The 144,179-nt window shown below is 47.1% G+C and overlaps 1 protein-coding gene across 1 annotated transcript; it reads right to left on the reverse strand.

The window, feature by feature from the left end:
* Nucleotides 1-42,314: 42,314 nt before the first annotated feature.
* On the reverse strand, nucleotides 42,315-103,083 carry MID2 (midline 2). Its single transcript, XM_088527474.1, has 9 exons — nucleotides 102,368-103,083; nucleotides 68,021-68,116; nucleotides 63,271-63,378; nucleotides 56,740-56,888; nucleotides 56,166-56,293; nucleotides 55,449-55,592; nucleotides 49,792-49,953; nucleotides 43,580-43,787; nucleotides 42,315-42,943 (listed from the first exon to the last, which is right to left on the reverse strand). The coding sequence occupies exons 1-9, from the start codon at nucleotides 103,025-103,027 to the stop codon at nucleotides 42,541-42,543; spliced, it is 2,058 nt and encodes a 685-aa protein (XP_088383600.1). The 5' UTR covers nucleotides 103,028-103,083; the 3' UTR covers nucleotides 42,315-42,540.
* Nucleotides 103,084-144,179: the final 41,096 nt, after the last annotated feature.

The following is a 144,179-nucleotide window of genomic DNA, read 5'->3' on the forward strand; positions in this document are numbered from 1 at the left end:
GACTGGAAGAAGATGACATTTATTCAAGTTTCTGATGCATCTCCTTGCTGGTATGGGTTAGAGCTTGGCACTAGCTACTTTGGGAAACTCAGCTGCCCATTTGAAAGAGGCAGTTCAGCTTTGAACTTACGTCTTCTAACCTGATTTCTCTGCCACAGACAGACAAACCTCAGACTCCTAAGCTTTGAGGGAATTTTTCCAGCACAACAAACATGCTCACAGAACTGAACTGAACATAGTTCCCCAAAAGCAACCCGGAGGCCTTCCTCTATTCCTGAGCTTCTAACCAGCCTTGTCTTTGTCACAGATGATGTCCATGGCTTCGTAGCTGGCGCATCTAGCTCTCTGGAGAAAGAGAGACTAGCATCTACCCGTCTTCCCTGGCTAGTTCATATCTGCTGCAGTGTACATCCTCCCCTCCTGTGGGGTACACTGGAGTCAGTCAATAGTGCCATGCAGTGGCATGGCCAGCTCAGGCTTACTTTGTGCACATTCTTGTGCTTGGGATGGCATATCTCCATCACAGAGTCCTTTGTATTCCTTCGTGTTTGGGAACAATGTCCATACGCTGTCTAGGAGAAGGCCTACTCTTCCAGGGTGCAAATACGTCATGGAGAATGGTTCCCACCTAGAGTTAGGGTGGGGTAACTCCTTAGGGATGCAGGAGATCATACGGAAAGACTAATAGAATAGAATCACAGAACCTGGTGAACATCTTTTGGCCACCATAGAGTCTTCTCTGTAAACAGAAAGGTGAATAAGGCCAGCACAGAGACCTTGGGCCACCCTTGCCCATCTTGCCCATATGCTGAGCTGTTGGCAGGAAAGTGGGAGTTGATGGCTTGCTGGTCAAGAAGTCTTCATGCCTCTGCATCCCTGCATGGTAAAGACCAAAGCCAGTCATAAAAAAAGAACTCTTGGTCCAGCCCTTCTGCAAAGTCACAGCCTCTGACAGTGTGGCTCTTGCGATGAGCTCAAAAGGAGCCGGGAGATGACTACGAAGAGCGGAGAAAACAGCATCTCAGTGGACCTTGAAAAATTTGCTTCACCTCCTGAAAGTCAAAAAAACTGGGTCTGCAAGCAAACTTAGAAGAAAGGACCTGCAGGGAGGATACAGGGCAGGGACAGATTTATTTATGATCACCTTTTATTTTAGTTCTGACTCCCTCGACTGATTTGGAGGTTCCTATACTTTCAAAAGGAACCTGTTCCAGTTTTACTTCCAATAAAAACATCACTTTTGAATTTAAAAACTCTTCTGCCCTTTTGCGAAGCTTGTGGTATAGAAAATGTCCAGGCAAATCCACCCTAAGGCTCCTGCTGATTTCCTTTACAGGTACAAAATCACCGACCTCAGAGCACTGGCACTGGGCAGCCTCTGATCACCCTCCTGAGCATGGGCAGTGTACTCCATCCTGGCACCTTCCCGCTTCCATCTCTCCATACTCATGCCCATTTCTTGGGTGAATTTGGCAGCCTCCTGGTTCCGTGTGGGCTCCTACCTGTTCTGTGGTTCTTGGTCTCCCTGGATAGTCTGAGAGAAAAGTTTCTTCTCTGTGAGAGGGTACTAGCTTGCTTATCTGGCCTTCTCAGTCTCAAACTGGGGAAGGTTCTTCGCAAGGGTCAGCATGGGGTTATGTAGTCATAAGAAATGGAGGAGCTACAAATGAGGCAATCACCTCTGTTTTTTGTCTTCATACTGCCTGCCTGGCTTCCCCGTGGGGGAGATTTGGGGGTGGGGAGCCATCCTCCTTTCCCTAAACAAATGGACCGCTCTTGGACTATCTTGGGAAGGGATAGTTCTGTAAAGAATGACCACAGTGGTTCTGGACTCTTCAAAGAAGTATAAAAGGCAGAAGAAGAAGGAAATGTGGGAGAATTTCGCAGACTATTTCTGCTTGTCATTGCTGAACTACTGTGCTTACCTCCAGCTCGGCTTTCCAGCTAGCCATCCAGATCAACCAGATGTGCCTATAGGCGATTTCTTGACCTTGATGCCATTGGGGTACAATTTTGCTATCTTGACAGCAGTTAGGCAGCATGTGCAACACATCCCATTTCAACTGTGGACCAACACTCCCATGAGAGCTGAGACCCTGCAGTGAGGTCTAGCGGGTAGCCTAGACTGGAGGAAGGGAGCATGACCCGTGTCAGTCCTCAACAAGTCACGTAGCTCGGACATTTCAGTGCTGCAGCTCAGGTGGGATGGTAGAGCCTCCCAGGTTCTCCCTCTGCAGTGGTGTGAGAGCAGGCAGGAAGACATGCTGTATCCAGCAGCAGAGGGAATGGAGTAACAGATGCTAGCGGGTGAGGAAAACAAGGCAAAGCATGGAGCTGTGATTCCCTGTGTTGGAAAAATCAGTAAGTCTGCAGGTCCCCCACTTCTTTCAGCATCTTCTCTTACGTAGAAATCCAGTCAGGAGGTGGTTACAAAGGTAGCAGGTGTGTCTGAGGAGAGACAGAAGTGCAGCGCACCTTGCTAAGCCTCGAAAAGCTCAAGAACACTTAAAAATAGCAATTGACACCATTAGTCATCCTTCTCCTGAGGAACGCAGCTGAGACCAACTTCCAAGACTCCACTTGTAGGTCTGCACCAATCCCTGGTCCTTGGGAGATGCTACTCTGGAGTCTGGCTTGAGAAATGTTATTTTGTGTGTATAAGTATGATTTCTTCTTGATCTCACCACTGTTGTAAGTCTTCTATGGCTTGGCATTTTTGGCCATCTCAAGCTCAGATATCCTGGTGAAAATGACTGAAAAATGCATTTGATGTTTTAACTAGAAATTCTTGATCCCTAGTTAGCATTAGCTGGTTTCAGTTTTGAAATTAACCATCATAACTCATATCTGAACATTGTAAAAGTACTTCTGGATTGAACTTCTGTCAGTCTTCATGACAGTTCACTCAGTCACAAGATGTTTTATTATGCAAGCTCAAGGCTTAACAAGTGTGATTTTCCATTTTCCTCCCTGTGAAATTATTTTATTTTATTCTGCTTGCCTCTTCTTCCAACTCACAAATTGGTGTTCATTTGCTGTCATTTATTTGTATTAGTTTAGGATTGACTGAGCGCAACATTCATTAAGGAAATGAAGACATGCGCGGTACAGGAACACACATACCTCTAGAGCAGTGGCAGAAGTCAGTGAAAGTCCACACCCCGTGGTTCATGTGCATGTGAGAAGACTAATAATAATTTAATTAATCTCCTTGGAGCATGGCTGCTCCAAACCAGCCAAAGAGTGAGTGAGATATTGCAAAAAGAAAAAAAAGAACAGAGCAGAAAATGCTAGCAGGCCACATCACCAGCCCATGGGTTGCACTGGAATCCTGGAAGCATGGTCAGCCCGTGTAGCAACAGGAGAGGACCTGCTTGTAGGAGAGTCAGCAGAACGACCAGTGCTCCAGAGAAACACAAGGAACAAGTGAGGTGCGAGAGGCATGGCCTGGGTATTATGCAATAGTTGTGCCCTTCTCTGGAAGAGGACATTGTCTGGCACTGACCCCCCCCCCCAAAAAAAAAGGCAAGAAACCCCGTGGTTTTTGTGGAGCACATAGCTAATTCCCTACCACGGTGTGTTTTGCCTTCTTGGGCACATTTCTGGAAAAATAATCTAAATAATCTGTTGGGGACTGCTGTACACAAAGTCATCTCTGTGAGCTGAAGACCCTGTGAGCCTCAGATTGCTGGGAGCTTTGTGAATGTCCTGAAAAACCCCACAGGGAGCATGTTTTGACTCTGCAGACAGCAAGAGAGGCAGAGAGCAAGTGCTCACCATGGCTATCATAAAGCCACGAGCAAATAAAACACCCTTTTGCCTTTTTCCTGGTTAATCACAGGGAAAGTGATTACATGTTTCTCCATGTCAGGCAGGGAGAGCCTTTCCCTCAGTCCTGATGGGTCCGCAAGGACTTAACAACACTTACGTCAAAGCTGCATCTCCGTTTACAGTCTTAAACGATACAGCTGACAAAATAATCCAGGTGTTTTAATGAAGGAGGATGGAAGGGACCATGGCTGTGTCTACTGTTGCGGCCCAGGGACGTTGCCCAGGTGCATTCAGGGGCTCAGCTCGTGGTGTCTTCTAGCACAACGCTAAACTCATGGAGTGCCTGGGTGAGTCCCATGCAGCTTCTCTCTCTGTCTCTCTGCAAAAGATTGGAGGGGTGGACACAGCTGCTCAGAGCATGTTTCTCTCTTCCTCATAAGAAATATAGTGGCAAAGCAGCAGTGACTCCACAAGTCAAGGCCTTGCAAACCCCTGCATCTCTGTCTTGACAGCCCTAATGCTCTCAGTCTTTTGAGCACTCAAAATCTACCTCCCAACTAATGGTAATAACTAATTTGAAAGATGTTATTGAATTAGTACTATTGATGTCCCCTCCTGAAGGTCGGGCTAGTAATAAAGTCACATGACAGTATTTATGTTAATATTAAAATTAATTACCTGCCATTTGAATGTGTAATAATGATTTGTTTGTGATACTCTTTATAGCCATAGTGGAAGGGCCAGTAACTGATACAATTCTCTTCTTTATGAATGTAATTAAAAAGAAGTCACTTGAAGGCATTTATTCACAAATAATATCCACTAAATTCTGAACCTCAGGTGGTACGTACAGTAATTTACACTGTTTATTAAATATCATACTTGCAATTATGGGCTCCTGCCTGATTTAAATCAGATTGTGAGGGTGGGGTGCAATCTGTAGGAACGTTACTCGGTGAACATCAAGTGGGGATTGCAATTAGAGATATGCCCACATTCTCAGAGCATAGTGCACTGTGAGGGTTTCCTTTTGCCTCTTGAGCCATAAGAGACACAAGAATCCTCCTAAATGTGTGTCCTTTGACAGAGTGTGATACACAGTTGTGCCAGATGCCCATTACAGTGCAGCAATGTGTCATGTGGGACAACATAGGACAGAAAAGCAGCTGGATATGTGCAAGGTTTGGCGGTAGCATGGACTGCAATGGGCAAATATGCCTCTTCTGAGTCCATGTATTGAGCCCCAATTTATTACACTTGTAAATCTCCTTTTAGAAGTCACAGTGTAACCCTCTCACAGCACTACATTTGAGTCTTGCTTGTCTCTTAGAAGTCCTTAGAGATATTAGCATGAGAGTGGCCCTTTTAAAGGTGACAGGAACTCCTCCCCCAGATATCTCCTAAATGCAATGATACACAGAGTCTTTTAAATGTGACTTTTGCAAAAAGTCTTCATCAGATTCAGAGACTGCATCCTCAGATCAAGAAAATGCCAAGCCAGATTTCTGTTGACACATTTCCTCTCCTAGCAACCTCTCATGTCTCTGATGTCCATTGGCCCAAGCTAGTGTATAAGACATTTCACAGTCTTCGTATCTAAGGGGGCATTTCAGTTTGGTGCATCTATATGGAGCCTTTTCATTTAAAATAGGTCCAGGATATCAAGATTGAGGAATATGCAGGACTGCATTCCAATTTTGCCTCCAGGCTTAGGATCTCTGGAGTAAAGGCTTTGGACCTAATCTATCAGGGACAGTAAATCCATCTGCCCTTGACTTGGCTTTCTAAATTGTCCCATGTCTGCTGTAGATACAAATCACTGAGCTGAGGAAGGGGCTAAACCAGCTTCCAGATGAGGCAAGAAGGACTGATGTCCATGTGTTGTTTGGGTCCTGTTCCAAGTGAGATTTTTTTTTTCCCTTTCTGCTCTGCCTGGTTGTGTCTGAGGCTGGGGTGGAAGGATGTTGTGGAGCTGCTCTTTGTTGAAAAATGTCACCCACCGCTACCTCCCCTAGGAAATTGTTCCCAACTCCTCCCCATTCTCCCCTTGGTGGTGTGAAAAATGGGAAGCGGCAACAACTCTCAGGTGCACCCACTGTTCTCATGACGCATATTCCTTTTGCTTACGTCATTCCACCTGCATTATTCTTCGTTGCTGATGTTGTTTCTAATTGTAGTAAACAGCAATCAGTTATCTCAACCAAGATCAGGGCTTCTCTGTGTCAGGTGCTGCACTGAGCCAGGGTGCCCTGCCAGGACGGATCTTCCATCTAAACAGACAGACCAATGGACAGACACACAAGCAAGAGACAAACTGTAGAGAACTACTTATGACCTTAAATTTTAATGCAATGGTATATAGCTGTTATCTAAAGAGGGAACAATATTCTTTATGTCTGATTAGAATTAAAGGTTTCATAACTTGCAAAATCCTGGCATGCGCTAGCATATGGCGGAGCTGCCTTGTTCTTGGCGATGGCGAGAGGATGATTAATTAGTAAGACAATTTTATGTATGAAAGGAAAAACATTGCAATCTTTGTGGCTGGCAGCATGCTGATGTTTTACATTTCTGTAAGGAATAGGAGGATATGCTAATTGGCATGCTGCCCTGAAATGTTTACCAGCAAACATTTATCCTTGTTTTCTTAAATAAAAAAATCACATATTTCATGATAGAGTAATGGCACATTGGAAATAGGCCCTTTTTTTTTGTAAAAAAATGGGACGGTACAATCTTCCGTTGCAGTAATACGCTTTTATAATTTTAAAGGAAAATATTCAAATTATTAGGAGGGAAAGTTAAACTTGGGTAGGGAAGGGAAGTACTGAAGTGACTTGTAACAGAACTATTAAGAGCATTTGGAAGTGTAAATAGAAATGCAGGTACACAGAGAAAGGATTAGGTGAGTGGGTCATTGTTAATTAAAGACAAGATTGGCAGCTGAAGCAGCAGGCTCTGAGAAGTGTATTCCTTGCACCAAGACCAGAGTGAGGTACCAGCAAGCTGGCTTTAAATGTGAGTTTCAAAAATGAGTGTCTGACTAGTTTCACATTGCACAAAGATTTATATCAAAATATCTGTGTGCCATTTAATCAAATATTTATGTATGTCTAATAGCATGATTGCTTCTACCTGTCAAACCTGTTCTGTCTTCAGCTGGATGAACATACACAGGTGTTCGAGATGAGAAGTTACGGAGTGCAGGTGTTACCTGAGTCCAACTGAGTCCTGAGTCCAACTTCAGAGAGCTTTTTACCAGGGAATTCATTCTGCTTGCCTGAGGGACCACAGACTGGTCTCCAGCTCATCAGCAGGAGCAACCTAACCCCCTGCAGAAATATCAAGGCAGAAATATCCCTTTGCTTCATGCCTCCAGGAATTCAGTAGGTTTCAAGGTCTATGTGCCAGCATTTCTCATAGCTTGCTTCTCCTGTTGAGTAAGTGGTGGCAAATTAGGTCGTGTGGAGCTAAATTGAGCATTAACTGTTCTCCCTTTAGAACTACTGCTGCAACCTCTCTGGGGAAATGAAACCTGTTTTGAAATGTGACTCAGCTCATATTGCTTTCCCTGCAGTGCTGGAATCTGCTGGGCTTTCCAGAGATTTGAAACTAGGAGAGAGCTGCTTGTGAAGAGCAGGTCTTCTAGGGGGTTTAAGGGTGAAGGAGGTCAGGCAAGAGTGTTGGGCATCATTACTCTGACTGGCAGTTTCCCTGTGGGATGACTGCACTCCCCCACCATGCAGCCAGTGGCCCCTGCAGACCAACCCAATGATGCATCTCCATACAGCCCAAGCCACACATTGCTGTCTTGGTGGTGTCCACTGTGATGTCCCTATTCCAGGAAAAAAGCATAGAGGTCTTGGCACAGCTGTTCTGGACATCTGAGTTATTTTCTTCGCTGCATCTGCAAGATGGGTAGGGGCATAGGGTGCGAATAGCATGAGCTGGGCTGGCTGAGATTTCACCTCCACATGATTTGCTATGCAGGCAGTGTGGGCGTCTAAGCTGTCTCTCTGGGCTTTATTAGAGTCTTTGGAGAGAGAAGCTAGGGCATCACCTATGCTTTCCCAAATTGCTCTCCAAAGCATGTAACTAACTCCTTTCCTGCGAGCATCCCAAAAGGAGTGCAAGAAACCAGGTCAGAAAGGTGGGATCTGCAGCTTCAGTGGTCTCTTACAGCCCTACTCTAGCAGTGGGCAAGAGCTTCTCTCTGTCATTCTGCCTTTGGATCAGTTATCTCTTCTAGATGAAGAATCTGTCTTCTGGCAGAAAACCAGTGTTGGCAGACAGCGGAAGAAGCATCTGCGAAGCCAGACAAGTGCAAAGCTTTCCATGTGTTGATGATTCAGTCCAAAGATGAGTGTAAACACACTGAGCTCAAAGGCAGCAGGATGGCACATTTGGGAACATGCAAATGGAACAGGGAAGCCTGACTGGTCTCCAGAGGGAAATGTCTCCTCCTCCTTGCTGTAAGGCACCTGTGCTGGAGCTACAACAGCCTCCTGTCTCTCCTGGAGAAGCAGCCTATTTGGTCAGGCTCAGGTACTTTGGGATCAGTATTTCCTTCACAGAACTCAACCCTTGCTGGATAAAAGGTGTTGGGGAAGTTTCTCCAGGACCTCAAGGATTTCTGTAAGTCCAGGCAGGAGTCTTGATGCTGTATGAAATGGGAATAGGGTAAACCTTGACAAAGGTGGGTATAAACTGAGTATCAGGGAACAGCTCCAGACATTGAGGCCAGACTGGGTATGACTGAACCTTTGGATATATATGCTAGATGGGCTCTTCTTTCCTGTCCCTCTCTTTTCCTAAACTGTTCTCTCCAAAGGGATTGCCTGAGCATGCCCTTTGCATACATGATGATGGATGCTCCATCATCAATGAATTAACTCTTCTATATGTGTGGTAGGCTTTACAGTAAATTATAGGCTGCTCCCCCAAACTCACACCACTGTGTTAGCTTGCTTTGAGGGAAAATGAGCCAACTTTGGTGTGGGGGAACAAAAAGGGTGAATATCAAGGCACTTAGAGAGCCAAGCCACTTCTCCAAGGAGGTGACTCGGGGACTACACATTTTGCTTTCAGTTATTGCTTGTTCCCTTCCTGCAGCAGAGGTGGCATTTTTTGCTGCAGGAAGGAAGGGTGGAAGTAACTTTACCCATGGCCCTCTGATTCTTCCCAGTTTCATACTGGTCTGCATGTGGGACAGGGGGAGCCTCAGAGCTCTGCTTCATTGAGTTCCTAGAAATCCTACACTGGTAGCTGCAGAATGGGTGGTTGTCAGGATGTTTTACATTGCTGAATATCTTCCCTCCAAAAAAGACAGCACCCATCACTACCATGCTGCTGCTCCGGCTGTGTGGGGCACACAAGCCTACAAAATGCACTGATGCTCTAGCTCACGCTCTGCCTGGAGGCAAAAGACTCTCCCCTGGAGCAGCACTGGTGTGTAATGGCTAGTTAATGACACGTAATTTACTACCCTAGTGTTTATTGCCGGAGGGAATTATCCAGATTAATCACAACTGCTGCTACAAAGCTCTATAATAAAAAAACTAAATGAAATAAAAGACGGTCAAGTGATTCACTGATGGAAATTTCTCCCCTGTTCCCAAGGAAAGCGCTTGCTGTAATCTCCGTGGCATTGTTTCCTTTAGCTCCCTGACTGTAATCTGTAAAACATTGTTACAGCTCAGGGATATCTTGCAGGTTTTGGAGTGTAGCAGGAGAGAGCTGGGAAAGGAATAATTCCTGCCAGGGGAAAGACAGTGAATCCTTCAGCAGGAGCTCAGATACCATCAGTGAAGCTCAGCATTGGAAGGAATTATTTTGTCTGTGCAGCAAGTGATGGTCCTGGTGTTGGTCCTGGCATGTGAGAGACGTGATCTTGGGCTATCCTGCATTTTTGGAGCAAGAAACAATTCCAGCATGGAGTGGCTTTTCCAGGACTGCTAGCCCCAAGACTTGCTGGCAATGGCTCTGACCCCGCTGCCATGGACTCCCTTCACAGACCAGATATCCACAGTGTTAGGTGCTGTGTGACTGCAGGAGAGAAGAGGCTGGAGCCCAGGGGACCATCCTCACTGCTGACCCGCAGAAATAGGCAAGAGAGTAACAAAAGATCCAGTTCACTCCCAGTGGCATTTGAGGCAAGTCAGCACCAAGCCCTGCACTACCCTACTGCCCGCAGGACCTTTTGCAGTAGCACTAAAATGGGATAGAGTCTGTTGCTTCTAGTTCTTTTCACTCTCTCGCCCCCTCCCCCTTTTTTTTAAAGATTGGGCACTTCAAAGTGTTTTTCTTTTCTCAGCTCCCAGGTGTAAGGCAGGTAAGAAAACTCTGCTGCTGTATGTACAGAGGAGATGAAAACTCTGAGAAAGCAGGATAAATATCTCAAAAAGGAGTTGATGCATTCTAAACAAGACTGCATTTCTTGCTGATTTCCTTCAGAGGCCCCTTGGTCCCCCGTCTTTTAGTTGTCATACTTAGTAAAGAGCTTATCGCAGCATTGCAAGCCACAACTCCCACTTTGCTGGCCCACATTTACTTGCCTTTCAACTCTGCCACTCCTACACAAGCATAAGAAACATTGGATTCAGCTGTTTATCCCTGGGAGAAAGGCATTTCCCACCGGCATTGCATTGTTACACATTTTTCCAGTTCATTTCATATGAGTTTGGAAGTGATTGCAAGCCTGACGGCAATGTTGGTTGCTCAAGGTGATGTCTCGTTTGGTCGGTTTGTCCCCTGGCTCAGCACCAGGGCGGTTGAACGCAGGTGCCAGGCCATGACATGCCCTGACTCCCCAAATTAGACTGAGCTGTGGTAGAGCTGCAGGTAAAAGCAGATCCTCCAGGGACTCCAGGGGCTCAAGACAGTTCCCCCTTTGACTTTTGAGATCTGCAAGCTGCAGAAGTCTGTTTCTCCAGTCCAGGGACCATCTTTTTCCTTGGGAAGTATCTTTTTGACCTCAGAATGTCTTCCAAGTCCAGCTATTTATCAGGTTTGTCCAGAAACCCGGTCCTAGCAATTTCAGTGATGCTGGAAGTTTGTGGCTGAGCAGCAAGATGTGGAGCTGGTAGAGTCCAGCTTCTCATTCTTCAGCCTGAAAGTAGTAAGTATGCCAGGATGCACAGCAGATCATGTCTGGCCTCTTGGAAAAACGTCAGTGTTCCCTGGAATGAGTCTCCTGACCAAGGCCGAGATGCGCTTTAATGAGACATGAGTTCCGATAACGGTAATTAAAGCAGGTCATTGGTTCTGCAAAGTTATGTAAGTGCTGAGAATGAAGTGATTCCAAGTTTCTGCCAAAATTAAGCGAATGTTTGCACAGATTGAAAAGGTAACGTGGTTTCACTCCATGTGAGATAGGTTACTTACCATAAACGTGTTTGCACTGGAGTTGTAAAATTGAAAGCAAGCTGACTGAAAACCTTAGTGCAGACATTGTCTGAACCTCCCCCAGAAAACTGTCACAGGCATCTTTTCTTAGTGTGGAAGTGGCGCTTCCTTCAGGAACAGTCTGGGAAACAAATGCTTCGTTGCAGAGAGGTTTATATGTTGTGTTGTGTTGCTGGCAAAATATTGCATTCCTGCTCGAGGCATTAGGCAATGTGTAAAAATTTAATCAAAAGCACATTTATTATACATGATAGTGAAGAAACTAGACTTCTGCTGCTCATTAACTTCCTCAAAACTGGCTGGAGAGAAAAGGGAAAGTGCCTGTGCTTAACAAAAAGGCTTGGAAGCAAGTGATGTGGTTAATACCACTGACCTAACAGAGGATCTGGCATGGAAACACATATGAATCCTCAGTTACAGAGCTTATCTTGAGATGAGCTTGTGCGTCCTAAGATGAACTTGTGCTCATCATGGATCTTCCTAATGCACTTGGGATCTTAGTCTCTCAGGGTTCCCTTTCCACATAAGAAGCAAAGGAAGACTGTGATGCATTGCAGATATTTTCTACCCTGATATGTCAGTTTCTCAGCAAATTGAATTCTATGTGGGCAATTCTCCTTCCTGGCACCTGGGGACAGCAGGATCCCATGACATATTCCTTCATGGGTGTCACAGAGATCAGCTAGTGTGTCTGTCTTTTAGCGACACTCCAGCCTCAGTCACTTGGGTCCTTTGGGTCCTGTAATGGTTTTGTTTGCTCCCATGGGGACAGCAGCATGTGTTGGTGAGTTTGGCATCAAGCCTGCACCACAATGTGGTCTTACACTTGCTCCACTTCAGCTATCAAGTTAACAGTGTCAATGTGCTAACACCGCAAGAGTAACCTCCTGCAGAACATAGACATCTCATCTGGGAGACAGCCAGTTGACTATCACCATACCATATCTTCCACATCATCCCCTTATACTTGCCCACTGCTGGGCAAGTTTTCATAAATCTGTACAGCCCTAAAATGACCACCTTTTATTTCCATTTCCTACCCTAATCAGCGATGTAGCTCCCTGTCCTGGATGGTCTTTGTGGGGAGATGTTTGACTGTAAGGTGATGTAAGATGGGTGAAGATGTGCGACTGACGCAGTGTCACCTGAGAATCCATTAGGACAAAATGGGCTGTGTAGGGTCTTTCCCAGGGGAGGAAATAAAGTGTTGGGGTTTATGGAAGGGGAATAAGTCTCAAGTACAGGTGGGAACTATTTGTGGAGCAAATAAAGGAGCTAGACCCACCTTTTATGACATGTGTAAATATTCTCAAGGCTGCAAATTAAAAGCTGTTCCCAACTCAGTGTAGCCTATATGTCTGGAAGGACCCTTGGCTGCCTTGTGATCTCAGGAAATAAGTCTGGAGAAGGGAATGGGGCAAGGATCTTGATGGCACTGGTAATGTTCTGACCTTGTGCCCCATCATAAAGCCTGCATGTGAATCAGATCCAGGCTACAGGGACATCAGCATGCCTTTAATGTGGTGATGATCTGCCCCTTCATCTTAAATCAGATCTGTCTCCTGACTCAAGTCTACCTGGACACAATATTTGGCTGTCAGCCTTAGTTCAGCAACCAGAACAGAGAGTGAAAAGGAAAAGGTTGATATCAACAATGCTTATAAATCAGAAAATATTTTTAAAAAGGCGGGATGGTTAAAAGGAATTTTTCCAGCAGTATATATGACAAGATGGCAAAAGAACGGAAGAAGAAAGAAATGAAAGGAAAAAAGCTGGTGGAAGGAAAACAGAGCTAGAAATCAGGCTTCTTGGTGCCAGGGAGAAATCTCTTTTTGAGAGAAAACACTTACAAAATACAGCCTGGATGGGATTTTGCCCTGTCAAAAAATCCAACTATGGAAATAGCTGAACTGGTTGCAGTTGTAATTGATTTTGACTGCAGTACCAGAAGGGCAGTAGCTGCTCTGCACTTGGCCTTGCACAGCCTGAATGTTTGTGCTCATAAGGAGAGCTGGCTGCCCTGCTTCCCGAAAATGACTTTTTCCCTGAGAAATTGAGTTTTGAATTGAGTAAAAGTTTTGAAATATCCAAGGCAAATTGAAACCTGAAGGTATTTAGGGGAAAAATAAAATATTTAATTCTGATATTTTAAAAGAAGATAGTTTTTAGAACCCAGTCCTAAAACTAGGTTTGTTTTTTCAGAATAAAGTGAAAAAAATAGCAGCCCTCAAGAGGAAGTAAAATGGACTTTTAGATCAATAAGAAAATTGTAACATTTTGTTTTTGGATATATCTAAAATATATTTTCTTAATTTTCTTGATTTCATCCCAGACTGAAAAATAAACAGCTTGTAGAGCTCCAATCTCTGTGCGCTGTCACAGCAAAGGAGAGAGTGGGTCAACTGGGCCTTTTTGCAGAGTATATGAGACATTTTGGTGCTAAAAGGGAATAATGTTGAGTACAGACATGTCAAGAAATGTATGGTGGATTATTTATCACTGAATATTGGATGCTCTGGTCATGTTGTCTGGCTTTTTATTGGAAAATCAATAAGAAATGTATCCCCTAAGCATTTTCTGACGCCATTTGGTCTTTTGCAGACTAGTGAAAAGGAACCCTTCCGCCTAAATCATCTTGGTTTAAACACTTTGGTGTTTTTGTCTTGAAGAAATGCACTGTACCCACCATGCTCAGTTTGCACAACAGTAAGCGATACATGAATTAGTTCCTTCTGGATCTTTTTAGCCTGGTTCTTCCAGAGCTTGTCTCCCTCTTCAGATACATAGAGTAGGAGCTGGCCTCCACTGCCTTTCCGTGAGTCTCCTCCTCATAAAATCCCCTGGGAAAAATACACCAGCAAGGCCAATATCTGGGCACTGGCAGTTTCCCTTTGCTCTGTCCTTGGCTCCTGTGCACTTGGTGTAGAGACCTCATGTTCCCTCAGATCAGATAAGGGGAAAGGCACTTTCTCCTTTCATTTCCCCATCTGATCTGAGACAGATTCAGACTTGCTTTGGCAGAGCCTGAAATGTGGGAATAACTGGCTCTTCAAAACCCTCCCTAGATCCCAGTTCAAGGGTTGTCCACCGGACCATCCTTCCGCATGGGAGTCTGTGACAGCTTCTTCTCCCAGGTTGTTTCATGGCAATCCTCTTTCTGTTTTCCTTTCCTTTTTCCACTCAACATAACTTTAACATAAAAATCCAAGCCACTGTAGTTGCTGCGGTCCAGGACCCAGAAGGAAGCACTTCCCATGCTGACTGTGAAAAGCCCACCTTGGCTCTAGCCCCTCCTGGGCGCTGCTGCTGATGACACTGAGATGACACATCTCCTCTGCAGGTCAAACTCATTTGAGGATCTCAGAAGGACTTCTGTGAACTGAGAACAAATCCTGCTCCAGGTGACCTGAGCTCTCTCTTTTCTGGCCTCCTTTTCTCTGTACTTGCTGCTTCCCCTTTAGCCAAATGGACTTGGACAACATGGTCATCAGCCATAAACGTGCTAAATCTCCCACTTGAGCAACTCAAATCCAGGGCTTGTGATGAAATCCCATTTTTTTTGCCATGTGCCGCCGTCTCTGGAGCTCAGCAATCCCAGTAAGAGGTAATGCATATGCTGAGAAGCCTTGATGAAGGCAAGAGAAGAAAAAGAAGTAGTAGTAACAAAAAGAACATTTTCTAAAATACATGCAGCACTCCATGGAGTTAGTCTAGCAGTCTGATTACAGGATAAATATCACTTGTGAAATAGGTTATGAAATTCAGCAAAGCTCTTCAACAAACTTTTTGTACCATGGCTGCCTGCATGCCCCAAGGACAGTAATTCCCTGATGTACAGTAGATGACATTGGATTCCTTATGCTGTTTTTATTTTTTTTTCCTACAGAAATGTAAAGGACAGTAACATATGCTGTTACCCAGCTGTGCTCAGTCAGTCACACCATATGTCCCTTGCTCTGGTAATTTTTTAACCAATTCCAAACAGATTCATTGGAGTTAGTGTGAGTTTTGTGAGTGCTGGGAGTGGGGAAGAAGGTCCATCTTTGCCCAGCTGGAGGGAACCCTGTGCAGTGAGCTCCATAGCTGGTGATAAATAGATATCAATCCCATTTCACTGAGGGACATGGAGATAGCTCCTGGTTTGTTAAGGACAGTTCCAGTCCTCGCAGGTATTTATGAAAGAAATATCCAGGACAGAAAATTCTTCACAATCCCTGTTCCATAACCAGAGCATCAAGTAAAAGAGGACCCAGCAACTTTTGATGAGCTTTGGTGGTTGAGTGGAGACCAGATGTCAGATCTGTGATATGCTACAGAAAGAGCAATAGAAATGAGAGCTCTGCCGGGGTCTCAGGTGATGACAAGCCTGCCAAGCTGATCCAAGAAATTTCTTCTTGCCACCACTTGGAAAGATTGGATTAAAGGACACCAAAGGGTCATAAGACAAGAACCAAAACCCAGAAAGCAGGCTAACAGAGGTCCTGAAATATGGCCTTCTGCATTGATTCTACTCTCTGTCCACAGAGAGGTAAAAGGGTGAAGGCAAGTCAGTTGGATCCAGCACGAGTTGGCTAATTATGGCCAATTACTCTAATCTAGGTACTGCCTCCATATGTCATGTTCTGCATTTGACTTATGAAAGCTGTGTAAAATATTGCCATGAAATACAGTTCTGCAGCAAAACAGCGGCCAGCTCCATATACCAAATATGCCCCAAACCCTTTCTGTCCTCAGGGACATGCTGTTATCTGAACGCCTCTAAGCCTGATCTCTTTTTTCAGACTATTCCTCTTTCTCACTGGTTTTGGTATCAAATCCATTCAGTTTGCAGGTAAGAGGCAGTTCAGTAGCTGCCATAGTAGCTTTTATTTTTTTTTTCTTTGAGGAATGTGTCAAATTCTTCTCTCCATCTGCATTGAGACACCTCTCCAAATTGGCCATGTACACATTTAGATGTGGAGAGTGATGAGGTTGGGATGATGCATATGCCAAAAACTTTTAATCTCTATATAGCTTAGCTGATTCTACTAAGGACTGAAGAGTCTCTGAATCAAAAACAAAAACAGGTTCTGCGCACAGAGCCTTCAATCCTGCTGATGGCATGTGAGGCAGAATTGGCTTCATTCTGTCTTGCGTGCTGGCTTCACTATGTCTGGCAATAATGAAAAGAAGATATAGTTTCACATAGTTCTTTTTTTTTTTTTTAATGCAGCTGCAGATCTACTTGGTAGGTAGTTTTTGTTAGCGATGTTCTGCTTTTTGCATAGTCATTGTTCGGTGCAGACCCTTCCTTTAAAGGACAGTGTGAGCCCTGTTTTTTTTTTTTTTTTCTTTTGCTAACAGAGCTAAGCACGGCAGAAGCATATCTAAACTTTTTAATTATGCACTGCAGCAGACGGATGCATTTCCCAGGGCTGGGATGGCTTTTGATGTCTTTACTCGATCTGAACTGGCTGCTGGGAATGAGGCCATTTTTGTAACAGGGTGTTACATAACGCTGATATTTTTAGCAAGGCCAATTCTGCCCATCACCACTGGATGTGAAGGAGATAACAGAACTGAATTAACAATGCTGAATGACAAGTAATCCCTGGATCTCACTGGAACAGGGATGAAGAGCAGGAGGAACAAGTACAGCGCTGGATATACCCATGCTCAAGACCCCTGATGCTGTCAATTCTGAGGACAGGGTGCTGTGCACCAGCACCAGCTCTGTCTCTCAGATTTCCCATGCAGTTTTTCCACTTGACGCTCCTGACAGAAGCACTAGTTTAGCAATGCCATTTTCATGTCTTGCCCTATTAAGTTAACTCTGGGAGACAGTCCGTCATGACATAATCTGCTGAACATATTATCCTGGGTGATTTTATAAGGTGCTGCCTTGTTACATCTCATGGATATGGCACGTCGTCAGTCACTGTGTAATTCTTCAAGATTTGGAAGTTTAGAAAAAGATACTGTATTTTTGCTAGAAAAATGTGCGATAAGACATTGCTGTTGACATAGAAGATAGCAGTAATGCTTTACCCTGATGGCAAATCCAGCGTGCAACATGCTCTGAGGCATAAGGCTTCACAGTGCAAGTGATAGAGCTGGCTATGCATTCACAAGGATTTCATAGATTACATCAAAATGACGATCCTGTCCTCACACCATAATGAATGAGACCACGAAACGTCATTGCAAAGGTGTGCATGTAGCACTAACTGCATCACGTAACTGAGCAGACGTGTTTCAAGGAGCAGTCCTCCCAGGAGAGCAGTGCTGAGTGCCATCTCATCTCATTCCAGGCTATGGAAAGGCATCACTAAGCATTAGCAAATCTGCAGAACAGAGGTGTCTGCATGTGTCAGCAAAACATTCAACAGAGCTATCCAGGAACTAAAGCTTTCCCAACTGGTAATCACTGTGTTCTCAGTGGCTGACAAGCCGTCAACATGTGCGTAATTATCTAATTAACCTCGGCTGAGCAGAAGCAGTGAAGGGGAAGTGACGTGTTCCACCTGCTTTAATTGGATTCTCTCTGCTTCCTAGTGGGTTTTGCCAAATGAGAAGAGGGGAGACACCCTTGCAATAATGTGTTATTGATGCCAGAGATGAGTGACATCTCCCAGCCACAATGCCAAGCTTGCTACCACCTCCAGGGGTGGATATTGCTACTAGGATGCTGCACCCAGGTCCTAAGAGAAGAAGTGGTTACAAATACTCCCCGGACTCTATAATTTGAGGTTATATCTTTGAGGTGACAATAATGTCAAGGTAAGGAGAATGTGACTGCTGAGAGCAAAGTGGTATTCAGTGCTAACTCTGGCGGTGACCTTGGAGTCTCAATAGATATCCCACAGCAAAAGAGCATTTGCAGGAGTACAGTGACTAATTTTGTATGCCTTTGTAGGTGATACCTACCCTGTGAAAGGCAGGATGGCAGGAAGCACATAGGAACTTCTTTAGAAGACAAGAAAGGGTTCGGCCATGCACAGGTTTGATAAAAAAGGATTATCTGCCATGGTGTTTTTGAGAGAAATGGGTAGGAAAATGACCTGACATAGACAGTAGCAGAAAACCAGGGGTTTGCCAAAGGCTGTGGACAAGTCTTAGTCATGTGGAAGAATGGTACCACTGTCCCTATCCCAGACATAGGAGGAAAAGAGAATCCATCAGGCTCAAAAATATACTGGGTGTGGGGAGTCACAGGAAAGTGCAAATAGAAGATGACACAATATGAGGCACAATGATGGTATGGAAGGACAGTGAAGTTTGCTGAGATTGGGGGATTGGTTGTTTAGGAAATTGAAGGTAGAGTTGAGGCATATTGAAATTTCGTTGGGCGAAGAGAATCTGGAGTAGATCTAGGGGAGTTCTCTGAGCCATTCGGAGAGATATATTTCCAGAAATGCTGCACATGAAAAGCAAAAACGAAACAAACCTAGAAATTTCTGAGGCATAAAGATTAAACCAAACAATGTCATGTTAGCAGAATCATGGAAAAAGTAGGTTGGAGCAAGCCATGTTTGTAGAAGCAGAGGAAGCTTTGTGTGGGAAGGGATCTCTGGATGTGTCTAGGCCAATTTCCTGCTCAAAGACAGGCCAACTTCAAAATCAGAGCAGGTCATTCAGGACTTTGCCCAGATAAGCTCTGAAAACATCCCTGTGCTTTATACTTAAAGCTCTATGGAGAGCTGTGGCAGAAGATAATCTTTTTTTTTTTTTTCCTCTCCCCACTGCCCATCAAATTCTCTGTCAGTTTGGCATTCCCCTGTGACTTGGTTTTGGGCCTACAGGGGTAGTGTAACCCCAGAGTGTATGATATGAAAGTTTTGCACCCCCTTCCTGGTGGAGAAAGCCCTGCTCTGTGCTAGAGCAGTGGGGTCTCAGTGGAACTAAGGACACTTCTGCCTAGCATTGTTTTATCAGAGAGGCAAATGATTTGTCAATAACCCTCTCTTAATTTTGGGTTGGGCAGTGGAAATCAGTTCTGGAATCTATCAATGGACCTCTAAAAGGTGTGGATACAGTCTGAGGTTTTGTCTATTCATGTCCTTGCAATAACACTGATGCAGAGTGATAGAAGGCTGCAAGGATATCAGTTCCCTAAGCAGAAGGGGCATGGCACATCAACTTGAAGCATGTTTGCACCACTGCAGCAGTAGTAAAAGAGCTTCTATCAGAGCAATTATTCCCAGTGGGGGGAAGAAAAAAACAACTTTCTTGGCCCAGCCTATCTAAGCATAGGAATTGTGTGGGGAAAAAACTCATCCTCAGAAGATGACGTTCCCTAGCAGGAGCAGAGAGATCTCTAGAGAACCTCTCTGGGACTGCGCATGGAGCAAAGCTTTGCTTCCAGAGGGATGGGGGCCCACATTATCACTAAGGAAACAACTCATGCAGACCAGCAACTGTTTTAGGCAGACCTATTAGGCCAAGTGTGCGTGAATACACTTGAAGGAGTGTGGTGGGAGACCGGACTTAATGAGATAGAAAACACAAATCAGCACTTAACAGCTCTGGTGACGCTCATTACTACACAGTGCAGTGTATTGAGATAATTGAAGTGTGTCTTCCATGTTGTGATTAATTTCGTTTCTAATTAAGTGTGTTATATGGTTGCAGCTTGTTATTTGTGGGTAATTAGCAACTTTCCTGCCTCTGTGTATTTAATGTGTCATAGTTATATTGCATTATGTTTCAATGGCAATATGGTCCTGCAAATACTCTTTTCTCCATGACCCACATGGAGGAACTCCTTGGGGACCCATCCTGCTGCCAAACTCTGGAGCCCTGGCAGAGCTGGGGTGCAGTGGGTTCACAGGATGCTTCACCTTCCTACATGGTCGGCCTAAGCAGGACACAAACCACCTGGCAGATGTGGGGCTTCCTGTTACTGTGTGGGAACTTCTTGTCTCATGAAGTCTGTGCTTCCCAGACATCCTCTCCATCCCTGGCTCATGCTGCTATTGCAGAAATACTGACCATTGGTCCCTGGGTAGCACAACAAAGCCCAAAACAAAAAGCAAATTTGAAAATTCAGGGTCCCCTTTGGGTAAAGGATATGATGCATTTGCCTTCCTCAAGACTTTTGAGTTCTCTCCCTGAAAGGAAACTCACTGGCGATTCCTGGTGACACAGCATTTCCCTCAGCTCCTGATTGCCAGTCGTTTTGGATAAGGAGACCATGAGACCATGCCATGAGCATTTTGAACACATCAGCTGCACTGACAGCTGCAAAATGTTCCTGTTCTCTGACAGTCTTCTTTTTCTTGTAAAGTGAAACCCAGCTTTTCTCCCTTATTCTGGGCCCCTGAGAAGAGATGCAGATGGATGTATCCAGGCTACCTGTCTAATAAGCTACTTCAGAGTCCCTGCCCTGCTTCCAGCTCCCTTGCTGCTACCAGCTGTTTCTCTTTGGAAATAAACCGTCTTTGGAATACATTTGCCTTGGTTGAGTGCACACAGGACAAAGAGAGGTTTGTGTCTAAAGAACGAGCAGTCACAGCAAAGTTGGTGGTGGCATTTTGAAAGTGTAATTTGCAAAAACCAGTGCCTGAAGCCTGGGTTTGAGTGACTGTAAAGCCACTGTTAGGCCTAGTTCTAAGTCTCTGTGGCTATCTCTGTGCTCTCATGTTGTTCCATGTGGGGCTCAAGCACAAGCCAGGCAGGAGAACGTGTGTGCAGATGTGGGCTAGGTCCTACTCAGTGCCTCAACCAAGAGGCAATGTGGCTGCAACCAGCTGCTAAAACCTCTATGCTGTGCAAATCCTAACATACAACTGAGGAGAGTTAGTGCTGTCCTGCCAGCAAAAGACCCTTCACCAAATTACCTCCATCGCACTGCCATTAAAACTCATTTGGTCCAAAAGGGAATGTTGAAGTCGTCTCTCTCCTTTCCAAGTTCTGCATACTTTCACTGTTTTCTCTCCTTTAAATACCTCAGAGCAGATAATGCATCTCTTTTTCTTCATTATCTGGCTCCAAATCTGTTATGTGACAGCATTCCGGCCAATCTTTTGCCGATTTAGCTCTGAATGAACACGTGCATGTCATTAGGGAGAGCAGCGATGGGCAGAGTGTTTGAAGGATGAGCACTAAGGGGTTGGGGGAAGCCTAGGCCTGCCAAACCACGAGATGTGACAAGCCGGGCATGGGAGCTGCTCCATACAGCCACATTCTGCTCTTTTATGAGCATTTCTACATGTTGTCATGAGTTTTCCTCCTGCTCCCCAGTGGTTTTGACCTCCTGGGAGGCCACACTGTCCATCAGGCTTGGGAATGGAAGGAGTGTATGAGAGCAGCATAGTCCCTCATGCATGCTGTAGGTGATGTGGCTCTGAGGGCTTGACTCGGGCATGGGCTGAAAATTCTTTCTCCTCTAGTTAGAACAAAGCTGAACCACAGATAAATCTAGCTGGCCTGAGCCCCCTCCATCTTCTCCAGGTGTACCTTTAAAACAGATGGCTGGATGGATCTTGCTGTCAGTGGACGTAGATCCCATTAGGCCTCTCTATCCAGAGACTCAGATCATGCACACCTATCAGCATCAAAAATTTATGAAAAAAACATCTCATTTCTGGCCACATGTGGCACAGTCTAGCCTCAAGCACAGTGTCTAAATACTTCTAACAATAGAATCACTGTTCATGATAGCAAGCTAGGCACTTGTATTCCAGACATGAGTAGCCAGCCCTGCTTTATACTGCTGACAGTGACTTTCTAGGCAGGAATTTCCACGGTGAATTTTTGTACTGGATGGGGAGGGATGTGGGGGATGTTTCTTGGTATTCTGTGATTTCTCACAGCTTTTTGTTCTTGTGTTAGGGAAGGAAAGGTCCTAATCTTTCTTTTGCAGGCCACGCACAACTTCGTAGGCTCTTCTCCAGACCCCTCTCATTCGTCTGCCCTCCAAAGGGAATAATCGGTCTTTTCAGTCTCTCTTCACAGCAAAATGTCTCTGGACATTTATCTTCCTCTTTGTTTTCTCTCAGAGCCATTTTTCATTCAGAGGCATCCCCTCTGGGAAGGGACCACCCATGCCATACACCACATTTTACCGAAGCTGCCTCCTTGGCTTGGGTAATGACTTTTGCTTGCTCTACAATTCTACCGTCTACTTTGAAACACAGCCGAAAAGCTCTTGCCTGGTTATATCCTCTCTGACTTTACTGGTTAGGCCCTCTGAAGTATTTATATCAGATAATTTGGGGTTACTTTGCACCTTTGGATGTCATGGTAGATGCTTTTACAGTAGTGTATTATTATTTCATTATTTTCAATAACAGATCAGTAATGGAACCGTTAGTCCCCACAGCTGCCATCTAATTGCTATGCTGATCTCACACCGGCTCAACTGCCCCTCTTTTTGACAGGTTATTCTCATACTCCTCTGTGGCTCCTTCCAAACACCCTTCTGGGAATTCAGAGGAATTTGTGAAGCTCAGTTGATTGTGGTGTAGAGATGCTATAGAGATGTATAGAGAAATTATCTGCAAATGTCACAAGTCTGGGAATACAAGAAAGAAAATTAGCCTTAAACACAATGGCCTTGACACCTTTTATGGCCTTACCATAAAAGATGAAAATATTAACCAGGTGCTTGGAGCACTTCATGAATATCTGTGTAATTCTAAGAAGGCTAGTTCCAGCTATGGCTTGTGTTTTGGTGGTTAAATATAGTGTCCCATTGCAATGTCATTGCAGGAAGCCAGAGTGATTCAAATGCATCCAGGTGATACTTGCCTCTATAATGAAATTGCCCTACAACAGTTCTCTGATTTTTGTTCTCTGTCTTTGTCATTTTTATTCATTGTGTTTATGGGAAGTTTACAGTAGAGGGGACAGCTACTCCTGAGAAGAGCTGGCACAGAACATTAGCTCCCACGCTGCCTCTCTTGCAAGTAAATAAAAAACACAATTTTTCATTTTTATTCCTTTTTTTTTGTGTGAGGATGAAATAAACAATCCAGCAGTAATGGCCTTCTATTAAAACAAATGTTTGTTTAGCTGAAAAGCTCAGCTTGGCAGCAACAGTGAGAGGCACTTGGGATGGGATGGCTTAAACATGCTGCTTGCTTTGCTGCAGGCTGGAGGTGCTGGAGAAGATGCTGCTCTCAGCTCTCCAAAGAGGTCAAGATCCTCCATGCCCTTGCTGTGACTCCAGCTCCAGTCTTTGTCAGCTTCTTCTTTCTCTGTGGGTTTAAGTGTTCACATCTCTGCTAATGCAAGGTAGGAGGGTTGACCTCTCCTGTTGGAAAAAGGAAGGAATTCTTCTGGATTGCTTTAGGAAGAACATTGCCATGTGGAGGGAAGTGGTCCTTCCCCTTCACCAAGGCCTTCTACTCAGCCTTGGTGAAACCACATCTGTAGTGATGTGGCAAGTTCTGGTGTCCCCAACACAGGGAGCTATTGGAGGGTGTCAGCAAAAGGCTACCAAGGTGATTTCTCCTTGAAGATATTCAAAAGCTGTCTGAACATGATCTTGGGCAACATGCTCTCTACAAGTCTGCTTGAGCAGAAGGAGTTGGACTAGGTGATCTCCAAAGGTCCCTTCCAGCCTCAACTGCTCTGTGGTTCTGTACTCCTGTGAAGTTCTCAGACAGTGCAATTGGCATGTCAGAACTGCCAGATCCTTACTGCTGCTCAGTGTCTTCTGGACAAGCAGGCTCAGGAAAGTGTCCTTACAGGAGCAACTAACTCAAACTATGGGCAATCAGCAGAGAACCAATAGAAAGTGGAATGTTCTACTGACATTCAAAAGGAATCTTGACAAGGCCGATCTGCAAGGGAATATGAAATCGGTACTGCTAAAGCAAGTGACTGACACAAGTCACCTTGGCAAAATCTGAAGAATAGTTAAGGACAGACATGAGGGAATGTTTTGGATCTGGTAATAAGATGGACTTAGTCAAAAGATAGCTCAAACTAGGCTCCTGGGGAATCAGTGGCTCCAGAAAGGTTTTAGAGCCTCACTGAATAAGCAATTTACCATGGGTCCCTGATGCAGTGTTGTAAAAAGCAAGGCCACAAGTGCATAAACCCAGGAGCTGTAAAACTGGGACTGATGAGGCAATTTCCTCTTCCTAGTGGAAGGGATTAAATCAGGATGACAGGACATGTATGTCAAAGCCGGGAGCCAGGCCCACTGGGAAGTTCAAGTATAGATTCTCCAGGAAATTAGGGAAGTGATGCAGGAGAAAGAACAGGGTATGGACTTTGGCACAGCAGATATGATGGAGGGTCTGTTAGCCAAGCATTCTACTTGCTACAAAGCTAGGGAATAAGTCCTAAAGGTACCTGCTAGGAGGTGAAATTATGTGCTGGAGATACCACACAGTTTATAGATGACCTTCATCCCTGAAATGACTGGAAGGGACCTAAAGAGTGAGGCCAGATTACATATTTTAGTGCACTGTGAGGGAATATTTGTTTAAACCTTCTCTATTTGGAACTGCAGGTTATCATGCTAGGAACGATGCTGAATATGATGCTTTCAATCTGAAAACACAGCTCTGTGATCTTCTGTGTTTATGGGACCTTGCTGGAAATGCTGCAATCCTGCTGGAAGGTCAGAGCTGGTGTTTGGAGCCCATCACCCAAGTCCTTCCTACATATAAGGCTACATTCCTGTCTGCTGGAAAGTCCCTGATTTAATTCTCCCCTTCTTTTGACTTAAAAACACAGATGCCTGGAGAGGTGTATGTGGCTTCAAAAGATTCTTCAAGTGAAAAGCTACTGGGTAGATAACTGGTTTGAAATGGCTGGTGCATAACTTGGGTCTTGACATTTTTGAGAAGAGAGTTTCCCGTATCTTTGTATTTAACAAGCGGTTGAAAAGTAGTTAAAAGATTTAAAAGCTGGAACCAAAGCAAAGTATACATATAAGTATGCACACACACATATCTATAGATAGATATAATTTATTTTCCCTTAGGTACTTTATTTTAATTTTACCTTTTCCTCTTGTTTTGGAAGAAGATTTCTACTTTTTTTTTTTTTTTCCAAATATCTTGGGAATGAGGAAACAATTTTCTCAACTTTTCAACTGCTGGGGGTATGGGGAAGGGAAATGGCACAAGGTATTGAAGTGCCTTAAAAACAGTAATGCTAAAAAGTACCTGTGCTAATATTTATGTGCTATGGACTGTTCTACTGCAAAGTAGTAGTCCCTTTGTGACATAAATGTGTCTAAAATAAAAGATTGCACAACAGTAGTATAAATAAGTGGCTCATTTGCAATTGCTAACGTAAGGGATGTGTTTTGCAGCACAGCGCTGAGAAATCTTAGCTACAGTGTTGTTTCCTTCCTGGCTAATTCTTAAAGACATTAATCTTAACAGACTTTTATGATCAACTAATCTGACCTCCTGGGTAAGGCAGGGTGATAAATCATTCATGAACAAACTCTGCTTTTCCTTGAATGCTTTAGTTATGTTGTTATTTACTGAAGAGCTGTAATTCCCAGGCCCAGCTGTTATTTATTTATTTTATTTTGTTTTTTTCCCCACAATGTTTATCTGAGATTCACTAGTCCTGATTTGTGCTGGTGGAGCCACACAAGGCAGAAACTTTCAGAAGAGCACTGTAACTGTTAGCCAAAATTTTGGTCATTGTGGGAAATTAATCTCTGGTTCATTTGCAAAGCAGTGGATTCTCACAAATATTTTTCTAAAGCACTAGGCAGTTTCCTTGTAGGTAACATAGACCTTGAAACAGAGCCACCAAGCTCTGCATCTTCAGGCATGCCAATAGCAACTTCTCGCTCTTATCCTTTTTCCTTCCTTGTTCTTGGTGCTCTACTCTCTTGCTTTCCCTGCTCCTGGGGCTCTGCACATTTTCTTGAGGGTTTCCTGCCCTCTTGCTTTGTGCTGCTTGTCCCCACCCTTCATCTCTGCCTCATTATTTTAGGAGGACTCTTGTGTGCTTGGGCCTGAACTAGATCATGACCTGAAGCTTAAATGCCTTTGCTTCCCCATTGAAAAGGGATGCCCTTGTAAGCTGAATGGAGATGCTCAAGTGGGGTTCTTGTCCTTGTTTCTAGTCTGGGAAAATGAGTCGTTTGATCAGTTGTTACCCTGTTTCATGGCAGATGAGCCAGTAGAGCTGCTGTTTGGAAGTGCCTGGGTTCGGCTATGGGCATAGCTTACTGACACTGAAGACAGAGTTAGGATGAGAAAAGCCAAGGTCACAAGAGACCAGCAAGAGTTGACCAGCAGGAGGAGACTTCTTAACAAGGTCATTGCTTTGGAAGGAATTGTCTTTCGAGGTGCACAGACCATTGGAGTGTTCTCAGCTTGACTGAATGGAGATCTCATGCTCTCCTCCTCAAACTTCCTACTTTCTTTCTTATCCTCTGACTCCTTTTGATGCTCTAAGCTAAATCCACTTTTCTGCAGGAACTGTCCATTTAAACCACAGCTGACATTATGAGACAAGGACTGGCCCAACACTCCTTCTCCCCTGTGCAATGGAAATGACAGCTGATCGCATATTCCAAATGCTTCATTCTCCTTCAGTATTCATTTTCTTGCACAGGAACATTCATTCTTCTGCATCTATGCTGCATACCAAACATGCTGTTTCTGTCTCCAATGTATTCAGTTCAAGGTCTTTTCTTTAATAGCCATGGTTTTACCTTTTCAAAATAATTCCAAAGAGATCTTGCTGATGACTCAGGAGGTATGAGGAAAGGGGGCATGGCAGTGTCATCATGGATATGAATCTTAATGGCAACCTGAACACCTTCTGATGAATCTAAGAAAGGAGATGGTGGCAGTGTCCCAGAATGTACCTCTCCATGCTAAGCTGTTAATCCTGGGCACACTTGGAGATTTAAATGAGACCAGTCTAATTAAAGCCAATATAAATAGGAGATCCATCTCCTAATATATGACTGATTAATAATATATTGCACTCTAGCAACAAAGAGCTGTAAATTACCCAGGCAGTGGCACAGCAGCAGACTTGCTGTGTGCCATGTTAAGGGCTGCCATTAACGACTGGCCTCTAAATCATGTCTGCTTGGGTTCATCTCCAACAGACTAGAAAGACTTAATTCTCTCAGTTCAATAAATAATGTGTCTGTATTAAACACAGCAAGTAATTCATTGCCTTCTGTGTAACCAGTAGCTCAAAAACTGTCATTTAAAGCTATTTATGGGGGAGTGATTCTCTTAAGTGTTAGGGATGATTATGAAGTCTTTCATTTTCGAATCACTGAATAAAGACTAGCCTGCTTAAAATTTAGATGTTAATTACAGGAGCTAATCACCACTTCATGTCTCTTCAGTCTTTCTAATGTGAAAGAAAATAATAATTTTGGTTTGGTTCCTGGTGGACAGATGTCCACAGCACTTGGCTCTAATTGGCCCCAACCCTAGGGAAGATGGGGACTAAATAGAAACTGAATTTCAAGGCTGCTTTTCACATTCACCTGATTAGGAGGAGTTCATTGCCTAACTCTAGTGAGCCTTAGCTCACCCCATTTTCTGGGAGGTGGTGGAACCCTCATTAATAAATAATAAATTTCAGATGATGAAACAAGAGGAGTGGGTTAGGTCGAGACACCTGCCTCTGACATCAGAGAAATCAAGCCTGAAGGGCTCCCTATCCCTATGGTAAACTGAGGAATGTGCATGTGACAAGTCTATGAAAATCTGCAATTGTTTAATAAACAATAAATGTGCCATCATAGTATAGGCCTGGGGAAATGGCATTTGATGTCAGCCTTGCTCAGCAGGAAACAAGTTCTGACTGGTGAGACTGCGTGCAAAAAGGACACTGTAATACAAAAACAACTTTTTTCCTCCTGCATGTCCAGCTTGTGACAGCAGTCATCCTAACAGAGATGGTATGAATAGCTATTCTAAAGCCAGTTTATTGCAGGAAGACTCTTTGCTCTCGGTTCTGCTGTGAAATTTCCAAGGGATGCTCTGGAAGCACTATGGACCAAATACACCTCTTCTTACTGGAAGCCAGGTAGATTCAGAGCAGCCCAAATCTCCCCTCAGGAGGCAGTGAAGGATTTTGGGTGCTGCAGAAGGATTCCCGGTGAGTACAGTGGTGATTAATCATCTCTTAATCACTTGGTCTCTTCTCCCCCTTCCTACAGACCTGGCATTCTCCTTGAAGAACACTCTTCCTGCAACTTAGGCTAATGCCCTGCCTCAAGAGAATAGTGAAAAGCAGGCTACGGAAGAACAGTGCGTCCCCCAAAAGAAACACAGTAAACATGAAATATCTATGATTTCTATGATTTCCACCTGGCTGGAGCTATTGCTAGTGGGGTCCTCCTTGCCCTAGATATAGTAACTTCTCCTTTGCCTGCCTTCAAAGACATTTTGTGCCATTGCTAACACGCTGGTTTGGAGAGCTCCACTCTTGTTTGACACCAAAGCACAGAGGAAACAGCAGCAATCTGGGTAGCCATGGTCTGTTTGGAGTCAGTTCACATTTTCTATGATGGGTTGTCCTGCACATTCTCTTCTTAATTCCCTCAAAGTCACTTGAATGCTATCAAAGCACCTTTCTGATAAGGAAGAATCAAAAGATCCTTCTCATCCATAGAATTTACAACCTTAACTGTGCCAAGAGAGACACAGGGTGAATGCTTTTTCCCATAGCATGTGCACAGCAAAGGAGGCTGGCTGTGAAACTGATGCTGCTTTTAAGGATGATTATGCTCCAGCTGTAGGCTAGCAGCTCTTGGCTTGGTGATAACCAGACACCAAGTATTGTAAATAATAGCAGATTAGCAAGTCTGTTAATGCTTCAGACTCCTCTGATATGTTTGGTAATGTTTGCAAATGAGCTGTACTCAAGTGTTTAGCAACATCAAGTTGCAAACGTCACTAACAAAAGAAGTCTAAATCTTTAACTGATTATAAAAGCATTTAAAATTGCAGTGTTCCTGTTCACAGCAATTCAGAGTAGCATAAATATGACACAATTAATCTCCATGCTTTGTCCTTCATTTGGAGCGTGATAAAGTCTGCATGGTTTAGTGCAGAAAGTGCAAGGGGAGGGAATATTTAAAGAGAGATTCAGAGGAAAAAGGCATGTTGCATCTCAGAGAGAAGGTGGCTCCTGGGAAAAGGATGTCTGAGCTGTTTAGAGGAGGGAGAAGCACCAGGAGCAGTGGAGTGAAAATAAGGAGCTGATATGGAGGAGTTGATATCATAGAAGAATAAAAACAAGGATGGTCTGAACGCTTAAAAAGTAGTTTGCCCATTCTGGCCCTATATCCTGGCCATGAATTGTCAGACCAAATGTTCTCTGTCAAGCATAGCAATAAGAGTGCGGAGCAAAAGGATAGTGTCCAAAGTGAGATTAAGTTTTCCCAGAGAAGACTTCCAAGCTGGGCAGGCAGATCCCACACCAGAAGTTGCCATCTCCTTCCACAATCTGGGAAAAGAGGCTTAGAGAGATAACACCATGATGTTGACTTTATAGGATGGAGATGGTTCAGCAGGTTCTGGATGGGCCAGAAAGACCCTGCAACAAATTAGTACCGAGGCAATCACAGGGCTTCATGACTTGACTATTCACACAGTTGTGATGTCTCCTTGCTCAGTCAAAGATCAGGACTCTTCTCAATTGCTTGTTATATAGTTGAATGAAATAATTTTCCTTGGGCTGCTGAGCATTGATCTCCCAGCACGTGGAAGAGTCACAGAGACACTGTTACAGCATTAAAACCCCAGAGACTGCAGCAAAGAGAAGATAGGGTTCACTTCTGACTCAGTGGCAGTGCTTCTGCATTCAGATTTACAATGTCAGAGACTAATGGCAGGAGTTCCTAGGAAACATCAATATGTAATGAAGACACGTACGTAAAGCTCCACATCCTCCTGTACCCACTCTGTGGCAGTGAAAGAGGTTTTTGCATTCGCTGGGCCTTTTGGTTGGGTCATATAACTTCTGCAGGCAACTGCTGCTGGATCCTCTAAAAGATTAAAGATGTTGACAGTGCTCAAGTGTACTCCAGTGCCTGGAAGGGAAACCTATGACATATTAGATGTGGCATTGGACTTCATAGCCCTTCTGGGTTCTGCTACTAATTTGTTTCTTGTCTCTGGGTATCTCATGAGGATGGGCCACCAATGGTGGCATGTGAGTCAGCACTGTGCCCTTGCAGTGCTGAAGACTAATTGCATACTGGGTTGCATTAGCAAGACTATAGCTAGCAGGCTGAAGGAAGTGATTATTCCTTTTTATGGGGTGCTTGTGAGACCACATCTGGCTGATGTGCCCAATTTTGGGCTGTCAGAGTAATATCAATGTATTGAAGTGACTGCAGAAAAGGGACACTGAGACACTCTGAAGACCAGAGCATTGTACCTGGAAAGGCTGAGGGAAATGTTTTTTTTCAGCCTGGAGAAGAGTAGGTTCAGGAGGATTTAACAGCATCTCCCGCCCTCTAAGGGAGTTTAGAGAGAGGAGAGAGCCAGACTCTTCTCTAACTTCCACAGTGACAGGCTAAGAGGCAATGGGCACAAGCTGCACAACTTTGACTAAATATAAGAAAAAGAAATCTTGCTAAGAGTGTTCAAATATTAGAACAGGAGCCCAGAGAGTTGAAGGAATCTGTCCTTGGGGACAATAAAACTCAGCTGGACAAGACTTAGCTTTGAAGTCTGCACTGCTCTGGCCGTAGCGATGGATGAGAGACCTCCAGAAAGTCTTTTTTTTTTTTTTTTTTTGTGAATCCATGTCACCTCTAAAGGCCCACGCTGGAAAGATATGGGGTGCCAAATGCCAAGGGAGAGAGACTGTGCTGCAAACTCTGGGAAGGCTACTGGCTACCAGCCGAAGCCAGTATGTACAAATGTACAAATAATGTACAAACCCCTCCAGTAGCAGAGCCGTGGACTTGAGCACCCACCTCCTCCATGCACAGGGGTAAGGGTGCTGAGTGTGCAAAGCTCTCCCACATCTATCCCTCCAGGAAGTCAGAGCAGTCAAACTTACCAGGCATGCTGATGTTCCATTAATGGGAGAACAGATTCAATGCCCAGGTGTCTTTGAACAGATTCAAAAGACCTGGAAAGCAAAGAGGTAGGTCTGCCCTCTGCAAGACAACTCTGGGTCAGCAGTTGTCTGGAGAAGTGGCAAGGCCTTGGGAAACTGGAGTGTCTCTGACTACCTGAGTCATGTCTCAATGGGGCACTTGGTTGGACTTGCAGCTGTAGTTGTTGAAGGGAATGGGTTGTGCACAGAATGGAAGTCATAACTAGCACTTTCAGGCCAGAAAGTGGCTAGTGAGGGACAGGATTTGGCCAAATGGTGAAGAAGCACCAGACATCATTTTCACCATGGGAAGGTAGAAACAGGAGGGGGAAGGTGGAACTTCTCTTTCGTGATGTGCAGGGTCTGGCAAACTCGACGTCAGGCAGGCTCCAGACAGCAGCAACCTCAAAAATAGACACCCCCATCCTGGGATAACTTGGAAGCATCCCACATCAAAAAAGGCCCAGGACCAAAGGTGTGGATGCTTTTTACATTTGAGTGCTGGTGCGATGTACCAAAAAAAAAAAAAAAAAAAAAGGCTGTATCACTTTACTGTCCCTTTTACACTTCTGTACAAGCAGCCTTCCCTTGCTTGCATTTCTTTCCTGATGACTGTACTCAGCATCACTGGAAATGAAACTGCAAAACAAATGGAGCCACCTTAGTTCTAGAAGCAGAGAGAGAGGGGACATTTTCCACTTACCCAAACAAGGAGAACTAGCTACAGCTTGAATCACCTCCTTGCAAATCAGCAGCTAGTGGCACAGGAGCGATTTCACAGACTGAGCATGTCATGTCCATAAATGACTCCCGACAGCCCCATGTCCTTCACACCCAGCCTTGCTGCTGTGGCTTAAAGTGTCCCCGGGCTGAGACACAGACTGGTGTCAGCCCAGATCAACAGCTGGCAAAGCAGGGCCCAGAGGAGAGCCACGACTCCTCTCCATCCATCATGCACTGGAGGGACTCTGCAACACCAATAAATCTCAGTGGAGGACATGCAAACTCTGACACTAAGCGGAGGCTGGAGTTAATGAATGGGAAGCAACATTCAATATATTTCAGTGGCCATTTGAGGAGTCAGGAAACACTGGAGCTATCAAATGAAAATAACTGCAGAAAAAAAACAGAGTTAATTCTTATTAAACATTCACAGTGACATTTTCTTAAGCAGAAATTAAATGGCATTAAGGTAAGACTTCTCATAATCTCTCTGCTGTGATCAAGAATATTTTAAGTCAAAGGTCCTGTGCTATCTTAAATTCAAAGAAATGAGCTGATCTGGATGCACTTTTGTGTCTTTCCTTGTCTCCATCCTGCTGTTCTGGCAGTCAGAGTGAGCTGGAGATACTGAGGTGCTCAGAAAAAAGATATGATCTTGCCTCCTCTGAGCCCTGCCGTCTTGTCTGAATTTGTAAACACAGCCTGAAATGGGAGGAACAGGGAAATTTTTCATAATGGAAATCCTAAATAAAGGACAGAATGAGAGCACTTGCCCAGAGCTCCTACCCAGGGGAGGCCAGGCTCTCTGACCACCCTCTGGAATAGCTTCCAGAAGTGTTCATCACACATCCAGAGAGGATATCCATGCAGTGAGGTGTAATTCCAGCTGTGCACAGCATCTACAGCTGAATCCATGTGACAGCATGCACACTTTCTCATCCTCTGCTGCTTTGTTCCCCAGGCAATTCCCACTAGCAGCAGTGATGAGGCAAAACGATCCCAGCCCAGGTATTTATATCATAAGCATTTCAGCCACTGGCAAAATTACAGCCCAAAGCCCTCCTACTCCCTGCTTGAAAAAGTTCTGTGAGAGGGACTTGGCCCACATGGGCTAGAACAATTGGAAGAGCTTCCAAACCCTTTGCTTTCCAAACCCTTCTTGCTCCAAGGGTTGCTCTGTAATGGAGAGGTGTGCTCCCTCCTTTTACCTCCTTCCTGGCAAGGCCATGTGATTTCCTGGAAAACTCTTCTGGCTCCTTTCAGTCCTTTTCATATCAAGCAAGCAAAGCAACAAGAATTTGCTGCCAGCTCTAGCAAGACTCCCTGTTTTTTCTTTTTTTTTTTTTTTTTTTTTAAGAGCCCTGATTTCTAGAGCACTGCATCCCATCTATGTAACAAAACTTAATTTGCAGGGCCATTGTAAAAAACAGTAGGTCCTTATTGCTCCAAACCTTGTGCCTTTTCTCATCCCCATGTGAGAAATTGGGTTGTTGTGCCTGACTGCTTGAGTTTTAATACGTCTTGCTGTCTCTAATGGCCTATGCCCCAACAGTGCTTGTAGCTCAGCACCAAAGCCACAGGCTGGAATTGTCTCCCCCATGGCTCTTCTTGAAGTTGGGCTTGAGACTGCAGTCCCAAGCCTCAAGTGATGTTGATGATGTGGAAGTACAGCACAGCAGGCTCCTGAAAGGCTGACAATCCTTCTGCCCATCCCAGAGGAAGACCAACTCCACCTGAGGAGTCTGCATGTTCAAGGAAGAGAAAGAGAGTGCAGAAAAGTTGCAGAGAAGGGAGGCAGGAATTGTGGTGAGCAGACAGAGCAGCCAGACACCTGTTGAGGGATTGATTCCTCCATTCCTCAACAAGTGTGAGCTGAGAGAGCTCTGATTGCTCTGTGTTGGTGCAATAGATGAAGAGTTGGCAGGGAGCATAGGTTGTTGTTGCAATGGAAGATAGGAGGAGAGCACTGCCTTATCAACAAAGGGAACGCTGGAAGATAAAAATTTGGCTGGAAACTAGAAATTAGTTCCTGGCCATTAAGGCAGGAGAGTTCTTGTGGGAATAATATAGACAGAAACCTGACTTTTTTATGATTGTGCTTGTTAGGCTTCTGAAAGAAGTTGTATGACATATTGTCCAACGCTTGAAGAACGTGCCACCCACTGACCCCTTTTGATGCAAGGCTCCTCTGCTCCTCACTCATCTTCCAGGTCTGTCCATCTTCTGCTTTCATCCAGTGTGCCATTCAATTAATTAAATATTCTCTCCTACAAAATGCTGGCTGGGGTGACACACGTTTAATGAACAGCTGCAGGTCCCTAATCACATTGGCAATTAGGAATGTAATTAGAGCACTTGCAAATGGTTTTAATGCTGATAAAACATGACAGAATAGAGTATTTTCACTCAATGTCAGCTGCTAGACAATCTGTTATTCATCTAATAGCAATTTAATTACAAATTCCTTCACTGCCTTTGTGCCCAATTGCTCTGGTCCATGGCTTGACTTGGCAGCTCTTGGATTTAAGAGTAATGCTACCTGCTGTCATCAGTCTACAGCTGTGGCTGATTGAAAGCTCCTTCCACAGACTTGGGGCCAGCCCCGCAGGAGGTGTAACTGCATGGGGAATCAAAGAGGTGGATGCAACTGCATTGACCAGGCATGGTCAAATAAATATGAGATTCATCTCCATCAGTTCGTTCCCTTCAATCCCTTTTGAAAGGCAGTAAGGTGAAACCCACGTCAAGCACAGCACTGTTACGCGTATGGGAAGAGCTGAGGGTTCTTGGGAGATGGCAGAAAAGCTGTGTGTGGGCTGGGGAAATTGGCCTCCAAGAGATCATGTCCTGGGAAGGCAGACAGAAGGAAGCTGACTCTGAGCTTTGTTTGTGAGTCTGGAACAGAAATTTGCCACAGATCTCCAAGGAAAAATGCACAGAGCAACATACTGAAGGGAATGGAGAGGCTGTTGATTAGAGATACAAAATACAGTGATGTCTGGAGAGGAGCAGCCTTCTGGCGACAAACTTTCCTCAAAGGATTTGATGCAGCAGAGACAGCCTTACAGTGATTTCAGTTGGTGTGTGAATGCAGAGTGGAAGGGAGGTTGAGCCTTTGTGGAGGCCTCAACACCGATGGACAAGTGCTTCTTGGTCTTCTGGGAAGATGTTTCCTCGCATTTGTGCAGTCACCATGTGCTGCCAACCTGAAGTAACATCGTAATTTCCTCGTCAACAGCACTTCCCTCTGGTTCTCAAGGTACTCTGTAAATGTTAAGAGTGTGTTTAATTCATTATCAGCTAGAGCAGTATTAAGAAGCTCGTTTTTCAAATGAAGACGCTGTCGAAGATAAGTTATTCCTCTCCAGGTTGCAAATTGAGACAGCTGGGAACAGAGCTGAGGGGTTTTAACGAAAAGCAAAGGGCAAAGGTCTGACAAGTGATTGTCACATTTCAGGTACTTAAAAATATCACAGCCTAAGTGTCATCTAAATTGGGGAATCAGCTCAAAACAGTGATGTCTCCTTGTAACCCTGATAAACTCAGTGGCTGAATTCACAACTCTGACAGGCTGTGCAGGAAATCTTGCAGGTAGCTTCTCTGTTGCTTTCAAAATTCATGCCTGGTGCTTAATTTGACTAACAAATATGCTAAAGATGCACCACAGCTCCCTGGCACAGTGGGCTGGCTTCATCTGTGAAACGCCAACAGTGCGGCCAGCTCAGATGGCACCAGGGCAACCTGCTGTTATACTCTGCCGATCCCAGCCATCCCAGGGCATTTTATTCCTTGTAAATCCCCTCCCTTCTCGCTTCCCTGCCCCTGGCAGATCAGCAGTGGCTCTGGCAGTTCCAGGTAACTAATGAACCATTGCTACCGCAAAAGCACCTGCATGTTAAAAGCAAGATAATGATGGAGCTGTCAGGTACACAGGCAAAAGCAGGAGATAGATCCAAGCCCAGTCCTGCTGCATTGAGGTGATCAAAGCCAGCGCTGCAAGCTGAGGCAGCATGTTCACTGTCAAGGAGTGAGCTGTAATGAGGATTTTTTGCAAGGACAGAGCCTGAAAAGAGAATCCCTAGAAACATATTTCAGCCTGATTATCCCACTAAATTAGAAGGGGTCCATTCAAACAGTGGGTGCTTCATCCAGCAGAGCAGGGGCAGCTCAGAGGTGGGAGAACAGCGGCTATGTGATGAGAAGGGACTTGGCTCAGCATGACCAGGCAGTAGGAGGAAAGAAGTATTTTTGAGGCTCTGAGAGATCCGGGGGGGAGACCACAGACATCTGTGCTATCTGGAGCAGTATCCATGCTAACTGGTGTGGAAGTGCCTTCTGCTTTTCAAATGACCCTTTTCCTTGTGCCTGGGGAACAGCACTTGGGCAGCATTGGGCCCCACTATGCTGCATGACACTCAGGCATGTCTGGGAAGCCCACCGGCTTGCTCTTGGTGGGAGCTGTGAAGAAGATAGGCTGAGATTTGGCTGTTAGGGTCCCGACTAGCTGTCAGGGTCCCCTTTTTCCCAATGCTGACCGCTTGGCTGTAAAGTCTAGCTGGGTGCCTGCTATTAAAACTCCTTGAAGCACTTGCCTCCTCCAATCCTTCCATTGACCCAGTTCTTTCTGGTTGCTATGGAGAATTGGACTCATTTCCATTTAGCAGCTTTTGAGCTGCTCCTGTCTTGGCTGCATAGACCTGCTCTTGAGTGCTGATGTTGCAACCAGACCTCACCGGTGATTTCCAGAAGACTAGTGCTCATGGGGCAGCTTGGCTTTGCAAATACTACTGAGCACACGAAGGAAAGCTCCTCTCTGCCCTTCCTCCAGGTATATCAGCATGTGTGCGTCTTCAGGTTGGATCCCTAACAGAGGCCAGGCCCTGGAGTGTTGCCTGCATTGGGGTATCACCACCAGCCTCATGCCCTTCCCTGCTAGTCTAAGGTTCTTTTCTCCAGATGTTGGTACACACTGGTGATAACTTAGGTTTGCTGTGCTTGTCACCTAGATGGGTGAGTGGCTTCACTCAGAGCTCACAAGCCATCAACTTTCTCCATTAACAGGCAATTTTCCCCACTTAGTCGAGTTTAAAAAATAAAGCTTTTCTTTTTACTTTTATAGATGCAGAGAGTGGATTCTTGTGCACAAGATAACTACAAACACGCTCACAGGTGTTGCAAAAGGCATCTATGATCCTGGCCTTACCAATTCACACAGCTCCCATCGCTGCTGGGTCCACTGCACTGCACCTTGCCATCAAGCAAACCCTATTTTCCAGGAATGATTTCTGAGGGCTCTATTCTGCCCTGGAATAAAGCAGCCCAGCTCCCCCTCTCTAATGGGAAGACCTCTGGATGTCCCTTTTGCCCACAAGCTGTTGGAGGCACAAGGATGTTCCTCTAAACGCTTGACAGCTCTTACTTGCTGTAATTCTTTATTAACAAATTACACAAAATTGATAATCGATAGCAATTGCAAAACAAAATTACTTTTAACACAAAATGAACCTGTCAATTCTGGGTTGCAATGACCCAAACACCTACCCCAATGACAACAGACTTAAGGTCATTCCACAGCCCATCAAGAGAATATTTCTTCAGCATGTTAAGGGACGCATTGACACGACTAATGATCAAGACCTGACAGTTCTGGGCGCTGATTCTCAAAATGTGTATTAAAAATCTATATTATAATTCTAATATGATGGATTAATTTGTGGCCAGCTCAGATGTGTAGCACAGGCACGAAAAACCATTTGCCCTGTGCGGGTGATCCCTGGCACTGTCATACCCTTCCCCCTGCTACATCACTAGCTCCCCCAAGCCCATGGAATAGCTTGAAAAAGTCCTTCTCCTCCTGCCAAGCATCCTCTGCCTTCTTCTGCCCGGGAGCTGAACTGAAAATGTGATGATCTGTGCTAGAACGCAGTGAGGGGGGTGTTGCTGCTTCAGACATCCCTGTAGCTACCTTCATTACGCCAGAAGTCTGCAGCGCAATCTTTTCCCTGTTGGCAGACTCAAGGAAGCAATTTCTCGTTTGATTTGCTGCTTGTGTGACAGCAAAGTCTCTCATGTTTAAAAGCAGATTCCTGGAAAGCAGTAGTAAAGCTGATTTCATCATTTCGTTTTTCTCCTCCTATGAAGTAACCTGCCATGTCTATAATGGTTTTAAATAGCCTTTCACAGGTGCCCACCAAAAACAGATAGTTTCCTAGAACGCAGATGTTAATGGAGAAAGGCTCCAAATAAATAAAGAGGAAAAGCTCCTAACTGCTCTCTGCATAGCACCAGCTGTTAATAAAAATAAAGATGACCAGATATTACAATGGCTTTGCAGGGTGAAGTCGCCTTTGGCTTTGCAGAAATGTGGATAGAGAGCCCTAGGCCATACCCATCTTGCTGTGGGGACTGGAAAGAACATCCTTGTGCTGGGTTTGAATGCGCTCATCGACCTGGTTACCCTGGGGAGCTGGCTGAGGGCAGGATGAAGCGGGAAAGAGGAACATCCCATGATGGACATGCTCCACAGGCTCCGGGTATGGCCAGAAGACGTGGGAGGAGACCTTGTCATTCCTTTTCCAGGACATATGTCCTGTTTCTCCATACTGAGGCCTAGTCCCAGTGATCCAGTGAGGTTCTGATCCTTCTGAGTGCTTAATCTGCCCTGCACTGCAGACTTTGCTGGCCAGAGGGACAACATCCATGCCCAAGAAGAGCCAATCCTCTCTCTGTTTTTTCTCCATACATTGCAGTTCTCTTATGGAAGCTCTCAGCCTCTGTGTTGCCTCACCCAGTGACCGCCACAAACTTGAAAAAAAATCTTTCTTTCCAAGATTCTTTTACTACGTTTGAGGGCAAAAGAAAAAGCAGGAGGTTTTTGCCCCAAACTTGAAATTATTCGGTGGTAGGTTTGAAACAAGCATAAGGAAGTAAGTGGTGCTTAGTATTTCATGGGCATCGCTGCTGTAAGATGAAAGCAGGCTTGTTAGGCTTGCTGGAGCCAGATTATAAACCTCAGGAAATGCCACTTCCACATGCTCAGTCATCCCAGCAGCCTCTGTGGGATAAGCATTAAACACCGCTCTCTGAAAGTGTTAATAGCTCAGAGAAACACAGCCCCGCACATTGCCCGACACTTTTGACAAGGATCCCATTAATCTCTCTGTGCTCATGTGCCAGCGCTCTGCAGAGTGGAGATAATACTGCTGCCTCTCACGGGGGCTCTGGAAATACAGTAGAGTTTGTGAATTCAAGTGCTGTTGCGGTGCACAACTCTGCCCTTGTGCAGAGTTCGGGAAAAATTAAATCTTGCTCTTGTGTCCCCACTGTCCCTTGGATGCTCGGCCTTGGCTCCATGCCCTGGTGTCTCCTTTGCTGCAGTTACCTGGGCTTGTGTTGCCTCTGGGTTTTCGTGAGTGTTTTAAGATCTGTGTTGGGGCCAACTGGAAAAATCTGTGAGTGAAATCCTTTGAAAGTCATTTGGAAGAATATTTGTGGCATTTTGATACTAATGAAAAATCCCCTGACATTATTTACTGGTGTGTCAGATATGGTTTAAAAAATGTTTTTTGGGGGGGGATTACTGAAAGGAGATTTTGAATATGGCATGTGACAAATTCTTGGGAGCAAAACTGAGGGCTCCAAAAATCAATATCAGTTCCATCATGCCTCAAGAACCGAGGTCTGAGATAGTGTGTATGCCATGGATTTGTCCCATAATGAAAGCAGATATTTCATGTCGAGGCTGGTTTCCATGTGCTGATGTTTAATGTTTGATGGGAAAGAACCTCAAGCAAAGAAATAGAATATGAAATATTTAATTTTATAGTTTGAGTTTGCACCATATGTTTTCTCCTTTATAAATATTTTAAAACACTTCTGCTCACCAAACATAGGCTGTGTGTTCTGCGGGCTTGTGGGTCTTTGCCTAGCCTTCCACACTCTCTCTTATTTTGCCTGGGTCATGGTCAAGTTTTGAGCCCCTTCTCTCCAACTACCTGTCTTTGACATGGAACATGAGAAAGGTGCAAAGGAAAGCCCTGGGTGAGCTCAGGCCAGCACCAAGTTGACCGATGGGAGACGGACCTGAACTCAGGGGTTTCTCCAGCAGGGGCTCAGCTGGGATGTCTTCCATGCCCATCCAGTGTTACCTCTATATTTGCAAAGACCTTTTCTTTGGTGCTGCTTATTTATTGATATGATCATATCTGACTCTATAAACCCGAGTCAGCTTACCTAATTTCTTGCATGGAAGAGGGCTGTGGAGAGTGGTTGAGGTGCCTGGGTCCATTCTCAGCTGAGAAAGGTTTTGCTGAGGTATCAAGCCAAAATTCAGGGTAAAGGCTTTGTGTAAAACAGAGGTGAAGGGGAGTAAGTGGGGCTGTTCCCGCAGGACACACAAACATCTTCGGAGAAAGAAATGGCCCAGTTCTTCCAGTTACAGTGGAAGATTTGGGGAATGCCAACCACGATGGCCCAAGAGGGCATTTGAAGAACCAGGGATGTCCCTAACTGCCCAATCTCCAACACACACAGACATATCCAGTAACGTATATATATTATATTATATTTATATATATATACACATTAACAAAGAAGTTGCAAACAAAAAAACAAACAAAAGAAAAACAAAAAAAAACATAAAAGGAGAAGCAGCCCCCCTCCCCAAACCAAACCAAATATGTTACATATGGAAGAGAAGAATATGACAGGTTGCACGGTAACCAGAATTTCACCACATCCCAAGCTTATACAATGGAGTCACTATGAGAAGAACAACCGGCAGCAGCCCCAAGCCCTGCAGGGAGCAGAGCCGTGATGGCCCTGTGGCCTCCGTCGAGGGCCAGGGCCACCACGGCTGCTCCCTGCGGTCCAGACCCGCTGCCCGGACTGTGCAAAAGGTTCATTCATGAGCCCTGGGGGGCTCTGATTGGCTGAAACAGTTGCTGTGTCATCAAACGCCGGGCAGTTTTAACCAATGGGATCGCTTGCTCAGGGAATGAGTGGGACCTGAAACAGATCCATTCACATTGACATGAGCAAGGGTGGGGGCCGCTCATCCCACCTGGATAGAGCTGGGGCGGGTTTGGCCTTGGAAAAGCATGAGAAATTGCTCCTAACCCCCTTCCTGCCTGACGTGAGTATGAGACAGATGTGGCGGGCTACGGGGATCCCACTGCAATTAGTGCAATTTCATCAGGTGCAAATGTCACATTAATGGCTCGTGTGCTCTGAGTTAATGGATGCGCTGAGTCCTCTAGCAAGAAGCCAGGCAAAGCGGTGCCAGGGCAGGCAGAAGCTTGGCACCCGCATTGCAAATGCTAAAATCCATCTCCAGCGCTTGGGTATTTCTTTGAGGTCGAGACATTGCAAGCAGCCCCTGATGGGCCCAGCACAAGGGGAAAACAATTTAGTGATAGCCCACACGTCTTCGAAAAGAAACAGGCAAACAGAAATGGCAATTTGTCATCTTAAAAATAATTGTATCCTAGAGCAAAGGGTCCCATCCACCAGCTGTGGCAGCTGCAGGATGAGGGTCAGGCCACTGTCCTCCTGCCATGCCATGGAGACACCTTCATCCAGTAGCACATGGAAAATGCCAGCTCTGCCCATCTAAGTCCTGGTTGTGACAACAGCTTGTGGCTTTTCTAGGGGGGAGAGGGTTGAGGATCAGCAACGTTCTTTCCCTAGAACAATATCCATGGGACAACAGCAGATGTCATAGCTCATGGACCAATGCTAACGTAGGCCCAGAGCGCAGAGCAGTGACACATCCCAAGGTCTCTCCATGGCCACTGCACTCACCTTAGACCCCAGCTCCTGGACCAAGTCACACCAAAGCTCCTGCCTGCAGACACCTGCGTTGGATTTTTGTTCCCAGGAGCTTCCCATAATGAGCAAACTGATGCCCTTTGAACAGCCCTGGCATTAGCACATGCCCTCTCCAACCTCATGAACCCCTTCATTCATGCCCTGTGCCAGCTCCAGCTGAGGATCAGTAAGTGCAGAGGCAGAAGCTTGGCTTTGGGTCATAAATCATGGAAACCATCTTTGGGCATGACTTTCCCGGCCACTCAGCGCAGGGATATGTGCTTTTCTTCTACAAGATACCGGACACTAGTGAAGTTTTAAAGAAGCTGCCAAACAGAAAATTATCACCCGAAAATGGTGCTCAGGTCCCACTTGACGCTCAAGATGGCCAGGAAAGGGCTCCAGGAAGCTGGTCCCTCCTGCTCCACTTGCGTCTCTTGGAGAGACGAGCCCTCTGACCATGCCAGAGCCTGCAAAGGTCACCCCAGAACCCTCTCTGGCCCTTCCACCCCCAAAATGAAAGCAAAACAATCCACATGGCAATCTGCTTTGGGGGGAGATTTGCTCACACCACACTGGGAGTTTCACAAGCCTCACCCTCACAGAAATGGAGCTCGTCAACATGAGTTTATTTTCACCCGTGATTAGAGATTCTTCCTCCCCCTAAAATAGAAAGAGAAGAGCTTTGTTTGGGAGGGCGCTTGCTTGTGTGAGCATTACTGAGTCGGCTGCAGGGGCTGCTCTCCAGCCTCGCTGTCTGGAAGATCCCAGGTGCCGACCACGAGCATCCGTCAGCATCCCCATGTCGGGCTGTGGGGCACAGGCAGGGCTGGCCCCAGCCTAGTGACAGGCTTTCATCCCTGAGACATACGGGGACTCCTGCGGCCTGCAGTTACACTCCTGTTGTTCTGGGTAATCTATGAAGTCTGGAGCAGGTAGACCCGAGAGGATCATCAAAGATTTGTTCCAGATGGTGAACGTTGGACACACTGGTAGGATGAAGGAAACTTCAAATGTGTGGAGGTGGAGGGAGTTGGCTGGGTCATAGAAGGACAGCGCATTGTTGTCATAATCCAAGAGGACGCCGAGACGCTTCATCTGTGGGTGGACCTCCACCAGCATCTCCTTGTTGTTGTGTCTCACCACAAAGTTGTTGTTGCAGCGGGAGAAGACCCAGGACGAGGAGTTCTTCCCGATCCATTCGTTCTTGGGGGCTGACTTGTAGGCGACACCGATGGCGTACCTAGAAGACAAGACAAGCTTTGCTTAATAACCTACCACCTTGGAGTGAGACGACCACACGCTTCAAGAGCCCCCTTCCAAAATAACCCTGGTGAGGTTATTTCATATTGTCTGGCCCAACAGGGCTTCAACAGAGCCTTTGGAGACTACCCACCATACCAGCATCTTGCAAGATCACAGCCCTGGAAGAAGGCAGAGCACCATCCACCTAACGAGGGGGTCACAGATCTGCTCCTTACTCCCTCCTTATGCCAGCCAGGCTCCAGCTGGTGTCCTAGACCACAAGGGACCACAAGGTAGGACTGTCCAGCTTTCTGCAGTTACAGCAATCACCAGCCACTGATGGTGAGCTGGGCTCAGTCTGTGCATGCATATAGGATGGAATAGAGTGAAGCAGGCATGGGATATGCTCCTGCAGCTTGAGGTCTAGATTGTCTTTTATAATGTCTTGTAAATTCACAGCCACCAGGATTTAAGCTTTCCCTTCTCAGCAATGGCCACACCAGCCACCAGCCATGGAGGAAAAAACATAGTTATTTTATAATAGCAGGTCCTACAGCATCTCTGTTGAAATCACTGGTGGCGTATGAGGGATGAAGGAAGGGAAGGAGGGAGAGAAGACAACAGAGGTGCCCACCAGGTTGAGGATCCTACCACCACCTCCCAGTAGTGGCAGCCACTGTCGAGGAACACGTTGCCTGCGGCTCCATAGCATCCCGTCCCACTGAACCTCTCGGGTGTGTGGCTCTTCTTCAAGGAGCTCTCGTCCTTTTCCATCTGCAGCCCGTCATTGGAGATCTTCAACTTCTTGTGAGCCATCTTAGGGTCCAGCTTGAAAGGCTGACCTATTGCAAGGAGGACACCAGGATTTATGTGTGTTAGAATCATCATGCTGGATGAACATGGGATGAAATATCTCCCTGAGGCTTTTTGGCCATCTGCATTCTGCAGGTTGTCACAGTGAGACAGGGCTACTACAGGAACAGTCCTTTTCCCCTCTAATCAAGGATACTGCTTTACAGATGTTAATTTGTCTTATTAAGACGTTAGGGCATATCTAGGTACCTTGTTCATCTGTTGTCAAGGGCTGATCCATAAGTCATAGGACACCTGACTGCAAGCTCCTTAACAAGGGGTGTTTCCAGGTAATAGAAAAGACACTGAAGATACCATCAAGTACTGCAAACAGATCCTAGACTGGGTGCACAGTCTGAATTCTTTAACAGATCCATATTCTATTAGCAGTAATGGGAGCTATATGAGCACAGGGAAAAGAGAATAGGCCCTTAAGTGCTGCTATAACAATATTAAGTCATAAAATAAGTGCTGCAGCATGGAGTGTAGCCCCACATTCCCCTCTCCAGCTGATGCAGACTGCTCTCTGCAGAGCATACATAGCTCTTATATTATACAGTGCTTCATTGGATGCTGCACAGCCTCGCTGCAAAACGAACTGCCTGTGCTGCGAGCTCCTGAGACCAGGTTTCATGTAGCCAAGGGCACAGCTGATTTTCCTAGCTTGACTTAACCCTGCAGCCTTTGCCTTGCTGGCGAAGCATTTGATGTCTTCAGCCCTCTTGGTCCTGGCTGCCCGAGGAAGTCGTGTCAAGGATGCCCCAGGTCAGATTTTAGGGGGTACACAATCCCTTTTGTTTAAATGCTTCCCTCCCCTCGTTCCCCCTTTAATAATTTATGGTCTTTTTAAGACAAGTAGCCAAAACTTTGCATTTTGAAAAGCCCCAAGTGATGTGCTCCATTTCAGAGCAGTGAGAGGAGGAGAACTGGAGTATCTGAGGAGGGCTGGTGCTCCCTGCTCCATCTTTTTTTTTTTTTTTTTGCTTGAGTGCATTTGCTCTCTTTGCTCTTAGTTCAGGAATGACTTTGGGCTTCCCCATGTAGCAACTTTTTTTTTTTTGGTAGGTTCAAATGAAGGCTGAAAATGATGCAGCCACCATTTCTCCAAGTCCTGTTTAGTGGCGCCAATGAGGATGTGCCACGGTCTCCTAGCCAAGATGTGTCACTCTGCCAGCCAAAGAAACTGAAGCCCAAGCCACCTGTGGCTGAACTCGATTCTTCCAAACCACAGAGCAAAGCCAAGGACACACAGGAAAATAGGTCTTCTCCTGCCCTTCTTTGCCACAGGCACTGCTTGCGCCAACCCAGAACCCAATTTTGAGGAGTATGTGATTGCTGAATTAAAGACAGCTGCATAATGTGAGAACAGCAGGCATAAAATTAAATTGAACAGGCAACTTAATTCTGGTGCTTTTCAAATCCTATGCTCTTGCCTTTGCAAACATAATTTTTCCCCTTTCTTTCCTTCTTTCTTTCTTTTCACAGGCTTTTTCTTTATGTAATTCCCTAGTTCTTCTTTTTTTTTTCCCCATAAAGGAAATTGCAAAGTGGAAGCATTAGCAGCTGAATGTAAGCCCACAGCAACAGCACGGCTGAGATAAACTAGCTGCCAGGCAGCAGTGATTGCAGTGTCCTTTTCAAGGGCTAGCAGGAAACATCCCATGCTCTGCTATGGGGTAGGCATAAAAGCTGATAGGGAGTGGGGTATTTTGGGGGTCTAAGAACTGTAGATAATATATCATGCCACATACTTTGGCCATATGCTCTCTGCAAGGAAGGGCAGCTGAACCATGACCCTGTCACATCATGGGTCTTGTGACTGCTCTGTCTGGAGCTCTGCTGAAATACTGATGTCCTCCTGAAATGGGGAGCGGAGAAGGTACCTTCTCAAGATTGCAAACGCTGCTCAAGCAAGGCCAGCCTTGCTCATATCCCTTCTCCAGGCTGACAGTGATGCAACAGAGCTGGCTTTGATATCAGCTAAACACAAGTGGTCCAATGGCAGCAGCAACACTCTGTGGGGCTGCACAGTCAAGTCAAACTGTGCAGGAGGTTGACTAAACCTGGGTGAGCTCCCACTGCCACTTTTGCCTAACCCCAAAGCACAGATTGAAACACCTGGTCTCCCTATTTTTAATGTTTTTCCATTAGAAGCCTCCAGTCTTCCCTTGTTTCTGGAAACAAGCCCCCCAGGACATTGCGAAGAACCAAACCAAGTTCTTCTGGTTCTGGTTGCTGTGAGTTTTCACAAAGTGAACAGCAAAGAAGTAAACAGCAAAGTCAATCTGTTCATTACTCTGGGCCTAAGGCTCCAATGCCCCAGCAAGACCTGAGTTAGTTGGTACACCCACATGTTGGCCTCTCCTACAGACCTTAAAAGCTCCTAGAAATGCCCCTGATCAACAGCATTCAGCAAGTGAGTTGGAGTACCAGGATGAGAAAAATGATGGCAACATCAGCCTAGGCTCTGCGGGGCATACAAGTACGACCCTGTAATGGCACTCGCTCATGGTGCGCTCCAGTACCTGATGGTAGCTTGCATTTATTTTGCGGAGCACCATTTGCCAGATAATTGAGTTGAGAAGCCTGAAGGCAAGGCTGTAAATTGGGAGCGACCCCCTCTCCTCCCTCCCTAGTTATTTTAATATTTCTGTATCTCTGCTTTTCTGTCAGTAATGCAGAGAGACAAGCTCCAAGACAGGGAGGTATAAAAATATTTCACCCCATCAGAAAAGGCACCCCAAGTGCAACCGAGAGTAGCCCAAATTGGGAGTGATAGGGAAGGAAAGCATCAAGCTTTTCGTAAGCAAGGGAAAACAAATGGAAATGAAAGAATTGCTCAATCTGCTCTGAAATGTCCCTGTGCTTTTTCGGCCGAGACAGGCCACTCACATCCTCAAATGTCCTGTATCCCCACAAACTCCTATGTGACTCTGGGGCTGAAACTTGGAGGGCACTGTGGCCTGGAAAAAAACTGGCTTTCAGACAACGTCTAGGAGAGGATACACAGTCCTGCTCTCAAGAAATGATCTCTCTGCTCTCTGCAGAGGTCCACCCAGTGGAAGAGCAAACCAAACCAGAGTAGTATCCTGCCATCTCTTCTTTCCTTCATTCTTCTTCTCTGCTTGCTGAGGAGTGGAGCCAGCAATGTCCCTGCTCTAGCCAGCCCTCTGAGATGCCACCAGATCTCGATATTCTGAAGAATCCAGGCACAAAACTTGTCTAATGAAGCCTGTGACCCTCCAGCTGAACTCTAAACCTGGTCTGTGGGCCCTTAATCAACTGCTCTACAAACAGAAGCAAACTAGTTATAGGCAACAGTGCCCAGGATGCTATGTGTTGTGGTCTTGAAAACAGTGTCCTCCTAGTTGCTGTCACCTTGAGGAAGCAAAGCTACAAGACTGTAACAGAGTTGCCAACCTGCAGAAGAACAATAAATCCACCTATATATATTTTTTTCCCAAGCTCATCTATTTAAGCAGTTTGGGAACATAGTTTTAGGGCCTACACAAAAGCATGCACCCTCTCCTAGGTGACCACCTTGAAAATGAGGAAAGCATTTTGCCACAGAATGACAAATATAGGCAAGGAAGAAACAGCAAATAAGGATGTGCTGTGAGCTCAGCCCAGGATGTTCCACCCAGCAGCACGTGTGAGTCCATGATGAGCAGTCAACCCCCTGAGGAGTCCTCAAATGCTTAGAAATTCAGAAGTTCCCGAAAATATCCTTTCCTGAACACCCCCCTTTACATTATGTCTTACAACATTGCGACTCTCATTAATTATGTGAGGACAAACTATTTTTCCATAGGGAGCTTGTTGCCTTCACTACAGAGCCTGGATATCACTCAGACAGTGTGTTTTTGGGCAGAATTTTACTTTACCCATGTGTCTTATTCATTGCTCTGAACTGAATCCCTGGTCAAGGAACTGCTGTTCACCTCCTCATAGCAGTTCCTACAGTTCCCATAACTGTAGGGTCACCCTAGTATTGGATGATAAATCTTCATAGTGCACTGTTGTTATAATCATAACAACACCTGCACATAATCAGCTGCAATTTAAAGGAATTAAAATATCTCCACCAATTTTGGGTGATTGACTTGTGAGGACACTCAGTATTGCATAGCACGCTGAGCATCTCAAGTTCAGCATGCGGAAAGGGAAGACCCCATCCTCAATGTTCCCCACCACATAGAAATCATTACTGAAGTAACTTCTGTGGGCCACAGAAAGACCCCGTGGCAAATTTGCCCTCGCCTCCACTGAGTCTGGTAGGAACATCACGAGGCTCATGGAGCTGGTGGGAACAGCTCATGAGGTTGCTGAGGCTGGTGGGAACAGTATCAATACTAAAGGCTGTGAGGGCACCAAGCATTTTTAATCATAGCCAGGATTCTGCATGACCCCGGAGAAGCTCCCATTGAGCACAAGCAACTGGTAATCATTCAGAGGCTCATAAACTCGGGCAAATTTGGACAACTATTCACAGCAGTGAGAGTGAACACTTTTCTCAGCCCGAGTCCATCTTTACTGCCAAATTGCAAGTCACTGGTCCAAAAAAAGTTCAAGCTTTGAGCACATGAAAACAGACGGTGACACAGGAAGTCTAAAGACAAGATGAATGATGACGTTGGCTGCAGATAAACGCCGCAACATCAACAGAGAGGAATGCATGCACATTAATGCTGCGTTCCTTTCTCTCCCGTTTACTGAGCTGGAGACACAATGGTTGTTGCAGTGGTCATTCAGCTCTGTGAAAGAAGTTCCTTTTGGCACACACAGAACTATGGCAGTGCATTTTATGTAGCGCTCCGGGCAATTCTTGCTCTGTGTCTTCAAAAATGCAGTGAGCTACTGCAGACACCTCCACTGAATGAGGGGAATTCAAAATCTGATCGGGCACTTATTTAATCTACTAAATCAAGTTCATCTCTGAAGCAGAGCACTTAGCTCCCTGCTAGTACCTCTGATGACTGACACTGAATAATATTAAAGAAAAAAAAAAAAAGAGCATGCCCGGTCTTGAGGGAGCCACTGAAACAAACCTCTTTCACTCCCTTCCGCTCTGTTTTGTCATCTCATCGCTCTTGGCTTGTCAAGTCACCAATTTCTCACTCTCAGAATGAGCTCTCAAAGCTGGAAAAAGTGCTCAAAGACAGCAGCTCAAGGAGGGATACATTTTCAATGAGCAGGGAGGAAGCTGATGGGAATTTGCTTTTCATCAGCTCCCCTCCATCCTTGCTGATGCCCTGACTTTGGTTAATTGTATTTCATAAATGAGAGCGGGGTGCATGGGTCCTGCGAAGAAAAGGAGGTGGCAGTGGCAATAAATCACTTCCCAAGCCTCAAGTGCAGAACGCAGATGCGATTGAAACATCAAGGAAGGAGACACAAAGGCACACTGTGCTCATCAGGACCAGGCAGAGGCATTTTATAACCATCATGAACGAGATGCGGCCATGGAGAAGGCAGTGTTACACAAAAGCTAGAAGAGTCACTCGCAACTTGGGCTGTTTCATGCTGACCCTGCTATTATGTCCCAGCAAGCAAAAGGAGATAACTGGCCCCAGGGGGGTTGGGGCTTGGCTACTGCAAAGGTAGGAGCCCAGCCCTTGTCATAACCCCTTGTCCGATGGATCCAGTTCTGCCTTTTGAAGCTAATTAGATTTTGATTGAATTCTGCTCTGATTTTCCTAGATGTCTTTAACCATTCTTTGTCTTCCCTGGGGGCAAGCTGAAGTGTGAATCGCGTCCTGCTTTGTCAACATGGGCCAAGCTCCATCCATTACAGTGCAGATACCTCCCAAATGCCTCTTGGCCCTTGAGGACACCTCCTATGGATAAGCCAGGGAAGAAGCTGAGAGAAGCAAGAGATGGGCACCTTTAAATAAATCAGCGCTACAATAACTCCACAAGAAACCAGCACGCAAGAAACGGCTGCTCCTCCACATCCCACCCAATGCAACGCGCTGCGAACACCCGGGCACGCACTGTTGGTCTTGAGCCTGGCGGGCTCGCTGTTCCGGCTGCCGGCTTGGTTGATGGCCTTTACGAGGAAGATGTAGCGGGTGCCGCTCTGGAGCCCGTGGACTGTGTAGTGGTTCTGTTTGATGTTGGGAACGATCATCCAGCTGTCCATGGAGTTGTAGAGACCTGTGCAACAGGAGAGTCAGCGGGGGGAGATTTATTAACAGATAACACTCAGAGGGAAGGAGAGAGCACAAACAACTGCTAATGTAGAGCTCGTGGCTCATGCATCCTTTAGGCTGATTTACCACCTGCCTGAGAGTTAAGAGAACCATCAGGAAAATTTACATAAATGATAAAACCCAGCAGCTCAGAGATGCCTTTTTATCAGCACACGAAAGCAATGCTTGATAAGGCAAAGGCAGGGGTGAGGTGCTGCTGCAATGAGGAAAGGGTGCAGAGAAACAGGATTTCAAATGGAGACCTTCTGGCCAGGGCTAGCAAGGAGCTGGTGCTGGGAGCAGATGGCACTGAGGAGAAGGTGAGGGAAGCTGAGCTCAGCAAAGCACTGATGAAACCTCACTGAGCAGGTAAACATGTGCCCGGCTGGCAGCTCTCATTCTTCACTAATGATTTAAAGTGCTGCTGCTAAGAAACTAGGCAACTCCTGCCGTTAATCTTGGGAGAAGAGCAGGACCTGACAGACCGCATCCTACATGGCTCCTGGGTTGGAAGCAACAATGAATGTCCATGGGACATTGACACGTCATGTCCCTTAGCAGCCTGGTGTGCAAAGGGGTTCAAAGAGAACTGTAGTTCCAGTCAAAGCAGCTGCAGTCGGGTGCTCAGAAAACTTTCAGGAGCCTAATTTTTTTTTTTTTTTTGGAAACGGAAAGGAACTAGGAGCTCAAAGACCTGCAACACACTAGACCTTCATGCAGCTGAGCTTTGTCCTACTGAAGCTGCAGGATCCTGCACGCGCTGCAAACAGTATTGAAATGAGAATGTGGATCTGTCAGAAAGAATTTCCTGAGCTCCTCTGTGCTGCTCCTCTGCTCTGTGGGATCTTGTGCCCATGAAGAGACACTGGCTGGGATTTGTTTATCCCTGGTGGCTTACTCAGTCCTACAAAAAGGGCTGGTTACAGTCACGGTTCGCATAGATTTAGTTCAAAATATAGGCTGCAATGGCCCAGGGGATCAAGGCAATCTTATTTTAAGTAAAACATAAAGCAGATATGATGCCAATTGTATTCTCTGTACAGTACAGAGCTGCCTGCCTTGGAGCATACGCCCTTCAGACAAGCACTGATAGATGTTATCTCATTGCATACAACGCAGCCTTGGGACAAAGTGGCTGGGTAACAATAGCCATGGAGTGACTCAGCCTCCAGGACAAGTTTCTTGCTAAAAACAATCAATGAGAGGTTGGCCTTGAAGACTGAGAACCTCTATTCTTGCCAAAGTTTTTTTATAGCGTTTGTCATCCATAAAAATGCTTGTCTCCTGCTGTGCTCTTGGCTTTAAGGACAGTGTGAGGGGATGGTTTCTACAGGCCAACTGTGTGCTCTTTGGAAAGGTATTTCCTTTAATGGGAAGGCTTCTCGTTGTGTTCCTGCCAGGTGAGCCCTAGCACAGAGACCCTTTTCCCTGGAGGCTACCTGTTTTTATAGCTCTAATGCAAACCATTCCACTACTTTCAGTGTCTCTTCACGCGTGAATTCAGCCAGGACTTGCATGGTCCCATCATCCAGTTCTGAATGTGCTATTTCAAGTGACAAAATATTATTAATTCCTTCTTCTGATATGTTAAATGCTGCTTTCTTTGCTCCCTCTATGAGGAGATGATCCCTAACAAAGATGGTCAAGAAAACACTTCTGATGTTAGTTCGTTCTTTCAGAGCTGGCTCTCCACTCTTTTTTTCTCATCAGCAGTATCTGCACATCCCTCACCTTCTTAATGCTCCCACCAAAGTCCATACAGACCCCAAAAGTCTGTGTAGGTGACTGATTACCAATATCTCTGAAGCATCAGTCCCTCCACTTGCTCATGCAACTGAACAAAAACCAGAGTAATCTGGTCCAGCTCTGAGCTCTTGGGTCAGGTACCTTCAGATATCCCTTCTCACACAAATAATTCAGTGATTCCAGGGATTTTTTTCTTAACTACCAGCGCCAGAGGTGAAGACTGATGACCACTTAAGAACAGAGCCAAAACAGTAGCTGAGCTCTCCCATGCTCTGAGGGACCAAGGCAATGCTGAAGGCAACATTTTGTGGCTGAGGAAAGCCCAGAAGAGCTGAGTATGGGAAATCCTAGATAGGGAAGGACTAGGTAACCACAATAAATCTCTGACCAAAAGGAAATAAGTCATTACGAGTTTTTTTTTTAAATGTAAATATATATAAAACAAAGCAAAGGCTTCTAGAGAAGGTTGGGGATGCATCAGATTTGAAAGTCTACGGCTCCAACAGAAACTATTTCTGGTAGCTTCCTGCATATTTTAAGGTGCACTTAACAATTTCCCTGGGCTGTGACACTGCATTTCCAGCAATGATGTTCTGCTGATAATTAAGATAAGTTAATAGAGTCCCCAAAAGCCTATTCCAAAGCATTTTGTTGGCATTTCCTACAGCAGTAACTGCTCTTAATTAAAATCAGGGCTAAAACTTTATTGCAAGAGTCACATTGTCACAATGCCATCCTGTTTTTTTTGAAGCCTAACTTCAAAACAGACAAGCTGGAAGATACATTTTAGTTCTTCTGTTAAAATGTTCATGTTTTTTCATCATACTGAAATATGAAGTTTCTCTTGGAGCTGATGCACTTTTTTTCAGTATGCAAAAAACCCTCAAATTTGGAGAAAAAAATACTGTCACAAAAACTGATAAAAATACATATTTTTGACACCTGGGGGATTCACTGGGAACCTAACAAAATAAATTACTGCTTCTGAGTCTTGTAAATAGCCCTTAGCACTATGAGTGAAATGCTTTTCCCATATTAACTGCACCTCTGCGGAAATCGGAAGAGTTCTTTTCCGTGACTACAATCAGGTCAGCTTTTTCTTTTCGAAATAAGCCCTCATGACGGTGAAGAACGAAAAAAAAGTAAATAGCGGCTGCAGATGTGACACCTCTGTCCTCGGGGGAAGTCACAGGTTTGAGCCTCAGCTTTTGCGACCTGCCGCTTACCAGCTGTCCCGAACGATAATCTATGGTGTTAAAAAGATCACAGCCTTGGTCTGTTTTGATCATTTTTGGGGGAGGGGGGAGAAAATTAAACAGACATTTGGCATATTTGCAAAGTTTGAATCCCCAGGCCATTTTGGGCCTGTTTCATCTGCAAGCCTTCAGCAGATTCACGATGTCTGCTGAATTCTGCCTAGCTAATATTAGAGCAAAACTCCATCCCTACTGTCAGGGGCACTACTTTGAAAGGGTAGCTAAAACTGCTTTAAACATCAGAGTGGCTCCACATGGATTTGAACAGCTCAGATTTGCTTTGCCTGACGCTGTTCCGTGCTGTCAGATCGCGTTTGGCCCAGCATGGTGCAGTGCTGAGAGCAGCTGCCTGAAATATTCCTGGTTCCTCTTTGCTGTGGGGCACGGACTCTTCTGCTCCAGACCAAGGTGAAGCTCATGAGCAGCAATAAGGTGAGGATGATGAGCAGTGGTAAGGTGAGGACCCCAAAGGGCAGATCCAGTGGCCTCTGCCAGCTCTGTCCATGTAGGATACACGGCCTGGCAGCTCCAGCATGGCTGGGCTCAAGGATGAGTGCCTGAGACTCCCCTAGGTCATTTCTCCAAGGATTTCTCCTTTGGATCTGGACCAGAATCGTGACCACAGCCAGATGTTTCCCAGTTCCAGCCTCTTCCCTATGCTAAGGGATGAGGACAACCCTTGCTGCTAGCTTCTGATCTTTACAATCACAAGACAAAATGACACTCCCAGAGCAGTTTTCTCCTGCACTTCCTTTTTTTTTTTCCCCCCCTTCTCTGTCTGCCCTTTATTCCTGCTATTATCCATCCAACTCAGACATCAGGATTAGGGAAGAGTGTGTCTCTCTAAAGTCGTTATAATCACACGTTTTCTTTCTCCTGCCTGCTCTGTTTGAACACACGTCATGCCTCTGGAGGGGGCCTTGCAAATAACCAACCGTAAATTGTGGGAAAGTCTCTGGATCAGAGCACCTCCCTTTGAAGACTGTGGAACAAGCTGTTAAATGCACTGTTAAAATATTCCTCATACTAAAAAGGAAATAGTTCCTTTTTAGAAATAATTGCTCCAGGAAATAGTGCCTGTGACAACACATGTCTAGGTCCTGCAAAGGGCACCTCTGCTCTGTGTCAAAAGCACAAAAATGTATCAGAAGTGTTGGGTGGGACAGACCCATTGAGGCTGAAAATGTCCTGCCTGGATGGACAATGACGTCAACTACTCTATTTCCATCTTATAGAAAATATCCAGGATGGAATTTGCATCTGAGACATTGCTGTCTTGATTTCATGGCTGGGTGGGGGCTGGTTCAGCCTTACCAAGCTCTTTTAAAGCTGTCCTGTTGCATAACATGGAGTAAACCTGGAAAGAAAGTATGCTGACCAAGACAGGTCCCATAACACCCCATAATGAGAAGATGGATGCTGCAACCTCAGCAGTTAATTCCTTCCTCTTTGACCACAGCACTTCCTAAATCATTAGGTACTAACACATACGACTCAGCGAGAGCTCTCATCATTCCTCTAATCCTGTTTCTGGCAAGCAAATTTGTGCTGGTGTGGAAGAATAATTAGGCAAGGCAGATTTTCAGGAAGAAGTACCTGGAGACTTTTCCTAATACCGCTATTGCTATGAAGGACAAATAAATCATACTTCCTTTTTAGCCCACAGCCTGCAGAGCAGCCAGCTCTGATCTATCTGTATGACCCCTGGGAGCAATGTGAATGGGTTGCAAGTCACACATTTGGGTAGTTTCCTCCATGATCAACTACAAGCCAGACGAGATCCTCTAATGTGACAGATGCTTCACTGAGATGATGATAGCCAGATGCTGAATGTGGTGTGAAACAATTTGATTATGGACCTCCAGCACAGGGTTAACAAACTGTGCTTCAGAGCACCTCTTGCCTTCTCCATCATTTAGATTAGAGCCTTCAGAGGTATCCTCGGAGGACCCTTCTTACGGTTTCCTCCCCCAAGGAGGATTCTTCCAGGATTCTTCCAGGAGGATTCTTCCAGGAATCCATCCAGGATTGAAAACCGTGCCCTATACACTGGGCTTCGTTAGCCAGTGGGCTGAGGGAAGGGATTTCTCTCTTCATCACAACACAGGAGACACCACATCTCAGCACTGGATCCATCTACAAGCTCTCCAGTCCCAGACAGGAATGGACAGTGAAGTGAACCCCATGGGGGTCCCCAAGCTGGCTGGGGCTGAAGCACTGAGGGACAAGGAGAGGCCAAGGGTGCTAGTGAACCCTTGAAGAAGAGAAGATCCCAGGGGATGTTATTGCTGCCAGGGACCACAGCAGTAAGACCATGGCGGTGAACACATCTCCCTGCCTGGTACCCTCCATCTTCATGCCAGTGGGCCACAGATGCTGCAAGACACTTCCTCAAGGACCTCTTTCTTCCCAAATCAGACCATGGTTCCCCACAGAGAGCCGTTGAGCAAAGACTTACTGATGAAGTTGGCTTGGCCAGTGAAGATGGTGTACTGGAGCTCATAGGAGCTGACACTGAACTCATCCTCCGATATCCAGTGAACCGTAATTGTATCATGGGAGGCGGTGCAAAGCTCTTCGCGCACGGACGGAGGGTTAGGTGCTGCAGGAGATCACAAGTCACACATTTTAATAAGGCTTTTCATATACAAGCAGTATTTTGTCCAAGAAATGCTCCGGACAGAGCTGTCATTCTTTTTTTCATTTTTCATTCATTGTAAGCTTATCCACGTAAACATGAAGAAAATCAGGTTTATGTAAGTAATGGTGTCCTAGTTTCCTCAGAGCTTGTATTCCTGCCTTTGATTTTACAGCAGACAGCAGCATAAACAAGCTGGGCGGCAGTGCTGCTCCTGCCAACACATCACTGCTTGGGCCAGGTATATATGAGTGCAAGAAGAGCCCTTCCTTGTCGTTACTGGTGTTAAGTCTACTCCTAATTTCTGACCTGCTTCCTGAAATTTTCTGTGTTACTCCAGGAAAAGTCCTCTTTTCCCACAGAGGGCAATAAAGATGCTGTGCACCCCTAAGAGGGCTAGATCATCTATGGGCAAAAGTTTAACAGGGGAGAGTGACTGGCAAGGCTGTTTGCTTCCAAACACCCTCCCCACCCTCAGCAACGTGCAGGGAAGGATGCTGCCAGCGCCCGTGGCGGGCAGCCGGCCTGCGCACATACCCGTTAGGTAATCCAGCCCCTCCAGCAGCTTCTTCTCTCTGGAAAAATCTAACGCAAAGTTTTCAAAGGCATCATTAAAATTGATATCGGGTATCAGAACTTGCGAGGATGCAGTTGCCATGGCGACCCTGCAAGGCAAAAAAAAAGAGGGACCATCAATATACAGGTTTGTCAGAGGCTGCCAAAATCGGTAGGAGCTGGGAGCACAGATCCATACAAGGGTGTGCAGAGAGGATGTGAAAGGGGAACTGGCAGCAGTGACAGCTACTTGACGGACCAGGATGAAGGTGGCAGAATCAAATGATGCTGGGTGGTGGCAGGCATTAGACTGAAAGGTAATGCCCCAAGCTGTGCTGTGGGGTTGGGTAGGGTATTAGGGGAATTTCCTTCCCCAAGAGGGTGGCACGGTGCTGAGACACATTCCCAGCGAGCTTAGAGGCTCCACGCTTGGGAATGACCCAAAGGACGGGGTGCTGTACACGGAGGACAAGTCCTTAGGGCTGGGCCAAGAGATTCTGTCACCAATTTCCTAGATGCCAACCAAAATGAAACTGGTGCTGCGTCGTGAGCCTACCTCTCAGCCACATTCCTGGCTGTCTGCAGGAATCGCGCATGGTCGTTCTCCTTCAGGATATGCTCGGCCTGATTTATGAGGACTGTGGAGCGCTCCAGACACTGCCGGCAGTTGGCAACTTGCTGGGCCAACTTCCTCAGCTTCATCACCTGAGAGGAGAAGAAAGAGATGGGAATACTCAGAAACTCGCTCTCAGAGAAGACGTGCAAGGAGCCCTGGGCTCAACCAGCCCCAGGGCACATAACAGGCAGAGCTTGAAGAGCCAAGGAGAAGCCCTCCTGCAACCTCAAGAGCTGCTCAGTGGAAGTGGGAAGCGGAGGAACTGCTCAGGAATGTCTCCAAACGCTCCCTCTGGAGAGGGAGCACCAGCACGCTTTCCATATTAATTTTTGATTACAGACAGCAGAGCCCCAGGGAAAAGTTCAGCAACATCAGTGCTCAGGCTTGTGGCTAGAAAATGTCACCTTCCCACCACAAATCATTTTGCAATCATGGGCTGCAGGAAGGTGGGACAGGGTGAGCTGCCCACAACACAGACAGCATCCCTACCATTGAGCTGAAAAACAAGCCTGGGCATCAACTTGCCTCTAAAAATAGGGGCATGTGGCACAAAGAGTCTCTGCTCTGAACCACACAGGGTTCATGCGAGTCCCTGCATAACCTGGTGCTCAGGACAGGAATGGCAACCCCACCGTCCTTGATGCATCTGGTGGAAACTCAGATGTGGCCCAGCCTGGGTAGAAAATGGGAGATAAAGTGATGCCAGGCAAACTGTGCTTTGAATCTCCACAAGACTCCTTGAAAGATATTCATGGCTGGCTTAAGACCGTGTTGAGAAAGCCAAGAAGGAAGAAAAGTTTGATGGCATCTCCTTGTCTTCTGCAAAATAGTGGAAGCCAGTAGCAGTAAGGGGAGCAAAGAAACCAGAACAAATGTTATTTCTTAGGGTAAAATCTCTATGTCCTTATTTGGGGCAACACTAGGCTGAACGAGTAGGGAGCAAGCTCAGAAGGAGCTTAGGTGAAAGTCCACTTAGGACATGACTCAGCTAGTGCCTATTCCCCCTAAAACTCCTAAATGCTCCAAGCAGCCAGGACAAAAAAAGGAAAGTCGGCTATAGATAAGTTTAATGACAAGCTCTTATCCTGGCACTACACACAAACACTCTCTCCTCCTTCCCGACTGAAAACAGAATTGAGCAATCAAGCTATTTCTGGTGTTATGTAAGACAGAGAAGCGCACAGCTTCAGAGATGCTTTCCCTTAGCGTAGCTTGTTTCCAGCAGCAAACACAAGTCTCTTGCTGTCTGATGCTTGGCTGGTGCCAGAGACAATATTTTGATTCAACAGGGCATTCCCGGATCCTACAGGGGCACCAGAAGAAAGGAAGTGCATGAGTGCAATCGGAATCTCATGAACGACCAAGCTGGAAGCAATTCTATATCCGGAAAGCCATCTCAAGAGAGGGCAACTTGGCAAGTGCTAACAAAATATATATAGCTGCCCTGTTCCTGGATCCACCCTGGTGTGTGTGCCTGCAGCGAAGGAGCCTACAGGTACCTAGAGGAGGGGCAAGCATCTTCCAGAAGCTGGAACTGGGAATATTTGAAGCAGCATGCCTCAAAATTATTTTCTTCTTTCCCTTTTTAACTGAAGAGCAGGGCATTTTGCGAGCCCTGCCAAGGCCCCGTGACAGCAGCTCACAGAGCTTCTCACTTGGCAGCAACTTGCACACCGTCACTGCCCTGGAACACGCTGTCAGTCTGAAACCCCTGTCCACAGTGGGAAAATCTGACAAGAAACAAGAGCCAGAAGCTTTCGGAGCTGACAAGGAGAATACTTGAGCAGCTCTTTCAAGGCATCAGCACTGTCAGCACTCTTACAATTAAATATGAGGATAATCCCCCTTCCTGACACCACAGCCCTGCTCTCCCTTGCAGGGAGTCTAGGAAACTGAGCTTCCTCCCATCAGTTCCCTTAGCACTTTTACAAGAGTCCAAAATAGACTGAATCAAGGCAGGAGAACCAACAGATGACCCCAGCCAGTGCCTTGAGTCAAGTGGAGCTGAAACATATTCCTCAATAAACTGACCTGGAGCCAAACTTGGGTTGGAAAATGATGGTCAGTCGAAGCAGGGGTCAAGATATGATGTTCTCTGTGTCCCAAAGGAAAGGAACAAACATTGGCCCAGTGGCAGGGCTTAGACACCAGGACAAAGCCTCAGGTGCCATGCAGAGACTGAGGGACCATCATGAGCCCATCTGGCAAGTGGCAGGTCCAGATATCGTCTGCCACCTCTTCCTTTCTGGTTGCTCTCCTGAGACTGACACTTCACACTAATTTGGTTGAGTCTCAGCCATCCACACACATTGAATATCCAAGGTCAAGGAGTTTGCACAGATGGGAACTCATTGCTGATTGCATCGTCAGCTGCCCCCTCACCTGTCCCCCTGAATCTCCCAGAGCATTAAGAGATGGTGCAGAGATGTCACTGGTGAGAATGGTAGAAACACAGCTGTGCTTTTTTCCTACTATGATCTCCTGCAGGTCTCAGTGGTTTAACAGATTTGACCTCACCCCCCACCAGCATTTTGACAACTCCCAGATGCTCAGACACGTGCACACAGGGAGCTGGAGGCAGGAGTGAACAGCAGCACGACCAGATGAAGCAGGTAGCACCCGTTGTGCCACGTGGCACTGTGATTTATGACAGATTTGCTACTATTACTGAGGGCTGAAGTAAGCACTATCAGTAACAGACTCACAGCAGTCTGCCGACTTCCACTACAGCAAAAAGTCACAGGCTGTGACTCACTGTTGACTTCTCACATCCAAGCTCACGTGTAGCTTGAATTATAGCAGCAGAAAGTGCATGGTATATTCATAAACACTCATCCCAGGGCCCCACAGACGGCCACATATCCTGCTAAATCTTATTTTACTCCACTGCCACCATGCACATCTCCCCGTGATGCTGCCAGGCAGGTAATGGGGTGGCTGCATGGACTTCCACTAGCTTAAGCTGGGTGCTAGTTAGGTTTGCACACATGGATAAATGTGAGTAGCTCATCAGAGCAGGCTGCTGTGCTCAGTTTGCCTAAAGCCAGTGCTGGTTGGTTGGTGGAACATGGGTGGCATGTGTCTTTTGAGGCAAGAGGCTCCAAATCCCTCTGCAAGCTGGTGAGGAGCCTGAGCTCCAGCTGCAAGAGCCTGTCCATTGTACCAGCTCCCTCCGCGCAGAGATTGCTTCTGCAGCCAGAACCACAAACATGGGGGTACGTTTCCCTTAAGTAAAACTGTTCCTAAATATCAACTTCCCTTGTCTATTCCTCGGAAAGGAGGGCAGAAAGCTCAGACTCCTCGTGATCCTGCATCTGCTTCTTGTTGCCCATGGAAATGAATGCAATGGCACCATGCTGCCCTGCTGCACGTTGTGCACCCCAAGAAGAGTATCCAGGTGGAGATGCATTTCCTACCATAACTACAATGTCAGCAGCACCAGGGGCTCACCACTTTATCATGCATTATTTTTTAAATCCACAAGTCCTGGAGTGGAGTGATTGCCTCAGAAGTCTGCTGTCATTTTCTAGGTATGCTTCAGTTCTCCCCTTGGTGCAGCAAAATAAACATAAGAATGTGACCTGATGAGGCTGAGAAGCAGGAAAGCCTTTGAAAAGACTCGTTCACTGATTATTTTTGACAATCCCATAATTTTTCATTCAATTCCCTCATTTTACAGGCTGCATTATGAGCCTGTGTAAGCTGAGCTCGCCAGAAGTCCCTTTTCCAAAGCACACGCTAGCTCCCGGGCACTGGGGTTTCAGCCTGCATGGGGCATGAAGTCCTTGGCTCCTTGTGGCCTGTATCACCCCTGTCCATCATGCTGCAAAGCCAGGGCTGCAGCCAGCAGAGCACGGCTCAGGGCACACATGGCCAGCGATATCTCGAAGCAGTTATCCAGAGAACAGAGGTCTCATCTGCCTTATTGGGGAAGATACAGATGAGTAAAGCCAGGGACACAGCATCCAAAACGATGGCATGTGTCAATCCATACCCACTGCCTTTTCCCTCTCCTGTTTTACTGCTTCCTAGTTTACAGTGCAGCAGAGCATAGCTCTGAACAAAACCATTAGTGAGCAAGAGGATGTCAGTTTGGATGAATGACAGGAAGGAAGGGGAACCAGGAGGACATAGGAGTGTCATGGACAAGCTAGAGGAAATAGTGCAAAGCTGACAGCCAGACGGATTCTGCCCCTGGCTAAAGGTAAGTACCTAAGATTAGAAGAAATGTTTTTTTTTTTGCATGGGAAAGGCAAGGAGCACTAATGCTGCTGTCAATTATAGCTACTGATTTATGGTACTCTGGGATGATGTGACCACATTGTTGTGATCTAGCTATACATAGCTGTATTTGATAAGGAAAAAATGTCAAACAGACACTCTTTGCAAAGCAGGCTATCCTGTATCTAGCCTTTGGTGGGTTTCCAAAGACACATCCAGCAAATTTCTAAAGGTTCCCAAAGACACATCCTGTGTGACACAGCCATGACAAGGGCTATTTCCATCTGAATCCCCAGTACATTTTTGTCTCTAAATGAGAAGATGTCTCTAAATGAGAGGGGTTTATTTGCAGAGTGAACAGTTTCTGTGAAGCCAAGGGGCAGGAGGGCAGCCTTTCCGCTCAGCTCGCTCCCACACTCCTGGTGAGCTGGGGAGCCTCACCATGACTAAACCCATGCGAGAGCACAACAAAGCCTTGAGGGCTTTAAATTGTCAAATGTTTGAGGTTGGGACTCCTAGGAAAGGTTCTCCCTTGGAAAGGGTTGCTCCTAGGTGTTTCGCTTGGATAGCTTGGAGCCCAGCACTGAGCTGTGCTCCTTCAGCTTCAGCAGAACCAGCTCCAGCAGCATGGGGTGACTGCAGGGGTGGCAGCAAAGTGGCACATTGTCCTCTCCAGCCCAATCTCTCCAGCTCCAGGCCTCCCATGCCAGTGCTGTCTCCAAAAGGTCTGGTGTGGCTGCACTTTTTTCTGCATCATCCATTGCACTTCCAAGTATCATCCCCTGCCCTTTTGCACTGACTTAGGTTGCAAAGGTAACGAGTGGATCCCCACCTGCTGGGATCACCAAGCGCTACGGACTCTGCCCTGCATCCCCTGAATTCGCTCGTCTGCCCTTTTTCTTCCTGGTACTTCTCACTTCCTGCCACATTCCCAAAATCCTTCTCCAGGTCTGGTGTTGGGCTTGTAGCCGCGTGCGCACAAGTTTACTGGCTCACACGCTGAGGATTTATAAGCATCTCTGCATCTCTTTCCATTGCTGGGCACTGATTAGGACATTGCTTCTCTACCCAGTTGCCAATTCTCATGAAATCTGTAGGCAAGTAACACTGCTGAGAAGTCCAGCTCGCTGTCAAGTGTGGCTGAAATTGGACAACAGGGCCCAAAGACATTTGGGGGAGAGGGTGGGAAGTAAGGAGCAGACAGGCAGATGGACCAGCAGACGGCACCATTACATAAGGCTTCTTTTCCTAAGCGTAAAGCTAAAACCGCGTTCACGTTGCAGCTGCTGCTCCTGTTGAGGGTGCGGGAATCAGTGTCACACTGTGAATAAATCTATATTTGGGGTGATGATGCTCCAAGTAGGAAGAGCCCTCTGACTTAATGTGCTGGAATGGATACGTTCAGCTGAGGCTCAGAGCACGTTCAAGCTCAGTGAGGATGGAGAACGGCTTGCGCACACATACTATAAACTCCCACGGGAGCCACTTGGACTAGGATGGAGTCCCGCTTTATAGTAGCAAGGAAACTCTACAATAACAGAGCGAAAGGTTGAAGCACCAGCAGTGTTAAGAGCAATTCTGAGCTCACTTGGCCTTAGCGCATGCTATAATTTAGGAACTGCAGCTGATCTGTTGAGTCTTTCCCTACTGAATAGAAACTACTGAGAAAAGCCAGGACACCTGGAAGTGCTGGAGAAAGAGCCCAAACACCTCAAACTTCTGGAAAAGCCAACTCGGGGCTAAGCCGCAATGCAGAACATGCGGCTTTATCTGCAGTAAAGGCCTAAGATGGCCTTTCAATATTAATTCAACATTATTATATTAACACCACAGTGCTATAAAACCCCTGAGGAAGCTGTCTGGACTGATGCAAGCAATCGCACGAATTTATCATGCTAATCAATGCGCCTCCCCTCCTCCAGCCATGACCCTTCTAATACGGATGTGTCCTCAGCGGAGGAGCCCTGGGGACAGCAGCAGCGAGGGACACTGTGGATCACCAATGAGTTTGGTGGCAAGGCGAGGAAGGTGTGCTTGCTGGGGTCTATCTGAAGCCATTCCTTTGGTGGAACAGGAACACTCAGCGCACAGCTGTGCCCTTTCCTTGCTGCTGCCACATCCCAGCATCCCGGGCTGCAGTTGCCCCATGGTGTGGGAGGAAATGTCACCATGGATGGGGACGCAGACAAGCCCCCATACACATGCGCATACCCCAGCGTGCCACAGCACCCGCGAGCCATCCCTCCTTACCTTTGTCTCTTTGATCTTGACAGCGATGACTTGCTTGCGCTGACGGATGATCTCCATGAGCTCATCGCACTCCTCCATCAGCTTGGCCTCGTGCATGGCTGTATTCACCTAACCAGGAAGAGCAGAAGGTGACGCTGGTGACACTGTTAGAAGGTAACTTGCTTGACTTCAAGCCTGGCAGCTCTAGGGGCTCTTGCAGCTCAGCCTGAGTGGCAAGCAATGGCTTTCCCTTGCTAAGTTCCTGCGGTCCTCCAGACTGAGCTCTAGGTCTGCTGGGCTGCCCAGGAGGACACAGCAGGGCTGCAAAGACCATAGTCAGCCAGTGATTCATCATGACAAAGTCTCAGCGAAAGGGCTACAGGCCAGCTGGGCTAGCATTGCCACCCTGCCTCTGCTCCAACTGCTTGCTCCACCTCAGTGCAATGCAGGGTCCTGGAGAGGGAAGGTCTTTGCTTTCCCAGCCCTGCAGGATGCTCTTGGCAGGATTCAAGGCACACTAGCATCTCGGATGGGGCTTTCCATGCATAGCAAGCTGGGCAGCCCAGTCATGGCACTTTTCTCTTGGTCTGGAGACAAGAGCCATGGGACAACTCTCTGTTGGGGCAAGGGCTCATGTCAGGAGGCCACTCACCCAGACATGTCACTTGGATGGGACAGAAAGTGATGCACAAGACTCACCCAACCTTTTTCATGGAGTCCATCTGACCACCTCCACCTCCAGCTACCCTTTATTTCACTTGCTTTTGCCCCACCACTTGGAAGAGAACAACAGTTGATGCTCTGACTCTTTGGGAGGCCCTGTTTGAGGACACCTTCCACAGATAACTATCTTCCAAAAAAGTACCAGATGCTGCTGACAGCACCCGCTGCTCTGAAAAGCCCGATTACTTTATAGCAGAAACGTTTGGCAATAAGTGAAGCCCAAACATAGCATCTGGGTCTTTAAGCTTTCACCAGCTCGAGGCAAATTGCTTACCAGGTTTGCAGATTGCTTCCTAAACTGGCACAGCATCCCTTAATGGTTTTTGCTATGGATTCACAATGAGGAGGTCCTGGTGATCAAACCCACAACCTCTTCCTTGCACCATTCCCTTCCAACTGTGGTTTCCAGTGGCACAAGATGCAGAGCTCCAGGAGGACCCATACCAGAAGGAGGACGGAGTGAACATCAAATAGTTCTCCCATAATCATATCTATTCATCTTCCAGACTGCCAGTAATATTTCCCTCCTCCTAACCTCATGCCCAGCATTTATGCTTTGGTGACAAGGAAATGTGGCCAGCTACACAGCACAACTGGTCCTTCCTCCAGCCTTGCCTTCCAGAATCACAGCATGGACAGGAAGGACTTGAGCTGGAAGAAGAGGAGGCCTCGTGTAGATCTGGTCATTTGCTTGGGAAGTCCAAGGGGGAACTGAATACAACACAACCAGTCTGGCAGGAGCTTCCCAAAGGTCACCTTCAGGCCCAAGCAGCTATCGCAAACTGTCTCAGACATGCTCTGGCCTCTGTCTCCCTGGGGAAGCATGGTTTTGCCATGGTTTTGAGGACAGACCATGCTGCATGGTGACCCCCACCACAACAACAGCTGCTTCTGTTCAGGGACGAGGAGCTCTGCATGCCCTGGCCACCTCGTCCCAGGCTTTACACAGCTTTGGAAGGGAAAGGAGGGGTTGGAGGCCAATCCAGGGTTAAATGGAGATTCATAAAGATCTTTTTTTAAAGCTGCTCAGCAGATTATGTAACGCTGAAGGGGGGAGACAGCTGATGGAGGTCTGCAAAGATAACTTCACTGAGAAAAAATAGTGGATAATCTCAAGAATCTGCTGTAAGGCAGAGGAGGAGCAAAACTGGGGGTCCTTTAGCAAGCATCATGCTACCCCTTCAACCTGTCTTGTTGTGCAAAACTTCTGGGCTCTGAGTTAAATTAAATCTAAATCAGAAACCTTACCCAGAGCAAGGAATTTCAGCTCTGCCAGCGTTCACGCTCTGGCGCAGAGCTCACATGGGGATAGAGCACAGTCTGAAGCCCTGTCACTTCTCCAGCGCATGGCTGAAACCGCTGAGCATGCAAAGCCTACAACCAACTCTAAATATAAATCCCCGAGATGACCAACTTCCACAGACTGAAGGCGCTGACATACCCAGATATGACCCTCCTCCATCCCTAGCAGGGCCTTGGACTCATTGTATGACCTATAAAAACTGAAGTCTAAAAGTTATAAAAACTAGTGAGCATCACCAGGGTTCTTCAAGGGACATTCTGCCTCCTTCTCCCAACATCGCCTGCAAAACAGCTGCTTGCTCTCTATTGCCCCATATTCACTTTCAATCTGCCAAAATTATTCTTGGCCCCAGAGCTCCAATCCCTTTCTAAGAGACAGAGGGTGAAGATGAAGAGGCAGCTCCCCAGTACAGAAGCGACTCCATGTGCTTCACTGTAGAAGACTTGACACAAGGCAGACGCATGCTGCATCACTGCTGCTAGCTTTGTGCACAAGGCATGAAAATAGGTAGCCCGTTAATAAGAAACTAATTACCAGAACTTCTCTCCATGTATCACTTCAGTGGACAAAGCTGCAAATTAACTCACTATTAAATGCTAGGTGCTTTGAAACAACACTGAGGTATTAACTGCCTTCTTCCTCTCCAACAGTTTTCACGATTGCTTATTCCTATGAACTCCCAGCTCTGGCGCTACAGCCAAGAGACAGCGTCAATCTGCTGGCAAACATTTCCCTTGGAAATGCAAACAAGAGATGCCTGACTGCACACTGTGAGCACCAGGAGTTTCATAGATCGAGTGGTCAAAGCAGCAGGGTCATCTGAGTCCCTTTCTTCCATGGGATTAAAGGCGATCCTCTCCCTTCCTCTGATGCGTTCCTGTAATCCCCCATACAAAGCCTCTCCCGCTTGCTGCTGGCTTAAGTCTGAGCGCTGTTCTGCTACAGAAAGCAGATGCTGGAGCAGGAGAGATTGCAATCTCAGTCCTTCTGAGAGCAGGAAGGATGCAGGGAGGCCAACTGTATACTTTGGAGGAGGAAGGAAAGAGAGGGGACGAAGGGAAGAACAGCAGAGCACTGCAACTCAAGCAAGATGTAGACAAAAATGAGTCAATTTAGCTGACAGAGGAATTAAAAAGAGCACCACCTGCAAGCACAGCACAGGTTGCTGGAGGGAAGAGCAAAATAACTCTCTGCCTGTGTGTATGGTGGACAGGACAGAGAGACACTGGTTTAGACTATAGCAAGAGAGATTCAAATTGAATTTTGGTCCAAAGAAACCTCCTGGCACAAAGCAGTGGGAAGTACCCAATCTCCTGGGAAAAGCACAATGTCTCTGTCAAACATTTAGGATTGGGTGTGACAGATATCTGTCATGAGTGCGACAATGTGCCTTGAGCACCAACATGGAGTGATCTCGTCCAGCCCTCGCCTGTGACTCTGTTTCAAGGGTCACTTCATATAGCATTGGAAAGGCTCCCAGAAGAGCAGGATTAGAGAGGTTCTCCCCAGGGGTCATGACATGGCTATGATCAAATTAAATAGTAAAATACCACCCAATTACACAGGAAAATGGGAAGACATGGCTGGAGGCAATAGCTGGAAGCCTCTCCTTTTACAATAAAGATCTGAGGAACACACTTGTGGTAACTGGTAGGAAAATTAGGGACATGTCAACTGCTTAGGAGGAAACAGAGACTCAAGGGAATCTTGATTTTGCTAACAGGCTTAGTCTCCTCATCATTTTTTTGGGTGCCTTGTAATATAAAGGATGTCTTTCCCCAAAGGACCAGACTCTTCCCAACAACCTGAAGCAGAGAGATCCCACTGCAAAAGCTTCTGCAGGTGCTCAGGCAGATGCATTTTTGACTTTAATTATGTGACCTCCATGGGAGCATGTGAGACTCCCAAGTTCAGGCGGGCAGGAGGATGCACGGGACCTGCTCCACAAACAGTCCCTTCATATCTTCATGGGGGAACTTCTCCCTCATTCCTTCCAGCTTCCAATGAGTTTTCTTTATTGCTGAAGCCTAACTTGCCTCCCTAACAGCTTCCACTGGCGCACCAAAGAAAGAGGACCTTAAGGGAACACCTCAGAAGATCTAGCCTGAAGGCCATTACAGGAGGGACAACTCTATTCCTACCTTCTCTAAGAGCATAGTGCTCCGCTTCATGGGGCAGGTGGACTTTGTGCACAGTGTCACCCCAGACTTCAACAAAAAGCACCCTCCTAAACGTGTGCTGTGTGGGGAGCATGGAGCTCTAGCAGGTCTGGAGCATTGGTTCACAGTATTGGCAGAACCATTTGCCGGAGGGAATAGGACATCTCAGAGCAAGGCCAAGCCCTGCTTGTCCTTTCCCTCCCATCCTGATCCACCCCAGCAGCCAATATATCCCTTCCCAATGCTTCCCAGTCACACTGCTTCCTCCTTTCTCCTCCAGCATCTCCAGGGATTTGGGGTATCATCAACGTGTTGGTGTTGGTGATCCCCTCCACTCCCATCATTGCTCCTGGGGCAGTCTACACAGAAGGGATGTGGGAGCTCTCCCACACACCTCTCCACCACGATGTGGCACATCTACTCCCATTACAATCCCTTGGCCATCTTCTGACGCCATGACCCATAATCCCTTCATGATAGAGAGAACTCACTGGAAGGTGTTAGGCAATTCTGGAGTTTCCCCGTGCTCCAAGACCTTCTCCATCACACCCAAGACCTTTCCCCAGAAAGCATCGCTCTCACCAACCTCCACTTGCTGGCAGATCTGTATCAGCTTGGCCATCTGATTTTCCAGCTCGCTGTTACGTTTAACCAGGTTGGTGAGATTCGTCTCCAGGGTTTGCTGCGAGTACAGAAATGGAAGGGAGAGAGAGAAAAAAAAAAGGCATTAAGGACAGAAAGTGCAAAACCAGCAAAATCAGAAGGCTATAACGAATTGGTCACCAACAAATGGGACCATTTGTCATCAAACACATTGCCCAAGGGAATAAAAACATTGAAACCATTGGGCAAAGGCCTTTGGGCTTCTTGGAAGCTTTTTCTTCGCATGCCTGTGGGTGCCAGTGTGGAGACCTAGTGTCTAGAAGAACAAGGCACCAGGTTGGGCATCTCCCTAACACTTGTGTTGTCCTCTGGTTTGGCCCATTGATGACCTAGGGTGGGCAGTGAAACGCAAGGGAATGGGGGAGTCTTTGGACTCTACAGTCTTGCCGTGGAGATCAACAGCCAGAGGAGAAGAGGGTAGGTGTCTGCCCACTCTTCTGCTTGGACCCTTGCTTTCTTGGGCTCTCTGTTCTGGAGATACCTGGGGAAGCTGCAAAGGTTTTGTGGCTGCAGGAAAGCTGCAGATCTCCCGATTTTCCTGGAAAACTTTATGGGCACTAGGAACAAATATCGATAGCATTTAATTTTCTCAAGCTATAAAGTCTCAAACACACGTTTCCTCCTATTACTCCTACAAACCCAGAATTTCTCCTGTTGATGGGTGCTTTCCAGACACTCAAGGCTAGGAAAACAGCAGTGTTTGGCCATTCTCTTCCGACACATCCCACCTTTTTATACCAGTAGAAAAAGCTATTCTGTTTTAATCTCCAGCCAGGAAGTCTGCCTGATAGCAATGAATAGCTTCTATTTTCCATGCCTTCTCTCCCCTCCTCATCCTCTACTGGCCATGGAGATAAAAGGCTCCTGGGAGAAGGTTGTGGTCTCAGTGCCAAAATGTGTGCAGGAAAAAGACGCAACCCTCCTCTATGAAATGTGAAGCACAAGGAGAGGGGAAAAAGACAACCGAGTGCATGCAAAGCATTTTTGGGGACCTCCTTCCTAAGGGGAAGGAGAGGGGCATCCAACTGAGTAGAGGGAAAGGAGGCTTGTGCCCAATTTGCAGTCCCTAGTAGGTTGCAGCATGGAGCCTGGGACCCTCTGTGAAGTAGAGCAGCTCGCGAGCCACTTCCTGGCGCTGCCTCTTATGCTAAATGCCCATTTATGCAATATTGATGGGGGTGAAGGCGATGAAGCAGAGCTTGGAGCAGCTCAGAAAGATTTTGGTATCTGTGGACACACAGTGGACTTGTATTTGCTGGTATCAATAATTCAAGCGACACTACCTTTCCATTAAAATGCAAGATTCCACTAAGAGGAAATGTTTTAGGACAAAGCGCTTGCTACCTGTTGCAACGCTTGTCATGGAAATGATATCCCATTAATATTTTAAGCTTCGGGGCTAAAAGAGCATCCCTGTGGTGTCTTCTGTGGACTTGGGCAGCCCAAGAAACTCCCAGAGCTTTCATTAAACTGTAAGCACTTTGCACACCCGCACTGCTAACCGTTCTTGCCACTGACTTTGCTTCCAGCTCAGGGTTATTAAACACAATCTGACGAAAGCATCGAACATTTAACGTGCTAATTATCTTCCTCATCGCGACTGAAGCTGCAGCTTTGAAATCGCAGCGGAGCTGCTTTCATGTTCATGGAAGGCAGAAGGGGGAGGGAGAGGGCACGAGCGCTGAGCTGCGCTCTTTGAAGCACAGAGGTCCACAGATGCTCTGATGGGGAAAGCGAGGGTCACCCCTGGATGATCCTAGCAGAAGGCATGCAAGGAAGTCACTTGGATTTGCTTTACTGCAAGCCTGACTTTCCACGTTTTTCTGTGTGCAAAGGCAGCCAAAACTGGAGAGTGTTTACATGCAATAATTCTTTTAAGGCTTCTTTTTTTTTAATGTTGTTGCTCTTACTCATTTATAATTGCTTTATACAAAGGGCGCACATCCCCCGTGCCTCCTCCACCCACAGTGCAAACGCATAACACATGGGTACGTATAAACAGGCATGCACACGGAGACCCCCAAATCCAAACAAGCTGTGCATCTGCGAGCTGGTACCCACAGCATCCTCCTGCCCTGTCTGTCACGGGCATCTCGGGCCGCCTTTTCCAGGCACAACGCCATGGGTGAGGAGTTGAAGCTCCTGGGGAGCAGGAGCTTGGGACTATCCGCACAATGCTGGGAAAGCCACCTCGATGCCCATGCTCCAAGCCAAGATGCTAGCATGACTAATGCACTCATCATTGCTGGGAGCTGCACATCCCTCTGAGAGTTTAGAATGAACTCTCACCCCTCAGAAAAGTGGCTTACAAACACAACTCTGGGGAAAATACAGTAAGCCAGTTATTTGCCTTTCCTTAATTTTAAGAAGCCACCCCTGCTGCCACCTATCATGTTCATGCACCTCTCCCTTTGCCAGACCAATTGGAAGCTACTCTGAATCTATTTCTCAGGGTCAAGTCACCAGGAGTGTTGCAGGGAGGGATGCATCTGTCTGCTTGCTCCTGTGGCATTTGGCCCTCAAGTAAACTCCCCTAGTCCTCATGCTGGTGCACTGGGGTTCCTTACCCTGCCCCTTCTAAAAGCTGCCAGAGGAGAGAGGAGGAGAAAGATGAAGGCAGCTCTGGGCATACTGCAAACCCCATGTGCTCTGAAGGGGAGTGAGCTGGCAAGGAAGACTCTGAAATCAGAGCTCCGAGACACCGCATTTCAAAGCAGGCTGCATTAGCATATACTGCAACTAATGCCTGCTTCCAGATTCCAGTTTAGGGGAAAAAGAAGAAAGGAGAAAAAAAAAAAAAAACAACCCACAACTCAATAAACAGGGATAAATGAATGCAAAAAAAGCAGCTCTGTTTGTTGTGCCACCAGCTAATTAGCACATATTGGATTTGAGCTTTATTAGCTTTTTCCCAGCATCTTCTTTTGGGCTGAGTTAATCGACGTTGCTTGAACTCATCCCACTAGAGCTGATTAGGGAGAGCAAACTCCTCTCCTGCCTCACCTCCCTAAAGACAGCAAAACCCTCTCGGGTTGTAAGGCAATTCCTCTCTGCCCCAACTGGCCATGCGTTTTGCACAGGGATCCAGCACTCGGCAGGACCTCACTGCAAACACGGCAGCTTCCCAGCAGCTCGGGTGTTTAATTAACTGATGGCCTAATGAGAGCAGATGGGCTCGGGTGGAAGTTTACTTAAGTACTGAAACAGCAGTGCGTTATTTATTCCTCTTTCCCATGTCAGCTCGGCAGAAGGGACTCGCTCCCAGCTTGCTTGCAGCTGCGGTAGACTCTGCTATGGTCCAAGGTGCCCTGGCCACCTGCTCCATTTTCTTCAACGCAAGATTTCTACGTCCGTGAGATGTGGGTATCTGCAAGCCAGTCCAGTCAAGATCCTCAGGCACAATAGCCTCCTATTTTTTCCCCTCACTTATTCCTCTTGCACACATCCGTACTATAAACCAACACACGGAGCTTCCAGGACATATCAGACATGGGGCTCCTTAATATGAAAGCCTCCTTTGCAGCAGCAAGGATGCAGTGATGAGATGAGGCTTGTTGATCCTTCCCAGGAAATTCCATTCCCCCCGCTGCAGCACTCAAGCTCTGTTTTTTTGGCAGGTTGGAGGCGGGAGGGGAGAGGTAGCAAAAGGGAGGGAATGGAAACTGCAGAAGACATTGCTCGCAAGGCAAATTATAATGATCACGTTCAATTTCCACAGATGTGGTTCATGACCACTGGCAGCTGGAAAATCTTGCAATTGCAACGAACAGGCCCTTAAAATTAAGGACATGCTGTATTTTTGCTCATGCAGGCTTGCAATGCTGTCAACTCACAACAGTGGCAGGACAGATTAACACTTTGACGAGTAAGAGCCAGGGAAAGTCATATATGGCTGCCTCTGTCCTGTAAACCTGCTAGGAAACCTTGTCTCTCTCTTGGTTTATAAGAGTGCCCAGCATTTTCCCCTAGTTGCTGGGGACAAAGCCCTATCCTTCAAGCATGTTGCATTCTTCTGGCAAGCTCCAGTTGTCCTCGAGAAGTCCAGCTGGGCGGCTTGCTCCAGAGTCAGCACCGCAGCTTCTCGCCGGGCAGGCCAGGGAAGGTACCACCTTCCTGCAGGGCTCTGAGCAGCTGAGACCTTCCTAGGAGGAGAGTCTTCAGCCCAGCTTGACCTGCACAATCAGTCTCTAAAATGAAAACTGGGAAGAAAGCCAAAATCATCCAAGGGGGAACCAAGAGAGCCCCCGGAGCAGACATAGCCAAAGGGTACAAACAGGCAGGGCCAGAAGAAGAGAAGAGAGACAAAGGCTTTCAGCACATATAGATTTTTGCTTTTGCTTTGATACCATTCCCAGATTCTCCTATGCTAAAGCCCATAAAAGCTCTGCTACACAGTGCTAATATTTTATGGATCTGGCCTTGCTATTTCTTTTTGGCAAAAACTGTCTGGAAGAGATAGAAAAGCCACTGGCACTTTTTTTTTTTTTTTTTTAAGAAATGTAAACAACGGCCAGCATTTACCTTCCCTAGGCATTTTAATCCCACATCGTTCCTGCCAGAGGGTGTGCACACAAGACTGAAGAACCACAGGAACATCTTCCTTGACTGTTTTTAAATCAACCCCTGCAGTTTGTCCAGGTTACATCACCTTGCTCTCCAAGCAAGCGAGGTAACACCTGGGGTTAAGGATTCTTAGGCTGGAGAAAGTCAAAAGCACAGCCCTGGCTCCTCGGTCTTCCAAGAACTGCTTCCGCTCAGGATCTGGCCCTGGGACACCATAATGAGGTGCTGAGGAGAAATGCTTGGGACTGTGGCCAGACAACCGAACATGCCCAGAGCTCATCGAGTGACCTTCCCTCACACTGGTCTCCTCATTCTCACCAGCCACTGCAGCTCCCCACCATGCCTGGTGGCCCCTGCATCTACAAGGCATCCTTCATTCTTCTTTCAATATGTTGTCCCCAACCTACCTCTACTACCAAACACAGAGGTGCTGATTGTCACAAGACCCCAAGACACGTCCAAAGTTGGGACCACAACTATCTTTTCTATCTCTAGGACCTGGATGCTACTGGAAAAGTCATCTTAACAATGAGAACAATCCAGGATATGCCTGACCAAGAGGCTCCATGCTAGAGAGCAAGCCCTGGGCACCTTTCCTCCAAAATGCGGTGGCATTGCCAGGGCCTCCTCTTTTCTCTTTGCCAATAGGAGTTCCTGTCACAACCAAAGCATAGAAAAAAAAATCACAGTAGGAAAATGTCTATTTAAGCCCCCTTTTAATGTGACTCAGCGGCTGGGAACCACCTCCGGCCATGGGTCAGCCAGCTTTCCACAAACCACCAGAAATGCCTATGGTTCAGTGTGAATATTTCCTGTCTGGTTTCCTGCCCCCTCCCTTCCTTCCTCCCTGCTCCCTGCCAAGGTTACTATCATAAGCTGCCTCTGCCAAGCGGGATGGCACCTCTGTGCAACACCTGCAGCTTCAAGCTGTGCAATCAAACCTACACACTGTTAGGAAGCTCCCTACACCTCTACAGCCCAGTCCTGTGGATGTGTCTAACAGCCAGACCTTTGGCTTACAGAGACAGGGATGTGGCTTCCTTCGAGCAAAGGTATGCTGCAAGAACCTTAACATCTGCAAGTCCTTGGCTGTCCTGACAACTACAGTGAGTTGTCCTCATTGCTACAGAGAGATGAGGAATGGCTGTGTTAACCAGCTTTCACTGCTGGAGTTCATCCACCTAAGCACATAGCCTAAGGAACAAACTGTTCTCTGGCAAGGAACATTGACCCGTTTTCCTAGGTAAAATGAGACTAAGGCCAAATCAAGCCACCCTAACATCCATCCTCCTAAGTGCTCATAAGTCATTATAAGACACCCAGGATCAAATGATCTTTTTTTTTGTCCTTGTGAGCTGGACTCAAGAACTGTGAACGGCCCAAAGAAAAGCTCAGTTTCCGTACTTCCACCAAATAAACTCCAGACACAGGCAATTTCTTTTTATGCCAATGACAAGTCAATGCATTTCTCCAGGCAGGAAGCACATCAACCTTTTGAGTGATATCTCTTCCTGATCCTTCATTAATGACCCTCCAGCTGTGGCATCTTGGGGCAGATCTTGTTAGGAAACCTCTTTCCAAGCTATGGAGGAGCAGGGATGGCTGGTAGGGCACCTACAAGAACCCATGTGTCTGATGCTGTAATTCTTCTAGGCCTATCTAGTAGTAATGCTCCCCTTTGCCTGGTTGCCCAAGACTGATGTCATGGGAGGGATAATTGCTTCATGTTAATCACAATGAAAATGGACTTTGTGTATCAACTTCCCAAGCCAATGAACAAGGAAGCTGGTGTTCCAAGTGACACATTTGTGTTGACTGATTCTCCATCAAATGTCACACACAGAATAGCTACACTCCACAAAAAGGTCTGAGAGGACAGAAGACAAGACAATTTGGAGACTACAGCTCTTATTCCAGTCCTGGTGTTAACCAGATGGCTGCTTCCTTCTCCTTCCATCCTAAACCCATCCATCTATAAAGAGGATCTAAGGAGTCACTGCAGGGCTCACTTAACGAATGCTTACACAACAATACTGCATAAGCTTATTTAGGTCCTTTGGTATTTACATCCTTTAATCTTTTCAAAGCAAGTCTTCTATTATTGGATATTATCACGGTTTTCTCTATCATCACAGCACTGTTGAAATTTGTTTAAATATTTTATTAAATTCATCCTGTCTGTGACAAGCTGGTTCTTATTCCTGAAGCCATCTAATCATTATCTGGTTGTTTGAGCTGTCCTATTTAAATACTCTGAGATTTTATTCCCCAGTGCAGGCTGTGTGCTTTTCAACCTAAAAGAATGTGATTTTCAGACATCTTATTAAATTTGTTTCATTTGATGTCGAAATTCCCTCGCTGTGGCAAGTCCTGAGCTTGTTTGTGCATTTTTCATTATTTTTACTTACTCCTTCAAAAAGACCAAAAGGGAGGAAAAGATTTCCACCATTCCAGACATTGCCTTTTTTTCCAGGAGTTTCCTCTATTTTAATTTCTACTGGCTTACTTCAAAAACTGTAATAGGAGGTCTAGAAAGGCCATTTTCGGATGCCCTGTGGTCAGTGTCACCAGCAGGTAAAGATCCCAGGGGGTGGTAGAGCTTCTTCAGATCTAATCCTATCTGTCCTTAGGGGTTCCCATGCGGCAGATCTGAACATCCTTTGCTGAATTCCAGGGCAAGGGCTAGGACACAGTATGGATGCAGCTGCAGGGCTGGTGCCTGCTGGACATCTTGTCTTCTACGTACATCCTTAGAAAAGCAGCCTTGAGTTCTGGCCAAGTTCCATTTATACCTTCCACATGAGTGTGAGAGGCCTAAAACCCCTTTGAAGCTTCCTGCTGCTCTTCTTTTTTATCAGGGTTAGCTAAGTTTATCATCCTTTTGGGTCAACGTGACAGAAAGTGCAAGGAGTCTTGGCACCGATGCTGAAAGCCCTCCATGTGATGCTCTACGAGGACTGTGTTCTTGAAAAGGGAGGATAAGAGAGAGTTTGGTGAAATCAAACGCTTTATGCAGCCTGAAACAAAAACTTTGTTTAAACTCTGACCCATTTTAACAGGAGGAGAGGGTAGAAATCAGTCGATGAGATATAAGCAGGTAGCACATAATGTCTATGGCTGAGCAATGTATTTGGGCTTCTCAAACTTTTAATGGCAAGAAGCAGATTACTTTAATAAAAGATAAACTTCCTGATGGGAGACATTAAAAAGGGGTTAAACAAACTGCACTGCAGCAGCATCTTTCTCTCCACTGATGAGAAAGGACATCCGGTCAATTGGCTCGGATGCAAACATCTCCACCAATGTGACTCCAGGCCGGGAAAGGGAAATGCATCCAAAGCACTTACTTTAAATTTCAGAAAATCGGAGGCCATTTCAAAGTTTTCCCTGCTTCTTGAAATGTTGCAGTTGCAAAAAGCAAAAGCTTTTCACTAGTAAAAAGGTGGCATGCTTCAAAAACAAATGATTTACCACATGCCACCTTCATTCTAGCTCTTCCTGCCCTCCAAGGGCAACCAAGGTCAAAGGCAACCCTCCCCCTTGCGCACTCTGGTGACAGTAGACCTTAACAGGGTTTTCCAGGTGCAGAAAGCAGCAGCAAAGGGAGTTACCGAAGTGGTTTTATGAATCTGGTCTCAAGAGCACAAGAACTGCTGTAAAGAGTTCAGGGGTGGCAGCTAGTGTGTGTTCTAATTTGCAAGACGTGATGGGTCTCCTAGGGTCTTCAAGACCTAGGCAAGGGGAAGAATGTTCCTGTATCCAGACGACTACAGCAGCCACATCGCATAAGCCAAATGAGGCAGAAACACATCCCATGTCCAGTTCAAGGTTAGGTAGGAGCAACACACACAACCCTTACAAGGCAAAAATTGTCTAGTGACTTTCAACAAATCACAGACTATAATGCAGATTTATGACTTCAGACATGGAAAAAGGATTAGAAATCAGATCACGGAGTATTTGGAGGTAAGCTGAGCCAGGAGCCCTTCTGAATGGAAAAGAATAACTAGAGGACACAACTACCAACACAGCTCGAGAAGAGATGAGGCTATGAGCAAGCAGACCTTGCCGCGGTAGCAAGCCCACTCCGATTTACAGTGGAGGAAGGACTATTGCAGACATGCAACAGGAGTGGGATTGTAGCAAGCAACATCATGTTACCATTGGCTTTGAAGCCAAAAGGGAGCAAATCTCCTTTCAGAATACAGAAGATAGGAAACACAGCTTCACTGCCATAAATATGTATATCCTCATGAAGGAAAAGACTGAGGATGAAGAATGAATATGAACACATTAGGCAAAGAGCGACATAAAAGTTGCCTTTAGAAGCATCTCTGCCCAAAAAAGGAAGGCGAGACAGGTGGAAACCCACTACAGTCAATGCAAAAGAACCTGGTTTAGCATCCCTCAGGAGTCTATTCCTATTGTGTTCAAGCCTGGATAGGACCAAATGGAAAAAAAAAAAAAAGGGATCTCCACAAAACTTCACTTTGTGGACTTTAACCATTTTGCTCCCTCCACTCCCAAGCTATTCTACCCTGGGCCCAAATCTCCTGGGCCCATCTTTCTTGGTGGAAAGTAAGTATATAAAATCCTAGTGTACTGTATAGGCTCTTGTCCACATTTTAAACAAGGTCTGACAGCAAAAAAAAGACTGTCTGATGCACCCTAAGAACCTATGAAATCATCCAGTGCACCATTTGCAACACAAAGTGCAGTGTGTATCTCGAGTCGTGAAAAATTCTTGACAGCCTTTCTAAGCGAATGATATCATCTAAAGAGCTTAAACACTCAATGTTGGGATACAAAGGGGAAATTTGTCATTGGGCAAATATGTAGGCAAATTCACTTTTGCACTAACTAAACAATCAACCCTCTGTTGTAGAAATGACAGGCTGAAATTCAATGAGAATTCGCTCAACAGCAAGTTTACAAAAGTGCTAGGGAAAAAGCATGGGAGATTCAGAGACAGGAACATGTGGTCCCGGCTCAACAACAAAAAGATGCTTTGTGATTTTCACCAGACAGCTAATGGTTTTACCAAAGAATTGTTAATTGTTTCATTCAGTTTCTAGCTCCACTCCCACACTTGACTCGTGAAAAAGATGAGGCCAAAAAAGTAATAAAAATTTTCAACACAGGTACCTGCAAAGCCTCCCCTCTGCCTGCTCTGCCTATCAGTCTTTAGATTCCGTTTCTCAAAAACTCTATGGGAAATGCATAAAATGAATTAGAAGTGGAACTCGAGCCCAAACAACAGAGAGATATGTTTTGAATTACAAATACAAAATTAGCTTGAAAGTGGAGCTTAGGCTTCTGCATTTCAAATTATTGCAGAAAAATGTATTGAATTTGGCAGAGATCAGATACAGCATTAGAGCTCCGTGACAAATGAGGAGGGGAGAAACCAAGTCAAGGGGAGCTTGACTTGTCTTACGACCACATCTCAGAGTTTACTATGCCAAAATAGCACTGAACCTGATTTTAATCTGAAATATTATTCAGCAATAAAATGCATAAATGATGCCTTCAAATAGCTCCTCTCTCTCCACACTGCCTGTTCCTCAAGACTCTGCAGGTTTAGTGCTGCCATTGGGGCCTTTACAACACTCCAAGGACTTGGCAGAAACACAGTGACATAGCAGGAGCATTGCTATTTCGAGTAAACAGCCAGGCAAAAGACAGCCTGTGGAAATGCTGTGGGTTGTCAAATCCACCTTGGCTCATTTTCCACCATTCCCACTTGTTCCCCAGCTCCAGAGAGGCTTATCCCATGTTGTGTGTCTATTTGGCTCATCTGCTTCTGGGGGACTAAGAAGCAGGACAGTGTGGGGAAGGGCCAAGAGGAGGCCTCTGTCTCCATGGCCAAGGATAGGGAAAAATGGAGGTTCACATGGAGTGGAAGAGCTCATGGAGAACCTTCCTTGTACACGGGGAAGGAGAAGACTACTGTGAAAGTCACTGATTTTCCCTTCCCATGCAACAGCAAAGGACTGTTCTGGCACAGCCGCCACCTGCCACAGCACAGTGTTTCTGGAGCAATCAAAAAGATGTCAATGACATCTTGGATGGGGCCTCCCATTGTATCTCATCCAAGTTTCCCTGGTCCCCACCCCACCATGGAAAGGGCTGTGATGCAAGAAGAGCCCATCAGGCCTGAAGCCTCCCTTCCTTCCCCAAGCATGCAGCTCCCTCCATATGGAACTTTGGAGGATAGACCTAAACCTGCATACAGTCTCTGAAAACCTACATCTCACTCCAGACACTGTACGGGACGATGTACCCCTCTAGCTAGAGAAAGGCTACCTACAGAGTGAGCATGGGACAGAATTTGACCCATTTCTGGGACACGAGAGACCTACTGATTTGCACCAGCATCTCTCAGCAAGGAGCTTGGTGGTCAGAAGTGCCAGAACGACCTGCCCAGGGGAAAACCTTCCCACCACCCACTCACTGCAGGTTAGAGCTCATCCCTGCACAGGGCACTTGCCAAAGCTGTTTAAATATTTACTTGTCTGGCTCCAAGCAGATCCTACCCCCCTTTCAAGTAATGAAGCCTTCCCCTCTTTCAGGTTCTCGTGCTGGAAAGAGGGCAGTGAGACTGCTGCAAACGAATGATAACGAAGTACTGAGCCTGCTATTAAGTGCCTTCCCGCTCCCATCCTGTCCTCAAAAAACTCCACTCCCAGCTCCGAGGATCAAACGCGAGGATCAAACATGATAGCAGCTGGGCTTGAATTCCCCATTGCTGTAAATCCTGTGCGCATTTAATTTTCTTTTTCTTCTTCCCTCTCAGCTATTGCAAGGCCAGAGAGCGTTTACACATGCAGCTCCACAACTCAATGCACCCTCAATGGGAGGGATGGGGCCACCAAAAATGTGGAGAACTTCCTACAGAAGCCGGAGCAGACCCCAAGCTTCAGCTTTGCTTTTGGCAGGACTCTCCCGGGCTCCCTCCCCTTTCCAAGAGCTGTCGGGGCAGGAGATGAAGGGGAGAACTTCTCTGGGGAAGATCCCTAGGAAACTTGCACCACTTGGTGGCATCACGCTCCAAAGCTTCAGTAAACGGTCCCCATGTGCAGAATTGGGATTGCAGTGATCAGATGCATCAAATTATCCTCTGCAGCATACAACAAATAACGCTAATGGTAGGGATAATGTCAAGCAGAATTACACTGGATTTTAAACAGCACTGATAGTACATGTTAAGCAGACATATAATTAGCACTGTGGCGCCTCGATAATATTAATAACGTTGCTAATTATACTGATATAAATAGCGAGATTAATTGTCACAAAACATTGGTAGCGGCTTCTCAAAAAGACATCCCTCAAACCACGCCACTGTTTGGCAGCACTCCGGCACTGGGGCTGGAAGGGACGACAGCAAAACACTTCTAAGACCAGGAATGAAGCGTGAATGAGCTCCTTGCCATAGACCTTCCAATTTAGGAAGGCATTGATTACCCCTCGATGCTCTTGGTTACCCAGAAAACTGGGCCAGGACCGCTCTGCTTGGGGCAGAAGGGACCCAGGAGATGGTGAGGATATTCCTGGAGCCTCCATCCATGTCCAGCTGCGCAAAGGTAGGAAGACAGTGACAAAGGGAGATGATTAACCCCAAAGTGACCTGCCAGAGCCTTAACATCTAAAGTGCAGTTGCCTCTTGTAGTTAGGCTGCTTCAAGTGAAAGGGCTGGTATTATTCCCCCTATGGGGCAGGGGGACACTGGGACTGCTCCAATGGCCTCTCAAGCATCCTAACCCAAACAGAAAGCAGGGAGCAAGTGGGGGACTGGGATATTGTGCCCCCTCCATCCTATGGTGGATGTGGATACACGAGGAACTTGACCCGAGTTCTCTCCTTCACCCGCTCCAAGCTACATTGCTGGCAGTGGGGGGGACATCCCAGCGCACCGATACCACAATCCCAGCACCTGGCTGTGTATGGAGGAGACACAGAGGCCGTGAGAAAGCCTGAGGAGCAACTCGGGTTTCTCCCCCACGCTCCCGTCCGCAGCATTCGGCTGAGCAGAGCGGGGGCGAGCTGCAAACCCTGCCAAAGCGCCGAGACAGAGACGAAGCCACGGGTTTCTCTTGGAAGCAGATACGAGGCAGCAGGCAGCTGCCCAGGACGGGGCTGATTTTGGCTGATCTGCTGCTTGTGTTTAAGGCACAGTGAGATACTTAACGCCAGAGACGGAGATCTTGCGATAAGCACACACCGGTACAACCTCAGCCCCGGGGTAAACGCACTGACTGCAGCAGGGCAAGAACACTTTAACTCCTTGTGCAGTCGAGAGCATAGGAAAATCCTATCCACTCTGCCTTCCCGGTCCCCTAGTTGCTATCTTTGGCAATAAAAACAAAGAAAAAATTCCTGGAAACTCCTAGGAACACCAGGAAGCTGCATCACCCGTTAATGCTCTCTCCAGCCACTGGGGACTGGGGAATGGAAACCACAGAGATGCTCCCGATTCCCTTACAGCTCCTTAGTGACCCAGTGTGCTTTGCTGAAGCCTTTTTGAAGGCCATCAGGCAGCAAAAGGACAAAATTCAACCAAGAAAGTTTGTTCAAAGCATTACAACATCTGGAAAATGCAGAGGGGAGGAACTGCTAGAGCCTCCAAGACAAGCGCAAGGACGTCTCATCATGCCAAGACCTGTTTCAGCTGCTTTAAAATTGGCTCAAAGCTTTCCTGGGGAAGCATAAACCTGCCATCGTTCTTTCTTGCTTTCTCAGGAAAAAAAAAAAAAAAAAAAAAAAAAAAACACAAAAAAGGTCCCACCATTTCTCACAGTGAGAGACAGAAACTACAGGAAGAACCCTAAAATTCCAGTTATTTACCTAGAAAACTCAAAGGAGCCCTTCCTACACGCAAGTTGAAGTTAACAGAGCACCTTCTCTATTCCCTTATTCTTATGGAGGCCCAAGTGCCTCTGAGCTTCCATGAAGCCATGGCTCTGTCTCGAAAGATTTTTGGCTGCACCAAGTGCCTGCTCAGGGCTGCAATGGTGAATGCAGGTCATGCTGGGGATGTGGACTGCGGCCTCCTTCAGCTCAGTACCCGCAGGCAGCCCAGGCTTTGGGAAACCAAGCCCAGCTCCAGCAGATCCCCAGATCACCGAGTTTACGCAAACCCATCATTTTGCTCATCTGTGCTTGCAAATGCACAAGGCTGCCAAGGCCCCAGCATTCAAACCTTATGAGTCAGAACCCAAGCAAGTCATGAGACCGGCAAAAAAATCCGGAGACTTTCAGAAAAATAAATAAACCCATTGTGGGCACTCTTTTCTTTGCCTTCTATGTCTTTTGCAGCCTTTGGAGTGGATTTGAGTCAGCACTGGAGCTTCAGGATAATACCCCAGCCTCTCCCCACACACTTTATATTTCCTGAGAAACACATGGGGAGGTTCTCAGGTAGCCTCTGCCACCCAAAGGATGGGCTTTCCAAAAAACACCAGCACACCACAAAAACATTCAAATAATATTAATAATAAAGGAAAAAAAAAACACAAATCATCTCAACCTCACCTTAGCCCATGCTCCTCTGCTGTGTTAAGTAGATGGAATGTAAAGGCCTTCCCTGTCTTCATCCGAGGGACCCAAACAATCATCTTCAGCAGGATCAGGGAGTATTAAAATAAAGCGCCAGCAAAGGGAACAGGCTCCCTGCCTCCTTCCAGCATCGTACGCCAGGCAGGCAGGCAGGCAGCCCTCCTCCAGCTCTCCGCAGCAGCTTTCTTTCCCTACACACTAACCAGCAGCTCAAAAGACTCCTTCATAATTTAGCAGTGTCGAGGCACAATAATAAAACAACCTCATTGATCTTCCTGGCAGGGACCTCCACAAAGAGGCTTGCTCAGAAAACCTTTATCTAGGTTTTTTTTTTCTTTTTTCCCAGCCCCTCATCTTTCTTTAAAAGCTAATCTTTGCTAAGGGGAACTTCTTGTTCTATCTGACACTGCTAATATCCATGCTGGCAAGCACGTCTGCAAACATGCATCTTTTGTAGGAGGCCTTGCCACAGCCTTTGAAACCAGAAGCAATCAGCATTGAATTTTTATTTTCAGCTTGAGATGTTTTGCAACATTTTAAAAAGGAACTAATCGAACACTAAATAACTTGCTAGGTGTAAGGCATCTTTCTGCTTGCCCAAGAAGAATCACCCAAGGTTGAAAAAAGCTTGGCCACAGATAACGTGCAAGACAAGCTCTCCAGTTCTGCACAACTAGGATTTAAACCCTTTCCAAAGCTGTTCCTTTTATTGCTCCTTCCACAACCTCCCTTCCCCCTCGCCCTCTTTTTTTGGTCTATCTTTCTTTGTGCTCCAGCTCGAAGCCTCTCAATGAAAGTCAATGACCTCTCTGTAATGCCTGGCAGCAAGCACTGGTCGTTATTCCCACGGGAGATGATTCCTTCCTTTTCTACAGCTCCTGGATGCTCTCCTTCTCTTAGTATAACCAACAGCACTTAGCTTTTTAGAACAGTGATGCTCGCTTAAGGAGAAAAGAGGAAAGTCACTGGAGTGCCCAACCATGTCCACCGCCATCACATCTCTCCATTCATAAAATCTATGGATGCTAATTACAATAATTCTATATATCTCATTTTACAGGCTCTTTGCTTCAGTTTCAGGAAAAAAAAAAAAAAAAAAAAGAGCGAGCAAGCACTGCCTCCTGGCAAGGAGGTCAGAATTGCTCCTAGCGGTCAGGTGCTACCAGGCAAAATCTCAGGACAAACCGAGCGTGTTAGATGGGAGCAGGGTCATGGAATGCTGTGGATGTGTCCTGCCACGCTTTGTCCTCGAAAGTTTAAATCACTCATCCATGTCTCCTTCACTGCCTTTTTTTTTATTTTTAATGACAAAAGCAATGACAAACCTTGGTCAAGTGCAACTGTACTAGGTGCACAGGAGTTACTGCTAGTAGCAGTTGCAGTATTGAGCAGTAAACTCAGCAGTTTTAAGGAACCTTCCCCACTCCCTCCTATTTCAGACCAAAAAGGACCTGTTCTGCATCAGGAAGAACCTCCTGCACTGCAGGAAGCACAGACCCAAGCAAATTGGGGTCTCCTCCACTTGGCCGGGAGCCTGGATGAGAAAAACAGCCAAGCTCAGGAGGACCCTGCCAGTGTGTTTCCCCAAACAACTCTATTCATAGATGAAAAATGTTTTGTCATAAATCCCCCAGCCCACTCACTTAACCATATTGCGCATTATGTAAAGCCCAAACTGCCAGATTTGTGTGCTCTGGCACTTGGGACGTATAGCCCATCTGTTACAAAAAACACTCTGTGGAGAGGGCTACGGAGACATGCACCAGGACTACTAAGGATTTACCATCCCAATTGCTTGCCCTAGCCACCAAAGGCCACCTAGCAGAGAAGAAAAATGTGACTTTTCCATTATTTCACTAAATTGCGGCTTCAAAATCATTCCGAGACAAAGGCTAAAGAGCTGCATCCTGCAGGAGAGGTCCTTTCCCCAGGGAGAAGAGGGTTCGATTCTGTTATCGCATGAAAACACCAGGCTTTAAAATAAAAGATGCCACAGTCCTTGCTGTTCCCAAGGCAAACCCAGATAGGTAAAGGACAGCTAAGTTGCTTTTTTTTTTTTTTAAGGGACCACTATAATGAAAAGGAATGCAGACTCACTATACTAACTCACACAAAAATTTGTACAAAGTGGCGTGTGTCCAAACAAGAATTCTCCACAGGACACGTTCTCCATCTAGGAGAGACGTGCAAATTCTCCACCACATATGAAAATTTCTCAACTTAAAGGAACCGCTGTCTTTTGGAATTAAATAATCCACAAACACAGAGGACAAGAGGGGCTGGAGGGATCACAGGGAAACCCGTCATCTGGCAGGGCTTGCACCATCCTTCCAGCTGCTGGGGCCACCTGAGGGCCCTTCCAACCCAAATCCTCCTACCATTGTGCCATTTGCTCCTCCCAGAAGAGCAAGTCAACCCATCCAACAGGCAAGACGGATTTGAGCTCAGACACGTTTCTTGGCAAACCCTGCTGCACAGCGGCAGTGCAGAGAGGCAAGTGATATTTTAAGGTGCAGAATCAATCCTCTCCCCCAAGCAAAAGCGGCTACTGAGACGGCAGAGAGGATAGGAGGAAGTCACTTCTCTGTGCCAACTCCTTTTCCCAGCTCTGGTCTAGGAAATTAGTCCCAACGGGGACAGGGGGACCCAGGTCACACTGTGGGTGATTCCCACACTGGCTTCACCCCTTCCTTTTCCAAGGATCTGGCTGAATATAAGAACGACTCTTTTTTTTTCTGTGCTGTGATATTAAAAGCATTCAGCTTCCTTGCCCAGGACACCACAGCACGTTGGAGCGCAGGAGCTGGTTTTGTTGATAATTTATGAGACAATTTATTTCAATGACGCGCTTGACTGCAGCACCTCACTAGGGGCTGTGTGTTATCAGCAGGCTGAAGAGGTGCCAAGATTTGTGTAAGAAGCAGCAGCAAAGGATGAAATATGGAAATGAGGGCCACAAAATGGAAAGCAATGGCAGGAAGGCAAAGGGAAGGAAGCGTGGGCAGGCTCGGATGTGCTGAAACAGGACATCTCAGTGGCTTAATGGAAAGGCTGACCCACGCTGACTTTCAGGGAGAAGTTCTGGCTCCCAAAGGACATGTGAGGAGCCTACTCATCCATGAGTTTGTGCGTCCTTGTCTTCAGCAAATCCCTGCAAGGCTGCACAAGGGACACAGCACACACAGAAGTGCTGCAACTAAGGGTCCTAGCTTTGGGACACCCAAGGGCATCATCCCACAATGCTCACTTTGCACCCCAACAAAGTGGCAGAGATCAGCTGCAGGATCAAGCAACAGCATTCACCATTACTCCAAAAGACGTGACTTGATGGAAAGAAGTCAAGGGAGATCAGAATCTCCCTGATTGAGTCCCTGATCATGGAGAGCTGATCAGGACAAACACAACAAGCCTGTGTCCAAAGGCTACTCCAAACTGCAGCAAGCTGGGATGGATGCAAGAATTCCATGATGGCCTACATGATCAATACAGCTTCAGTCCAAGTTTGCAATGGTTATGTCAGGTGAGTCAAACGTGCCTCTCAAGTGAGGAGTAACTGCAAATTCCACCTTTCCACTTGCCAACTGAGTATGAGACAGTGCAGACAGACACTAGCCACTCTTGCCAGTTACTTCCTGGCATTGCACTCTCTTTGCAAATGATGGCTCCTTCAGAGCCCTTGAGCTCTCCAGCATATCAAGCCAGCAGTTGCTTGCCACAGATTTCACTTCTGTTGACACAAGAAGAACTGGATTGCCCGAGCACCCTGCATCATGCCCCTGTCTGCCTTTTGGTGCCTGATGTAGGATGCCAAACCTGCTGCCACCCTTGGTTGGGACCCCCACACTTTGTCACTGGTGCTGGCAAAGCAACTCCCAGGCACTGCCAGGAGGTCTCTGCAGAACATTTCATTAAGAGTGAAAAATATGTGGACTAATGCACATAACTTAGCTGATCAAAACACCCTCATAAAAGTCCTGCATTACCTATCAAGATTTACTTGGGAGCTCAGCAAGCGACATGTTTAATTGCTAGTGTGGGCTTGGGGTTATTCTTTTTATATAGATATAGATATTTAATCAGCACTGCTGGTGTCATCCTCTAGCACCAAGAGAGCAGCAAACAGATTGCAGAAGAGCAGTCATTTTCTCTCTGTGCTTCCTGTTTAAAATAAAACAAAAAGCCAAAGCAGTGAAAATCCTTTTGTAATTCACTATTTCCCCCTCTCCCTGTTTCCCAAATGGTCCCAAACATATTTCCTGCTGGAAAGGACAGGGGATACTACAAGTGTCAGTACGTTAGGTTAAGCCTTGCTAGCTTTTCAACAAAAGAGGATGCAGAAGGGTTTGAGCACATCCTGGCCACTGCTTGGGCTCCCAGCCAGCGCCCTGCCAACAACACCATTGATGCTACACTTAACAAGAAAAGGGTGACGATGGCATAAGGCAAGTTGAGGCCTTGATGGAGAGGGGACAGATGTCACCACATGGAGGGTGTTTCAGGAATGCCTGGGGCTGAACAGCCCATGACAAAGATGCAAACACTAAGAAATGTATGGATGGAAAACATATCTTCTTATGTGCTAGCTCAGACCAGTCTTAACATGAGGCATCATCACCCTACAATGCAAACGCCATCTTGGACACAGAAGATGAAGAAGACTTGGCTGACCTTGGAAGCAACATGAAATGGAGATGGTGATTTACTTCTCAGAGTACATTAACATCTCTAGCACTACAGACGAGCAGAGCTGCACCGAGGAGGTCTTACGCGTCTTGACAAACGTGCTGTTCCGTGCACAGCATGGGTATGTGCTCAAAGAACTCTAGCACAAGAAGTAAAGAACAATAAATAACCAACCATTTGTCTCCGGTGGAAGTGTTGGGCAAATGGACAGACAACAGGATTCCTGTCAAGGCATCACTATGATTCCAAGCAACCCAGAGCTCGTTTGCATTAGCTCAGCTCCCACTAGCAAGCCTGCACGTGGCTGTATGCGTGCCCATATGGAAAAATGAGAAGAGTTCTGATACACTGCAGTGCATGTCGCAGGGTTGTGGATTCGCTCTTCCTTCAGCCATGCAGATACATCATCCCTAGCCAGGCTCTGCTGTGAAAACCTAAAATTCATCTTTTGTTCTTCGAACTTTTAAGATTAAAGCAAAAAAACAACTTTCAGAACTCCGGCACTGAGGGAATAGCACCAGCCACCCAAAACCTATTGCCATTAGAAAGATGATTACAGTGGGTGTAAATCTTCCTTTATTCTGATGTACTCTGAACATCTGACATTTAGACCATGCTGGGAATCTGGGTGCACCCAAGGCGTAATTTGTCACAGGGACTGCATCAAAGGAGCCATTTGCCAAGTGATGGCCCAGTGTGAAGCCTGAGAAGGAGCAGCCACTGCAGATAAACACATGCTCCAGCAGCAGGAGCTCGCAGATCAGAGCCTGGTCCTGAACGCAAATGCACACGTCCTTCACACTTTGGGCCAGAGGAAAAAGAAGCTTTTGGGTCTTGCTCCAAGGCACTGGTTCTGATTCGTGCTTGATTTAGGGATTGTACTTTGGGGACAGAAGATGGAAGCTTCACAGAAGAAAAATGCTAATAGGCAAGACTCTCCCTGTATTTTATGAATGAAGGGTTAAACTAATTTTTTCCACCCCAGAAAGAACATGCTGAGTATTGCCAACTGTAGGGATGCATCCACACATATCCTGTAGTGCAAATTGAGTGCATCCAAGTACATCCAGTTATTTCCAGGGGCAACTAGATGTAAAGCAGTCCAAAGGTCTTCATGTCCTTTTAATGATCAGTGCTTTAAGTCTTAACCAGACAACACTGCAGAGCAAAGCTTCAGGATCACACGGCAGAGATGGTGCTTCTCAAACCAACCAGGAGTTTATTTTTTCTCACTGCCCAGCAAGCCACACTAATCTTCTGCACCCCATCACTGTTCGGCCATTTAATACCAGGACTCAAAGCATTTCTAGGAATAGCACATCTCTAATAAGACAGCAGCTTCCAAATAAAAACATCCAAAGATAGACAATGAGAAACTACAGAATAGTTTTAAGGCAGACCATGAAAGAGGTTCAACAGCTAATCAGAAGGTATGGGAAGAAAATTTAGAATCCAAGTTATGAACTTATGTGTCACTAACAATAACGTGCACCGAGTTTCTCCCCATCTTCTCCAACTCATCAGATGGTAACTGCAAGCAAAGAGGAATGCTGGGATATTGGAAATGATGGAATGGACAGGTGGTCTGCCCTGGCCCAGCAATTTCTATGGTCCTAATCACTCAGAATCTTTCCTGCACTGCTATGGCTCACCCAACCCATACGCAATCCGGGCAGTTGTAGTGTGCAGTTCACACACCATTTGGAAGACACAAGCAAGGTAAGGTGGCGTGGACCCTCACTGGCAGCTTTTAGGCAAGTCTCCAGAGGAACCAAGAACGTCAGGAGAGCACAATACTCTGCCCCATAAAAACACATGCTGAGGTATCCTTCAGGCAAAGAAATCGGGACAAGAACCACCAGAGAACGAATGCAGCTATGATAGAGAAAGCAACAGTAGATACTGGCAGCCATAAAGCCAATTAAAGGCATAAGAAACACAGCAAGAAGTTGCTTCCAAAACACTACACTGTCCCAGGCAGTGGAGACTTTCTGGGAAGCAGTGCACCATTCTGGGTATATTTCTTTGGCATGCTGAACTGCACTTGAAGGTTTTTACATCTGTTACAGAACGGTATTTATCACTAGCTGCCACTTTTGGGGCATTTTCTTACACTCTTTCTATCTCACTTTGGCTTCAAAAGAAACCAAGCCCCTCTGGGTCTTGACTTTGCTTTTCTTGGAGTTGACAACAAATGGACAAAGGGGGAAAGTGTTTTGCTCTCCAGAATAACTCCTGCATACTGCCACTTGTGCACTTAACCTTTAAAAGGGTGAACAGCCAAGATTTAAAACAAAAGTTGAGACAGCAAATCATTAATAGCACATAATGTTGAGTCATAAAATGAGAAGTTCCTTCAAAAACAAGGTAAAGGAAAAATCGATAGCTCTTCCCTTTGCCAGCTGAACTCTGAGTTCAGGAGACTGTTTTGCCCTTCAGTAGTAGTTTCTCTCAGTGATTTTCTGCCTTTCAAGTGCCAATCTGATACAGCACTGCTCTTAAGATGGGAAACTGAGGCATGGAAATGTCGAATTTGCCTTAGGCAAGCAAATAGTTAGAGGCTGAATTACGTAACCTGGTTTGGGGCAAATGCAGTTCAAGCTGCTGCTAGCAGTCAAAGAAGCCCAGCACGTGGGCGAAGGATGCCCATGCTGCCACAACAGAGAGGTCTTATCTGGAGATGAGGGACTAGAACAGCATCCACAGCTATGACCTAAGCAATTAATTTAATCGCTAATTAATTAGGTCTTTCACTTTTGGCAAGGATTAAACTCTTCCCCCAACTCAAACAAATGCTTAAAGGCAAAAGGAGACTTCAGGAGAACAGAGGTCGTAAGAGATGGTTATCCTGTGAGCTCAACGCCAGTATCTTTACTAAGGCAGGATACCTAATGCTGGTCCTTGGTGTCAGCAGGAGTAGGATTCTCAAGAGGAGAATCAAAACTCCAAGTTGGGGAGCAAATCAGTGCAAGCCACGGGAGGCTGCAATGGTTCTGTGCAGCACACCTACTCACAGCAGGCCTGTGCAGTGCAGCTACTTGGAGCTCACATTTTGTGCTCCAAACTGCTTGTGTTTCACAAAAGCAAAGGCCTTGCAGCTAATTTTCTTCACAAATGCTTGTCAGATCAAAGCACAGCCAACGGAAAAAGCTGAGCCAGCCACTGCTCGGCAAGAAGCAATTTAGGCTGCTTGAATGGCTCTTGCTCACATCTTTACACAGCTGTTTTTCAGGTGGACTGCAGAGATGGGCAGGCACAGGAGCGCAGCTGATCTCCTGCTCTCCCAGACAGCAGCAGTGCATACCTGTAAATCAGGCACTGCCTCTTGTTCTAACTCCTCTGCTACAAAGAGCAAGAAGGTAAGGCCAGGAATCGCTCCCTGCACTCTTTTGTCACTCCCTAGAGGAGGGACAGCCCACGTGTCCCTCACCCCTGGGGAACCTCTTGGGCCAAAGCTCACACAGTGCCCATCCACCTTTGCAAACACGTCCTGACACTCTTACTTTGCTGAGATCTTGGAAGGCCTTTGGGGAAGCCGATGCATCTCATACGTTTGGCAATCGGTCAAGGGACAAATTGTCCAAGACGGAGCTTTAGCCAAGACTTGCAAGCTTCACATGCAAAGGGAAGGGTGTTGCTAGGAAAATCTAACATCTTCCAGAGCTGAGAGATATAGATATCCCAAGAAATAAACTGCTTTCTGTGACTTCTGTGGCAGACATTGCTGCCACGGCTTCAGCAAAGCATGGAAGGACGACTTTGCCCAATGGGCAATTCCAAAGACGGAGGCAGCAGAGCTCAGTGAGCCATGAGATATAAATCACTTCCTCTGAAAATAGAGTTCCTGTAGCTCTTGGCCCACAGCAGAGCAACTACCATCAACCATACCCTTGTCTCCTTCACCAGGCAAATGTCTGAATAGCAATTCCTATCAGTTATTGTGATTTCCACTGCCTGTGCCTGGAAGAATAGGGGAAGAGAATATATTACAGACTATACGGAATTTCCTACCTCTCATCTAAAACTAGATATACTGGATACGCATAAATAACTCTCTGCATTTGTCCTCACTACAGTCATATTTTCAAAATGAATTTGGCACTTTTAAATCACAAACAGGATTCCTAAAATAGGTTCCCCATCAACCAAGCTTATTTCTTTGTGACACCATCTCTACATCTTTCAATTTTTGAAGATGACTTGGGTTTCTATAAAAGAACCAAGTCTAAGAAGTTTTTCAGAAGAACAATATTTTTATCAGAAGTGAGGCGTGGGTTAAAGGAAATTAGAACTTATAAAGGAAATGCAGTTTTAGTCTTGCTATTAGCCTCCTAAAAAGTTAGAGCTCCCTAGACACCCCTACGAAGCTTATGACTTCCTCAAGACCTTCTCCCCTTTTTATGCCTGCAAATATTGTTAAGAGAACTTCCAGCTTTAAACTTTCACACCTAATAAAGCCTTGAAACTCCATCCAACTTTAATAAAAATGGTTCCATGCACTAGCTATCTGAGAAGAATACCTTTTTAAATGGTATGGGAGTATTTAGGGAGACTTATTTAGAGATAAGTCTTTAAAAATTGAGATTAGAAAGAGCCTTCAGTTTTGTAAACTACATATGGCAAACATTTTTTGTCCCATTATCCTAAAACACTACCTTAGAAAGCACCTTTTCCATAGTTTGATGGAGCTTTGGGCAGAACCTAACTCCCTGTTTGGATGGCCAAGTAGGGGGCATTTTTGCATAATACTCTCAATTTTTAGGGTCACTCAGCTGCAAGTTTCAGACAACTGCCAGGACTCTGAGCTGCACTGGCTGTAACGATCAGGCTCTGACTTTCATTTTGCAAACACAATAAATAAAATAAAAAGACAACTCCTATATGTTTGCTCTTGGATCTCTTCTGATGCCAGATGTTTGGTTCCCTAAAGACCATCAGGGGAGGAAGCAAAGATTTTGGACTTACTGCTTTAACACATCCTGCATAACACACTCCTTTTTGCACATTATTTTCCAAGCTTACTCCATAAGCCAGAAATGCTCAGAAAAGTGGAAAGCAGAGGCTCACGGGGATTCAGATGCACATCAGCCCGGTTTTGAAGACAAAAAGGCCAAACCCTGACCCGTCACAACGCTTTTTGCCTTGAAACTTGTGGCGCTTGTTTGAGGCATAATGTTGGTGCACTCAGTGATGGTTCTCAGAAATATCCCATTAGTGAACATGGACTTGTCCAAATTCAGAGCAACAGCCTCTGGGAAAAAGCTAAGGACTGCTTTTTCCCTGGTAGAAAGAAACACAGCTCCTCAGGAATGCAAGACAGCACACCATATCTATTTAGCACAGGACTGTCATGAAATCTCATTTCTTGTTATATGGCCAGTTGGCCAACAATGCAAACAAGCTTCATCAGAACCATGTTTCCTTTGAGGGATATATTTGCTCTCCCCAAATGGAGGGATATTGGCACATGGAGCATGAAGGGGAAGTCTGGCCTTTTACAGCACGTTGCTTTTCAGATGGAAGCAGAGACGAGGCTTCTGAACTGCCATCCAACAAATTCAACCTGATGAACAATCTCCTAAAACCTCTTTCTTTCCACCTAAGCAGCTAGGCTTGCATGGGATGCATTTGAGTGCTGTATTTAAAGCAGGCAGTGGGATGTTGGTGATTACTCTGATAGCTCTCCACAGGTGAAAGAGCCATATATACCCCTGCAAGCTTCCCTCAGTTTGGTACCCACACTCTTAGCTCCAGCAGCCTTTAGTAATGAGGGACCACCATGCACACCTCTGTGGCATAGGAAGCCATGTGACGTGCTGGAGATGTGCTCCGTTGGCTCAATTGCTAGCCTGGAGAGCCACAATGCTCATATTGAACCTCTTCAAGACTCATGGTGCGCACCTCATGCGAACTTCAGCTGTACAACCTAGGCGGAAGGAGTTGAAAAGGGAGAAACCAAGGCATGTAACAACAGCTTTACACCTTGTGTATTCTACTCCAGGAGTCTGAGGCCTGTCTGTAGTGAATGACTAATGAAGAACTGCTTGCACAAGACATGGGACAAGGAAAACTGCACTAACTACCTCGCCAAAAACATTTTTTGGACAGGATTCCACCCAAAGCCAAAACAATGTCCCAAACCAATCAAAAGAAACACAATGGGCAGAAGCAGAAAAGAGACACCTAATCCACAACTTGGAGCTTGCTAGCGTTATTTCTGTTCTTCACATTTGCAACTCATTTTGCTTTGAGCAGCAAAGGCGGTCAGGATGCAGAGCTCCAACCCCTAAAAATAGGTGCATCGGCTCACCAGCTCTCAAGCCTACGAGTTGTCCAGCGCATACAGACACTTCTGGCATTCGAAGCCAGCACCGTAAGCTCAGCAGGAACGGGACAGTTTAGGTTTGCGTCTTGAGCTGTCGCTCCCGGGCAGCCTGCTCAAACATCTGGGAGCCCAGCCAGGACGGGGTTGGTGTTGCCAGCAGAACAGGGGGAGCGCGCGCCTGCGCTCTCCATGCGCCGGCAAGCTGTCCCCCACCACGTCGCCTACCCCCTCCCTTGCCTGGGGAAGGCCAAGTTCAAAAGGAGTCTCAGTGCCAAAGCGGCAGGCCAACCCCGGACTCTGGGAAGCAGGCAGGAAGCCGGAGAGCTTCCAGAGGCTCAGGAATGCAATTCCCATTAGCATTAACGAAGGGCAGCAACACTAATCCGGTCGAGGAGGGCCAGAACACAATCACAGGAGAAGCGCAGGTCAGGAGGATTGACTGCCTAATTAGTTGAATCAGCAAGTGACGGCTCACTCACACTAATTAGCCAGCGCTGTCATCCTGCTTGGCTGCATGGTCCGTGGCAATACTTCCATCTTTGCCATTACAGCATAGAAATACATAGTTTCTATTACACCTTATATAGCATTATACAGTCGCAACATCCCGAAAGGACAGAGCCCTCCAGATGCCACAGTCGTGGCTTCCTACAGGCCACCCGGCCAGGAGGAACTGCTTTAGGGCTAGCAATGTCCTAGGGCAGTGATGGGAACCCGTGGCTCTCGTCACCATCATCACTCATTCATAGCACCCATGTCAAAGGCCCACACTGTCCAGAGAGGGTAAGCTGGATCCTGAGCAAGTCACCTTGATGGCAACAACCTGCTCCGTGATGCCTGTGCCCTCCCTGAGGGTCCTCCTGCCATAGGAGGTCTGCTCAACAGGAGGACCAAGACAGGTCCCTCTTCCCAGTAATGACGTGAGCTCCCTGGAGCAAGGAAACATTTAAAAAACAAAAAAGCAAAGTAGGAGCCACTTCAGGGAACAGGTAGCCTTGCACATCTCTTATCTCCAGGTCCCAAGATCTATTCCCCAGTCAAATGAAGAAGGATTTTCATCAGGAAACACATGAAGTCCTCTAAAAGGGCACATCAAGCGCACTCTACCAAGATATTTGAATTGAGTTTAAAAGAAAGAAAAAAAAAAAAAGAAAAGTCAACTGTCATGGTAAAATCACTTAATAACACCTGTAAACCTATTTAAGGATCTAATGTGATAATAATAGCAATATTCAGCACCTCGGAGCATGACTTCAAACCTGCTATGAAATTCATATTACACTTGCCAAAGCGCACACAACTGATTCTCCAAATTACTTAAAGATCCCCAGCGTTCCTGGGACACGTTTTCTGAGTGAGCCTACGCACCACGAATAGCTGAGCATGGGCCTAATAAAAAAGCCACGCACACTGTATCGCACCCAGAGCATAATTAACCACGCGATGCTAATTGGCGCTCTGAATATTCATTATGTCCATAAAGCAATATTTCCTGAATATTAAACACCATCTATGCAGGGCTGGAATATTAATTGCCTCTCTTTCCACACAGGCAAGGGTGTTGCAGACTTGGGCAAGCCACTTCTGGGGTGATCCTTGCTGCACAGCCACGATATCCAGCCACCCCTGCCAAGTGGAACTGTTAAGAGGCGACAACATGCAAATGTTGCAGCATCCCCTTCCCAAAACAAGTCATCCTTACCGGATATAAAGTCTGCAATTATTTCAGAAAATAGCCGTACCTGGGTTAGGGGAGGAAAATCTATGCAAGACAAAGTTTTCCTGCAAGAGCTTTTATCATAGATAAACAGTAGGAACACACGGAAGGAAAAAGCGGAATTACATGCAAATGTATAAACTGCAACAGAGAATACAAATTCAAAGCACCCACAGAGAAAACGATAACATAAAAGCATTTGTTTTGTTAACAAACCTGTTGACAGGGGAAAAAAATGTTAAATCACACGACAAGGGATGGATAGAACAAAGATTAGCGTTCGCTGGGAACATAAACTGGCTTGAAAAACTACAGGGTTGTAGCTCCAGGCCTGACGGGGATTTGTTTATGCTGGAAAAAAATATTACATCTTAGATCTTCGAGATTATTCTCACTGTCCAGAAATAGCGCTGAAAATCTGACTGCTAAGCTTGTGATCTCACACATAAATCTGCTGATGGGCACCACACCAAGTGCGGAAGAAGGCAGTAAAAGTCACAGGGTGGTGTCACACACGTTGCCCCACAATCACTCTGCAAGCACTGACCTAAAGGGAAAACACACCTTAAGACAAGGCAGTCTGGCAAGCCAAAGGGACAGGGAGCGAGAGATGCCTGGAAGGACAGCTGTGTCCCTCATGGTGACAACTGTGATGCGAGCAGCCTGCTGCCTAGCACCACAGGGCTCGGTCCACATAAGCCACGTTTCCCTCGCATTGGCATGTTGCCAGAATAGGGACCCACATCCTTAAGGCCAGGGACCAAGTTTTCCAAGGCTGAGTTGCTCCACAAAACTTCTGAGAATATCATCAGGGACATTCCTGCATCTCCCTTCCTTTCCTCCAGCTTCAAACAGTGGCTTTGGGAGGACCCAGAGCAGTCTGCATTTTTAATTCCAGGGTAGCCAGCATGAAAGCTGTGGCTTCACACATCTCTCTGCACCTGACACGCAGATCAAGGGAATTTTCCAAAACACCTCGGGGTAGCAGGCTCATGACACAAATATTCCCGTGATGGTGTCCAACCAACGTCACCCCACGCTTACTGGGGGATAAAAAGATACACTGCCAACTTCTTTGTTCCCCAGTTACTATTTTTCCCTTGAAGGGATATAGTGCATTGTAATAAACTGATGCTGATAACATCTATCAGGACGGAATATTTAACGTGGAATTATTTAAAATTACTGCTTTCTGAGAACATATGATTTCACATAGCTGATTAAAAGAAAAAAAAGTGAATTTAGGCTTATCAAGTCCCATAAGGGTGATATTTATCTTTAACCATTAGCTTCATCACTTTTGCACACTTGAGTTTGCAGATGATGTGCCAGGTGAGCAGATTAGCATCGACTTTCTGAAATGAAGGCATTTTGCTCCAAGGAGTTTAATTACTAAATAAATAAATGAATAAATATGTGGCATCTTATTAAAAAAAAAAAACATTTGGTTGCTATCGCGCTTTGCCCGCAGACTTCAGATCTGGCTCACCTATCTCATATGAGGGCTTTACATGTCTTCTGCAATACATATTTATATCTTCTGCATTGATGGAAAAACCTAAACAACACAGAGCTCCACCAAAACCAGGCTACGTTTTGATCCCTTCCCTACAGCAGCCCGAAGCAGCCACAGATTTTGACTTTTGAAACACAGAAGCGACATTAGCCTGCATCTAGTCATGGAGCAGGACATGCCCAACTACCATCCCAATACTGCATCCTTTTGCCAAAGCAGGTCAGAGGAGCTTCTGGTCAGACCCATGTCTCCACTGGTTTTGAATCTCTTCCTCTAGCTTGGCCTTGAGGAGATCTAATAAATGCATATCTCATTCTCTACAAGAGTAAAGTAGCTCAAACGTACAAGCTCTCCCAGAACACAACTAAAGATTTTCATGTTTTTCTGGTAACGCTCCCCAATGTTTTGCGTGGGAGTTGCAGCAATCTCAATTGCAACCCTAATTCTAAGCTAACTCCTTTTCTTGTGTGTAGGAAATATATACATATATAAAATTCAGTGTAGCCCCATGGCAGTGCACTAAATTATAAATTAAGCAGCAATCGTGGTGACTCACACAGCACAAGTGAGAACACATTCAAAAATCCCTAGGCAAAGAAGTCCTACATTTCAGCGAGATGGAAGTTTCCCCCACCTTGTGCTTTCGACTCTACCACTCTCTTAAGAGCCTTGGAACAAGTAGCAACTTTCTGTATGCGATTTGTCTAGCACAGGGATTTTTCTGAATTCAGTCACACTTGTATAAATCTGCTAGAGTCAGTGCAGCTATCTGAAAGGCAGAAGACAGGCTTTCTACCTGGCGGATTGCTCTTCCTTTAGCAAAGAGCTTATATAAAGTGTTACAAAAGGCACCTATATTTCCCCAGGATTTCTAGCATGGCAATCTGCCGAGAGCCTCAGCAACGAGAAAGCAAAGGGAGCCAAGTCGTTAAAGCAAAACCCTTCCTCTGAATACTTCTCCTTGCAACGCAAATCCCTGACGGGGAGATCCGGCCAAGAGCTCCAAGTCCAACATCCCTTGCTCCAATCTTGCATTTGTGTGCTGCAAGGCGACCCCGCTGCGCTCTCGCCGGGCTTGCCAAAGCAGCGGCATCCGGAGTGGGGTGACGCTCCAGCGAGAGCAGCGTAATTACAGGTTGCAAGCCGAGTTGCATTTATAATCGGCAAAGATGATATGTGGTTGATAACGCACTGCATTCCTCGGCGTTTGCTTTATCTAGGTCATGTTTTTTTTCTTCTTTTTTTGCTCTTAATCTACATGAATTTTTAATTGCATCTTTCACGTTGATCTCTTTAGTGAGTCTAGCTTGAGAAGGCCCTTCCTTGCTTGTCACATGCAACATCTCAACCATTGCTGAACACGCAGGAAGGGAAAATAACCATCAAGGCCAGATTTAGGGGCTACTCATAGCCACGCTCACCCATTGCGAGCACCATGCATGCTTGCCTGTTGGCTTTTGGGAGCAGAAGCAATTCTATCAATGAGCAAGCCGAATCTGCAGCGCTGGTTGACATTTGCCACTGTTCACATCCCAGCTCTCTGCTTAGGCGCGTGACCACCCTCAAAGATCTGGTTTAGCAGGCAAGCTTGAACCCTAGAGCCACTAATCCTGCACTGGGGTAAATATTAATGTGGATCTCATCTTGTCTAGAGAGGGAGAAGAGAACGAGCACTTCTTGCTCTACCTGTCGCTGCTTAAAACCATAGGAAGCAGCCAAAGGTAAGCGCTTTTCATGGTTGAAGAGAGGTGACCGTTAGTGCAGAATTGCACATAAATATTTCAGCATGTGTCTAGGCAGCCCAGGTCACATTGCACCAAGATGCTCCAAAACGCATCATGCTGAATAAATACCAAAACCCACCAGAAAACACCTTGGGAAATGCAATGCCTCCAAGAAATTGCCTGCCCTCATTAACACCGTGGTGTCACCTCATCCCTGAGCATGTCCCGTTCCCTGATGTAGCCCAGAGTGAGAGATTTGCCCAGCCTGGCCACTGGCACGTGCTGTCCCACAGTCCCAATATGATTTGCTGTCTCCCTCCACCTTCACTCGTGTGGATGCACTTGCAACGCTGCTCCTTACTCTCCTGCCCGAGCAGGTAACGCTGGTGTTGCCATCCCCTCATCTAGTCGCACCCCAAGCATTTGCAGGGCAAAACACTGTAATATAAAATCTTTTCATCTCCTCTATCTGCAATTCTAGGAGCACTTAAGTACAGGTCCTGCAAAGAGCCACCCTATTATGAAGCGTTTTGCTATCCAAAGAGTTATTTTGCCTGGGCTTCCCGTCGCCGTGCTTTAGCTAGCAGCCTTTGATGTGGAGCCTCTCCAGCGGCTCCTGGAAAATGGGATAAATGGAAGCCACCGAACCTCCTTTGGGAATCCTGGTAATTACGACTTCAGAAAACTCCCAGACACGCTCCCAGCTCATTACTATGCTGGTCGCGGTGTTCTGAACCCCATCGCGGCCAGGCAACACCCCCTCCTGCCTGGTGCTCCTCTGAATTTCAGGTACCTTCTCACCCAGGCTGCAAGTCACAGCGAAGAGATGAGGAGGTGGGAAAAAGGTCCAACAAGCCGAGAGCGACTTAAGAACAGCAGCGTAGCCAGCTACACGCAACTTAAAGAAGCTCCCTGGGATGGCGGCGCACGCGTGAGCTCACCCGCGAGCGAGCCAAGTGAGCCTTCCAACTCGTGCTTGCAGCGGGGGCAGGAAGCCTGCTTCTGCTTACTGGTTTCTTTATGCTTGAGCTAAAGATGCACAAAATAATAATAAAAAAAGCCATCGTACTTTTTAAAGGGATTAGAGATGTTTCCTAAAATACCTCGGGGTGCATAGTATGATGGGGAAGAATCAATGTGGCGCCGCAAAGGGAAATCCAGGCTGCAGGGACTCGCTAGGGATTTTGGATTCAAGCATGCAAGGAGGAAGAGGACTGGCAGATGGCTTGGTGGAGTTACTTTAGGACACCGATAAGGGACAGAGGAAAGAAATGGAGACTACGGCACCACCACTAGAAATAGGGGAGAACCACTAGGGACTTTTCTGGGGGAAAGCACACTTCTTTTGACAGAAGTTACTGGGTTGAAAATCCAACTTTCCATCAAAAAAGGAAAAAAAAAAGAAAAAAAGAAATCCAGCTAGCTCTAGCTATGCGATCAAAGCTGGAGATTAAACTGCTCAATGCACAAGCATTTGAGAGCAGGATATAACAGTATAACTCACTGATTAACCACTCAAAGAAGAACGGAGAGAGCAAAACCATGTCACTGAGCGCGGGAAGAACTTTGCCTGCCAACCGACACAACTTGGCTCAGGTTCATGCCAGGCAGCGTCACGCCTGTGCTCACATCTCAGGTTTTAATGAACAGTATTTCATGAGGCAGTAGTTTGGACCATGCTGAGGTCTGCTTTAGACTGAGGCCATAGGAGAAGGAAGACACAAAACACTACTGCAAACACTGAGTACAAAGCTTGGGGGCACACGCTCCACGTTTACGGTGTGCAATTCTTGCAGCAGAAGTAGAGCATTACGGAAAAAACAAAAGAGACATCCAAAGAGAATTCATGAATTCATCAGATTTGCCTCTGATGAATTTGAACTCTGCCTAGTTCATTTACAGCAGCAGCTGCTCCAAGCCAGAGCACGATATCATTTCAAGGAAGCAGGTTGGTCAATCGAGATTGACTTTGGGCTTTGCAGGCCAGTATGCTCCATTGAAGCTTAATACCACACCTGAGGGCTCTGGTTGCATGAAGGAGCTCGGTCCATAGAGCCTAAGGCTGTGCCTCAGATGATTATGCCTTGACAACAAAATCTTCATCCCTTTTGGCTCTGCTGGGTGGACCCAGAAGTGAAACTCTTGCAACTTCAAGGAAGAAACTGGCTATTTATGGCCTTGGATTGGGCAAGAAGACATTCCACTTGGGAAAGGTTATTCCGGAGTCATCCAGCACAGAGCAGCTGTGCTGCTGGCCGTGCAGAGACCCTGTCCTCAAGGGGCCACTGGTAATTCCTATGCTTCTAAGATCAAGCAAACGGAGGCCAGCTGATTGGGAAAAAAAGAAAGGAAAAAAGGAAGAAGTAAGACTCCAAAGCACTGTGGAGAACACATTCCCAGGGAAGCAGCATTTCTCAACAGAAAACCTGCAGGTGGGAAAATCACAGCTTGCGATCCCTCTAACTCACTGATTCAACCACAGCTCCACCAGTTTGAAGGTGGGCTGTGGAAGACAAGCACCATAGAAAGAATGATTATAAGCAAGGAAGAGTTTCCTTTTTCATTAGAAATCACTTGAGACTTTTTTTTTAAATGGTGTTTTGGCAACGGGCAAAATTTGGCCAGTGGAAAAAGAATTCAGGTTGTTGAGAGTTTTTTTTTTTTTTTTTTTTGTCTTCTGATCAATTTGCCCAGCTTGCCAACATGTTCCAGAAGAGTTGGGGGGGAGGGAACATTAAAGGGTTTGCATTCCCGTCCTCTGGTTTTATTGCATGCAAACATCCACAGTCGTTTTTTTCGAAGCTTTCCAATTTGCTAATTGAGACATTTCCTCACTGAAAAAGAATGTTCTGAACTAAAACTGGTCTACTGGCTACAGCCTAGTAAGAAAGGAAAAATAGGGAAAGCTTAGGTGAGGCAAAATTTGAGGATGAAACTGTCACGTCAAGTTTTCAAGACAGCAGTCAAATATCAGCGACCACACATCCTGTACTTTCTATGCAAGCCTTTCCGTGCACACACTTTATACCACCATGAGAATTTTTACGGAGATATTTTTTTTAAACAATCTAGTCTGCACATAAAAAAATGTTATTTTTGTTAGAGTGATAGAAGTATTTCCTCTGCCCTCAAAAAAAAAAAAAAAAAAAAAAACAACACAAGAGCAGACAAATCGATTTTGTCAAATGCATTAACAAGACAAAGAGCCAAGAAAAGCACTTTTGGGTCAGAACAAGCCCAGAAGATTAAGGGTGAACAAAACCAAAGAAGAAGTTGGAAACATACGATAAGGGTTATAATGTGCAACCACAGTTACAGTCTTACCAGCATTTTCTCTAATGGGACCAGCTATATTTTTTTCAATATTAAAGAAGAAAATAAATTAAAACTGTTTTGCAGATTCATGTGGCATGCACAGGGGATGGAGAGGGATTTCTAGCTTTATATAGGTCAAATATCAGCCATACGGGTTCACACAATATCCAGTACAAGCACAAGCGCTGCATAAAAATTAAGCTTCAACATACTCCAGGGGGATCTCTAGAGGCTTGATCTTGCCAACCTGAAGAGCATCAGAACAGTAATTCAGCTCAGATCAATATGTGCTATGTACTCAAGTGAAGGGGGCTGGAAAATGACTGCCCGTTTCTGCCGCTTCAATGCAACATTAAGGCTCTGGTAGAGAAGTTCTCCATGGACAGCAGTCAAGGACAGTGGTCCAAACTTCGCTGCAATGACACAAATGAGACCCAGCTCACCCTGTTGGTACCCGAGCCTCAAACGAGCCAACAAACTGTCCCATGGCTCATGTTATTTGGGGCTTCAGAGGGTTTGCTCGACCTAAGTGAGAGATTCTGCTTGGGACATCTGGAAGCAATTCCTGCTCTGAAACTACTCCATCAGCCAACAGCAGTTCCTACAAAAGAAAGCTCCTGGGCATTCTGCCCTCACTCACAGCCCAAGGGCTTATTGTACCACTCCCATCTGGCTGCTTTACACTCCACCTTGCCGTAGGGCTGGGACACACAAGAAACAGGCACAGGACATGAGGCTACGCGTCATTCCCAGCCCCGCATGGCCACCCTCATGCTTGGAACCTCAGGGTTTTGACCAAGCTGGGGAGCAGCAAAGACTCTACAGTGAACACTGCGGTCTCCAGGGAGCTGAAAGCCCTCTGAGCTTACCTTGAGCTTTTCAAACCGGTCGCTGAGCGATGCCACTTGGTGGTCCCGGTGGCGGCCCACCAGTTTGCATAAGGCACAAATGAGTTGGTCGTCCGCCACACAGTACATGTTCACTTTCTCGTTCTCGTGCTCCAGACAAGTGAGTCCGCGGAAGTGCGCGTCGGGCACAGGCTCCACCAGCCGGTGGCTGGTGAACGGCTTCTTGTTGGGGTGCGTGGCCCGGAGGCAGCGGTCGCAGTAGGACACCTCGCAGGTGATGCACGTCTTCACCGCATCCCGCGGCGGGTCCTGCTCGCAGAACTGGCAGGCGATCCGTTCCCCGGCCATGGTAGGGCTCTGGCGGTACGGTCGCTCCCGTCGGCTCTCGTTGGGGGAGTTGGGGCCGCTCAGGGACGCCTTCTGGAAGCGGTCGATGATGTTCTGCAGGGTCACGTTTCGCTTGAGGCCCTCCAGGCCGCGGTGGTTGAGGGAGATGACATAGCGGCACGTGGGGCACTGGAAAGCGGCAATGGGTTCAATGGACTCGCTGGAGGAGCAGCTGGACACCAGGATGCGATGGGCACAACTGAAGCAGAGGCTGTGAGCACACGGCAGCAAGAGAGGGTCTTCAAACAACTCCAGGCAGATTGGGCAGGTCAATTCCGACTCCAGTGTTTCCATCTTTAGTTAAAACGAGCCTGATTCAGCATGGAAATCCAGGGAAGCTGGCCAGTTACCTGGGAGAGAGGAGAGCAGAAAGGAGCAGCGTGAGAAAGGGGCTATTGTGGCCAGCAAAAGGAAACCCAGGAGACTCTTCTGCACTGGGTACCTTCAGGCAGGGCAGATTTGAGGATATCCAGTTCTGCAAGACCCTTGGCCTCCATGTGCCCTGACGCAGCTACCACAGCACAGCTGGACTCCCACAAACACAGCAGCTTGCTTCAAAAGATCTCCTATAAACCCGATAAAACCTCTCTCTTTCCTTCACTAAAGTGAAGAGGAAAAGCTAATGGGGTCTGGGACGTCCTGGGCAAGCAGAGAGGATTAGAGGCTCCAATGCCCTAGTCCTCTGCCAACTTTTTGAGAGCTTCTACCAGCCACCGTCTTTCAGGAGCAGGGTGGGGAAGGACGGAGAGGAAAATTACAGCCTGCAAAGTCCTGTATCCACACTGCCCTGCCTTGCACTTCAGTGGAAAAAGAAACAAAAACACGGATGTCTAAATCAACGCCAGCTGCAGGAAAACAAGGTTGTATTTTTAGATCTCGGGTGTTCGCATGTCACAACATCCCTACGTTACAAGCTGCCCCTTCACTGGGGTTCTTCCTTGCAGGGCAGAGCAGCAGCAAGCGCACACACCAGTGCTCCGCAAGTGAGCCCAGCAGCTCCCACTTCCCCGATTTGGCTCTGCTGGACCAGCGAGCAAAATTACTGGCCCCAGGGCACACAAAAAAATATATAATTAACGAAAACAGCACTTTTTTTATAGTCTCAAAGATATCATTTGAAAAATAAGGGCCACAATGGGACGTTCCCAGCAACTTCTGCAGGGAGCTGCGATCAAAGCTGAATCCCAGCAAAGCGACTGCAGGTGAGTCGGCTACGACGCAATCACCCGCGGCTTGCTCATGGCCAGACCAATCTGCTACAGGCTGGATGGAGTTTACATCCTCCTCCAGAGCACCTGTCGGAGAGGCTATCTGAAGGAGTCTGGGGGGGGAAAAGAAGAAAATACATAATAATAATTTTTAAAAAGGAGCATAAAGTTTAGAGAGTTTTTGTTTGTGCTGGCCATTCTTACATTAATCTTGTTTTCCTTGCCTCCACAGCACCCCTTGGATCCGAGATAAGTCGAAGAAGCCTCAGAAACAGGGACAAGTGTCATGGAACAGGACGCTCTTCCAGGGATGCACCTGGGTGAAGCAGTTGGAACTGCCTCCAAAGCCTTTCACGCCTCTCCCTTTGATGTTCACTTTGATGCGCTGTGATTGATGTGGCACAAGGAAGCGCCGATTAGATTAAAATTGGCTTTGTTTGGAGTAATTAACTCCCCAAAAATATAAGAACTATCAAATGCTTGTAAACAACCAAGCGTCACTTGGGCCACAAAAGTTCCCGTCATCAGGGTCATAGGGTTGGTTGGCCACGCGCACCCTTGCTCTGGGGGAAGCCAGATGTGGTCCAGGAGTGCAACTATGAGAGATTAAGGCCCTGCAGCTGCATCCCTACATCTGGTAGATCAGAAGCTAAACACATCCACCATCGCTCCTGCCCCATCAAGAGCCTCTTCAAAGAGCTGGTCAATGCGGCTATTCCCAAAACCAGCAAGCTAGGAAGATTGGCTTCCATAGGATGTAATTCCTGATGTCCTCCATCATGCAACTATGGGACCACCTCCTCCCTCCATAAATTAAGAAATGAAATACTACTCAGCGCCATCCTGGCCGTATTTGTCCTTGGAGCAGGTCTCTCCCACGTACAGCATGGAGCACGTGCCCTATGAGTAAAAATAGCACACGGCCATGTAATTAGCTCCTGCTTCCTACCTAATGCAAATGCTCAAGGGAGAAGAGGAGGGGAGGCAATCAGGCTCTCGCAGCCAATTTAGACCTAGCAGTGCCTAATCTCTATCAAGGTTGCAAGGCAAGCACATAAACTCACACACATACGTGGCCGACGGGCACATTTAATGCGACATTTCCAGCTTTCAAGCCCTCCCGCACCCCCCCAGCTGAGAAGAGCAACCTTTGGCCAGACCAATGAAACTTTTCTGCAATGATTTAGAGAATTTGTTGGGGATATTCGGAAAGGCCAAATAATTTATCTCCCCCCAAACTCTTTATTGCAAAACAAACCCTAGGAAACTGGGTTTCCTGCCCAAAAGTCATGCTGGATTGTCTTTGATATCTCTCTTTGAAACGTGGGCATTTCCACATGAGGTCTAACGATTTTCTCAGCCAGGCTCTCCCCGATGCTTCTCCCTTGCCAGCACTAAACGGTTTCCATCACTTTAAATGGCTAATAACGTTTTTACAGCTGGGCAGAAATTAGTGGATTAAGCCATTTGTCGACGTGATGAAATGAAACATTTCCATCCACCGCAATCGCTCACGTGAAATGAAGAGCAATGCTGCTCTGTACTGGGAGATTGCCTACGGGACAGGCTCCTGTCTATAGTTTTCTTTGGTTTCTTTGGCCTCCTGCTGAACTGCCTGCTCCTAGTATCATATTTGCCTGGCCCCACTGGATTGTAGTGCATGGGGACGGAAAAGGCAAAATTGCAATTCCTTCTACAGGTTTCCCACTTTTCATGGGGCTCCTCGAGGCATCTGGAAACTGAAAGGCTGCTGTGCCAATTTGTAGAAGTTTAAATACATTCGTGCAGGCTCCCCAGCTCAATGGGCGAGATAAACAGTGCTTCCTGCGGGAAGTGCAGACAATAGGGGATAGCTAGCGTTAATCCCTGTGGCAGGAACCACTCCGGGAGCGGATATTCTGGAATTGCACCACCACCCTCTCGCCAGTGCAGGAAGAGGCACTAGGACTGGCACAACCAGGCCCAGGAGCTACAACTCGTTAAAAGTATCAAGCGTCTAAAAAAAGGGAGCCCAGGCTCCAGCGATGGACTAGCCGACCAGCAACAAAGAGGCCCAGGGTACACATCTCAGGACTCCCTTTTACAAAATGGGGCTCCCAGCAAAGGATGCAACTCAGCCACAGACCCCACTCGGCCCTCCATTATATTACTACAAAATGATATAATAAGTAATGATAATTAAAACATACACAGAGGCCATTTGAAGCCTTCCGAGGTGAATTTCCCAGGCACTCCAAGGTGACCCAGAAACATCTGCATTCCTTTGGAGAGGGCTCTCCAACCTGAAATCACTTCTAAGCATAAGCACTTTTTACCCTTAATCTTCCCCAAAAGAACCAATTCAATTCAAGCAGATTTTCCCTAGCTGTACTCCCAGCAAAACAAGATTATTTTTTCCAGTTGTGTAGGCGCTGCTGCGCTGTCACACGTGGAGCCCTTAGCTGCGGCCAGCGTCTGCCCTAAACACCCTCCTCAGGGTCATCTTGCAGCCGGGGTCATCTTCTCTCGAAGCCGCTGAGCATGTTGATTGCCCGCAAAACGCTCGTGGTGCATCCGATCCGTGGAGCACATGGTGAACTGGAGATCTGGAGATGCACCCAGCTGTGCTCTGTGGTGATGCCAACCCCGCCGAGATGACCATCACCACGCCGATATCAGCCTTGCTGCATGGACTGATCCAGATCACCCCCCTGATGCCCAAAAGGTAGTACTGGGCGATGGCTATTCCTCAGAGGAAGAAAAGGGATTAAAAAACGGGACAAAATATTCCAGCCTCGAGAATAGCAAATGTGTAACACATGGAGGGGCATAAGGCCACAAGGGCAACAGCAGTCAAAAAAGGGATTTCTGATGACAAGCAGAAGTTGGGCTCCTAGCTTTAAAGCCTACAAGGAAAGCAAAGGCCAATGTGATGTTTTTCCTTTCAAATTATTTCAAGTTTAATGCTATTTGCAGCTCCTCACAGCTGGGATGTGCGCAGCCCAATGCAGCATCTCAGCATCCCTCCAGGATGCAGGAAGCAGAAGCCAAAAGGTCACAATGTGCAGCTCAGGAGCTGTCATTGCGCAGAAACAACCTGTCAACATGTGCAAGAAGATTTGCTGATCCTTCCGCCATGGTCTTCTTAGCAGCAGAGCTAGGCACTCCGGCTGAACCTTGTGTTTCAAGGTTTTATGCGGTGCATTTTGCGCTCTCTCTGCAAATGTTCAGAGAACTGGCATCTTCGCTTCACTGAAGGGACAGCAGAGACTGTAGATAGGACACGGTGCAGGATGTAGGCCTGGTCCAGCACAGAAGCAGCAGCCATGAGGCTGACAGAGCATCAGGCAGTGTCCAAGGAGGACACCAAATCCTCGGGAGAAGAAGGGACAGAGCACTAAGATGACGATGTTCTGGCCTGCACAGATCCGGGAGGCATCGACAGCAGGGAGAGCAGCCGCGGAGGAGTTAAGGAGAGAGGAGGGAGAGCAAGAAAGAGGCAGGGAGAAAACATCAGGAGGCCAAAGATGCCAAGAGAGAAGGGAAGAGGAACTGGAAGGGCTCAGTGCAGCACATCATCTTATCTGGGGCAGCTCAGGCTATGAAGGAAAGGAAGGGAGAGCATCAGAAGGGCAGGGGATATGGGCGGGTGAAGGGAAGAAGGGGCTCAGGAGAAGGTCACACATGGTCAGGGGGTCAGCAGAGATGCCAGATGACTCTCACCCTGCACATCGGCCACAGCAGAAAATAAACAAGCCAAGGCAGAAAGCGAAGTCTATAGCCAGGATCATCCACTGTACAATTTGGCACCTACCACCTTTCTGCTTCAGTCCTCCTCACTAGCAGGCGCGCAAAAAGCTTCCGGCATCACCGTGCAAGAGATGGAGCCACCGGCAGCCTGGGCAAATGGCCAAGCAAAATTCTAGCACTTTTCTGGGAGGGGAAAAAAAAACAGCCCAGGCAGATGGAGGCATCACTGCAGAGAGCTGAGGCCAGGTCCCGACACGCTGCAACCGCACCACGATGCAAATCCCCGATTTTACCCAGCATGTGCTAATTTGTTAAACAAATGCCATCATCGCCGACCATCAGGATCCTGCAAGTGCAAAGGAGACGCAGGAGCAGTTTCCGAGCCAGGTCCAGCGCTTGCTCCGCGATGCTCCAATCCCTTGCACAAATGTGTCTGCCCTGCTGCTTCAGCCCATCTGACTCCGGAGCAGGCACGGAGCAAACCCAGCAACACGGAAATACTTTGCCATGGCCTTTATCATGGGAGCCTGAGAGGGTCATTGACTCATCCTGATGGCAGAAGGCTCCAGGCCTCTTCCTCAGGACATCAATCCTCCTGGGAATGCCCAAGGGGGCACATCGACCCACCCTCATCAATGTTGCATCAAACCCTTTTGTGGGGTCTCTGTGAGATAATTTATTCCATGTTTCTGAGTTGCCACTGATGGATGCAGCCCAGCTGCATTTCAGGGATGCACAGGCGCATACAACTTTCCTCTTCATCCTCCCGTGCAGCTCTCCTGACAGCATATGTTCACTATGCTGTGCTTAAGCTCTCTATTAGAAAGATCCCTGCTTGCTCTCTGAAGCTAAGACTTATTTCTCCCTCTCTCTTCCCCTCGCTTCAGTCAACCACTCAAAACGGGCTTTGCTGAGGAAAACGAAACTTCATTTCTAGGCCATTACCCCAGTGCGGTTAATTTACCGTCCCTGTAAAAGGAAAATAAATACTCAAGCCTAACAATTAATTCCTCATAAACCCGGCAATAAATAATAGCGCATTCTGCCCATGCATGGAGCCCTTTCCCTTTGCAAGACACTGAGCCACTGCACAGAAAGCAGGCAAGTGTGTGCACTCCTGGGTCCTAGGCACGGTGAGCAGCTCGAAGGCAGAGCTGGCAAAAACACCCGCAAAGCATTTTCTTGCCCAAAACATCTGCATTTGCCCATTTGTCTCTCTGCTCTTAAAGTTCGCAAGCAAAAGACTCAGCATCATTTTTCAGTCATGGAGGAAAAGCCACAGTTCCTCCCAGGAGCCTTCTGGCTGATGGATCTTATCCACGCTACGTGGCACCCATGCCTTCTTCCTTCCCAAGCTCCTTGGAAATCCCTCCAGGAAAGGCCAAGAGGGAATAAGGATGGACCAGCAGGAGTCTTTGCCAAAACCCAGCCACTGGGGAAGAGCAGACAGCCCTTTATCAAAGCAGGTTGTTTGCAGCAGGACACCGAGCACACAACTCTGCTTGGGAGCATCCCAGCATCTCCGTGCCAGGATAGTGCGAGGGAAGCAGAAGCTGGGAGCCTGGGTCATGGCAGCCAACACAAAAGCCCATTTCCTGCGAGAGAGCAGCGAGCAGCGCCGGGCTCACAAAAGGAGCTATTCTGCTGCCGACCCTGCTCTGGGACGAGCAGCCGGGGGAAGGGCTGGCTGCCCCAGCCAGCAAGTGCCACACACTGCAGTGGAGCCCGCAGGGTCTCCGCAGTCCCCGTGGCGAGCTCTGCGGCAGGCTCCGGAGAGCTTCCAAGGCCAAAGTGAGCTGCAGCCTGATGCTTTCCAGCAGGAAAAACAGGAAGGCGGGAGGGGAGGCCGGGACCGGGACACTCCGTCCCTGCCGCCTACGTGAGCCAGCCAGCAGCCTCGGCACCCGGCCGAGGTACTTGGGTGCCTACAAAGCTCAGGCTCAAGCCCTGAGCTCTAGCAAGGAGAGCAGCTCCACTCCCCCAGGAAGGATGCTCGGGGCCAGGCACACAGTACCTGCTCCCAGAGCCCCTACAGCCCCACAGCTTTGGGGAGGCAGAGTCTCCACGGCGGGGACCTACTGGTGCCAACAATTTGGCTGGTTCCCTGACAAAACCCATTAGTGCAGAGCTCTTTTATGGCAATAAAAGTTGAATATAACCTTCTCTAAGCTTCCATCAGAGAGAGCAGCCCCGTCACGTCCCGAAATACCGTACACGCAGCTTTCCCCCTGCTGCCAGAGCCACAAACGGCTCAGCAGGGCACAGACCCGTCTCTCATCACTCGCAGAGGCTCTCTGCAGCACTGCCACCACCTGCCTGAGCCGCTGCAGCTGCCGCTCCTGCCGTCCGTGCGCTTCCTGCTCGCGCTCTCATCCCCCCGCGCAGCCTTTTCCCAGCTCATCTCCCAGAAGCAGGTTTTGGGGAATAGCCCCTGGGAACAGAGAACACTGCACAAATATACTTGCATCCATCCCTGCAGCATCCCCCTTGCTTCTTGCCCGTTCACAGAGTGGGGGGAAGCAAGCCAAGCCAAGCCAAGCAAGTGGCTCTGCAAGCAATCCCAGTAGCGGCGATGACGGATACCCCAGCTCGCTGTGTCGCGGTCCCGCGTGCGGCCCGGCAAGCAGCTGGCACAGCTTTCCAAATTCCCGGCATGCCGTCCAGTGGTGACCTCACCGGGAAGGCAATATGCCGTCCAGGAACACGGCGTGTCTCGAGCTTCCAAGGCCGTGGGCCACCAGCTCCAGGCTGGCTGCTGCAGCTGCTTGAAGAGGGACCGTCTCCTCGAAGCCGCTTGCCAACAGCAAGGACTCGGCTGAGGATTCAGAGCTCACTTCTTGCTTTGGAGCAGGAGACAACCTTGGCCAGAGCCCAGCCATTAACACCCCAGCGTGCCGAGGCTTGAGAAACGCAGCGCGCAAACCCTCTCTGAGCGCTCTGCAAGGCGTTCGCCGCCACTCCGCGGCGTTACAAACCTCTTTGGCCATGCACGTTAGAGCAATAAAACAGGCGCGTGATCCAGTTTTGGAGGCGAGGCACACAAATAAAGGCTGGAAGACGAGAAAATGCGAGTCTCGCATCGCGTGGGCACATTTCCTAACAGCTTGCCGGAAACTCCTAGCCACCAAAACACGCCACGCTTGGGGACTAGCAATAACACCAGCAAGAGCGTGGGCAATAAAACTCCAGGGCAGTACCTTGGGTAAAGGGAGGGTGAGCAGAGGGGCGAGCGTTATCGGGGACACAATCCACGCTTGCTTTGCAAGCTCCCTGCAGGCCTCCCCGAGCAGCCGGCCTCGGGGGGAACCCACTGGCTTCTGCACTCCCATTTTAGCCAAACTTTCGCAGCCGGGAAAGGCCGCGAGCGGCGGCGGCGGCCACAAACCCTCCCAAGGCAGCAGGCTCGGGAAGGCGCCGCCGGGCCAGGCGGACGCGCCGCTCCCCGTCGCTACCTGGAAGAGCGGATGGAAGGAGGGGAAGGCGGGGGATGTTCCGCGGCTAAAGCGGCGCCGAGCCCCGTGTTCCCCCCCGCCGCCGCCGCCTCCGGCGCGGCCCCGGGAGCCGCCGGCCGCGCTGCGCCACTCGCTGCCGCACCGGCCCCGCCGCCCGCTCCGCTCCGCTCCCCGCGGCTCGCTACCTACCAGCGGGCTGCGGCAGCCTCCCCGCCGCTGCCCGGGCATCTTGGAGGCTGCGGCGGCGCTGGCGGCGGCGCGGGGGAGACGGCGGCGGCGGCGCGGGCGGCAGCCGGAGCGCGGGGCGGGAGGCGGGCGCCGCGCTCCGCCGCCCCCGCCCTCCCTCCCGCCTCCTCCCGCCGCCGCCGCCGGCCCCTCCCGCCGCCGCAGGTGAGGCGGTGCCGCCCCCCGCCCGCCCCGCCCCGGAGGCTCCGGGCCCCGCCCGCGGTGCGGGGGCGGGAGGGGGGGGGGGGGGACAGCGCTGGCCACCCCCCTCCCCGGGGACATCGGCGACACGGCCCCCAGCGGCATCTCCGCCACCAAAGCGACCGCACGGAAACCCCAGGCAGGGGCTCTGAAAGCTCCACGGAGTGTTTCAGCATTCAGCATCACGGCGGAGGGGATGCTCTAAAGCGAGGGTCGGGTTCTTTGCAGCAACACTTTTAATGCGCTTGCCTCTCCATGGGCAAGTGCAGCCGAGAAATAGACGTGATTAACCCCCCCACAACACACACACACCGCACTTCCAAAATGGGGATGAATATTCTGCTGTTCTTAATATAGTCAAAAAAAATCTGTGGGGCCGGGTTCTGTTGTTCTTTATAAAGCACATACACGCATGCATATATACGAATGCAAAGCAATCACATCAAAGGGATGCAAGGGAGGGCGAACCCAGAGGTGTAATTTATTCCTCAGGAGCACGCATACGTGCTGTACAGGTTATTTATATTTGACGACTGCCCAGAGCATTAAAATGAGCTGTCTCTCTGAAACAAATCTGAGGAAAAGGCTATGCAGGCTCTTGGTGCCCCTCGGGGAGGTGGGCAGGGATCCTTTAGGGTGTTACAGGAGCGGCTGCGTGTGCAGGGACCTGCTGCCTCCTCATTCTCTGCCCTTCGCTCGCAGGGAGAGCGTCGCCGCACGCGTGCACACGCGCAGGACCTGCCGCGAGGCGCCCAGCACACGGCAGCTGTCACACCGCACGGTTCCGGGGACGGGAACCTCAGCTGCGCGCTACCCAGTAGCAGAGGTCAACCCCGCAACCCCAGCCAGGGTTGTTCTCACCTCATTTACCTTGCAGGGGGCAGAAAAATAATAATAAAAAAAAACAGCTCCTTTTCCCTAGGAGGAGGATCTGCTGGGAGGGTAGTTAACATGCACCAGTTATCCTGCCTTAATTCCCCCTCGGCTCTTTTTGGCAGGGAAAACGCCGGCTGTGTTGCTGCGGCCAAATCACGTAACTTGTAGCTGTCCTGGGACTGATTCTTGTCATGTGCATCTGTGCAACCCAAGTGAGCAGAGAGCTAGCAGCCAGATCGGAGCGCGACAGGGCCCAATTCGCCCCTCATTTAGACAGGAAATTAAAGCAGCTTTCCCATGTTCAGTACTATTAATCGTCTGCAGCAGATCTCTGGGATCAAGCAGATTTAGCCTTTTTGGCAAAGTTACGCATCCCTTGCAAGCAATGGGGGTCATGGATTAGCCAGGATTTTTGCCAGAGAACATCACCACCAGCAGCAGCTGGATGAGCCCTGAGCTTGGTCAGGCCTCTGGGTTACAAGCTCAACGTGTCAGAGGTGACCTTGGGCAAATATTTGCAATTAGAGTGTCATCTTATGTGTATTCTAAACACAGAAGGGATCAGGTCCAAATGACACTTTAATGGAGCGAGCAGGGCAGTAGGAGGGCTGCGCTCTTTGTGTGAACGTGCCAACAGCTCCAGGGCAAATCATATTCATTAGGAGTGGGGAGAACACGTCCTTCTGCCCGTGAAGGCATTTTGGGGCGTCCAGTTCTGCACGGGGGTTGTCACAGTGTGTGCTCCCCATGGTTGTGAGCATCTTACCAGGGCTGAGGGAGTTGTGGTGATGTTGCCCAAGGCTCCCCGTTCGCATCCGCGTTTTACAAGCGGAGAATGGAGGCACTCAAGTTATACCGCATGCCTGGGATGCCTGGCGAATAAGTAACCAAGGTTATAAAGCAAGCCTCCCCCTCTCTAAAACTGGCAGAAAAACATCCTTTTACATTCTGAGTCCCTCTTCTTGCTTCTTCCAAAAAGTAGGCACATCATTGTAGAGATGGGCAGGGATGGATGAATCTCCTCCAGTTTCCTCCTTGTGTTTTGATAACTTCATTTTTTCAAGGTTTCATTAGCACCTCCTTTATCTCCAACCCTTCTTCTCCTCCCTTACTAGTGTGGAAGAGCAGTTTGGTCCCTGAGTCGGAAGTGGATGCTTTGCACCACCTCATGTTGAGGAAGGGAATTTCAGAGGCTGCTCAGCATTTCAGTCCTGTCCCATGGTGACTAAGCCAGAGGCCTCACCAGCTTGCCCTGAAACAGGCTCTTCTGGCTGAGCATCCGCTTTCCCAATGTCCCTGTGTCTTGCAGGAAATCGGTCCCGCTGCCAGGATCTTAACTGTCGAACATCTTCATGCAGCTGCAGCAGGGCTGAGCTGCCTCAGTGGGTAGTGTTTGTTCTTCCAGAATCAGCAAGTTGTCCTCAAATGCACTGTGTGTCTCTTCTTGACACACACACATCCCAGCCAGAATGGTTTCTCAGCTCAGCCTAGCCAGAGGAAGACAAGGCAGCACTGCCCCAGGTGAGCCCAAACTCAAGAGAGCAGGAACAGTCCACAGCTCAGGAGCTTTGCATCCTTCTCCTCCTCCAGCTGTTCCCAATCACTGTCCCACAACCTTTCTAACCCTGCTGCCACTCAGGCACACGACAGGGCATTCAGTGAAGGGTAATGAAAGAGCACATATGAGAAATATTTGCAAATAGAGCAGTCACTGGGGTAGGTAGCAAGGTCAGGATAAGTTAGCAAAAATCCTAGAATTATGGTCCAGATGGGACTTCTTTGCAGGGACCTGAAACAGTTCACATCTTTATGGAAGATATTATGGAACATATCTTGATTGCACGCAGCCAAAGCATTATGATGGGGTATAGACAGTTCAGTGCCACCCAGAAGATGGGGTTTTTATCTTTGCAACCACTGCAGAACTCTTAACTGTTGGTGACCACTTGTGTATTGCTCCTTCTTTGCGTTCTCATTGCTGCACAGAGCCTGGTGTGTGCAGCGTGACAGAGATCTGCACACACGAAGTCCTACCTATTGTAAAGAAGTACTTCGGGGCATGGTGGGTAGGGAGCAGAGAGGGGGAAGAACAGGTTCTCATTATCTCAGGTTAAGGATCTGTAGGGATCACATGCTTTTCCTTTGCATCTTTGGGTCATTGCTCTCAAGTTTCAGATAAGCAGATTGGAAAAATATTCATTATGCTTGCCAATCCCATGGATAACAGCCATGAGCTCCAGGACGAGCACACGGGGGACGTGCACAAATCTGCATTTAGCAGAATCTTTGGATCTTTGTACTCGATAAGGAGTGAAATTCTCCAGCATCACTCTAGTGTATGCTAGAACACACCTAGAGCCCTTCAAACTGCACTTGATTTAACTACTTGATGTAGCTTAGCTCATTTGACACGAGCTGTGGTTTAACAATTTATTCAGAGCACAAAGACTAAGCATCTTTCACCCACTATGAAGCTCAATGATTTATCGCACACATTGCGTTAGCAGTTTCTGGTCATTGCTAGCCTGAGCAGAGCCTGTATCCAGCCACCTAAACCTTTCAGTCCCCTGAGTCAGCCAGCCTTGCACCCCAGGTTTATTGTGCCAGCCCAAACCTATCAGTTTAGCAGGAAAGAAAACACAAGGCAGGTACAAGAGGCTCATGAGGTCAACATTGCAGAACGTGACCTTGCATTTTGTACAGGCCTGCCCTGAAAGGAACAGGTGGGTACAACCGAAACATTTCTTCCCATGATCTGACTTTCAGGCTGCTGGAATGGCTTTACTAAGCATGCAAGAAGAGCGTTAACTCCCAGGGCACAGACTATTTCTAAGGAGTTTTATTGAGGTTTCTTCCTTGCTTCTGGCACACATCTGAAGCTGCACATAAGAAAGCTCCACTCAACCACTCACAAGTCCCAGCACAAGCACAAAGGAAGAGAGAGATTACACTTCGCAGCTGCACTCTGCAGCTCTGCTGCCAAGCTTAAGCCATCCTTGTTTGCAACCTATAGCATTTTATACTGTCTCTTGAGATGCTTCTGGGCTACCTCTGTGCCTTACCAACGGGAAATGAGCTTGCACCATCTGAAATAGCCTCCTCCTTCCTCCTCTCTTAAAAATCAGCCCCTAGCATTTACCCTAGTCCTACAGTACTGCAGGAAGAACATCCACACTGATCGCACACCATGCGCAGGCCTTCCAAAATGACTCCTACTTCCCCAGATAACTTGGTCTCTTGTTGACACCACCGGCCATTTCAGCCTAGCACCAGGCCAGCTTTGAAATTACAACGCAAAGGCACATGAAGCAAGCACTCTGCCAGGCTTATGACCAGAAAGAAAAGAATAATAGGCAATAAAAAAAAAGTAGCCTTGTTTTAGTGAGTACTATAAGCTAATGCTTCCTTAACACACCTGTACTCCAAAGAACCTGAAGACCTCTCTCCAGGGTGTTAGGAAGAACTACTCCAGTTTATATCCCCATGCTGCCCAGGATACCTGTGTAAAATGCTCCTGGAGGGTCCCCCTGCAGCACTCAGCAGTGATTTCTCCTCCTTGTTCATACTTAACCAGCTTCGGCGTAAGTAGGGGATGAAAGTACCCCAATAACTAACCTTCTGCAGTTGTGGGGACTATGTACATCCTTTCAGGGCTGTCCTGGACCTGGTGCCCTCCAGCAGAAACCAAGATGAGTTCCTAAATGTCAGCGTTGCCCTTAGTGATAGAGAGGAAGGAGTAAAAAGCGAGCTGTGGTCATTTACTGAAAAAGGATGTAAAATGAGAGCCTGTTGCAAAGGCTGCCGTGGACACAGAAATCACTGCAGGGGATTCTCATGGCCTGACTTCTCATGGTTTCATCCAAAGAGATTATAGAAACCAGCCAGAGCCTCAGCTGAGGTGCAGACATAGGGATAAGTGGAGTCTGTGGCCAGGCGAAGCGCAGATGTTTATCTGGGGGAGAGGGAACATGCTATGAGTAGGCAGACCTCAGCAGAAGACAGTGCATCCCAGGGGAAGACACGTCTTCTATCTTTTTTCCCAGGGGAAAGCTGGACACAGGCTTTAAATGCTGTGTTGGTCCTTCCTTGGCAGTGAGACAGGCTGGCTGCTTTTAAAGAGTCCAGAGAGAGCGAAACTGGCGCTCTGATACCATCATGATGAGCCCACAGTAAATGAAACAGATGCGATTTAGGCAGAAACATGGCAGAAAATAACAAAATTCAATTCATAGCGAGAAATGCTCATCTCAAAAATAATGTGATGTGCTATTCAGCGAGAAGATAATGGGAGAAGCAGTGATGCTGAAAGAAATAGAAGCCTAATGGTGAAGTTTGCAGGATAAGGTTGTGAGAAAAAAACAATGAAAGCACCTGGGACAACCTCTCCCACCTGCCAGTAAGTGTGTGGGGTGGTTGTGGGGTGACTATGCTTGCACAAATATGCAAGAGAAAGGATTGTGAGAGACTAGAGAGAAGAGAAGGAAGCATAAAGAGAAGGAGGTACATATTGGTCCATGGGGAGAGTTTCATTCAAAGAGATAAAAAAAAAAAGAGTTAAATCTACTCAGTGTAGCTAAATATTGCTGTCTGCAAAACTTGTCTGCAAACTGATGCAGGGCCAAGAGGTTCTGGTATAGCTGGAGTGTGGCAACCATCCCACAAGAAAAGCTTTCCCCAGTTGCTCTGCTCCTTCCTCTACGTGGTCCCCTTGGACATGGGGATGTGTCAGCCCACATCCAAGATGGGCAAGGGAAAACCTGATCAGGGACTGGCATAAGGAGCCTCTCACCATGGAGGTGGAGAAGTTGTTTTGAATAGGCCTGGAGGAAAGGGGCAAGAGTAGGAAAGGGGCATTAAGAAAACATTGAGATGGAACTTGCTGACAGGAGGGGGCGCAGATTCCAATCAGGCTCCATGATGTGTCAGGAAGGGCTCACACCAGCATGATAGTCAGGATCTCACAGATCTCCTCTGTGACTCCATCTCTGTGATATACCATGTCAACAGCACGTCCTCCTGCTGCCTCACCCTGTGCCTGCGTGCTGTGGTGGCTGCAGACCTGGCAAGAGCTGCTGCCTTAGTATGGGTCTATTGGCCTCCTCGTGTCCCCTTCCAGGATCCTTACCCAACTTCTAGGATCCTAATCCAACCGGGATCAGCATCTGCTCTTCTCTTCTTGGCAGTACATGGTGCTTCTTGAATGAAGTGGCTATGTGCTGACTCTTAAAACTGAAGTGATGTTCAATCTTAATGGGAGACAAAAGCCTGTGATACATAAGATACAAGACACCAATAAAATAATGAATAAATTGATAAACTGAATTGAAATAATTAATGACAAACACCGTGCTTATAATGCGAATTGTGTCTCCCTATCTTTTTAAGTACTTCTTCAAGTCTGGTCAGCAATATTCATAGGTGAGTAGGGCATCCACATCCCTGCAGTGCTGGGCCCACTGCTGCTGTCCCCAGCTGCATGCAGAGACGGCTAGAGCAGAGGAGTACAAGAGTTATGACTACACAGAAAAGCTTAAAAGCAGTCAAGAGGCCCCAAAATCCCAGCTGTTTGTGAAAGCAGAGGTTGCAGGTGACCTCAGTCAAGCCCATGGAAACCTGTGGGGGAGCTGAAACTGCATGGGAAAAGCTTCTTTAATCTAATACAGGTCTAACAGGAGAGTAGAGCTGGAAGTTTCACCCAGAAATTCAGATGAGAAATATGATGCGCACCGCTAATTAGGAGGGCGATTAACTATTCAAACAATTTATTGAGAGATGTGGTGGAATCTCCATCATCAGAGATTTGAAACGCAGCCAAATTGTTCTCTTACAGGAATTTTTTTTCTAGTTAAAAGGGGCCCAACTCAGAGCCTGTCTATGCAAGAGAGCAGCCGGGTTGTCTCGGCTGCCCTCAGACCCTGGGAAGGGCGGAGGGTCCATTCAGCTGAAGTGGCAAAACAAAAATATTTTTAACTTGGATGGAGATAAAAGGTAAAAACTTCACATCTAATAGCTCTGAAATACTACCATTGAGATGGTTTATCTTCTTGTTTTCCTGAGAGACTCCTTCTAGACTAAACCAACGTACAGCTATTCAAGGATTTTAATCTCCAGCTAGAAGTGAATTCTCACAGAACAGGGGTCTACTTCATGTATATTTAAAGCGCCAGACTCCCAAGTTATGGGAGTATTTTCATATCTCACCTTCTATTTACAAAGCTAGGCAAATTTCTCAGAAGCTCTCAAATGACCATAAAGAGAAAGTAGATACAATTTTATTCTTTTTTTAAAAAAACAAAAATGACCCAAATCCAGAGCTGTGCATGGGGTGGGGAGGACAGCAGCAGAGATGATCTGGCTGTGATACACTCTCCTGAATGGAGAAGATCTTCATGCTATGGAGGTTGATGGATGAAGAAGCTGCCACTTATATTGCTGGTCCCTGGTGTTGTCTCCAGCATCCCATACATGCTGGGCTCAGTCTCTCCAAGGACCCTGCAAAGATGTTTGAGCAAAAGCCCTGACAGGTACCTTGGTCAGGGTCCCTCTGCCTGCTCTGTCTTGCCAAGCAGTAAGGAGCTACAGACAGGTCTTTTCTGAGATAAACCTCCTTTGTGTCCTTCTAGCAAAAGCCCGGGCCTGCTGCATGCCCTGGCCTGCACCTCCTGCCTTCTGGGCTCAGACCTTGGCTATTTGCCTGCCTTGGGACTCCACATGATCCCTGTGTATCTCAGGCTCCTGTCCGAGGAATGCCCAAAGAGCCCTGGCAGATCTTGAAGAGAGTCAAATCACCCTCTGTCTAATGATCCTTACATGATGCTTCATGCTAGGGGGGAACCATCAAGATCCATCCAGGATCTCCGGGGCAGAATCATCAAGATCCACCAAGGATCTCCAAGAGAGATCCATCAAGGAAAAGGATGACTCTAATGACACTAGCCTAATGACACCTCTCTGAAAGGGTGATTCTAATGACAACAGACTAATGATACCTCTCTTTTCCACCTCCCTCGCCCACGGGAGGGCTTGCAGACACGTTGCTCTGTATGTGTGATGTGGAAAATGGCTGGATCACGCTGGTTGAGAACCCCTACAGAATCCTGCCTGCCTGGACATGAGCCCTATTACCTGCACGGGGAGGTTGAGCCGCGTGCATCAAAGGAAGAAAACTCATGCTGTTGCTTTCATTAAACAGTGACCTCTTTGTGGCCAGGGTTATCATGTCTGTTGTAGCCAGGGAATTGCAGACATGCTTCACCATTCACAAGATCTTCATTTTTAAAAGTTGCTGTTACTCTAAAGCAGCCTATTACTGTAATTGCACCTCACAGTGAGCAGGGAATTGTCCTCCTTAGCAGGTATATTCGTTTTAATGGATTCTGCTTTGCTGCTGAGAGTAAACAAGCACAAATCATGGTCTATGAGGACCTTTACAGAACCTTTCTGGTTCAAATATATATATTTTCTAGATTGCCAATGAATGGACACTTCTAAATATCTATCAGATATTCAAGATCTACCATCTGGGGAGGACACAGTTTAACAGAGGGAAAGCCAGAAATCTTTATTTTCAATTTATTTTCTTATTGTGAAAAATGGTCCCTCACTGCACCACGTAACAGCACAGCACTTCCTGGGAGCACTGGGAAGCAGAGCAAGAGGCTGGATCCAGCCTCGATATCCCTGGTTCTGCTTGGTGGGCTGCAGCAGACAGGCCTGAGCAGGAGCAAACACCCAAGAGTGCACTGAGTGATGACACAGGCAGCACTGAGCATTGCTGCATGCTCCCAAACTTGCAATCCTGCCTTCTCCATGATTGCAGTCAGCTCTGGTTGGGTTCCTACCCTGTGCTCCTGGTATCTTAGTGTGGGATCAGCTCAAGGCCAAGCCCTTTCTCGGGAGAAAGGCAGGTTTCTTGGCCGTACCTCGTGGCAGATTGGTTGCCCCTTTGTTCCTCTCCAGCAAGCGCCTGTTGAAACCTCCAGGATGGCTGGCAGGAGTCCATGGTGGGAACAAGCTCAGGTCCTAACTGTTCCTGTCTGGAGGGCGTAGGTGCACTGCAGCAATATGGCTCACTGTAATTCTCTTCCCACCTAATTAGGTAGCTATGCACAGTGAGCCTGCTCCAACTGGATGACATTGCTGCTGCCTGAATCACCCCCTTGCAAAACAACTCGAGGCCAGCCCATCTGAGAGGCTTTGCCTTCACAGGCTCTTGCCTTTCCAAAATTAGGAGGCCAAATCCAGTCCCTATTCTCTGCAAGAACCAGGAACTGGAACTTACTTAAGACATAACGTGGTGCAAAAACATGCATCATGGAAGGTGACAATAACTCCATGCTGCTGCCACGTAGCGATGAAAGGACCAGAGTTTGTCTTTCCCACTGACTCGTTCTCCTGGTTGCAAATGGCTTTTGAGTCCTTCCAAATTTAGCTAGGTTCTTCTTTTTTTTTAATCATCCATCGAATAACTTCTGCAGATAATTAGGTGCTTGTTGCTTGTTTGTTAGGACTAGGTTATAATTATTTGGTATCCTGATGATTTGCCACCTAGATCATGTGGCATGGAGCAGGTCAGATGAGTACAAGGCTCACAACTAGTATTTTAAAAAGCACTTTCCAGAGAAACCAGAATCCTGAAGCTTCTGCTTTGTTAACAGTGTGCTGTTGGGAAAACAGAGGCCTATGAAGTGAAAACATGGATGCATCTTCATGGATAATATTGCTCAGGCTTTACCTGACCAGAGACATGCAGCACACACAGTTGCTCTCTGTGCCCCAGGTGTGCAACTGGATAGAGTCTCAGTGCATTGATGTGACAATTCTCCTCTCTGCGGCTGGTTCCTTTTTCAAGGCATTTCACTTTCGAGATGCCAGACCGAGCGTATGAACGGCAGAGCAAAGGCCAAAAGCTTTCTCCCGTGAAACCACAGCTGACCCTGTGGCAACAACAATTTCTGCCACGTTTCTCAGTCTACCTTCTCTGCGATCAGCCTTATTGCACTGTGGGTGGGAGCTCTCTGCCTCCAAGGCTGGAGGGACAGTGACAGCGTTTTTGCTGTCAGGATGCACAACGATGCTGCTTCAGGTCTAGGACATGGAGACCAGGCTCCTTGGGCAATGATTGCAACTGGAATGTTTTTCTTTACAACTCTCTTTTAACCCTGTGATTGCTACACAGATCCCATTTTACCAGGGCTAACACACCACATGACAGAACTGCAGTGGGAACAGGATTTCCACCTCACGCCAGGGAAACCTGAGTCTGAAAGAACTGAAGGGGCTTTTAGGAGGTCACACTCCTATGCCAAATGGTTCACAGGCTCCATGTTCTCCAGTCAGTGCTCCCAGAAGGAGCTACTTCTTGATCCCCCGGACATTTGCATAGTCTGCTCATGATTCTGATAGATAAGGAGAGTCCAGAAAGTCCTAGGTGAGACACTGCATGTTGGAACTAAAGCTCTAGGTAGGATACTGCATGTTGAAGCTAAACAAGACCCTTATGATCCCCCACACCGCTGTCATCATGGGAGCAGACAGTGCCATCTGCTCTGCATGCCAGGGATGAAGCTGGTGGCTTCCCAGAAATCCTTGGCCTTGGCCATGTTAGCTGGGTTTCGCTGCTTGGTATTTCACACTCCCATAGAACAGGAGGGGCTTTCTCATTCCCTGCATCTCCAGAATCAAAGCAAATTGTGGGCTGGCTTTGAAGCACTGGCTTATCTTCTTTTGCACTGAGTTCAGGAAGCAGACATCCCATGTTCCCCAGACTAAAGGTGGTTGGAAGGGGAGCAAGGAGGAAAACTGATGCAGAGGCAAGAACTGCCAGGTTCTATGTGTGGTGACGGGCTGAGCTCCAGCACCCACCAGAACCAGAAACCAGCCTCTCCCTGAAGCCCACACGGAGTTTCACTTTCTGGAAACCATACCCATGACTACCCACAACCACCTCAGACTGTGATGTGATCCCCAGTGCAGTCTTGCTGCATGGCCCTGTGGCACATCACCTTCCTCCTCAACATGATGCTTCAGTAATGAGCATGGCGGATGCCCCACCACAAGCAGCTCTTGCTCTGCTTTGTCTTCAGCTGAGGAGGGGTGATTCACATATTGCAACGATGCAGTCTATGGGACCTCTGAATGAGGAGAGTGCAGAAGACAAGAACCTTGAGCTTTGGGCCACACAGAGAGGGGTCTGTGGGATACTTGCTGGGACCCACACAGCAGATTCCTTCAGCAAAGTGAGCTGAAATTCTGGGTCAGTGAACCTCGAAGCCAGCTCCGCGTGGTAAGATGCAGCCCAGCCCACCAGACAGCAGAGTCAAACCTGGAGCTCTTGGCTAATGCTCTGCAGCAGACAGATCAGGCTGTGCTTGTATCTCCGTCTCACCCCCGTGGAGTTGGGATGCATGGAAATTCACCTCTCTAAAGCATTGCTCCTCTCTGGGCAGGGGATGTTCCACAGCCGTATTTCTGATAGGTAGTGCCTGTGGCCACATTAACTGCATTGTGCATCACCATTTCCTCTCACTTGAGTAGGTGCTCAGCAAGGAACTTTGGACCATTTCAGATATCCTGCCTGGAATGGTTAAAATGCCTTGGCCCAAATTCTCAACACATCAAAATCCTGGGCAGCAGGAAAGACCCCAGAAATGAGGGTGATGCCACACCTGCACACATCAGGAACCTGGTGCATTCAGGCAATCAGTACAGTCAGGTCAGCCCCTAGCAAACACGGCTCATGACAGAAGACAACTTCCTACAGTTCCTGGATGAAGTCTCGGAATTGATCTTTTCTGTCTATTGGATAACTTGGAGTGTTTCTACTCCTGGAACTCATGATCAGGTCATATTCATATTCATTAACACTGATCCTGAGTAAGGCTCAAGGCCTCTTGGGCAATTAGCCACTTGCAAGACACCGATCTTGGCCCTGTTCTTCTGGGAAGTGAGAGTCCTAGCTCTATGGTTACTTCGTTGTGCACCAGACCAGATGCAAATGGCTCGCGTGTCTCCCCATGCAGGACAGGAGCCTGTGCATCCAGAGCAACCAACTTAAAAGCCAACTTAAAAGAGCAAAGCAGAGCCAACATCGAAGTTGCTTCAATACCCCACCCATGAAATGCTTTGGGCTCCTCTAGGATGAAATATGAGCCTTACTAATTACACATCATCTGCTCTCTTCATGCCAGTTACGCGCAGCCCTTGGCGGACTGCAGGAATCTCCCGTGGGGGTGCGGAGCCCAATCTCCTCCTCCAGCAGCTGCAGGGAGCAGGGTGCTTCCAGCGCAGTGCGTTGGGACTTGTTGGAAGGGCTCCCTGCAACAGTGGGTGTTCCCAAGTGCTCCTCTTTGGCATGCTGGAGGAATGGCCTTATCCCCTGTAAGGCAAAGGAGATCTCTGCCCTTTGGACAAAGTGCAGTCATCAGGCAGTACATGGGGTCCATGTTTTTTTTTTTTTTACCACGTTGGAAAGAGGAAGCCTTTTCTGGGTACGCTCCCTGGGGTTGGGGCATTTTCGTATCAACTTCTCATCCGGATTTCCAATTTTATGCATTTTCTAAGAAGCCACAGTGGATGGCACCTGCATATACCCATGTATGCGCCTTTCCTAGCTGCCTGGGCTTGGTTGGCACGACGCAAAATTACCAGCCACAAGCTTTTATTTCTCCTTTCCAGTGCTTGCACAAACCCTCTTGCAACCAAACACATTGGGAGCCTCATGAGCCTCATACCATACGACGAGACGCTAGAGGGCAACGCAATCATACAGGCTATTAAGAGAGAGACCATAATTGCTAATGAATTTGCTCCAGCGTGCAGCAGATTTCTCTGGACCTCGGCTGCATGCCTACTTTCAGCATGCAGCAAGCTGCTCCACTGGGATGCAGGAACTCCATGTGGGACTGCCAGCTCCATCCCCGTTTCAATTCTCCAAGACATGAAAAGCTGTAGACTTCACACTTTGCAGATTTTTTTTTTCAGTTGCCTTCCAAGAAAAAAATAAAATTAGTTTTAGGCCAAAGGAATCCTCCAAACAAATGCTGAAGAAGCATGAAACAAGCCTGCTTGTAATTAGGAGAGCTCTGGTTGCTCGTCATGCATCCTTCCATATTGGTTGAGAAGTCTCATGTCTGAAAGTCCATCAGAGAGGAAAGAAATGAGAAGGGACAAGGTCAATATTTGCATCTCAGTATGCCAAAGGTCCCCTCAGTTTAAACACTTCACACTGAGAATAGGCCCACAAATGACTTTAACCTGAAGTGGCTGCTTTACGGAGTGCAGCAGTAGTCAAAGCTCAGCCTGGTTTAATCCACTGCTAACAACCAATAAGTCAGCATTCATATCATTAAAAACAAGAGAAAATATTTACCAGTCTCAGCACAGAGCTGAGAAGAAGAAAAGATGGTGGACGTGGTCTCCAAGCTTGACTTGCCCAGGATCTCAGTGTGCTCCATTCTGCATCCTGCTGTCTCCTCCTGCTGCTGGCTGACAGCGTTTTCGTGTTGAAATACAGAAATGACTGGGATGACAATTCAGTCAAAGAAAGGAACCTGTCAAGAAATGAAACAGGAGGATTGCCAGCTTGATTGGCTGCCTCGGGGGCTCCTCCATTAGCAGCTCCGAAAGGTATGTGTCGTTCATTCCTTCCCCCATCCCTCCCTTCTTCTATCTGCTCTTTTGGAAAGAACTGAAAGATACCTGGGTCAAAACTCCTGCAAAGATCCCTGCACTGGTACTTAGCTTTAAAGCAGGTCCATCCGTACAAATTTCTCCCTGTGTTATGTAGTCTAACCTTGTTTTTTATTTTATTTTTTGGTTTCTTGATGAGAGGGCAAGAGTAATTTCAGAGAAGAAGAGGAGGAAAAACAACCTAGATCAGGGAAAGATGGTGTCCTGGGGGTGCAATGGCAGGCGAATTCATTAGCCACAAATGCCTAGAGTGAAATATTCCCAGGAATCCTTTGTAGTGCTGACTCAAGGGAATATGCCCTGCTTTGAACTGAGGAAGCATCCTTAAGGAAATTAATATTACCATATCTTCAATCTGTAAATTGCAAGATTTTTGACTTGAAAAGCTAATTCCTGAAGTTTTTCCCTCTGCAGTGGTGGCGAACAGTCTGTTTCACTGCAATGGCCCGGCTGATGCTGATGCTCAGAGCTACCCCAAAAACTGGAGACAAAAGGATGCAGGACCCATTTGGCTGTTGCTCTCCAGAGAGCTGTCAGCTGTTCTTCTGCTTGATGGCAGGCCAAACGGTGGGAAAGCCACCTGGGGTGATATTATTCCCTTAGACTGGCACTTTCAGGCTGTTTTGGGGTGAGTGTCCTTCGAGATCCTAGAGACTAAGTGATGCATCTGGCTCCTTCTCCAGAGCCTCCCGTGGATCATGGCATGGGGTCCATTGTGCAATAAACAACTTTGAGGAGGGAATCACTCATTTTATTGTGAAATTTGCAAAATCTAAGGCAGAATGTGGTTCCCTGGTTTTGAAGGGAAGTCTCAGAGCATCCACTGAGTCCACAAAGTTTTCCTTGAGCCTTCCCTTCTGCCATGGTTTGAGGAAATGCTTCTCTAGGCCAGCAGGCAGTGGCCTCCGAGGTGACCCCAGAATGGTGGAAATGGAGTTGTCATTGTAGACTGCTTTTCAGGTCCTATATCTTGTAGAAATTGATGCCAAACCTCCAGCCAGCAAAAAGCCCCGGAGCTTAGAAATTGATTTGACCCCTGCTAACATAATTGCAGCTTCCACTTCTTTTTTCCATGAATTTCCTTCCCTTCATGCTGTGTGCATGCCTCAGGTTAGTTGGCCTTTCTGTAATTAAATGAATATTCATTTGTACTCCTTGTCCTCATGCAAACCCCTTCAGGTTTACAGTCCAGAAAAGATTACATAAAAATACTTACTGGCTTTTCTGGGCTTCATTTTGCACTCTAGCCTCTCTCCCTCTCAGATTCACTTCTCAAAAATGCCTACATACTGCAGGGGAAAGAGATTCAAATCAAAAATCTGCATTCCCAAAAGAAAAGTGTCATCTTGGAGAATTGCTTGGGATAACTGCGCTGCTTTCCTCCTGCAGCCTCCCAACTTACTCTTGAGTGTGCACCATACTCTAGGTGCTATAGGCTGGAATATAATGATATGTATTAATGATATAGACCTTCCTGCCCAGAGAAAAACATGTCCCTGGAGTAGACAGGCCCACTGGTATTAGACAAACCCAATGAGTGGTGTGGTCTTTACACTAGACCTTACAGTAGAGGCAAGGGCACAAGAGTAAGCAAGTGCATGAAGAACACAATGCAAGAGATTCCCACCCCTGATCATTTCAGTCTTTCTGGACACAGGTGCAAAAAAACAGTATTTCTCTTGTTCAAGTACCCCAGGGAAGGAGCTCCATCCTTGATCTGGGCCATGTACTTCCTGGGTGCCCCCAGGTTTGTTTAATGTTTACAGGGGCTGCCTGAGATCACAGAGGCTGTGTGAGCTGATGTTTGCCAGGGACTGGGGCATATCTCCAACTTGCTAGTTGCTAGAGAGATGATAGCAGCTCTTCCAGAACTGGTGCATTTTACCATTTATGCATGTGCCCAGGGACTCTGCTGTCTCCCTTGCACGTGCATTTTAACCATTACACCGATCCTTGACTTTAGCCAAAGCACGTCTGAGCTAGACATGCCAGTCCTGCTAGAAACTATGCGGGGTACCCGTGAAAACTGCTGTAAAGAGGGAGTGATGGCTGCAGGACACACTTGGAAGGCCCCTCATTTATCTGGTGGCAGGACATGTGGCTACTACTCCAAATCATACCTCTTTTGAGCACTTCAATTCCCTTGTTGTAAAACAATGCTAATAATGTTTACATACCTTGTAAAACTCCCTGTCAGCAGGGATAAAAGTGCGAGGCAGCAGCATTTCTCCAGCCTCTTGTTAATGGCTTGAGATATTTCTCTTTTACAACACATCAGCTTGTGCTCTATTTGCTTGGAGTCCCCAGGTGACACCTCAGAACCAATAATTGCAATCCCCGTTTACTCTGATTTTAGGCAGGCAGGTCCCAGCACATTCCCAGGTGGAGGGGAAATGATATTTCCCCTCCTCAGAGATCTCTCCATTAGATATGAAAGGCTTGTGCCTTGCACCTCTTCTAGGGCTGCTAAAGCTACAGCCGCCTTGCATGGGACCACTGTGTTCCCCACTGAACTTGTGATGTTCACAAGAAACGTGTGATATCTGCTACATTGTGAAGAGTCCTGACAGTAAGCTACCGTTTCTTTTGGACCCCACTTCTCTTTAACTGGGACCATCCTACACCATATAGTGAGGATTACCCTTTTGCCATGTTCCCAGGTTCTCCTGGATACTAAAAAATGCCCTTAAATACCTCTGCCTCTACATACATACAAGACCACTTCCTGTCCCTACTCTAGATGTTTGTGTCCCAAACACGTCCCACTACTGTCCTGCACTGCTGTATGTCAGGACAGAGTCAAGTTCCCACTGAATGCGTCTGCGGAAGGTGGAACTGAAACCCAGAAGAGCGCAGTGTTCCTCTCCCTCATTGGGCTGTCCCAGGGCTACGGCCAGCCCTGGTGCCCTGTTTGGAGAGGCTGGGGCTGCCCAGTGCTCCCCCTTGGCAGCCCTGTGCTCCGGCGCTTTCCTCCCACGCTCTGCTAATGGAAAGCAGTGTGAAAAGTCCCTAACAGCAGTGCTGCCATCCCAAATAACATCAACAGCACGCGAGTGACGGTCACAAGGCAGAGCCTGTCAGCTCCCTCATCTCCAAGGTGTTGGAAATCTAAATATATGGAGATCACAGTCAGTGAAAGCTGCCACTAAACGAGGCTTTCAGCACTTCCTTTTGAAGCAAGCTAAGTGGGCTATGAAACCCCTCTGACTCCCTCACAGGCTACCTGCCATCCCCTCTCTGATTTATGCTGCAGGCAGACATGCCACTTCCACCCGCTTGGACGCAGTCCTGTGCCACGTGCTCTAGGTCACCCTGCATGTGCAGGGGGTTGGACTAGATGACCTCTAGAGGTCCCTTCCAACCTTAAGCATTCTGTGATTCTGTGATTCTGTAATTCCCTGGCTGTGGGCACAGGAGAATGGAAGACCCCAGCCATGTCACTCAGGGCTGAGGGTAACAATCCAGGCTGTCCCTTTGCACAGAGTTTAGGGGCTTCTGTGAGCCTTTTCCTTGGACTTCACCTGTGACAGCAGCACATGGGCAGCAGAGGAGAGGAATGTACTCTGTATTGCCCGCACAGAGCTGTGGCAGCAGCATGACCCCTCCTGGGTCCTGAAGCCAGCATTCAGAAATACGCTCTTAATAAAGTTCCCACAAGGCCAAGAAAGGACAAAGTGAAAAATGGAGTCGTCAAAGCAGGAAATGCCAAACACACCGAGCCCTCAACCTTTTCACTACAGATTAATGTAACTGTGCTCTGGAGGGGTGGGCATCTGAGCTCAGCTTGCTGCCGTGACGCTCCCTGCAAGCTTGCCAGTGCTCCAGCCAGCAAGGCCTTTCGCTGCCTGTTTGCACTGCTTTCCCCAGGTGGTAGCCCACCAGCAGTCTCTGAGAGGGACAGACTTTGGGGTAATTTCTTGGCCCCTCAGCTCTCCTACTGTAACTGTGCCCAGCTTGGAGGCAAACTACAGCTTTCCTTCTCTTGCTCATTCCAGTCTCCGCTAGCCTGCCATGAAGGTGACAAGAGCTGAGAACTTAGGGGACACATAGAAGCCCTGGAGGATATGACTTGGGCGTGACCATGTTTTCCATACTGCTTTCTGCTAAGTAGTGAATTCTGTTTTCAGGGACATTCCTGCTCCTGGGACTCTGCAGCTTGCTTCCCATTGCTCCCACCACTAGACTGGCTGCTAGAGGACAGGAGATTCCCTTTGGGTAGAGTTAACCAGGTGACTACTGGACATGGTGACACATCTGTGGGAGCTGGGGCAAATATGGGACTGTGACATAGACCACAGCTTTGTCAGGCACGCTTGTCTGTACTGTTAGATGGGATGACTGGAGTCTGGCAATGAGACTAAGGCAAAACTCGCTTATTCACCGTGTAGGAGAAAATAACACATGGTCATGTCAGTGCAGGCTACCCAGTGCTGCTGTCACATGCAGGAACTGAGCTGAAGCTGCCTGGTGAAATGTTCTGGGGGAAAATGTCTTCACCGCTTGGAATAGCAAGAGAGTAGAGCTCCTGCACCTCTGTAAGTCCTGCAACTCATTAGGAGCAAGCTTGGGCAGCTCCAGCCTTGGGCCACATTGGCAGTCAGAGCTTGTGGTTAAAGAGCACTTCGCTGGGCTGTGAGAAGGTGACACCTCAGCCAGGAGTCAGCTTGCAAAGGCACGTAGTAATCTGGAAAGCAACTTGGAGCTGCGATTGGAGTATAACCTACTTTGCTCTGGCACGGTGTGAGTCAAATCCCTGTTACGAAGTTTACTGAATAAGAAAGTGAGTGAATCATAGCTTTGTTCACGCTGCTTGAAGGGTCTGGTTGTGGATCTTACAGATGCTGAAGGGACTGGATTAAAAAAAAAATCTCTCCTGATTCTAGGACTATGCACTTGTTCAGGTCAAAGTACAGAGTAGGACTTGTAGATGGGGTGCCCTAAACTCCTGCAGCTCTCTCTTCTTGACATCTCAGGCGAGATTAGGAAGGAAGACAGTTTGTGGAAGTTTTGTTACGATTCCCGCAGGGCATCTGGTGATGGCGGAGAGGATGCGTGCTGTGGAAGAAGGCTCAGCGTACTCTCTGCTCCCCGTGTTCAGGACTCTACTTTCTCACTCTTTTTGTCCAGAGAGCTCAGCTATGTTTCCCACTCCTGCTGGGTGGGGACATGAGCTAGTACCCAAGTTTTAATGATAAATCGGAGTACCAAAGCAGGTTTATGAGCACCTGCCAGGCAAGTTTTGCTAGTCCTAGCATGTTCTGTGTGCGGTGTAAGCATCACAGGCCTCCACACTCTTTTGTCCATATTACTTGCTCTAGGGCACAAGGAAAATACCCAAACAGACTGATTTCATCTCCCAGTGGGCTCTTTGGCCACACAGTAAAGGGAAAGCCCATGGGGGATGCCCCAGGACTGTGAAGACAACAGGCACAGCTTCACCCCACCCTGGGAACGCCATGCTAGCAGTGGTGCTAAGAGGTAACCTCCAGACCAGGAGTCCTCTGAGAGGCAAAACCATCAGCAACCAAAAGTGGTTCTGTCTCTTCATGCAATACTTTGCTGGGGCCATACTGTTTCATGTAACTACATTGAGGAGTGTTGCCCTTCCCTGGTATCTAGCCATACTTTAAGTCTTATCTCTTTCTAGGACAATCCTAGGGGCCAAAATTGGTCCCAGGCATGATCTCCTTTTCACTCTTGATTTGGGAGTTTCACTCAGCATTTCTGGGCTCAGACTTTTGGGTCAAGGGCAAAACTGAGTCAGCAGAGAGCTTAAATGCCTCTGCAAATACCCTGGTATTGTGGATTATCTGCTGCTGCTCCCGGCCCAATGGGACCATGGTGTCAAGGAACCAATGGATCTGAGCCCATCCCTGGCCTCTCTGGCTAACTAGTTAACTTCTTGTGGTGAGGATATCAGCTGCTTTCCTAGGTCCACTGTTTGCTGCTGTCTACTAGGGGCTGTTTGGGACATTACACTGCTTCTTTGCTAAAGGTAGGAAGAACCTCAGCATGGACTGCTGGCAGCCTTCTCTCAGAACAGCTTTTTTTGAAGGAATGTTAGGAGGTTGGAGTGCAATAACCTCCTTCATCAACATGCTGTTCCTCTCATCTGCTCATGCAGCTTGTTATGGGGAAGCTAAAAATAGAGCCGTGAGCCGGCTTTCATTTTGTGCAGAGAAATTAAAAGAAAATGTTGAGGTTTGCTTTCATTAAGAGATGTTCTCAAATGCTTTTGTGTCTCTGTCAAAAACTATAAATAACAGTTGGTCTGCAAAAGAGATGGATTTTGTCATCAAGAAAGATGTGTGGGGCATGCTGTATATGTAGTAAGGACAGCTTGGCTTGGCTATGTTACTATAGATGCCCATGAAGAGCACACCCCAGCTCTGTGTTTTTGTGGGGTAGGAATACCCCTTGCATGCAGGATATTTCTTAACAAAATCTCTTGAGAGCGAAATGAGAAAGATGATGGGCCTCATATACTGCTGAGGTGGCTACCTGGAAGGGTGTTTGAGGCGGGTGCTCTGGTGCCAACAACACATGGCTACCCCTATACTCCATCTAGAAGTGGAGAGAGGAAAAGAGCTGCAGTGCAAAGCTGTGCTGCTGACACATGGCCTGGGAATGGCTGATGATCACACACTAATATTTTCTTATTTTTTTTTAAAGTCCCAGCTTATTTACTTCATGCGTGGTAAGTTTGAAACCATCAACTTTTATTGCACCAACTGATGTTATGGTGGGAAAAAGAAGCTCGAAGATAAACACCCTCTTCTCTCCCAGTTTTCTAGGTGATTTACTTCACAGTGTGTGAAAATATTTTAAATACAAGTTTTCCCACGATCAAAACTTGTCAGTTAGGGTGCTTGTGGCCCTCAGTTTCTCAGCCATTTGTTATGAATGTTGCCCATTTGGTCAAACATTCATGTGTTTGATGGGTTAAAATAAACCCTTAGGGTAAGTCTGGCAACTTATGTAAAATCTTGTTGATTTTCAGGCAGCTACTGTTAAAGTTTTAGGTAGAAATTGTGGCATAGAGACCACATGATACCATGACCCAAGACCCTGCCACAGGAATTGCACAGAGGTCACTGCAACAGCAAACAACCTGCAAACTGCCTATCAGCAGAAGTGCTGATGCAGAAAGAAAATGTTCTATGAATAATGGAGAGCAATGAACAAAATTCTCCAAATCAAAGCCTCTTCGCTGATAATTTGCAAACAGAATAACTGCCTGAATTCATCAAATGAATCACAGACCAAGAATAGCTCAGCGAGCTCCAATCCTCTTACAGAACTATAATCAAAACCAGTTTAGAGAAGCTTTCTACTTTCAAATCCTGGAGTGAAGATGCCACAGATGCCTCCTCTTTAATAGGGTAAATTTCTACTGCACACTCATATGCATTTCTTAATTATTCACTTCCTTCAACACTAAAAGTGCCCTTTCCACTCCAGGGATACCAGATTCTCTCTCCGCAGCTTGTTTTCCCAGACACTTACTGCTTTGCCATACACCTTATTTTCGTAGGGATTCTATCTCTTGCACCATTTGAACATTGGTATTTCACCTAAATGTCTGACATATCCTGCCCTCTCAGAGCTTCTAAATTAAGTGCCAATTTTATTGTGCTTGGCAGATTTACTTCGGCATAACGAGTTACTTTTGAGTTCAGGTATCTTGTTGGGAATGACTGGTGTGATATTCTGAATTGTCCTTGGGATTTGCCTGGTTTATGAGTTGCATAAGTTCTGAAACTACTGCTTGAGCCAGCTGGGCTGGAGTAGGGAGGAAAATCTGGGTAGCTGGGCAGGTTAAAGGAAACATGATAGAGATGATAATTCTTTGAGTATCAGAGAATCAATTGAATTTATGAATCTTTGGATTATTCTCAATTTGTATTCAAAATCATGTCACTGTGCTCTTCTGTCCTTTCTTCTCTGGTATCAGGACTGAGGTGTCTCTTGACTGCTCCCTGGTTATGGCATTCCTGTACACACAAAATGTGCGATCCTCTGTGCTACAAACCCGGGCTTTGTCCCTTTTCCAGGGGAATGCATGGCTGCGAAAGTCAGCTATTCCAAGGGACATGATGGATTTTGGTGGGAAGAGAGGACTATAAACTGTAGCTGTGGGCAGCTGTGGCTTGTTGGTCATGCCACATACTCATCAGTGTAAACGGGTGATAGAAGGTGAGGAACTGCAGGAAGGGCAATGCATTTCCAAGGAGACATTAGTTTTGTTGGCTGACACCAGTGTTTTGTTAGTAGAGGGTGTCACAGATATGGAAGGTCCTTCATGTGTCTCAGCTGGGTATATGCTTGGGTGAGGAAGACATCTGGGAGCATTTGATATTGGGATCCAGAGGCACACGGTGTGTCAGAAACAGAGTGGCTTCCAGTTAGACTCTTCCAAGCAAATGCAAACATTGTATTATCTATGCGTTAGAACACTCTCTCTCTCAGAACTCTATCTGAGTAGGGGTCTGCAGCTTAAGAGTGGAGCTCAGCCCACATTTATGGGACAAGACACTGGCAGACCAGGCAGGGGGAGGGCTTAGGTAATAAATCACTTTCTCAGCTGTCAGATGCCGTGTGCTCAGTCAAATATGCAGGTGGTCAGGGAGTGTGGGTCGCTCTAATTGTTTTCTTGCTCTGCTGGCACCCTGCAATAAAGCATTTGCTCTTTAATGCAGAGAATTCTTTAAAGCATCAGCACATTCAGCAGCTAATTGCTGGGGAAAATTTAACTGATGAGGGAAGGTTGTTTCATCCTTGGATAGTGCAACAAGACTTTGACAGCACCCGTGCTTAATGACTGCCTGTGGGGTGGAGAGCTCCCTCCAGGACATCCACACCAGTTTGCTTAGCTCTGAAGCATGGGGCTTGCTTCTCCATACTGCCAGACATGCTGGTGCTGACTTTGGTATGAAGCTCTGATCTTTCCATCTGCAGGGGTAAGCCAGGGCAGAGGAAGTGCTCACAGAAGGTCCAGAGTGTGTTTGTTAGGAGTGGGGAAGAAAGAGGAGCTCTCAAAAACTAACTGACCCTGCTTCATCATAAACCCATCTGCCTCGAGATGAGGGAAGGGCCACGGCTTCAGGGAGCCTGGTTTTGGTGGGTCTCACATAATAATCGCCCTTCTCTCCTGTTTGCACAGGACCAGGGTCTCCAGGCACTTTGGTGGAGCAAAACCATGTTGGGCAAGCCCAAAAGCAAGACGCTCGGATGCACATTTGCTCTGTTTGACATACAGTTCATCTGGGTTGGTACATCCTCCATCCACAACATTGACATTCCTCTCCAGGGCTTTTACAGTTTCCTCGCTGAGTTTGGGTGAGCAGTATAAAAGTCGTGATAGGCTCTAAGAGAGCAGGCAAGATATAGACAAGAGCAGAAGACAAATCCAGGTGGGAGGTAAGGATGGGGGAGAACAGGCACCCCTCTCCCGCAAGGAAATGACTACCAGGACCTATGCAAATCTCTCTTGCTTGCAGCAAATATGTGGTTAATTACCAGGGGCTTTAATTTCCCACTTGTTTAACCCTGTAGCAGTGGGAAGGTTTGGTACATTAGCTCATCTTTGACATTGTTTGCTTTGCGATTATGTTAGTGCCTTGAACACTTTAGTTAAAGGGACATGTTGAAGGTTGCAAAAAGTCCACTTCGATATTGCTACTTGAGTTGTCTTTCTCTAAATGCCAGCTCTGCCATGCACAAAGAATTGCAGAAGCTTATTTGTCCACTTATTTGTCCAAAGCTCCACACTGAGGCAAAATGTTTCAGTCAACAGTGAATGCTGCTGACTCCCATCCTGGATCTTCGATTTGTTCTGACATTGGACTTTCATTCTGCTCTTCAGCAGCCCCTGCTGTTCCCATCCTGTGTACTTAAGTTAGCTTTTGTTTAGAAGATGTCCCTGAATGTGGATACCAAGCAGGCTTGGGAGCCAGGATGAGCTGTTGTTCTCTGATGTCAGTGAGCTCTCCAGAATGCTGCGTGACATGGGTTATTGATGTGACAAAGCTGGTCAATGCAACTGCCACACGAGTGCACAAGTTCATAGGATGAAAAGCTTCAGGGGAATTGTATTGGCTAAGGAAGAGAACATGCATACAAAATAATCCTCTAACTTTCAGATTATCTCCTTCCAGAATGAAGTTTCACAGCAGCTCTGTTCTTTACCATGAAGCAATAACCTGACATTTTTCATTCCAAAGCTGAAACAGTCTGGAGTCAAATCATAGTCAAATCATCATAAAAAAAAATCTTAAATAAGAATGTCTATGTCCAGTTCATAATCTCTTCTGTCACTGCAAAAACATTTTCTGACCCAATCACCTGCTCTGTCCCGCTGGATGTTAGCTTTAAGACATCTCTTTTTCCGAAGATGGACTTTGCAGCCTGTCTTTGCCTCTGGGAGCCCTCCTTCAATGGACAGCAGATCCTCACCAAAATAGCAGTCCTGACACCTGCCCACAGTCAAAGGAAAAATGGCAGAAAACCTACCAAAAGTTTTATTGACTGGTTCCCATCCTGGATTCCCTATTTGCCCTGATTTCCCATTGGTAAAAGAAAGAAGCCCAGCATAACCTCATAGACTGTATCCTGTGAACACAATTTTTTAATTGTCATGACTGTCTGGACTTGGCCAAGCCTGTTCTGAGTCACTCCAGAGATCACCTTAAAGTTATCTAGGATCTCATCCCAGCTCTAGGAAAAATAGACCTTGTGGGATCTGGTAACCAACTGAACCAACATCTCTAGACAACATGAATAACATTCTCTTTTGCAATATTGTTTGCTAAACCTTACAGTCACTTTTCAACTAATGCATTGAAAAGTGTAAGTTACTTCTTGTTTGTCTTGTAACTTGTGGCTGATATTCCCCATGAAGGGCTGGGGGACCCCTCCAAGATCCTGGACACCTCTGCAACCATTGCAGGATATGTCTCTCACACCAGGAGTCAGTCCTGCTCTTCCAGATGTGCACCTCAAACATCTGTCTTCCCTCGCTGCAGCCTGCAGAGAACTGATCTCTTCCTCATAACAGTCTCTCATCCCCATATGTGTGGTGACATCCACCAACACACGCAGCAAGGCACAGGTCACCCTTTCTCCTGGTCAGGCTTCCACAGGGACTGTCCACTGGAAGAGCTTGGCTTACACCCATTGCCAAGGGGGACAAGGGAAAAACACATGTCAGCAAGAGTCTCAGTGTGTTTTATGATCACCAACCAGATTTCCCAGTGGTGCAGAATGGTTTGGCACAGCAGGGAGAGCTAAGGGAGAGCTGCGTTTGAGAACAAATTGCTTTTTTGCTCCTAAAGCCATTTTGGAGGGACTGCAACGAGCTGCCCAATTTGCAGAGTGGTCTCAGCTGGAACAATACTGACAAAACATTTCAGCCTGGTGGTGAAAGCTTTTACTTGGCAAACGGTTTGTTTTGGCATTTCCCACATGTTTTGTTGTCAGGCACTTGTGGGAGCCAAAAAAAGAACAGGAGGAGGCGAATTCCCAGGGCTGCTTCCCCTTACCCCAGAGGATGGAGCATTCCGCTTTCTGAGGGATGCTGGAGCATGGGCACTTTCTGGGGTTGGGATAGATACCTGTATCCAAGGGAATAAGGCTCAGAGCAAGGGATGCCTGTGGAAGATGTGTGGAGTCATGTAGTGCTGTGAAGACTGTCTTTCAGCCCTACGTCAGAGGAGAAGGTCTGGGAAACCCAAGCCCAAGAGTGACTTTGCAGAAGAGATGTGTCACAGAGGTGTGCTGGGGTCCGGGGCTGTAGGCAGAAATGCTCGCAGCTCTCTGCTGCTGAGCTGGTAACAGGAAGAGTCATTTCCAGCAGGCAGCTGTTCAGTGGCATCCCCGTGTCCCCGTGACACGTGCTGGAGGCTGTGACACCTTCAGCGCTAATGCAAGTTGTGGCTGAGCCTCCTAGAGATGCAATGCTAAATGGCCCATGAATAGCAGGCTGTTCTACATCTCTCCCAATGTAGCAGGCCAGGTTGGAGCCGAGAGGAAAGCAAGAGGTCTGCACCTTTGAGGAGTTCCTTCTGCATGACGAAAGGAAGCAGGAAAGTCCCAGCGCCTCAAGTTAATGGGGTATTCAGGGTGTTGGGTAGGAATTTCCTTCCCTGGAAGCTTGGATCTGGGCTGAGTAAAACCTTTTCCATGTTACAGCATTGCCAGGATCCGACACCATGGAGCTGCACACTGGAGCATGTCCCATTAGCTTGAGGTCAGCAGAGAGGGAGACTTGGTGGGGTGAGTAGGAGCTGCTCTATGGCACTACCCAGGCAAATGCAATACTAGGCACCAGAGTACAACCACCATTTGTACAGCAAAACCCTTTTACAATGCTGGTCCTCTCTTCCAACATGTAGACCTGGGTACAGGCCCAGAAAGCTTGAAGTACACACCTGAGTTCATCTCCTTGCAAAGCCACATAGCAATATTTTATCCCAAAAGTCATCATCATCATTAGGAAAAGCAACATATTTATGGGAGAGACGACTCAATTTTCACCTATGTGACACACAACAGCAGTCAAAAGCTCTTTTTGGCCCTCAGCCCCTCTGTCTCAGCCCAGGAATATTGCCTACTCCACCAACATTCCTGTCACCAGATTGCCTACCATATTCACTGCCTTTGCACCACATCATGGCAGACACTCCATGCAAGTGACAGAGCAGAGAAAAGCAGTAAGAGAAGGTCCCGGGTTTTCATTTTTATCCCCAAACTTTTCCCATTCTGGGCATATGTCCAAAAAGCCGTAAAAATCTGTTATGTTTAGAAACAGCTTAGAAACATATAAATAACAGCAATTTGGTGTCGCAAGAGCTACAAATAGAGTAAGTTGTATGTTCTTGGCTTTGCTATCATCTGAAGGGGATAATGGCAGTTTTATAATGTCTAATTGAATTGAGTACAGCACATTCCAATTTGGGGATATAAAATTTGCAAATATGGGCTATAATTAAATACCTTTCTGGTGCTGTTGTGGTTTTTTTGTTGTTTGTTTTTTATCGACATGCCAAAAATAGAACTAAGAGTCTTTTTAATTGCCGTAGTATATGAATTTGTATTCATTGCTGAATGGACTAGATTTATAAACTGGAGAGCCTAATGAGTGTAGCTGGAAGGTGTCGAGATAACACCCACACGTAAGTGCAGCCCTCGTTTCTCAATGGCAGTGGGCTGGGGAGGAGAGTGAGCTAATGCAGCGTGTTGCCTACATAAAACGAAATATAAACATAAAGAGCGATATAAAGAGAAAAGCTAGCAAAGAAGAGAAAAGAAATGCTAAGCAAATAAGTCTTGAAATGCTAGTAAAGAAGTCTTGTAGGTGCGGAGAGTGAAAATGATGTGAGGAGGTGAACAGCGAGGACAGACCACCGGTCATCTCTACCAGCTCATATTATAGAGAGTAATGGGCAGTGGCATTGTCACCTCTTCCTGTCCCAACTATGGCTTGCTGAGCTGCAGTTAAAAGTTCTGCTCCTCTCATGAGAGACTTTTCCTTCCCTATATCAGCCCTCTCTTTTCTATACTGGTACAATTTACTCCTTTACAGAGAGTGTTTGGCTCGGGTAGACAAGAAAGCACTTTTGCCATGCAGCCTCTTGGCACCTAAAATGCTGAAGACAGGCCCATCACTTCCACTCATCCTTGGTGTAGGAGGTAAATCCCTGAGTTGCATTCTACTGCAGTGAATACGTGACCAAGGTTGTATCTCTTCACCGCTAATTGGAAAAAGATTTAATTTTTAATTGCACCAGGGGAAAAGTCCTCATTAGTGGGTTGAAACTGTGTCAAGCCTTTGGAAGCCCTTGAGAGAGTGCAGGAAGGCAGGGGGGCAGCCCCAGGGGAGGGAAAAGCATAGGAATATTTGCAAGGAAGAAGAATGGGGAAATAACACAGGCCAGAGCTAAAAGACCTCAGCAATTTGTGCCCTAGGAGAGCTAGGGAGAGCTCCCATTACTGTGACTAAACATGGAGCTGGACTGGCACATTTTTCTGGGACACAATGACAGGGAAGAAGATGCAGCCAAGCAGGGACACTTGCTGCAGAAGAATGCAAGAAAAAGGAGCATTTCCCACAGCCTAGAATGGAGGCTCTGTAAGGAGATGTTTATCTCCACTTGAGACATCAGCAAAGCCTGGCACAAGCTCCTGGCACATGTCCCTGCATAGTCAACGCTCTGTGGGAGAGTTTGGTTCCTACCCACTCGTCTTTGGTTTGCTTTCTCCTGTCAACGCATCCCTTGTGGAAATGGAGGGGACGGATCAGTTCTTTCTCTGTCAGTGACACTTTGATCCAGAAAGTGAATATGGCAAAGCTCCTGACCAGGGAGTCCTCATTTTGAGACTTAAGAGACGCAACACGGAAGTCCTCAGCACCTCCAGACTTGTTCTCTGGAAGGGTGGTTCGCTGGAAAAGATAGCCCAGAGAATCTGTGGAATCTCCATCCTTGGAGATAGACAAAACATAGCTGGTCATAGACCTGGGCAACTTGCTCTAGGTGAATCTAGTGAGAGTTGGACTGGATGATATCAAAATCTCCCTTCCAACCTCACATACTGGGTGATTCTGTGATGATAGGCTGAGGAAGGGCTCCATCAAATCATCTGCAGAGTATATCAGGGAATTAGCATCTCAGAATCATCTGATCCAGACAGATCCCCTGATTCTTGTCCCCTCAAGGAGTGCACAAAGGAGGCATGCCACTTCAAGCAGAGAAGGTGGTTTTGGCTGGAGTCCATGAGCACTAAAAGCCTTATGTATTTACAGGAGGAGCCAAAGCTATCTCACAGCAGATGATTTTGTAGACAGAGGAAATGCTGCTGGACCTCAGTACAGCACCACTCAGAGACTGACTGAGTGAAGCTGAGAAGGTCAATGACAGGATACTGGGGACCTGCCTGAAGGGCAGTCACAGGGCTCAAGCTGGAATGGAGAGTGCTGAACTGGGTCAAATTCTGTCATTGAACTCATTCTGTATTTCTCTTCACAGTTCTACCACTAAAGCAGGAGTGCAGTACTGGGAAGCAGAATGGTCTGAATTTCAGAAACTCTGTCTTTGGCAGGGAGAAATGGGGCATGAAGGAGAGGATGGGTGGGTCATGAGGATCAGAGTAGGAGAAACAGGGTGCATGTGGGATCACTGACTCCAAAGTGCATTGCAGGCCTTCCGGGGAAGATTTTCAGGATAAGATGGGACCAAGCCAAAGCTTGCTGAAACTGGCGTCCATAAACAGAGCTAGGGAGGAGGTAGAGGAGAAACAGGTTATTTATTTAAAAGCATAGCTGGCACGAAATCCAATAATGCTAACCTGACCAGGAATCAGTACAGTTGCATTTCCAGCCATTGTGAAAGGTCCTGCCCAGGCTCAGCCAAGGTGCAATCTCTTCTTGCTCCCCACAGAGAACCTCACACACTGAGCAGGAGATACTACCGGGTGGCCACCACGCTGTTTGTTTTTGCACAGAGTAGTCAACAAACACAAATCAGGAATTTTAGATCCAATTCTCCCTTAAGTCAGGGGACACTAAGGGTCTTTTGGGCCTGGAGACCTGCTTCCCATTTTAGCAAATAGGTCAGTGATTGCACAACCATGGGCTTAACTCACTGCACTATTTGCAAGTTTAATGTTTATGGACAGAGCCAGTTCTGGGGAAGAAAAGGTTAATGCTGACAGCTCCCCCACAACCTGCACCAGCCTTGGCTGAGCCTCTGGAGCTGCAAAAGCTGATGGAAAATTAAGCCTCGCATGGATTAGTTTGGTCCATAGAATATCAGAAAATTAAAATGAATAAATTTTGCTGTGAGATTCATTCCGAGAGTGAGCGAGCCGGCTGGCAAAGAGCCTGTGACTGGCATGAAGCAAGGGTAATGAGGGGAAAGATGCTACCACTAACAAATCATATGTATTTACATTTCCCTGTGTTTCCAGGATGGCTGTTCAAGAAACTAGAGCGCATTTGCCTATATGGGAGACCCCAGTCTGCTTCCTGGAGTGCTCCCATCCCTTCCTGGCCTCTCTGCTGTGAGCACAGGCAGAGAAGATGAGGTCTATACAGCTAGTACTGCTACTGCTGTCAAGCTAACCGCATTCTCTCATTTTCCCTGGAGCATTCGCAATGCTGAGCAACTGAGGAAGCTTCAATTCAGAGAGGCCCGAAGCAGGAACCAAACCAGGGACCAACCTCTAACAGAGATCCTGATGGAAGGGCTAAATCTGCCACTGTCTGTGGGAAGAAGCAGCCAGAAAGACACTCGGTTATCTGGGAAGTTCATGCCTACCTTTGTCCTGGGCAGTGGCCACCGCAGCATCTACCTCTCTATTAGCTCTTGACCCCAGGCATCCAAGGCCAGCCACTAATTCCGAGTCACCCTGTGGCTGCAGGACTTATAAAGGGTGTAGATGTGAGGAAGGGCATGAGCATTTGCTGGGTCCCAGGACACATGCATAGCCAAATGGAGGCATAGAGGCAATCGGATGGCTCTTGGGCTTTATTCTTTTCAGCTGACTTACTGCACTTATTTGATGCCTTGTTTATTGCTTGATGATAATAAGCAAATTCATATTCCCAGCCAAGTCTTGTATGTCATGCAACAGCGCATTCAATGCAGAAAAAGCAGGGGGGCTCTGCCCAGGGTAGAATAAGAACCCCAAAGGTGTTATGTCATGGGAACATTGAGAGATTGTCATGGTATCTGACACTGAGTTACTCTCGGATGAGAAGAGTGGTCTTACATGAGATATTTGGAGTGCAAAAAAAGGAAAATAATATCAGAAGGATGCTAGCTCAGGTTATCGGAAGAGCAAACTGTTCTGCTGTTAATCTCTGCTTGCATTGTGATACTATTTCCCATGACACGTTTTTATTAATTTTTTGTTTCTTTAGAGCATTTTTTCCTGTTTATTTTGTGATTGCAAATTAGTATGAATGGAAATATGGGAGGAAGGCATTGGAGCTTGCAATGCCAAGAGAGCTCCTGAGGCGTGACCAGAATGTGGGCCTCTAAAATGAACAATGCCCCATGTGCAACATAAGCTGGTCCCTGGGGATTTGACTGTCCCATGAGTTGGCAAACACACCCAGAAATTCCCTGCTGACACTATCCTGGGGCTGATGCACTTTCGGCCACTCTGGTCTGCACTGTCCCCACAGGTGGGGGGAGGCTCATGCACCTCCTGGGGAAGACTCCTGGTAAGAACACTTGAATGTATGAAGATGGGTAGTGTGAACAGGAGGATCTGGTCATTACTCATTGTATAATTCACTTTCCTGCTTTTCCCATTAGAAAGCAGAAGTGAGGTTGCAGGAGCACTGGTACAAGAGATGGTCAATGTGTCTCATGCTACAAATACTCCCTGGCAAACCTCTGCCAGCTGAAGCACAGATTGTTATGAGGCTGCTACAACAAGGAAAGATTCTCTTAGCTCTTCCCTTGACAGCAGTCACAGGGGATTTTCTCTGTCCTGAGCAGCTCAACCTGCTGCAGAGCTTCCCTGACAGTGGCTGGACTCAGACCTGCAAACCAGGCCCCAGGCTGCCTCCCTGGACATTGGGCTCAGCTGCGGGGTCCTGCATCTGTAAACAAAATGTCTTAAAGACCTTTGTGGGAGCATGGAGCATTGCTGGGAGCTGGGGGTGCTCTTTTCATGTGTGAGACCCTTTGCAGATGTGGCAGGACCTTTCTCTCTCTACTAAGATTTTGTGGACTGCTTGCTCCCTCCCCCAGGGTGTGATTTGCTGGAGCAAGGAGTCAAGGAGCAATCTCTGTCCCCCTTTCACCTCCATGCAGCTCTTGCTTTTTGGAGGATGGGTTTTTTGAGAGCCCAGCAATCCTTGAGCCAGGTCTGTTCTCTTTTGGGTCAGATGAGCCCTCAGGCCCCTTCTCATGGCTATCCAGTGGGGAAAGAAAATTAGGAAGGGGAGTCTGACAGTGTGAGTGCAAGCAAAGGCAAAAATGCAAACTGATGCAAAGTGCAGGTGGTGGTGCAGGCAGTAAACTGTGGCCATGCCTTATCGCAGGAATTTTGCCACACGCTTGCTGTGCTCTTGCAGATGGAAATGAGTCCTTCTGACAAGGCCCGGGCTCCCCTGATCAGCTCTTAAGGGCAAAGATCTCTGACTGACAGGTGAGCTCTGTCAATCAGGCAAGATCAAATCCATTTGGGCCGTGCTACAGTAATTTTATACAGCAATAATTTCTAAATCAATTGCATGCACTAAAGCAAACTCTTACAAGAGGTGAAGTGAGTGAGACATTAAGTATACCTTTTTTTTTTTCAGAAAGGAGGATTACAGTTAAGCTCTATATAGCACAGGGGAACAAAAGCTTTGAAAGAAGGCAAGAAATGTGTTCACCGTCAGCACTATCTACTAAGTTTTGGCAAAAGTGGTGGAGAAATTGAAACCAAACCTTAAAGTTTTATGGATAAGGATATGGTAGAAGCCAGGAGAGCCTGGAAAGCGTATGGGTTGGGACCCGTCATAGACAAGCATTGCAGGATCTGCAAAAACCCCACAGATGCTGTGAGAGCACCAGCCCCAGGGGCATTTCACAGTGGTGGATTTGGCAGCACTGATGCGAAGCCGTAAGCTTCATTGCAACCGTCGCCTCGCTCTGCCAGTCCTTTAATAGATGTAGCTGAAATGGATCTTGTGGAGTCTACATGCTTTCTAGTGAGACTGCAAGGCTCGAGGGCTTGGGCTGCAATGGGCCCATGCTAGACGCGTTTCCTCTTTTGTAAGCTCACAGAAAACCAGCCCGAAGGAACATCAAACACTAACTTAAAGCAAGTGCTTTTGATGTTTAAACTAATCCCTTTCAAGCAGGGAAAGCAACACAGCCATCAGAGTGCCCACAGACAAATGTCCCCCTCCCCGCCATTCTTTGGAGAATGACTTCAAATGTGATAAACGTATTAGAGAGGCCGGATAACTGGTAACTGAGAGTTTATAAATAAATTCATGCAATGGCTCGGCTGGCTTGCACTGTCGTCTCATGCTACTGCTGGGTTCACAGAAGGCAAAGAAACCCC

Source organism: Tinamus guttatus, unplaced genomic scaffold (genome assembly GCF_059628265.1).
Source record: "Tinamus guttatus ecotype Peru unplaced genomic scaffold, ASM5962826v1 Tinamus_guttatus_pri_ptg000287l, whole genome shotgun sequence".
In the NCBI taxonomy this organism is placed as follows: domain Eukaryota; kingdom Metazoa; phylum Chordata; class Aves; order Tinamiformes; family Tinamidae; genus Tinamus; species Tinamus guttatus.

Coding starts and splice junctions, on each gene's coding strand:
- MID2 (XM_088527474.1), bottom strand. CDS start 103,027: ATGGAAACACTGGAGTCGGAATTGACCTGCCCAATCTGCCTGGAGTTG. Junction 56,294..56,739: donor GCCAGGAATGTGGCTGAGAG/GTAGGCTCACGA, acceptor TTTGCCTTGCAG/GGTCGCCATGGCAACTGCAT. Junction 43,788..49,791: donor CGCCAGGCTCAAGACCAACA/GTGCGTGCCCGG, acceptor TCCTTGCAATAG/GTCAGCCTTTCAAGCTGGAC.